Source organism: Mesocricetus auratus, unplaced genomic scaffold, assembly GCF_017639785.1.
Source record: "Mesocricetus auratus isolate SY011 unplaced genomic scaffold, BCM_Maur_2.0 Super-Scaffold_100003, whole genome shotgun sequence".
Taxonomy (NCBI): domain Eukaryota; kingdom Metazoa; phylum Chordata; class Mammalia; order Rodentia; family Cricetidae; genus Mesocricetus; species Mesocricetus auratus.
In genome coordinates this window covers 28092305-28236483 of record NW_024429188.1, presented here as the reverse complement: position 1 = coordinate 28236483, position 144179 = coordinate 28092305, and the positions used below count along the sequence as shown (strand labels likewise).

Genomic DNA, 144179 nt, shown 5'->3' with positions numbered 1-144179 from the left:
TTTAGCAGCTGTTCCTTCCTTAGCAATCAAAAAACTGAAAAACACAATAGCGTACAGTATCCAGACTCTCTGTGTATTTTCCATCTTTACGTGGCTTATTTATTTATCTATTATTACTTTATTTCTTTTACTCTTATTTCTTTTTCTCTGAGACAGGGTTTCTCTTTGGAAACCTGCCTGCCTCTGCCTCTGGAGCAATCCTACCGGCATGCGCCACCACAACGCCAGCTTTTGTATTTATATACCACTTTGCCGTTTCATTTTCTCTCTCAATCTCACGTATATTTTTAAATGCACTGTAAACCTTTAGAGATTTTCTTCATCCAAGTCTGACTTTACTGTAAATCTTTGTTTTTCTGACCACGTGTCTTATCTGTAAAACCTCGGCTGTTTTAAACTGCCGTTTCAAGATGGCGGGCGTAAGCGTGATTCCAGCTTACCGCCTCAGTCCATGCTGACCTCCAGCAAAAGCTGCCACTTCCAGCTGTACGTACACACCTTTCAATCATTAGCAGAGTCTCTTAAAAGAACCTTGTTGGGTTTTTTTTCTTTTTATGCCGAGTCAGGAAGACTCCCGTAAGCGAGCCGCGTGAATCTCTGCTTGTAGCTAGCAAAACAGAGCACACCTGAGAAAATGCTGCTACCAAAATCTGTGCTTCTCTCTGTTCTTCTGTTTCTAAAATTCCTTTAAAGCTTTTGTTGTTTTGCGTGGAAATTCAATCCCACTCCTGACAACCATTCTGTTAAGAGAAGCTTTTTCTTTTGATAGGGGCCTTCTCGCCCGCCAGTCACCTGGGCTCTGCCGTGCCAGCCTGGTTCTAGATCCGCATGAGTCCCAAATAAACACACAGGAGGCTGTATTAATTATGAAGCTTTTGGCCTTGTTTGTCTCTTACTGGCTAGCTCTGCTTTAAGTAATTACCCCATAATTGTTAATCTAAGTATGTCTCTTACCGGAGAATAGTTCCAGGCTTCCTACCCCCAATGGCGTTACATGTTGACTCTCTTGTGTTTCTCCTACCCAGAGTCCTCCTGGACTCCTAGTCCCTCCTATCTAGATTCCCTATTGGCCAGACAGTACTTTATTGACAAATGCACAGGCAAATAACAGGACTTCCCCAACATACAACCACTTTGGAAATCAGTATGGAGATTCCTCAGGAAAATGGGAATCAGTCTACCGCAAGACACAGCAATTCCACTCTTAGGAATATACCCAAAAGCTGCACATTCATACAACAAGGATGTCTGTTACACTATGCTCATAGCAGCATTATTTGTAATAGCTGGAACCTGGAAGCAATCTAGATGCCCTCAACTGGAACACTGAATAGAGTGGAGTACTACTCAGCAGAAAAAAGCAATGGAATCGTGAAATTTGCAGGCAAATGGATGGCACTAGAAAAAAAAAAACATCCTGAGTAGATAACCTAGTCACAAAAAGACAAACATGGTATATACTCACTCATATATAGATTTGAGACATGAATCAGGGGAGTGCCATTCTACAATCCCACTGCCAGAGAGTCTGGGAAACAGGAAGGACCCTAAGAGAGATATGCATGGTACCCCAGAGAAGGTGGGATGAAGTAAGATCTCCTGAGCAGATTGAGAGTATGGGGGGAGGGGAAAGGAAGACATGGGGGAGCAGGAAGGTTGAGTTGGGGGAAGAATAGAGGAGAGCAGGATGAGAGATGCCATAATGTAGGGAGTCATTCTAGGTTTGAGGGGAGGTCTGGCACTAGTGACATTTGCAGAGATCTACAAGGATGACACCAAATGGCAAACTAAGCAGTAGTAGACTACTTTAAATGCCCCTCCCTGACAATGATTTTGACGACTATCTTATACCATCTTAGAACCTCCATCCAATGACAGACAGAAGCAGGGGCAGACACCCACAGCTAAACACCAAACTGAACTCTTGGAAGCCAGTGACAGAGAGGGAGGAATGGTGAGCAAAGAGGTCAAGACTGGGCTGATGAAACCAGAGAAGCAGATGACTTGAACGGGGGTGGGGGGATCTTGGACCCAGACTGATGGCTGCAAGGCCAGCATGGGACTTATCCAGACCCCCTGAATGTGTGTGTCAGTGAGAAGACATAGGCAATCTATGGGACTCTGGGTAGTAAATCAGTATTTATCCCTGGCTCACAAATGGACTTTTGTGCCCATCCCACAATGAGGGATGCTCTCTCAATCTGGACACTTGGGGGAGGGCCTGGGCCCTCCCTGTAATGAAATGGCAGACTCTAGAGATCCTACATGGAGGGCCTTACTCTCCCTGGGGAATGGAGTGGGGATTGGGTGGGGGGCTGGGAGGACTGTTAAGGGGGAGCGGGCATGGAGGGGAGGGAGAGGGAACTGGGACTGATATGGGAGACAAGTTTGTTTCTAATTGAAATATATAATAAAAAAGTATTTCACAAAAGAAACAACACCTGTAAATAATAAACAACAGAAACTAGATAGAATACTTTCTTACTGTATTCTGAATGAGGCCATAAAACCAAGTTGACCTTGTTTTGAAAATAAGTCTTAAGACTCTCATTCCAAAGAGATCCTACCCAGAAAAAAGGAACATCACACAGGGGTGCCAATAATCACAAGAGGCCTTGTAAGTCCCCCTTTCTTAATCTTATATCCATGTAACCATGCTCTTATTTCATTCAAACATGTTTCTCCATGATTACCCATTTTTTTCTGCAGAGGAATATAAAACACACAGTTCTCCCTGAAAGTTCTAAGTCTTCATTTCTAGATGATTTCATGTGATACACAATACATTACATAGAGCAAATCCATACCATCAGAGAAACTAGGAAAGGAGGACCCCAAGAGTGAAACACATGGTCCCACAAAGAAGGGGAAAGGGACAAGAACTCATGAGCAAATTGGGAGCATGGGAGGACAGTGGAGGAACGTAGGAAAAAGAGGATGGAAGAAGAGAAGGGGAGAGGAGAAGAAGAGAGATGAGGAAGACTGAGTCAGGGGAGGAATAGAGGAGAGCAACAAAAGAGATATCTTAATAGTCATTAAGCTGGTGAACCAGCATTGGACCTAACTAAGTCCTCTGAATGTGGGTGCCAGTTAGAAGGCCTGGGCAGACTATGGGACCTCCAACAGTGGAACCAGTATTTATCCCTAGTGCACAAATGAACTTTGGGAGCCCATTCCCTATGGAGGGCTTCTATTCCAGCCCAGATACTTGGAAGAGGACCTGGACCCTCCCCCAAATGATGTGATAGACTTTGATGATCCCCCATGGAAGGCCTCACTATCCTTGGGGAGTGAGTGGGGGTTGGGTTGGGGTGCTCAGTGTGGGCATGGGAGGATGGGAGAGAGAAGGAATAGGGTGACTGATGTGTAAATTAAGCTTGTTTCTAAATAAAAAAGACAGTGATACAAAATTTGCAGCTATAAACACAAACTCACTATATTATAGTTCTGTAGGTCAAAAGCATGGATTGAGTTTGAAGGTGAAATGCCAACTGAGAACCAGGGAATGGTGGCACCTTCCTTTAGTCCCAGCTATAGAGAGGCAGAGGTAAGTGGATCTCTGTGAGTTTGAGGCCAGCCTGGCCTACAAAGAGAGTTCCAGGAAAGCCAGCAATGTCACACAGAGAAACCATGTCTCCAAAAACCAAAAGAAAAAAGTTACAATTGGTATAATGCTAACCTGGTTCTGATACTGAAAAAAAAGAAAAAGAAAACAATTGTGCATTAGGTCAGCAAGTTTCCTTGTTTGGGGTTGCAGAAAACTGAAATTCAGGTACTGGCTGTGTTGTGCATTTCTCTGGATATTTTGAGTTATTCTCCATCCCAACATAATCAGACTGTTAGCAAAATTCAATGCCATGTTGCTGTAGGCTTACAATCCTTGCTTCTGTTTATGTTGGGTATTATCCAGAAATCATTCTCCAATTCTGGAGGCTGCTTGAGCTCCATGGTTTGTGGTCCCCTTCATCTTTAAAGCCTATAATGGCAGGTTGTGTTTCTCCAGCACTGTGAATTTCCCCATTCTCCCCTTCTACCATGCCTCTCTCCTTTGGTACTGTCTGCAACTTACATTTTACTACTGGACTTTGCTGTTTTCTCTCCTGTTTTTCAGGGGGCCTCATCTAATTCCATTGGACTGGAAGGGTATTTGTCTCAAGCTAATCAGTTTCTAACTGTAAATATAATTTGTAAATTACTTCACAAAAATACCTAGGTGAATATTTGATAGAGTAACTAGAAAAGGATATGCTGGAACCTTGAAGCACTTTTAAAATATTATCCCCATCACTCCCCCTGCTTTATAAGATGAATGCCTTTTAAAATTTCTTTTCTAAATTGTTACAGTCAACTGCTTGAGATTTTTTCCTTTGCTTTTGAGTCTTACTGTTTTCCTGTCTTTCAGTAACCAAAGTTTGCCTTTAAAAGTAGGGAAGTGGGTGGTCAAAGTATTTGGACTCATTTAAAGAATAAAAAGGAATGGATAAAAATCATAGAGTGAGAAATAAGGTGTGTTTCCTGCTACCAAAATATCTAGTAAATACCATAATCTTTCAGTGGAAAACAATGTCTTAGTCTCTCATTTCTAAGGGAGGGTGAAGGGTTGCATTATGAGCACAATGCTAAGGAAATGTCAGCACAAGAATATTACTGTCAAAACTGTACAACCAAAAAGTACAGCAGAAGCACTCTATGAAGCTAAGACCCATTAGATAAGAACTGTATTCTGTGAATTTTAATACAACTTTCAAACATGTCTTTTCAATAGCTCAATTTTGTCACACACTGTCACCCTCTTTACAATCTAGGACAACTAGGTACTGCATATTTGGACTTGTCTGTCTTCTGTATACATGATACTTTTCAAAATGAGATGCACAAATAAAAAGTAAAATGGCTAGTCCTGCATTACCAAAACTTACATTAGTATTTGGCCCTTCATATGCTTCCTTTCTTCCTGCCTACCAAACCAGAAAAAGCCTATATTGCTCAGAAGTGATTTTTAGCATTCTGTTTCCAAAAGACAGCATTTCACTAAGAGTTTAAAATGGAGAATCTGCAACATGTATTATTTATTATGTCTACTTTTAACATACTTAGTGCACTTCTAAACATCTAGAAGGACTAGATGTTTCAGATGAGGACATACATTTGCCCCATATATATATGGGGCAGAATCCACGAATAGGCACTTACTCTGAATTATTATTTTTGCTATCCACCTCCACCACCTGGTAACAGTATCTGCTCAAAGACAAAGTTTATCAATTCCATTTCCACATCATAGTCATTCCTAGGAAATAATAATCTTTAACATGTATTAACTGTTTTTACCATGTTGTGCTATTATGCATGTTTTGTATTTATGAAATAGTGTATGCATGTGGGCACATGCCTGTCACTGTCTATTATTCAGTTAAAAGTCTAAGGACTAGATTTTTCCAATAACAATTATAAATAGCAGTGTTCTGGTCTAGAACCTCTCCCATCTCTCTTAACCCAGGGTTCAGTTTTATGTAACTGTCATATGGTACAGGGGAGGGCCTGGAGAAAAAGAAGGTCAAAAACCAGAATGGTCTCAGCAGAAGACACTTTGAGATATATTTGGTCTTCTTCTCCAATCATGGAACCAGAACTAGGATGAGGAATAGAACTACCAGAAGATTGGACTTGCTTGCACCTACCGAAAGGGAACTCTAGTCGCCTAACCATCAGAACAGTAAGGGGCTCTTTCTGAACCCACTAGAAAAAGAGATGGGAAAGAGACAATACAAAAACACACTCAGCAACAGAAAAACAAATATAACACAGCCAGATCCTAGAGACTCCACACCAGCAAGACTCCAACATTCCAATGCAAATGAAGCAGAAGAGAATGACCTTAAAACAACTTCATGAAAATGATAGAGGTCCTAAAAGAGGATATAGGGAAATCCCTCAAAGAAATGGACAAAAAAAACAACCAAAAATGCAAGAAATGGAAGAAAAAACAAACCAAAACGAAAGAAAATGGAAAAAATGAACCAAAAAAATGCAAAAAATGGAAGAAAAACAAACCAAAAATGAAAGAAATGGAAGAAAAAACAAACCAAAAAATACAAGAAATGGAAGAAAAAGCAAACCAAAAAATTCATAAAATGCAACAAATGGACAAAAAGATAAACCGAAAATTGCAAGAAACAATTCAAACAGTGCAAGGTTTGAAAACTGAAATAAAGACAATAAAAAAAAACACACTCTGAAGAAAGGCTGGAAATAGAAAAGCTGGGCAAACGGTCAGGTACTACAGATACAAGCATTACCAACAGAATACAAGAGATAGAAAGAGAATCTCAGGTGTTGAAGATACACTAGGATAAATGGATTCATCAGCCAAAAGTGCAACAAATCCTCAACACAAAACATCCAGGAAATATGGGACACCATGAAAAGACCAAACCTAAGAATAATAGGTATAGAAGAAGGTAAAGAAGGGGCAGAAAACATATTCAACAAAATCATATAAGAAAACTTTCCCAACCTAAAGAAAGACATGCCAATGAAGGTACAAGAAGCTTACAGAACACCAAATAGAGTGGATCCCAAAAAAAGTGCCCTTGCCACATAATAATCAGTAGTATCAGCTGAATATGTAACTTGAGTCAAAGTCTTTTTGTCGCATTAGGACAAATTACATTTCTCCAGAAAAATATACTGGCATAGGTGTGATTCCAGAAACAGGAACTACCAAGTCTGATATTTCAAGTGACAATGTCCTGTTTAAATACTGAAAAGAGGCTTTTGTCACTCATCACAGTCCATACCAATGTCCAAATGTTTTAAATGGGTCCTTTTTTTTCCCAAGGGAAAACACTGGCAAAATGAATTCTGTTGTTTTAAGGTGTGTCAAAGGCAAACTGTTAATCTTTCAGTTTTGTTGGCTTCGGGATGAAAACTCACGGGTCCAGGAGGTTGATGTAGCAGGCCTGATGAGAAACTGGAAATCTCGAACTGACTGTTTTATTTCTTTCTCGGGCTATAGATTTGATAACATCAAGGGTCAGGAACACCGATTTAGGAGATCTCGAACTGGTTTGGGCAGGCTCCCACGGTCTCAGGTCCAGTTTTCTCTGCTCCATGCATCTCACCAAATGTTGTGACAGCTACTGAAGCTTTATTCTTTTCCTGCAAGAAAACACAAACATGCCCTCGACCCTAATTAGGGTCTTCTCCACTGTCTAGTGTATGGATGTTTCCATTTGACCTGAGTAATAGTTGTTCACGTTCCATTATGCCAGAATCTGTCTGAAGCAGATTGCTCACTGGCATTTACATTTTAAAAAATTTTAAATGAGGAGTGGATTATTCAATGAATCATGTGGGGACTGGGGACATTACTCCCCCCTTTTTTATTTTTAAATTTTGTATGAACTGTTGAAGTTGTACCGTAACTGTAGAAGGATTTGTCTACCCTCCTTAGTCAACTATCTAGGTGAATTGGGATCACTATTTAAATTACTAGTAGATGTCCTTTAAAAGGGACATAACCATTAAGTACCTTTGAGAATCATTTAAGGATTGTAAACTATACTATGTCCCAAATAGTCCCTTTTTTTTTTTTCTAACCTGTAGCTCTCACTAGCTGACAAGGCCTCATTTGCATCTGAGCTGACAAGGCCTAATTTGCATCTACACAGACACCTTTGGGGGTGGGGCCTGCCAAAGCGGCAGGGCAGTTCCCTGAAAAAACCTTTCTCTCTCTCTCTCTCTTTCTCTTTGACTGGCTCTGAGGGCTTAACTTGAATTTTTTGTTAAGATATTAACTGACTGACTGGATGTTTCTTTTGGCTATATCTAAAACGATTTAGGTAGTTTTTAACTGTTTGAAGCGATTTAAGTATCCCTTTAATCATATCCAAGGCAATTAGAACAGTTGATTTTGCCAACATTCACGCATTTACATTTCACACTTCATACATACTGACGTGGCCATGTCCATACACACAGACCATGCATACATATCTCTCCTTTTGCCTAGGTTATGATTAGTTTGTTGAACTGAAACTTCTTTAACAGAACAACTCCAGTCAATCTTAGAATTAAAACAAAAGGTTGAAAAAGTCCTCTATGTCCCTCATCATTTCTTCATTTGAGAAGTTTTGAGCTACACTCAGGGGCTACAGCCATACCCACTCCTTGTAATTCTGTAGATGTAAAGTGGAAAGGCCAGGCTTTTGCCAAAAGTTTTTAGAGATGACTCACAAAATTGACCTTAAATTTGTATCAATAACCTACCCCATATAAATGTAAGCAAACATTTTTATTTTATATACCTTTGCCTTTTTCTTTACTGAATACTAATACCTCATTTATTAACTGTTACCAATTTTTAAATTTATCCATCTTTAATCCATCCTCCCATTGAGGATGATTCTCCAATCCACCCTCCAACTGAGGGCAACTTCTTAGGTTCCCCTTGCTTTTCTGACCTTTGTTAGGCGAGGGCCTAGACATTTAATCTGGTATGCCTAGCTTGGTACCCCCTTTTTAATACATACTTATAGCCTTACTTGTTGGGTATCCTTTTAGATCTCTGAGTTTTCCTTTACTTTCCTGACCTCAGTAGATCAGGTGAAAGACTGGAGATTTTTTATTTTATTTCTTATTTTATCCTCCTTTTTTTTGACTGGGTTTCTCTCTATCCTTTTGGAGGCTGTCCTGGAACTCGCTCTATATACAAGGATGGCCTCCATCCTACCTACCTCTATTTCTCGAGTGTTGGGATTAAACGCATATGCCACCAACACCCGACTCTAAATATCATAGCGAACATTTTTCCGATCTGGGACATTTAAGCCTCCCCCAGTAATGAACCATGGACTCGCACGTTCAATCCATTTTAAAAAGCCTTCCATGGTTGTAGTCCCCTGTTCTTTAAGTAACTTTTTTACGTGATACTGTAATTTAAACTTCCCAGAACTATTCCCCATGGTTTCTTTTCTTTTTTCCCCAATCTGTCCCTGGCCAGAAAAAGAGACGAACCCGCTCACTTACCTCACTTTCACGATCTCAGTGGGACCTCCAATTGTCCCACCCTCTGAGCAGCCTGCATCCGAGAATGTAGTGAGGTGGTCGGGATAGATGACACAGAGACCAGTCGGTTGCTTTAAGAAAACTTTATGTTCCCCAAGTCAGCTTAGGAAAACTCCCCAAGAAAAAACGCTTCCCTTTTTAAAGACTTCTGCCATCCATCTACATACAATTCTCCAACCAAGCTCTCACACACCTCTCACAGCATTCCCAGACTTCTGACCCCCCTGGCTGGTGGTTTAATCTCCAGCCCCAGAATAGGGGAGAAACCGCAGGGAGGAGGAAGAAGCATCTAGCCTAAGGGGGATCAAATTCATGCTGTTTCAGTGAGGGAGCCCTTATCTGAGCCCTATCAAGAGCTTTATAGCACTGATTTGTTTTCAGTAAACATTATCTCGCAGCTGCCTGCTCCCAGGCTGATGGAGGGGGGGGGTTCCCGGCCAGGGTCTGTGATCCCCACATGAACATGCAAATTAACAAAATCAGAAATGAAAAGGGGGACATAACAACAGACTCTGAGGAAATTCAGAGAATCATCAGGTCATACTTTGAAAACCTGTACTCCACAAAATTCAAAAACTTAAATGAAATGGACGACTTCCTGGATAGCTATCTCTTGCCAAAATTAAATCAAGAACAGATAAGCAATTTAAATAGACCTATAACCCCTATGGAAATGGAAGCAGTCATCAAAATCTCCCAACCAAAAAAAGCCCAGGTCCAGATGGCCTCAGTGCAGAATTCTGCCAGAAACTCAAAGAACAGCTTATACCAATTCTTCTCAAAGTATTCCACACAATAGAAGCAGATGGGTCTTTGCCAAACTCTTTCTACGAGGCTTCAATAACATTGATCCCCAAGCCACACAAAAACACAACTAAGAAAGAGAACTTCAGACCAATTTCCCTCATGAAAATTGATGCAAAAATACTCAATAAAATACTGGCAAATCGGATCCAAGAATACATCAAAACAATCATTCACCACGATCAAGTAGGTTTCATCCCAGGGAAGAAGGGATGGTTCAACATAGGAAAATCCGTCAATGTAATCCACCATATAAACACGCTCAGAAACAAAAATCACATGATCATCTCATTAGATACAGAAAAAGCCTTTGACAAAATCCAATACCCCTTCATGATAAAGGTCTTGGAGAGATTTGGGATAACAGGAACATACCTAAACATAATAAAAGCTATATACAGCAAACCAACAGCCAACATCAAACTAAATGGACAGAAACTCAACGCAATTCCTCTAAAATCAGAAACAAGACAAGGCTGTCCACTCTCTCCATACCTTTTCAATATTGTACTTGAAGTTCTAGCCAGAGCCATAGGACAACAAAAGGAGATCAAGGGGATACAAATTGGAAAGGAAGAGGTCAAACTTTCTATATTTGCAGATGATATGATAGTTTACATAAATTACCAAAGAACTCTACCAGGGAATTCTTACAGCTGATTAACACCGTCAGCAAAGTGGCAGGCTACAAGATCAACTCAAGAAAATCAGTAGCCCTACTATATACAGATGATAAAAGGGCTGAGAAAGAAATCAGAGAAACATCACCCTTTACAATTGCCAGAAACAACATAAAATACCCTGGGGTAACGCTGCTAACTAAGCAAGTGAAAGACCTGTATCGCAAGAGCTTTGAGTCCTCAAAGAAATTAAAGAAGTCCTCAGAAAATTGAGAGATCTCCCATGCTCTTGGATAGGTAGGAACAATGTAGTAAAAATGGCAATCCTGCCAAAAGCAATCTACAGATTCAATGCAATCCCCATTAAAATACCAGCACAATTCTTCACAGACCTTGAAAGAACAATAATCAATTTTGTATGGAAAAACAAAAGCCCCAGGATAGCCAAAACAACCCTGTTCAACAAGGCAATGTCCAGAGGCCTCACCATCCCTGACTTCAAGCTCTATTATAGAGCTATAGTGCTGAAAACAGCTTGGTATTTGCACAAATATAGTCAGGTAGACCAATGGAATCAAATTGAAAACCCTGATATAAACCCACACATGTACGAACATCTGATCTTTGACAAAGAAGCTAAAAACATACAGTGGAAAAAAGAAAGCATCTTCAACAAATGGTGCTGGCATAACTGGCTGCTGGCAGGTAGAAGAATGGGGATCTATCCATGTCTATCGCCATGCACAAAATTTAAGTCCAAATGGATCAAAGACCTCAACATAAATCCAGCCACACTGAACCTCTTAGAAGAGAAAGTGGGTGGTACCCTTAAATGAATTGATACAAGGGACAGCTTCCTGAACATAACACCAGTAGCACAGACTGTGAGGTCAACAATTAATAAAAGGGACCTTCTGAAACTGAAAAGCTTCTGTAAGGCAAAGGACACAGTCCTCAAGACAAAAACACAGCCCACAGAATGGGAAAAAATATTGACTAACCCCTGACAGAGGGCTAATCTCCAAAATTTATAAAGAACTCAAGAAGCAAGTCTCCAAAACACCAAATTATCCAATTAAAAAGTGGGCTACAGAACTAAATAGAGAATTCTCAATAGAGGAGTCTAAAATGGCTGAGAGGCACTTGAGAAAGTGGTCAACATCCTTAGCCATCTGGGAAATGCAAATCAAAACAACTCTGAGATACCATCTCACTCCTGTCAGAATGGCTAAAATCAAAAACACCAACGACAACTTAAACTGGAGAGGTTGTGCTGGTGGGAGTGCCAAATTGCACAGCCACTTTGGAAATCAGTATGGAGGTTCCTCAGGAAAATGGGAATAAACCTACCAAAAGACCCAGCAACTCCACTCTTAGGCATGTATCCAAGTGATGCCCAATCATACAACAAGGATGTCTGTTCTACTATGTTCATAGCAGCATTATTTGTAATCGCCAGAACTTGGAAGCAACTTGGATGCCCCTCAGTCGAAGAGTGGATACAGAAAATGTGGTACGTTTACACAATGGAATACTATTCAGCATTAAAAACAATGGAATCCTGAAATTTGCAGGGAAATGGATGACACTAGAAGAAACCATGCTGAGTGAGGTAACACAGTCACAAAAAGAGAAACATGGCATTTACTCTCTCATATATGGATTTTATACATAGATCTGGGGAGTACCAGCCTACAATCCCATGGCCAGATAGTCTGGGAAACAAAACCTTCATTTAGTGGCTGATGGAAGCAGAGGCTGACTCCCACTGCTAAGCACTGAGCTGAACTCAAGAAATCCAGTGACAGAGAGGGAGGACTGATGACCAAAGGGGTTAAGACTGGGCTGGTTTATCCCCCAGAAACAGCTGACCTGATAAGGGTTATCTCTTGAATCCCAGGCTGATGCCTGGGAATCCAGCATGGGACTGACCAAGACCCCCTGAATGTGGTTGTCAGTGAGGAGGCCTAGGTAATCTATTGAGCCTTGGGTAGTAGATCAGTATTTATCCCGGGTATACAAATGGACTTTGGACTCCTGTCCAACAATGAGAGATGCACTCTCACTCTGAACTCTTGGGGGAGGGTCTAGGCCCTGCCCTGGATGAAATGACAGACTATGGACACCCCCATGGAGGGCCTTACCCTCTCTGGGGAAATGAGGGGATATTGGGGGGGGGTTGGTGGTAGGGCACAGGAGGAGGCGAGGGAATCGGAGAGGGACCTGGAATTGACATGTGAAGCAACCTTGTTTCTAATTTAAATTTAAAAATAAAAAAATATATAAAAATTATATGAAAGTGAATAGGCATGAATATATTGCAGCAACATCCTCATGGAACCAGAAAAGAGGTAGTGGTCTTTCCCGTGGATCCCTAAACCACCAGTGCCAGCATTAAATGGGCACTTGTTATACATGAAAAGGCCAGAGACCCAGCCTCTGCTAATTGAATCAGAAACTGTTGTTTGGCCAAGCACACTGTTTCAAGATGTTCCGTAGATTACTGCAGTTCAGATTACAGTATTTGCAAAATAATTTCCTTTGTAAAGAAGGATTTTTTGTAAGTTAAAGAAGAGAAAAGAAACAGTTTTTATTTGTTTTAAGGTAAGTGTTTGTAAGACTGTTATTACACAAGAAATTGAAAGAGATACCTTCACTGAAGGAGATGGATATAATATAAAAGCATTACATTCAGAGTTGCCTTTTATATAGGAACACTATGTCAGTGACTCTGTGTGTGTGTGTTTGTGTGTGTGTGTTTGCGAGTGTGTGTGTGCTTTATATGTGTCTGTTATATGTATGTATGTATGTATGTGTATGTGTGGATGCCTGTGTCTGTGTGCAGGTAGAGGCCAAGTTAGAATATTGGGTGTCCTGTCCTATCATTGTATACATCTTCCATTTAGGAAGTCTCATTGGGTTTCAAAGTCTTTCAGAGTCTAGATTTAAGCTGGTGGCAGTAAGCTTCAGTAATCCTCCTGTCTCTGCTCTTTCTGTTTCTCCACTCCCAGGAACTAGAGATAAAGGAATATATGACCAGGTTCAGTTTTTTTTGTGTAGGTTCTGGGGACTTGAACCCAGTTCATCATACTTATTCAATGAGCACACTTGCCTACTGCGCCATCTCCCCACCCTTTGCTAGTGATTTTTTGATGTCTGTATACAGAATTTAAACAAGGCATATTTTGCTAGTATTAAGTAAGAAATTTTCCTCTAGATGAGGAATGTTTATTATGCAAAACCTCTGGGAATATTTTCATACTACAACAAATTATGGCTAGACTTCATGTCCCACATCGAGAACATTTGTATTTTGAAAGCTATCTCTCAAGAGATTCTAATTAATTTTGTCACACCTCTGCTTTTTGTGAAAGGTGGTGAAGAGAGTGCTGCTTTTTCCATTCTCTTCAGATTTCCAATGGCATCACTCAACTGAAGCCCTTCAGACTGAAGGAAGTCCAATTAATAACCTAACTGAATCCATTTTTGTTTCCCTCTGAGTTCTTCTTTCCTTCAGTTTTCTGACATTCCAAGGACATAAGTCTGAGATACAGTCTGCAAAACAAAGATTATTCTCTTTCAAGATCACAGGACTCGGGGATGAACATTATGAGCAGCAAATGAAGATTTCTATTCCGCTACATTAATGTCCTTGACACCAATAGGACTGTGATACACAAGTCAGCTCAAGTCCTCTCTTTTGTTTTCCTCTTCGATGCAACCTCAAATCCACTATTTTTGTATCCAAGATTTCCCTTAGATTTATACTCTACGTGGTCACACTGAAACTATTTTTTTCATGTTTAATCTTCAATTTTTACTTACCCGCCCCTCCCTGCATTTGAAGAGTTCCTGAGACAAAGTCATTAAAAATTACATCTTTTTATTGTCTTTGCAACCCAGTATGGAGATCTACCACTATTGTCCTTATCACTCAAGGTCTGACAAACCAGTTTATTGCTATACAAATAGCCAAGTGCAGGTTAACATTAAATGTATACACAGCAAGTAAGACCTGTCTTAGCATACTGAATGTTTATTCCTTTAGCTGAATTTGTACATGAGGCTGACAAACTGTTCGGTCCATTAGATGGTAAACAAACTTACTGTGAGTCAGTGTAGTAAGCAGGGAGGGTACCCTGTGTGGAAGTGGGCTTATGGGTACGTTGAGCGTATTCCTCTGCCTGTGCACTGTGAACTAGAATTCGAGAGACTAAGACTTTTCCCTATTTCTCCTTCCTAGATAAATAAAAGAATTGATATTTTTGCACTGATACTCTATGTTCCTGGTGTTTGTTTGTTTGTTTTGTTTTGTTTTGTGGTTGTTTTGTAAGTCAGGACAACAAAAGAAATGGAATTTTTGATATTTTATGAGCAGTAACTCTGGAATATGTTCTTTGAGAGCTGCTTCGATCTCACTTGTGCTATTGCCAAGCTGTAATCTTAACAAAGTCACTTAGGCTCTCTCAGCAATTTCTATAGCATGGAATTATTTTAAGGATTATATGAGTTCACATGGGTAGCATAGGCACATAGCATATGGAAATTAGTATTGCTGTTATAGTTGTTGTCTTTTTTGTTTCAGTATGACATCTGTAACTTTTTCCACCTTCACCCAATTTGTACCACAACCCTGGTGAGAATGATTAGGGAAAAAAAATAGAGGGTATTTTTTCATTTATTGTATTTTATATATGAGTGTTTTGCCTACATGGATGTCCATGTACAACTTATGTACCTGGTGCTAAGGAGGTCAGAAGGGTGTGTTGGATCTCCCGGAAGTAGAGATATGGATAGATGTGAACCACTATGTAGGTGCAGAGTCTGAAACCTGGGTCCTCTGTAAGAGCAATGAGTGCTTTTAACTATTGAGCCATCTCTTCAGCCCTGTGGAGGCTATTGATTAAGATGAAATAAATGTTGGTATTCTTTAAACTCCTAAAGACCATTTACATGCCTTCTCTCTCTGACCATGGATCCATTAATGACATGGTAGGAAAGCAAAGAATATTTCAAATTTTCTCTAATGACCTAGAAATTTCTCCTTTAGAAGTTAGAAATACAAAAAAGAAAAATTCCCAAACACACACATCCTAAATGATTTTAAACATTTATTTATTTATCTAGTGGGGGAGGTGTGTGCACATCAGGGTTTTCTTGTGTGGAAGTCAGAGGACAGCTAGTGGGAGTCCTTCCTTCCTTCCTTCCTTCCTTCCTTCCTTCCTTCCTTCCTTCCTTCCTTCCTTTCCTTCTTCCTTCTGTGTTCCAAGGTTTTATTTCAAGGCATCAAGTTTGGTAGCAAGCATCTTTATATATTGAGTCATCTCATTGGATCTTAGATCATTTCAGCATATTGCATATACTGTGTAAGTCAGAATGGGAAGCCTTGGGCTGGGGAACAAGAAATCATGTTGCCTACTAAGTTCTGAAAAATGTTTTTGCACTAACATAGAAGCATAGGACTATAACAACATACAGAAATAAAGGCTTATTTATATATTTACTTTAATAAACTATTTGTCTATAAAATATTTTTAATATTAAAATACTACAAATAAGAGCCACAAACTATTACCTCAGTACACATGTTTTTGATACTGCAATAGCCACTCCTAATAGCCACTTTTCCAAAAATGAAAAGAAGGAACTTCTTTAACATGCTAAATGACATCATTGGAAAAACTTAGAGCTGATATCATAATTAATGGTGAAAGTTCAAAGATTTCTTCCTGGCAAAGGAATAAGACATACCCCTCACTACTCTAATTCATTATTAGGGAAGAAAACTCACATTAAAAATGAAAAGATACCATGGTTTAAAATGTTAATTATTGATAAAATACTTATACTATAAATTAATAATAATAATGCACAAAAATTAATTGAAAACTTTAGCTCCTTAAAATATATGCCCATGGAAACATAAAACTGAAGAGCTTAACTTACATCATAAAATAATAATGAAATCTTAGCAAAAATATTTTTCATGAAGCACAATAAGCTATAGTTTATTGAGAAAAGATTTTAATGTAGATTTAAGAATGCATATTATAGGAGAAATGGTCTCTTAGGCAAGAATAGTACATACTCATGTGTGCCTCTCAAGAGAAAGTCCTAGCAGAAAATATAATTTTAGTTAACAAATATTATTGGTATGAAATCAATTTTACATGATATGGGAAATTGCTTTAAATTGAGCAGAATCAAACTAGAATTCACGGTGGTAGAAAGATTTGAAATTCTGCAATCATTGCATTGCATCATTACAGATAGTACAGTTTTCTTTAACACACACACATATCGTGGTATTTTGAAATATATACACTGTTGTAGAATATTATTTTAAGATATGTCACATTTGTTTATGCTGTGGAACATTTGTTTTACTGATGCCAAGATATGTTGCATGTAGAAATAGAGAAGGATAAAAGCCCAGAGGCAAAAGTTATACTGAATAACTTAAGAAAAACTGGCTAGAAACAAGCCAAGCTATGGCTAGGAATTTATAAGAAAGAATAAGGCTCCATGAGATTTATTTGGGAGCTGGATGACACCCTCCCAAATAAAAGGCAAAAGAGTAAAAGGGTAAAAAACACAATAACAGCAATACAAGTAGAAAATTAAATCTAGCTAATTAACAAACCTATCACTTTGCATACTTGCAATTTTATAGTGGTAGCACATACCAAATTCGCGTCACATTTTCCATTCATAAAATATATTTCCATTAACTAGGTTTAATTTTCTATACAAGAGACCTGTTGAAATTTATTTTTCTTTGCAAACCTCTCATTTCTTGCTCTCATAATCCAATTAAGTCTGAGTCTGGAAAAGTCAAGTAAAGGATGCTGAGATTGGAAGAAATAGTCTTCCCTAGGGAAGAGTTCCTCAATTAGTTATCCATATCATTTATTCATATATATATATATATAAGAAAAATGATGATATATATCAGAATAATTAAAGAAAAAGGGGCCATGAATTTTGAGAAAGAGCTAGGAGATGGAATAAATACACAAGAGAGGGAATAAATACATTGGAAGGAGGGAAAGGACACAGGACACAATTATATTTAATTTCAAAAAATAAAATAAAAATATATTTCATAAGTGTATGGAGTTTTCAATTAATAAACAAATATGCTATTTTTAAAAGAAATGTGTTTGTAAGGGTTGCCTCTTGAATGGCAGGTAGGATCCCACTATTCCCAGAACTTTTTAAGATGGCTCACTATACCTAATCTGTATAAACAATGCTCTTTACAATTTGTACTACATTTATTTATTTATTTATTTATTTATTTATTTTTATTAGTCAGTCAGTCAGTCAGTTGGTTAGTTAGTTAGCTAGTTGTGTGGAGCTCAGAGTGTAACTTGCAGGAATCCGTTCTCTCTTTTATTGTGTGGGTTTCCTGAATTGACCCCAGGACATGAGGCACAGCAGGAAGTGCCATTTCCCACTGAGGCATCTTGCCAGTCTTAAACATTGTTCTTAAAACCGAAGTCTTGCTTGTCTTTTGATATTCTGGTATTTTGTTATATGACAAGTAGAGAATATCTACATTCACAACTATCAGTAACAATCCTAGGTACTGTCCTTGAGCAGAATAGCCTTGCAAAGATTGCTGAGTGTTTGTTGATAATGGAAAAGAATATCCTGTGTGATCCCTCTGACAGGGCTGTGGGGAGGGGAAGAGGTGTGTGTATAGATGAAGGTCTACACATGAATTCTTCTCCTTGTGACATTTTCATTTGTGATTTAACTGTGTCTCCCTACTGTATTCAATTTTAATCTTGTGTACTAGGCCTATGAGCCTTTCAGGTGAATCTTCAAATGTAAGGAAGATTGTGGAGACCTTTAACACAAGTTCTTTTCATAAACATGTCACATCAATTCCATGAATACTATAAGTGGCATTGTGCGTTTAATATGTTTCACCACAGCATTGTTGAATTTCATGCATTTGACATGTGTACTGATGAGATAAAACTCCTCTTTACAATGTGTGTTTAAGTAACTTGGGAGCAAACATTTCACATGATAAGAAACCCTGGGAGGAAATCAGGAAGGGAGCAAATGCACAGAGTAGAAACAATGATGCACTTTTAAATCAAAAGAAGCACAACTGTCATTGTTCCTTCAGCCTTAGGGCACAATTATTCTTTGTTCTGCGAACTGTGAGAAATAATCTAAGAAGCCATGCAAAGATCTGCTGTGAACATGCAGAAGTAGCAGTGGAAAGATAAAATGGAAAGAGATAGAGAGGGGTCATGTAATTAATGAAAGTCATCTCTCAAAACTACAAAAAAAAACATTACCTGTGTTGCAGCATTGGTGTGCTTTTTATGGCTTTTCCTTTTAACTGCTGGGTAGCCATTGAATGTGAAAAAAAGAAGGGAAAAATTCCAAATGTACGTTTTCGATTTGAACTGAAAGCCAAAGAAGAAAGCAGAGTATTAAGAGATCATTATATTTAAGACATATGTTTCTACCATGTGACTGAATTAAAATGCAAGTCCAATTATGAATGTCCCAAAGAGATACTGCAACATAATAAAAAGTGCCAGAAACAGTAATTCTATGTATACCTTTTTAAACATCCGTTTAAACAATTTGACTTGCTCGAGAAGGAACTGCAATGTTGTGACAGTTAGACCACATTTTATGTTATTTCTCAGCATGTTTCCAGAAAATGAGTAATTATTTAAGAGACAGAGGAAATCTATTGAGACTGGAACTCCAAATTCTGTTCCCTTTATCCAAGATTCCTGTGACATACATGTATCCTTGGTGTCTGTTCCTCTTACTTTTTTACCTTCCTAACAACTTCTCTTTTGTTGTTGTTCTGTGTAAACTAAGGGACGTCTTAACCTAATAGACTTGCGCTAAACGGAAATAGGATGTGAAATGGCAATAATCCAAGCTTGGAAAAAGGAAGACAATGAAAATGACAAACAGTTTGGGAAATACAGATTTTTTAAAAAAATCATAAGTATAAAGCAATTGTCATGGTATTCCTATGAACACCATCTGCCATTAAAATAGAAGGGAGGCTGGGCATTTTGGCACACACCTTTAATCCCAGAGCTATGGAGGCAGAGGCACAAAGATCTCTGTGACTACAAGGCCAGCCTGGACTATGTAATGAGTTTCCCAACAGCCATGGCTACATGTTTTGAACATGTCTCAAAAAAAGCTCATTTTGATATGACTTTTTGTTGTTGTTGTTTTGTTTTGTTTTGTTTTTTTAGTTAGGAACATTGTGTGTTGATCTCAGACTAGATAGTCTAAATATCATGAAGGGGCAGCATTTTATAGAGAAAATTTGGTGAACTCTTCTTGTCTTTCCTTTTTGTTTTTTTCTCATTTTTTTCTTTCTTCTTTTTTTTTATTTAAATTGACATTGTTCCACATGTCAATCCCAGCTCCCTCTCCCTCCCCTCCTTCCCTCCATTGTCTCCCATCCAATCTCCACTCTGAACCCCATGGTGGGTCTCCAGAGTCTGTCATTTCACTCAGGGCAGGGCCTAGGCCCTCCCCCAAGAGTTCAGGCTGAGAGAGCATCCCTCATTGTGGGATGGGCAGCCAAAGTCTATTTGTATGCCAGGGATAAATGTTACTCAAGGCCACATAGATTTCTTAGGCCTCCTCACTGACACCCACATTCAGGGGGTCCAGAACAGTCCCATGCTGGATTCCCAGCCATCAGTCTGGGGTCCGAAAGCTCCCCCTTGTTCATGTCAACCAGTCCTGTCTTAACCACTTTGCTCATCAGTTCTCCCTTTCTGTCACTGGGTTCCAGGGGTTCAGTTCAGTGTTTAGCTGTGGGTGTCTGCCTCTGCTTCCATCTGTCACTGGATGAAGGTTCTAGAATGGTATAAGATAGTTGTCAAAATCATTGTCAGGGAGGGGCATTTAAAGTAGTCTCTCCAGTATTGTATAGTTTGCCAGTTAGCAATGACAAAAGGAATTCGTTTTCACACTAGTGTCTCTGGGTATCTACTGCTGTGATAAACATCTTGCACAAAAGCAACTTGGGGACGAAAAGATTTATTTCAGCTTAAAGCTCACAGTTCATTATGAAAGGAAGTCAGGGCAGGACCCGAATGCAGAAACCTGGAAGTAAGAACTGAAACAGAAGTCATGCTGGGTGTCTTAGTTAGGGTTTTATTGCTGTGAAGGGACACCATGAACTTACAACTCTTATAAGGGAAAACATTTAATTAGGGTAGCTTACAGTTTCAGAGGTGTAGTACATTATCATCATAGCAGGACATGACAGCATACAGGCAGACATGGTGCTGGAAATTGAACTGAAAGTTCTACATTTTGATCTTCAAGCAACAGGAAGTAAACTGTGTCCACTCTGGGTATAGTTTGAGCATAGGAGACCTCAAAGTGCCCCCCCACCGCTTTGGTGACACGCTTCCTCCTTCCTCCCACAAGGTCATATCTACTCCAATAAAGCCACACCTCATAAGAGTACCACTCCCTCTGGGGGCCATTTTCTTTCAAACCACCACAGAGGGACACTTCTTACAGGCTTGCTCCACATGGCTTGCTCAGGTTGCTTTGTTATACCATCTAACATCTGCCCAGGGGTAGCACCAGCCCAGACTAGACTGGAAACACCCTTATCAGTCATTACACAAAAATATGCACTATAGTCTTGCCTACAGACCAATCTTATGGAGGCATTTTCACAATTGTGGTTCCTCCTCAGATAACTCTACCTTCTTTCAAGTTGACCAAAAAACAGTAAAAAGAACTAACCAGAACAGCTGTCTCGAGTTTCTGCCCTGGCTTTCCTCAATGACAGACTGTAACATTCAAGATGAAATAAACACTTTCCTTTCCAAGTTACTTTTAGTCATGGTATTTGTCACAGCAAAAACAAAAGAAGCAAACTAATATAGACTGTGACAAACTATTTGGCACTGTAGATTGTAGAGCATTTTCAGAATTACGCATATTTTGATTTTGTAATTGTCAGTGCTGAGAATACTGCTTTTCACAATATACAGTACAAAACAGGGACAGAGGGAGTTTTTTTGGGGGGAATTTCAGTAATTGTTACAAAATCTTCCCTAATCCCAGGGCAAAATTCATTTAACATTTTTTAAATGAAACCCAAAAAGCACCTCAATTAGCAATTTTAAAAATCGCAGATGTATCAAAATTCTTGCAAGCTGAGGAATGATAATAGAAAATATTAAGAGTTTTGTTTTCTATAATTAAAACACTGTTAGATTACATCTGTTGTTCCTATAGAGGGTATCAGCCATGTCTTATATCCTGTCAAGTATCTTTCCTGAATTGCTAAACCTCTAGCCTATAACAGCTCCAAGATAGGGTAGGACAGTAGGGGTTGCTTCCTAATTTTAATTATAAGTTTAAAAAAACTAAGAAATTTCCTTTATTTCTAATACTCTTTGATCTTCTGACTGGAATTAATATAGGATATTTCTCCTGGAATCATATGAATATATTCTTATAGTATCCAATATCAGTAAACCTCTATAAAATGATGAATTTAAATTTGCCAGAGCTTTCTTAAATAATCTCCTTCTTAGCTGTTGTAGAACAATTAATAACTTACATCTTAGTATTGAAACATAACAACTTAAATACTTGAGCAATAATATTCAAGCCTACATCTGATCATTCCAATTAAATGTTCTGTTTTGAGAATGGTTGTATTTGCTTGAACCCTTGGTCCTCAGGTGATAAAAACTTTTGGGAACTATTAGGAGGTGTGACTGTGTTTGAGGTGGTGAGCTGTTATGGACAGAATTTGTGGTTTCAAAAGATCATGCCATCAAATTAGTCTTTCTCTGCTTCATGCTTGTGGGGCAGAGGTAAGTTACCAGCTACTGCTCCAGCACAATGCCTTCTTTCCTGCTGTCATGATGGTCATAGACTCACTAATGAAACTGTCAACCCATATTAAAACTTTCTTCCATAAGCTGCCTTGGTAATGATATTTTGTCAAAGACAATAGAAAATTAATATAAGGTATCTTAACAATGTTGGGTCTTCATACTCAAAACATGGTATAAACTTCAATTTAGTTTTTTCTTAGTGATTTTTCTCTTAGCATTGTTTTGTAGATTGTAACAGAGATTTAGCAGTTTCACTGATCTGAAAAAAATTAAGTTTTGATGTTATTATAAATACAATTATTTTAAAATTTTATTTTCTAATATTTAATGTTATTTACTTTCCTTATATATGATTTTTTCTAAATCTTACACAGATATTGAGTTTTAATTTTATTGTATTTTGGGCACATACTCTGTATGATTTCATTTCTTTCATATTTATTAATTCTAGTTTTGTAGTTCATAATCTATCTTGCTTCATGTATATTTCTCATGCAAAAGAAATATGAAGATCATATTCAGCAAAATGATCAGCAACCCTTTATTTTGGCTGGAGTGACACCAGAAACAATTTACAAAATGAGTGTCCTTTCAGCTAAGGGTATCTGGAAAACAGAAAATAGTGACAGCCTGACAGCATAAAATTGTAAGACAGGTAGAAGATCATGAGAAAGTACAGATGTTTTGTGACCTTGAACTCCACATGTTGAGTTCCATGAGAGTTTTGGAACTCTTCATGGCCTTGCTGTTTTATTCTTGATTTGTAGCTCTATTTCTGCAATAATGACTAAAAATTATGAATAAAATCTAGAACTCTTTCCTAATTCCAAATGGTAGTTTGTTTAATATATAAAATCCATCTTATTTAGAGAGATGGAGAGAGTGAGGGGAAAATATTACAAATACAGTTAATAACAAGATGTGTGTTTGTGTGTGTGTGTGTGTGTGTGTGTTAAATAAGAACATGTGTTTGTAAAGGTGTAACAGAGCAAGATTAGGAGATGTGTTTGTTTGCATTTGTTATGTTAAAGTGAATAAGAAGGTGGTCTTGGCTGACCTTAAACTCACAGAGGTCTGGCTGCCTCTGCCTTCCACGTCCTTTTGTTACACAAGTCTTGTGCAGATGGGAACAACTACTATGTGTTTGTCATTGCTATAGTCATACCACGTCCAGAAGACACAGTTTCAGAGCAATTCTTTCCATCTTCCAGCTCTTACAATCTTTCCAGCTCGCTTCATTGATATCCCCTGATCCAGCTGCCTCCTAAACAGTTATGCTTATGCATATTGACTATTGCTGTTGTCAGAAAAATGTCCTTTGAAACAGGGCAATAGTTAACACACTCACAACTCAGAAATATGCAGATTATGCCGTGCTTGGGTCTAAATTGGACATCCACATTACTCCCTATAAAGCTTCAGAAATATATTTAAGCAGAGCTGTAATGTGACCACATTTGTGTTTTTAAAAATATAATTGAGAGCCGGGCGTTGGTGGCGCACGCCTTTAATCCCAGCACTCGGGAGGCAGAGGCAGGCGGATCTCTGTGAGTTCGAGACCAGCCTGGTCTACAGAGCGAGTTCCAGGACAGCCTCCAAAGCCACAGAGAAACCCTGTCTCGAAAAACCAAAAAAAATATATATATGTATATATATAATTGAAAAAATTGGGCAAGGCAGGTTGAATTTGGGAGAAACTAAAGATGTGGAAATGAATTGAAAGGACAAGTTGTAATTCAGGTGGTTAGGATTAATCAGAAAGTTAAAAAACAACAACAAAAAAGCAGTATGTTGCAATATAGGGGGAAAAAGGCTTCAGATACAAATACAAAGGCTTCAGAAAAGAGCATCTATGAATGACTTACCAATTCAAATGCGTGGTAATACCTTGTTTAACAAATAAATCTTGCCTGAAGATCAGGGTGCAAAGGTAGCTGTAGTCACAGAGGCCAGGCAGTGGTGGCACACACCTTAAATTCCAGAACTCTGGAGACATATGTAGATGGACCTGTCTGTGTTCAAGGCCTCCTTGGGATATATGAGAGTGAATCAGTTTAAAAGAGAGACAGAGCTCACACCTTTGATTCCAGTACAAGGGTACATGGGATCCCAAGCATTTAAATAATATGTTGCGGGGCAGTGGTGGCATAAGCCTTTAATCCCAGCACTTAGGAGGCAGAGGCAGGCGGATTTCAGTGAGTTTGAGGCCAGCCTGGTCTACGAAGGTAGTTCCAGGCCAGTCAAGGCTGCATAGAGAAACCCTGTCTTGAAAACAAACAAACAAACAAAAAAAGATTTGGGGAGAAAAGTTGACTTTTGTTTTTAGTAGCCTAAGAAAAAATGATTCACTACTTGGTTTAACAATAGATTTGAAAATCAGTAGAGAGTTTAGAGCTAGGTATCTGATTTGCAAGTCAATGACATTGACATTAATCAAGCAGGACACTGTATTCACACATGAGACTGGAATATTAGTGAAGGAGTCTCCTTGGAGGCTTCTGAGTAGAAGACTATGGAATAACTGTGATATGAGGTGATGTTGAAACTAATATTACATCTACACCACTAACCCTAAAATTTGCTTTTGAATCCTGCCTCATTTATTAAGCAAGAAGTAAATCAAGGTAAGGAAAACTAAGCTGACTACAAATTATTTAGAAGATTTTGACTTTAAGCAAGATGGTCCCAAAAACTCTCCCAAAAGGAACTCCACTCTCACTCTGTTCCCCAAAATATAACACAATTACTTTTTGCTCTACTTGATTTTAAATATGTTTTAGTTTTTATGTGTGTGTGCCTACATTAGTTTATTATGTAGTAAGAGCCCAAAGAAGGCAAGGCCACCAGATCTCCTGCCGTTGGAGTTACAGTTAGTGATGAATCTTCTGAGATAGCCACTCCAAACTAAGTCTGGGTCTTCAGTAAGAGCAGAAGGTGCTCTTGCCTCCTGATCCATCTTTTCAACTTCAATAAATTGTTTTAAAACAGTAAGCTTGCACTATGACTTGTTATAGCAGCCATAGAAAACAAACACACATGAGAGAGAGAGAGAAAGTGAGACAGAGAGAGACAGAGACTGCGAGGGAGACAGAGACAGAGAGAGAGACAGAGATGGAGAGACACACAGAGATACATACAGTGAGAATATGAGAATATGCCAACTTTGTGGTTCTTAAATACAAATATTGGGTTGTGTGTATCTTCTTTTTTTAAAAAAGATTTATTTACTTTATGTTCATGTGTGGGTGTCTTTATGTGTGTAGGTGCCTGGTGGCAGTGGAGGCCAGAAGAGGGTATCAGATCCCCTGCAACTAGAATTATAGGCAGTCATAAACCATCATGAGGCTTCTGAGAATTGAAGCGCGGTCCTAGGCATGAGCAGAGAGTGCTCATCACCTCTGAGACATCCCTCCAGGCAAGTGTGCATTTTGTTTATTTTTGTCTGTCTAGTATTTTTCTCTTTTCCTATAAACAGCATCTCAGGGTTGGAGAGAGATGGCTCAGTGATTTAGAACACTGAATATTTTTCTGACCCAGGTGGCATTTCCAGCCCCCAGATGGCAGGTCACAGCTGTCTGTCACTCCAGTTTCAGGATATCAGGAGCTTTCTTATCGCCTCTGTTGGCACTGCATGCATGGACATGCATAGACATTTGTGCAGGCAAAACAGTCATACACATAAAATAAAAATTAAAAATAAAAACAAAACAAACACCCCTAAACAAAACTCAGTGTTCTATCATTTTTCAGACCTGGGGGTGAGAGCCAGTCTGGAAGCATTTCTTTTTATCTTGTATTTTTATTTTAAATTTTCTTCCTTACTTTTCCTATGGGTGTGTGTGTGTGTGTGTGTGTGTGTGTGTGTGTGTGTGTGTGTATGTAGGGTCCCATTTACATATTATCTCTTATCTATACATTTACTGCCCAGAATCAGTTATGATAATCTACTCAATCAAACTCTTTAGTTGGTGTGTTAAAAACCTGAACTGAGGAAAGAGAAACATCTTCTATCTGTCCCAACTTGAGAGCTTGAACTCAGTATTGGTCAGAGGCTGTGATTCTAAGCCTGTAGTATGTGACTTTGGGAGGTTCTGAAAGAGTGACCCTGTCTGAGAGAGGAAAGATTGAGAGCCTGGAATGGAATTTCAAACATTCTGCTTTCTGGTTTTATTTATTCTCATGGCTAACAACAGACTTACTCTTTCACAATTTGGGTTACACAATAACTTTGTCATTTTGCTTAAGCTATTTAAATTTAGTATTTTTACTTCCACCAAAGTAACTATTAAGGGAAAAAAAGAAGAACAAGCCAGCAATCAAATTAAAAATGAACTCTCCCACCTATCTACCTCTATTACATGTGTAAAAATCACCTTTTCTGATCCACTGTGTTTCTAAAGCGCCTTCTTTGCAGTGAGTGTTTTACTGTGGAAATAATAGGCTAAGGTTACATTTTCACTCACTCAGATAGTCATTCTTCAAATCTGCCAGCATGCCTTCAGTCAATAAGCACTTCCTACAATCCCTATAAGCTTTTCTTTTCTTTTTTTTTTTTACAAATGCAAAGTAGAAGCAAACTCAGGAAAGTCTACTTTGTAAAATACACAGATAAAAGAAGTATAAAACATAAAGCTAATGAGAGGAATTTTGCTATATTTAGATCTTTAGTGACAATGACCAGACTGCCCCATAAAACGTTCTAGTCACAACTGAAGTATTTATTGGGAAAGGCCTACTAGTGTGGTCCTAATTCCATCATTGACTAAAGTAAAAAAGGGGGTGGGGACGAATTAACTTGGAACAAATCACTTCAAGTCCACACCCAATACACACTGGGTTCACTGAGGTGTGTTTATTTTAATAGCTGATCTGAAAGCATGTGAGATGCAATGCCACAGCTGACCAGAGTCTAAACAGAAAAGCCCAGAACTTAAAACTAAGCATGCATGCAGCCTAGAATAATAATTGCGTTAGGCTCCTTGAATTGCTAACAACCAGTAGGCTTCTCTCATCATGACAGGAAAGTCTACACAACAACATGGCCTTGTATCCCATGTCTAAGAGGTGTTTTTAGAACCCTAGTGTTCAAACTATAAAGGAAACACCTATAAACCATATAAAAATAGGTCTTATTTGACAAGTTATTCGGATTCATTTCCCAAGGCATTCGGATGGATTTTAACCAACATAATTATTCAGAGCAGGGCACTGTGGCACAGACCGGTAACACCAGCACTTGGGAGGCTAGACAAGTTACTTAAGAGGTAGAGGCCAGTCTGAGCTATATGCAGAGTAGGTAAACAGGGCCTCAAAGCAAAGCCTTGCCTCAAAAATAAAATTTAAAAAATCCGTTTTAAAGAGAATGCAGATTGTTAGCCTCAAGAGTTGTTCATGAGTAGTGCAAGTTTGACCCCAGGGAAAGGGCAATTCCCTGAGCTGTAACACCACCCAAAGGTTGGTTGGCTAGTTAGTCACTCGTCCCATACTGAGCTCACATACATATCTTCTCAGGAGATATGTAGCTGAGGAATTTCCATTCCACTAACTTGAAGAGGGCCAAGGAAACTGTGGAATGAGAATTAACAAAGGTAAAAGAAGTAATGGGGTGGTGAGACTGACAGTGTGATTTGAGAGAGAGATCGGCTCCTCCAACAACTGTTTGGTCCTGTTCCAAGCAAGGGTTGCTCGCGGGTGAATATGGGAACACACAGAGGGGCCAATGGCAGTTTTTCTGTCGTGGTTACAGGAATCTAGAGTGAAAGGTTCCAGCTGGATAGTCTACTGAGCAAGGTTGGTGGAAGCCACCCAGGCTCCACTCTTCCCTTTCCCGCCCTGCCTGGCCCCGCCCCTTGCTTCCCACTCCTCCTGGCCCCTCCCCTTCTTCCTTAACCCTGTTGGAGTCCTCCGCACGGCTGCCTACGGCGGTTCGGCGGTTCGCAGCAGTTGCTGGCTCGGTTCTACGGTCCTGGTCCGGCGGTAGCGGGAAGGCGCAGGCGCCGCTTGCGGCTCTCCTAGAGTGTAATAGCGGAGCGGGACTCTCGGTGAGTGTGGCTGCTTTACGGGACTCCTCCGAGAGAACATGGTAGCTGCCCCTGAGGGGCCAGGGTGTGTATGCAAGACTTTGACCCGGTTACGGGAAACTCGTGCAGCTGTGTGGGTGGTGGCGCTGCCCGAGGTTTCCTGGCTCCCGCCGCGTGGGCAGAGGCGTGAGCGGTGGCGGGACTCAGCAAGGTGTGTGGGAGACACTGAATTAGAAGAAGGAAAGAAGGAAATGGAGTAGCTGGAAGTCCTCACTTGGGCTTGGCCGAGCCGGGAGGTTTGCTTGAGGGCCCTTGCTTGATGGTGGCCCAGCTTCAAGTTCAGTCTCCCTCCCTGCTTGGTGGCCCCGAGCGATGTTCCAGCTTACTCTCTAGCCCTGGGCTGCTTTCTCGGAACGCAGAGTTGTCAGGAACGTTTCCAAGTGCGGCGGAGAGGGTTTGGGAGAGGTGGGCTATCGGCCTGGGCTGTTGCAATGGAGGGTGTGGCGCTCGTTTGACTTTCCTTTCCTCTGGAATGTGTCCCTCTTCTGATGCATTGTGCCTGAACATTTTTAACAAAGGCTATAACTGTTTTGTTGGCAGTGGCGGGTGACAGCGGGTGACGCGCGAGTGCGCGCGCACACACATACACACACACTCACACTCACACGCACGCACACACGTGTATGTGGTGTGTGTATGTGCACGCGCGCGCGCGTGCCTGTGCCTGAGAAGGCAGTCACGTTGCGGCCCTAGGGGGTGGTGAAATCTATGAGGGCCTGGACTTGGAGGAATGGAGAAACTAGCAACTTTCCTGTGGAGGCATTTTTCTTTTTCCTGTCTGTTGATTTTGAGTAAGAACATCCTCCATAGGAATGTGACTGCATATTGGTGTGTGTGTTCTTGCTCTGGCTGCAGCCATTTTGTGTGTGGGAGTGGGTGTGGGATTGTGTTATTAATATACATTTTAAAGAGTTCCAATGAGAGAAATATGTAACTAATGGAATTTGAGAAGAAATAAGTGAATGTGAATGAAAGTGAGAAGAGATGTCGTGGCAAAGCTTAGAGCTAGACGAATCCCTTTTGATAGGTCACAGTATAAGGCCAGACTTTGAAAACTATGAAGGTGTACACATCAGTAACTGAAATTTTAGCTAAAGTAGTGTTTCATTGTTTCAACAAAGAGTATATACTTAGGGGTATGGTGCTGCCAGATACTTAGGCCGACTCACTTTAGAAACTTTAAAAATGGTGTTAAGAATATAAAACATTAGGGAAAGTATTGTGACTTTGGATAAAGGCCTGTATGCTTTCATTTTTATTTTTTATGAACTTTTATGAAAGATGGTATATGTGGTCCCAAGCACAGATGTTTATATTTTAACTCATTAGTCTTAACTTAATACAACATAATAAACTTGGCTTCTTCCTCCTCTACCTCTTTTACTTGATTGTGAATCCTGTTTTATAAACATTTACTTTCAGATCTGAAATATGTTTAAAGAGAATTTCTTCATGTTTTCTAGTTATTTTATTTATTCATTTGTTTACTCCAATTATTCAAAGATATTTGGTGGTGATGTTATTAAACTTGTGTGGGGAATGTTACGAATGCCTTTCGCCTTTTCCAAGAGCCCAGTGAACTCCTATTCATCCTTTCAGACTCATCCTTATTAACTTATTGCAAAAATTTGCCAACTCTCCTAGAAATAATCATGCTTTATCTGTTTTATAACACTAGCCTTACTTTCTCTCTTGCTACACAAATAGCTACATTGCATGTGGCGAGTGCCCAATAAACTTATAGTTGCATGCTATTAATTGTTATTAGAAAGATAAATCATCCTATACGGGGTTCGTAGGGTAATAGAGGAAATTCTAAAGTTTTAATTAATGTTTAAGCAACATTTTTTGAGTATGGATAAGGAGTGAGAACATAGATACATTCTCATGTGTTAGTGATAATTTATCCACATAAAAGAGGTATAAAAAGTCTGTAGGCAAAAGGGAAAATGAGAATCATAAAAGCATACACTTTAAGAGAGACCTAAGCTAGTGACTAGTCAGAGTATTCATTGGAATATTTTATTTGTCATTTGAGAAAGACATGAATAAGGTGCTACTTGAATTTATGAAATACCACAAATGAACACAGCTCACCAGGTACTATGTAGAAATTGTTAACTAACACATAAATAAAGAAAACTGCAACCTACATTATATTGTACTCTTGAGTATTAAGGTGGTTTGAGCCTTTAGCTAATGAACATTTTGTATACTGTATCCTTACGAAGCTTGGTCTGACTGTTTATGCTATCTTGTCTTTGACAACTCTCTTAACTCCAACAGTATTACTGACCTTCCAGTTACCTCTGCACAGTCTCAACAGTCCTGTCCCCAACTTTCACCTCCTGAATGGATTTACTCATTGCTAAGAGTATCTCAAGCAAATACTGGCATTATAAAAGAGTGAATTTATTCTTTTGTTTAAAAATGACTCAGGATTTGACAACTTGATTGATCCTGAGTCTATGCCTGAAAAGTAGAGAACCTGCCCTACTCATTAGTAACCCGTTTTTCTTTCTTTCTTTAACTTCTACCCTATCCAACTAAATGTAAAGTTGTTTTTTCCATGTGACTTCTAAAATAATCACCCTGCCAAAACAATGCTTCAAGTATTTGATATTTATGAATAAAGTTTGAGATGCAGAAAGGCTGAGTGCTCAATGAATATTTTTATTTAAAACTTCTACATATTTTCTGATTCATGTGCCCATTGTTGAAAGAAATACCAAACCACTTTGCTTATTTTATACTTTTCTCCTTTGAATTTTTATCATTCAGACTTCTTCCATGTGTTTCTGGTGTTTTCCCGTGTTTTTGTAGATAAATAACAGAGTGTAAAAAGGACCCAACCAGGGGAAGATACTTGTATTTAATAACCAAAGAGGCTTTATTGTTTTCTTTTATATTTTTTGGTTTATGTCAGGTACAGAGGATTGACTTAATTGTATTCTTTAGTTGGTGGAATATTATCATTCTTAGGACTAGACAGACATTGCAGGTATTTGGAAAAATGGTTTTTAATTTGACATATACATCAGACTATGCTGTTGGGAAGTTCTTTCAACTAACATGCTTCTATTTAATGACTTTCCTTCATATTAACACACCAAATTAGAAATGGAAAGTGTAGAAACTTAAAAAATTAAAAAAAGAAACTCTGGGAGATTTTTGAGGTCCACTTTGTTTAAAAGAATACTTTGAGTGATGGAAGTATATAAATTGTTGATGAAAGAAATTAAGACAAACATTGCAGTTTGAAGATTTTAAGGGTTCAATACAGGAGACAGTGGGATAAGGGACACTCAGAAAAGAGAAGAGAATGAATTAAAACATAAGTTTAAAGGCAGAGAAGAATGAAGCTGAGAGTATTCTCTTTGCATATTTTATTAAGTGATGAATACTATTTCTCAGTGAATCGATTTGAGATTCTTTTTTTAATATCCAGGTAGAATTTGCAGGTGTATCTAGGAATGAATCAAATCATTGTAAGTATAGAGGTTATTAACTTTTTAATTAATAAGTTCTATTTTATAGGAAAGTTTTAGGTTAACAGGGAAATTAAATAGGAAAGAGAGTTCTCATATTCCTCCTGTATTTCCTGCACTAGGATAAAGTGTACCACAGTGGTACCATTGCTTCAACTGATAAATTTACACTGACACATCATTATCACCTAAGGTTTATTGTTTACATAGGCCTTTCTCTTTGGGTTGAACATTCTATAGGTTTGGACAAATTATAATGACTTGCATTCACCATTGCCATATCATGCAAATACTTTGACTGCCCTACAAATCCTCTTTGCTTCATGTGTGTAGCAGCCTTTCTTGTACCTCTAGCCTCCAAATCATGACACAGAGATTTATTACTAATTGTGAATGCTTGGCCTTAGCTTAGGCTTGTTTCTAGCTAACTTTTTTTCTTTAACATAAATTAAGCAATATCTATTAATTCATGCACTGCCCTAAAGGTCATTTACCTCATCTTTGTACTGTCCAACCTACTTTCCTGCTTTTGTGGCATCTAGCTGGCTCTGTCCACCAGCTCTGCCTATCCCTCTTCTGCCTATCTATTGGCCGTTCATCTTTTTATTATACCAATAAGGTGCCTTAGGCTGACAAGGTGAAACAGCAACACAACTTTACATAGTTAAACAAATGCAGAATAAACAGGCAACACACCTCTACATAGTTAAACAAATGCAACATATCTTTACATAGTTAAACAAATACTGTGTTCCACACCACATTATTTTAATCACTTATTCTCTCTAACATCTAGTAACTATTGATCCTTTGACTATTTACATACTTTCACCTTGTGCAAAACACTGTATACTTGGGATCATACAATATCCAGGTCCCCACCCCCATTACTTTTATTTAGTAATGTGCATTTAAATCTCCTGAATGTCTTCCCATGGTTTGATCCCTTATTTCTCTTAAGTGCTGGGTAATGAACACCTCACCTAGCTATGTCACAGTTTATCTATTTACCTCCTAAGAAAACATCTTTGTCACTTCTAAGTTTTAGCAACTATAAATAAAGCTATTATGAACATCGATATTCTATAACCCCCTCTACTCTCTCCACAGCATGTCATCCTGACTCCTTTGAGTAAATACCAAGGAGTATGAGTGCTGTATTTTATGTTAAGAATAAGTTTGGTTTTACTAGAATCTGACAACATACACAATGAGTGTACTGTTTTTTTTTCAGTTGCATTGGTAGTTAATGACTGACCCACTCTGCATTCTTACCAGCATTTGGTAGTGTAAATCTTCTTTCTTTTGGCTTTTTTAATAGGTTTTTTTTGGTTTTATGAGACAGGGTTTCTCTGTATTGTTTTGGAGGCTGTCGGTCCAGCCCGGCCTTGAACTCACAGAGATCCGCCTGCCTCTGCCTCCCGAGTGCTGGGATTAAAGGCGTGTGCCACCACCGCCCAGCTTTTTTAATAGGTGTATAGTGGTAATCCATTGTTGCTTTAAATTGAGCTTCCATAAAAACACATTGCTCAGCTGTTTCTCATATGCTTATTTTCCATCCGTGTTTCTTCTTTACTGAGGCGTCTTTTCAGATCCTTAGTCATTTTTAAACCAAGTACTTCTATATTTGGCACAATAGTCTTTTATCTAATACTTATTTTGCAAGTGTATTTTCTTATAATGTGTAGTTTTTCCTTTTATTTTTCCTGATAGTGTCTTTGTAGAGCAGAAGTTTTATGTTTTAATGAAGTCCAGTTTACTAATCATTTTTTATGGATCATCATCATATTGAAATCATTGAGATTTCCTTTTATGCTATCTTCTAGAAGTTTTAATATTTTATATTTTACACATAACACTCACCCATTTTAGGTTAGCAATGTATTTAAAGTTAATTGTTCTGGGTGTGAAGTCGTTATATAGACTTTTTTTCTATTGCTCAAGTTGAACCCATGGCTTCATGTATATTAGGCAGACACTCTACCAACTGAACCACATATTATGAGCACTATATTAATTTTTTAGACAGGATCTTATTGTAAAGACCTGACTGGCCTGGAACTTGCTTTGTAGATCAAGCTGGCCTCAAACTCACAGCGATCTATCTTTCCCTGTCTCCTGAGTGTTGGGACTTAAGATGTGCAGCCACCATGCCTGGCTTTCTATCTTCATTTTTGTTTTTGCATGTGGATATCCAGTTCTGGCAGCATTAATTGAAAAACTTATATTTTCTTCATTATGCTTTCTTTTGTTCTTTATCAAAGACAAGTTAATGGGAACTTATTCTATTACATTGATTAACCTGTCTATTGTTTTTCGAATGCCACATTGTTTTTATTACTGTAGCCAAATAGTCAGTCTTTGTGGGGGTAAATCTTTTTTAATTGAAAAATTATACAGTATATTCTAGTCATGGTTTCTCTTTCCCCATTTCCTTCCATTTGATGAGATTTAGAATCACCATGGAAACAGTCTCTGGGCATGTCTGTGAGGTATTACACTGATTATGTTAACTGACATAGGAAAAATCAACATAAATGTGGGTCGTACCATTCCATGGGCTGTGCTCCCTGACTGAATAAATAAAAAGAAGAAAGTGAGCTAAGCTCAGGCATTCATCACTCTTTCTCTAGCATGTGGACACAATTTGACCAGCTGTTTCCTGTTCTTCCCATTGTTCCTTCCTGCTATGGTGCATTATGTCCCCAGGAATTGTCATAGGAAATAAATTCTTCCTTAACTTGCTTTTGCCAGGTATTTTGTCACAGCAATGAGACAAGTAATTAATACACTCTTGAAATTGGCTGTAATGTTCCATTGCTCTTATTCTTTTCTGATATTGAATTGGCTACCCCATATCTTTTGCGTCTCAATAGAAATTTCAGAACCAATCTCTTATAGTTATAAAATAAGTTATTTAGGTTTTTTTTTCAGGGGGAGTGGTATTGAATTCATGGATCATGTTGGAATAGTATCTTGAAACTGTTAGATCTTTGCATCCTTGATTCCAGAAGTCCTTTTAATTTGTTTGGCCCTTTTATTTATTTCATCAGAGTTTTCTAGTTTTCCTACTAGACATCTTATATAAAAGTAATTAGACTGTTACCTAATTGATGTCAAAGATATGCTAATATAAATTGTGATGTGTTTTAAGTTTCAAGTTGTGCTGATTAAGTTATGTTTATTAACTTTGTATCACTTAATCTAGCTGTACTAATTCTAGAAACTGTTTTGTCAATTCTTTGATATTTTCTACTAGAACACTCATGTCATATAAACAAAGGCAGTTTCATTTCTTGGTTCTGACTGTATATACCAGTTATTTCCTTTCATTTAATAATTCTATTTGGTAGAATTACAGCATGATGTAAATAGTGGTAAAAGGAGACATATTTGCCTTGTTTCTGAGTTTAGAGGGAATGCTTCCTGTTTTGAACCATTAAATACGTTATTAGTAATTTTTTAAGGAACAGATTGTTTTTTTGAAGTTAAGGAAGCCCTCTTCTCTACTGATTAATACGTACTTTTAACTTGATTGGTTTGAAAGATTTCCAGGTGATAAAACACATTTCTGGGTGTGTCCTTAGGGAATTTTCAGAGAGAAGTGATGAAGGAAAGTAAAACTCACCTCAAATATAAGCAGCACCAGCATAACCTGAAGGCTCAGATGGAATGAATGAATGAAGAGAACTGTTAGCAAAGGCACATATTCTCTGTTTACTGTCTTATGTGCATTGAGGGGCTTTCTTCTTCTGTACCCTCCTGCCATGATATTTTGCTTTATTATAGGTCCAGAAATATGAACATAGCTGATTGCAAACGGAAATTTCTGAAAATGTGATCATTAAGTTTATTTTTTCAGGTATTTGTCACAGTGATGGAAAGAAAAATGTCTAGCAGAGAAAATAAGTATCAGGTAGTTGAGGTTGTTTCTGTTGTGGTGACTATGGTTATAATGGTTTCAAAACATGTTTGTTGGAAGAATTTGGGGGAAATGGAGATGAGGGTTAAGGAAAGCCCCAGAATTCTATAACTAGAGCAAAATGGGTGATTTGGCCAGAGTCTGAGCTCCAAATGCTCACAGGGACAGAAAAACTCATGACATTTCAGATGGAAGAAATGAGGGTTCCACTGGTAATTGGAGTAGAGGTTATTCATGTTTCATGTGTGGCAAGTAACTTTTCTACATTTTTCCTATGCCCTAAGACTTTGACAGGTTGAATTTGAAAGTGATAGACTAATTAGCCTAGTAGAAAATATTTCGACATAGTGCAGTATTCATTTTGCAATATGGATTTTGCTTGCTGCTTTTTAGAGAGATTTATAGTGAGAACAGAAAGCAAAAAGTAAAGGAAAAATAAGAGAAAACTTGCAGTTTCCCCTAAAGTTGGGGTATGCCAGGTATAACTTTAATAAAGCTGGGACCAAGAGTTATATCTGCTAAAGAGACTGTGCTTAATAAAACCAAGTTAATTAGGGGTCAGAGACTTGTCTCAGTGATGATTATTCTGAAATCACATATCCAGCTCTATGAGGGAAGAAATAAGAGAATTGCTTAGACTTTCTGACTTCCAGCTTCCACAGCAGAACACCCTAGGTTCAGGAAGAGACTCCTGTCTTAAAAGGAAAATGTAGAGAGTTAGAGAGGAAAACACAGGACACCTGTTTACCCCACATAGACAAACACCCAAACAAACTCACAGACACACAGACAACCCCCATACATAAACAGATAGAGAAATAAATACATCTTAAAACAAGCCAACAACTTGCAGCAAGACAACAGAAAAGATGCTTTAAATGTACCTCAGGCACTGCTCGGACCTCACTTATCACAGGGTTGAGTACAGCAATTTAAGTCATTTTAAAGACTTTGCTTTGAGAAGAGACTGCTGGTTACTTTTCTTATTGGGTGCTGTAGAAATGGATCAGCAGTTGAGCTCTCATCAGCAGTTGTTGCTCTTGAAAACAGTCTGAGTTCAGTTTATTACACAGCAGGCATGGTGTTGAGAACATCAGATATCTAGTCACAGTTTTTAATAACAAATGAAGTTTATTTTCTGTGCTCTTTAAGTTACTACAATATTTGTTTTCTTTTTCTTTATTTTCCCCAACATAATATTCCTATTAATTATTTGGGGATTTCATAAAATATACCCAGTCACATTGGCTTCCTATTTCTCCCAGGTCCAGACTCCCACCATTGTGCCCCTCCCTCCAAAGAAGAAATGCACCAAACCCAGTTTGTGTTGCCCATGTACTCATTGGAACATGGTCAAACACTTAGTGACCAGTCCTTTAAAGATAACTGAGTTCTTCCCCCACCACCATACCTCACCAGAAACCATCTTTTTTTTTATTACATAATGGTTTTTTGATTCTTTGGGAATTTCACATCAAGCATCCTAATCCCACCCATCTCCCAGCCCTTCTGTATCTGCCCTTCTCCCATGTAGCATCTCTCCCTAAGGAAAACTTAAAAAGAAATAATAAGAATAATAATATTAATTTAAAAAACAAAACAACTTCACTCCTCTATCTTTCCCACCTCTCCATCACTTCTTCATTTGTCTTAGTGGTGTTGGGAGCTGCAGTGAATCGTGCAGTGTTCTCTTGTGACCAAACAGCTTTACTTGCAGATGTTCGTTTTGTAGTGGGTTGTTGGTCAGGTTCGAGTCCCCTGGCTTCTGGTACACCATCAGTGTTGGACCTCAGCGAGGACTCCTCTGGGATATCCTGCTGTTGTCCTGATTCATGTAGATCCTGTGACTATGGTTCCCCAGGGTCAGTCCTTTCGCCCAGTCCAGCAGGTCATAGATGGGATAGATGAGTTCCAGTTTAAAGCACTGGACGTGGGCCAAGGTGGTAACTGAGTTTGTCAGAACTGAGTTGGCCAGTTCATACTGATGGGACCAACCCCCTCAGGTGATAGACAGAGCCCATGGTGACGGGTGAGGTCAACTTTCCCAAGTGTTGGGGGCCAGCTTTTCTGTGAGAGGCAGGACCAATTGGTGACGGGGTTAGCTCCGGTAAGGGGGGCCGGCTTTCCCTGTTCCAGTGAGAGGCAGAGCCAACTCTGCATGGTCCTCCTACTTCAACACATGGTTTGATGGGTGCCTGTGATAACATGGGCAATGTACATCAACATAGACTCTGGCTGTATCTGGATCACAGACCCAAACATGGCTATCAGCAGTATCTTAGGCCCAATTGTCACCATGGCTCCAGGTAGCATATCTGGGCCCAGCAGTAGCCCAATATGATCGCTGTTGGAGGGCCAGACCCTGGACAGTAGCACAGCCTTCAATGGTAACTGGAACCATAGGTATCAACACAGACCCTGGCCGCAGTAGGGCCACAGACCCAGACATGCCCTGTGTGGTAGTGGTGTGCACCTCGATTTGTACAGCCCTGGTGGCAGCCTTACCCTCGGCTGCCAATATGACCTCAGGTGTCATCCCGGACACTGAGCTCTACATAGACTTCACTGGCAACAGTCATGGACATCAACACAGACACTGGCTGCATAGGGCCAAATACCCAGACATGGCCCTCGGCAGCAGCTCAGGCCCAGACAACACCATGGCCATGGGTGGCAGCATAGGCCACCCAGGTCACCATGGTCCTCTAGTAGCACATCTGTCAGATTCCACCATGGCCACAAGTGTCAGCCCAAAACCCAAGCATCCTCTTGGTGGCAATGTGAGTCATGGACATCAACACAGACCCTGGCTGTGGTAGGACTACACACCCAGACATGGTCCTAGGCTGAGGCTCAGGCCCAAATCACACCATGGCCCAGGGGACAGTACAGAGTACTCACATCTGCATGGCCCTAGTGGAAGCATGACCCTTGGATACCAATATGGCCCCAGGACACTTCAGCATCTTTGTTACAACATTTAAGGACCCCTTTGTAGCTTCCTACCTGGACTGTTCTTTGGGGGTCTGGGTGGGAGGCTCTCATAGAAGCCTTCAATGTCTCTCATTCTCAATTATGAGTCTGCAGTCATTTTTAGCCCCTGCAAAAGAAGCTTTCTTGCTCATAACAGCTGGCTGCAGTGTGGATCATTGACTTCCACATGGTTTCCAGTGGCATAATGGACCCCCAGTGGCAGCAAGAATCAGAGACACAGACATGGCCTCTGGAGACAGTATAGACCACAGACATCCACATGACCTCTGGTCATAACATGGACCACAAGTATCAACCTGCAGCAACAACATGAACTACAGACACCAGCACAGGCCCCACCTGTAGCACTGGCAGTGAGCACCAATATAGCCTCTGGTGGCAGCACGGACCACATGAAGATCTTTCAAGGAGGTTTAATCCAGAAAATGAACTGTTCTTCATCTTGAATATCTTGTTGCTCAAAGCCAGGGTGATTGTATGGCTGGGCAGAACAGCCTGTGTGAGCTCCAGGCTGCTGTACGCCACCCTTCCTGCTCTACTCAGTAAGGACATGCTCCTTCATCCTTTGCAGCCATACTCCCATAGTTCCGTGGCTCTCACACCCCCACATTCCACCTCCTATTACACATTGATTTATTAAAGTAACAATGCAGGCTGCTGTGTGTTACACAGTATATTTTTTGACCAAACAGCTTTGCATGCAAATTCTTATTGCAGTGAGTCATTGGTCTGGTTCAAGGTTTCTGGTAAATACTAGACTATTACTAAGACTCATCACAGATATACTGTTGGTACCCAGAGCCAGGGTGATCCTGCGGTTAGGCAGCTCATCAGGGGCAGAATCCACTCAAATTCCAGATTGCTGCATTCCTCTCTGCCCTCCCCGTTCCACACATACCAGGCATGCCCATTGTGCTTGCAGCCCATGGACAGTGTCATGGCCCCATGGTCTTCTGCAGCAATGGTGGATTCATGCACACTGGCCTGAGCCTCGTGGAAGGCTGAGAGCCAGTCCTGTTTGCCAATGACATGCTCCTTTGTCCACTGCAGTAGTGTTCTCATACCCTCCCCTCACTGCTGACGAATCTTTAGTTTTGCTTCTCTCTGCTGCAGGATGCTCTACTCTGCCATCAGTTTTTCTACTTTCATGAGACCACTTATTTTTTTCAGCATTGTATTTTTATTGTTTATTTGGGAATGCCACATAATGCACCCGGATCAAACTCATTTCCTAGTCCTCCTTGGTCCAGCCTCCATACCCTTGTGGCCACACCTAGTCCAATTTGTGTTATCCATATACGCACTGGAGCATGGTCAAAACTTCCAGTGGCCACCAGCCCCTTAAAAACTGAGTCCTTCCCCACCGCCCCCTCCAGCCTTGACAGAAACCATCAACTGTGATAAACTACTCTTCAGCATCTTCGTCACAATTTTAAGGACTCTCTTCAATAGCTTCCTGTCTGATTGTTTCCTTTTTTAGGGGGGAGAGGGTATGTTTTCCCCAGAATCCATGTAGAAGTCCATGTTTTGTGCTGCTGCTGACTGCAAAAGGCATGGAAGCTGCTTTTGCACTGGTATGATGATTGATGACTCACAGTTGGGAGTGAGAGCCATAGAAGGCTTCTGGGAGACCACTTTTTAAAAGCATCTTCCCATAAGATCTGCCCTATTTTAGTTGTTCTGGAGCTACTCTGTGTGCTCTGCAGATTCATGCTTCACCACTCTGTCTTACCTCAGAGCCTCTGTGGGTTTCTCAGCCACCACTGCCATCTTGAATCCTGCTATATCTAGTTACATTTTATCTATAATCAAGAAGCAGATCTGTTAAATGTCTTTAGGCCATTTGAGTTTCTTCTGTTGAGAATTATCGGTTTGGATCTGTACTGCGTTTTTTAATTGGATTATTTAGTATTTTGGTGTCTAGTTTCTTGAGTTCTTTGTATATTTTGGAGATCAGCCTTCTGTTAGATGTTGGGTTGGTGAAGATCTTTTCCCATTCTGTAGGCTGTCATTTTGTCTTATTTACCATGTCCAGAAGCTTTTAAGTTTCAAGAGGTTCCATTTATTGATTGTAGGTCTTACAGTCTGTGTGCTACTGGTGTTATATTTAGGAAGTGGTCTCCTGTGTCCATGTGTTCAAGGCTACTCCCCACTTAATCTTCTATCAGATTCAGTGTAATTGAATTTATGTTGACGTCTTTGATCCACTTGGGCTTGAGTTTTGTTCATGGGGATAGATATGGATCTATTTGCCTTCTACATGTTGACACCAGTTATGCCAGCAACATTTGTTGAAGATGCTTTCTTCTTTCCATTGTACACTTTTGGCTTTTTGTCAAAAATCAGGTTTCATAGATGTGGGGATTGATATCAGGGTGGGAGTTCAGTTGAAGACTGGGAGGAGGGATCATATGAACAAGGGGCATCAAGGTCATGACAGGGAAAATCACAGAGACAGTTGACTTGAGCTAGTAGAAGCTGATGTGCTGTGGACTGACAGCTAGCTGTGGAACCTGCATGGAACCAAACTAGACCCTCTGACTGTAGGTGACAGATATGTGACTTGATCTGTTGGAAGACCCCCTGGTAGTGGCACCAGGACTTAACCCAGGGGTATGAACTGGCTTTTTGAAGCCCATTTTACCTATGGTGGGATACATTGTTCAGCATTGATATGGGGGAGGGGTTGTTCTATCTCAACTTGGTATGCCAGACTATGTGGACTCCTGAAGGAAGGCCTTACCTCTTAGGAATGGATCCGGTGGAATTGGGGGACAGGATAGGGGGAGTTAAGGGAAGGCAAATGGGGTTGGTATGTAAAATGAAAAAAACCATTTAGCAAATAAAAAAGCAGAGAAATGAGATTTGAGAGATGGTTCAGCTTTTTTTGTCAAAAATAAGCAGTTAAGAGCACTTGCTACTTTTCTAGAGGACCCAGGTTCAGTTCCCAACACCTGCATGGCAGCTCACCACCACCTGTAACTCTAGTTCTGTGTGATCCGAAGTTCTGTCTGGCCTGCATGGTACTTAGTGTGTGTGTGGTACACCTGCATACATGCAAGTAAAACACTCATACTCATAAAATATAAGTAAATCTTTTAAAAAAGAAGTAGAGAAATGAATGTTGGCTTTATTTTTCCCTTTCTATTAATTAATAAATGTTTATAATTTTTTATTACGCATGACACCAGTCCATGCGTAATAAAACATGGGTGCTTCCCATGTTCAGGCTAGGCCTCCACTGTAAAACCTCTCTAGGTATTCCCTCACACGGTGTTAACTTTGTAGGCATTTAAGGAGGTAAGAGTTGGGAATTCCTGAAAGTTTTTGCCCATATTTCAGAATCAAGGTAGGTGTGTGTGTGTGTGTGTGTGTGTGTGTGTGTGTGTATGCGAGCACAAAAATAGTCATGATCTTCACAGTTAGTCCCTGAGAAGATAATGTAGTAAGATATTAATGCAGTGAAGACTTAAGTTAGAGATGGAAGGAAAGAGCAAGGTTGGGGTTATTGTTGAGGAAAGCTGCAGGCAGTAAACTGTGTCATTCCAAGTGAGATACCATGTGAATTGCTGATTGCAAGACCATAGAGATAGGGCTTCTCCAGTCCTTTGACATTCATATCACACTATGTGTCTCAGATGTTTGAACGTGCAATTACAGGATTTGATGCTTTCTTGGCTTGATTTCAGTCTCCCTTTGATCACATATCTCTTTTCATTGTTTCTGTTCTTACATTTCAGATTACAGATGGTTTATTCTGTGCCATTTTATATTGCAAATAGGGGCTCAGACTTAAAAATTATAGACATGCATTCATACACTAGGGTGGTAGAATGCCTCAGCAGTTTAGAGCACTGCTGCTCTTGTAGAGGACCTGAGTTCAATATACCACATGGTGGCTCACAGAGTCTATAACTCCAGTTTCATGTGATTTGATGCGCTATGCACCATCATGCACATGATGTGTTTACATGCATGCAAGCAAATCATTCATGAAAATAAAATAAAATAAGTGCATCTTCAAAAATTATATATGATAAACTCAGCATTTATTAAATACCATTGACATACAAAGGGTCTTGTACTGACTTTATCCTTTGTAAACTGAAAGTGCAAATACTACTTAAAGTGCTATTAGGCATATTAAAGTAGCCAAAGATCCAGGAGATGGGGTAATCACAGATCTTAAAATGCTCATAGTTACTTTGCTTCTTCTATATTGTATGGTGATAGTTGGTATATTTATTTTCAAGCTCATTCACAAACATGTGATGAATTTTTAATAATATGTATTATCTTCTTGAAAGGCTTGACAATTAAATGGATGAAATTACTGAGCTCTTAGGCACATTTCCGTGCTTCAGTGGATTACTTCATGCTCAGAAATCTGCCTGCCTTTGCCTCCTGAGCCCTCAGCAGACCAGAAAAGTAAAGCGCCTGGGAAAAAGTCCCATAGAGAATGAAATTTTTTATTTTTCTTGGTGACACAAACCCACTCTTAAAAACAAACAAAAACCCTTTCTATTTTATGTATATGGCTGTTTTACCTGGTATGTCCATGTTAAGTGAATACTGGGTAGTACGAAGTTCAGTCTCGTGTTTATTATGAGTCTTCTGCTCATTCTGAGTCTCCTGTCTACAGTGGCGGTAATTTGTAGATGTTCGAAATATTTACATTGATGTTTTCCATCCCAATATTGTTGAGTTAATGATATCCATTTGACTTTTCTATTAATCTAATGATGTAAGTATTTGAGTGACATGTGCAGTGCTCTGGTGAAAATCAAGATTGATTATTTTTTTTTGTTTACTGGAGACAATGCCTCTCTATATAGTCCTGGCTGTCCTGGAACTCATTATGTAGACTAGGATTACCTCAAACTCAGAAATCTGTCTGCTTCTGGCTCCCAAGTGCTGGGATTAAAGGTGTGTGCTACCACATACAAATCAGAAAGCCAATTTTTAAATTTAACTGACTTATGTATTTTACATACCAACCACAGTTTCCCCTCCCTCTGATCCTCCCATTCCCTCTCCCCTATTTCCTGCCCCTCTCCTCAATCCATTCCTCCTCTGTTTCTGTTCAGAAAAGGGGCAGCCCTTCCATTGGTATCAGCAAATCATGGTATATCAAGTTGCCATAAGACTAAGCACCCCCCTTGTGTTTAGGTTGGACAAGGCAATCCAGTATGAGGACTATGTTCCCAAGAGCCTGTAAGTGGAATTCTTAATTGGTCTAGAAAAGAAAAAGCCTGAGTCAGATATAGAGGGGAATGCTGAGATATCAGAGAGAAAGAACAAGCCACAGCCATACCTTACCTCCTAAGCATCTCAGAAGAGATGAGAACGATTTTCTGTTTCTCCCTGCTTATATCCTGTTTCTGTCCAGCTACATCACTTCCTGTCTTTTTGTACAGACCTCTAGACCTCTATGGTTATTTAGTGGCAAGCTCCTTTCTCTGACCCCCCACACTGGCTTTATTTGTTCAAGAAAGATATCATCATAAGAATCAGCCAAAGGATTAGGGATAGGCCCTGCTCCCATTGTTAGGAGTCCCGCAAATAGACAAAACTACACAACTGTCATATATGGAGAGGACCAAGGTCAGGATCATGAATGCTCCCTGGTGTGTTGGTTCAGATTTTGTGAGTTCCCATGGCCCTGGTTAGTTGTTTCTGTGAGTTTTCTTGTGATGTGCTTGACTTCTCTGTTTCCTGTAATCCTTCCTCCCTCTCGTCAGCAGGATTTCTTGAACTTGGCCTAATGTTTCCTTTTGGGTCTCTGTTTCTGTTTCCATCAGTTGCTGTATGATTCCTCTCTGATGACAATTGGGATAGTCACCAATTTGATCATAGGTAATGGCCAGTTCAAGCTACATATCCATTATTGCTATGAGTCTTAGATGGGGTCATCATTACAGATTCATGGAAGTTTCCCTTGCATTAGGTTTCTACCTGACCCCAGAATGCCTCTTCCCCCTTCATTCGTCCCCCAAATGCAGTCCCTCAGATCTCCATGCCCACCTGCCCAGGTGCACCTGTGAGTTCTCTTTTATTTACCCTTCCCAGGGAGATCCATGCACTCCCACTGTGGAACCTCTCTGGGTCTGTGGATTATAGCATGATTTTTCATGACTTTACAGTTAATATCCACTTATGAATTAGTACAAACCATGTTGGTTTTCTGGGTCTGGGTTACCTCACTCAGGATGATTTTTTTCTAGATCCATTCATTTACTTCAAATTTCATGATGTCATTGGTTTTAACATCTGATTAATACTCCATTGTGTAAATGTACCACATTTTCTCTATCCATTCTTCAGTTGATGAACATCTAGGATGCTTACATGTTCTGACTATTACAAATAAAGCTGCTATGAATACAGTTAGTTAAGCAAGTGTCCTTGTGATATGATTGAGCATCATTTTGGGCATATGCCCAAGAGTGGTATAGCTGGGTCTTGACATAAAATGATTCCCAATTTTCTAACAAATTGCCATATTGATTTCTGAAGTGACTGTACAAGTTTGCACTCCACCAACAGTGGAGGCGTGTTTCTCTTGCTCTACATCCTCTCCAGCATAAGCTGTTATTTGTGTTTTTATTCTTTTTTTTTTCGAGACAGGGTTTCTCTATGGCTTTGGAGGCTGTCCTGGAATTCGCTTGGTAGTCCAGGCTGGTCTCGAACTTACAGAGATCCGCCTGCCTCTGCCTCCCGAGTGCTGGGATTAAAGGCGTGCGCCACCAACGCCCGGCCTATTTGTGTTTTTAATTTCAGTCATTCTTACAAGTGTAAGATGGAATCTCAAAATCATTTTGATTTGTGTTTCTCAGATGGTTAAGCATGATGTACATTTCTGAAGTGTTTCTCAGTCATTTGAGATTCTTGAGAATTTTCTGACTGGTTTTGTACCATATTTTTAATTGAATTATTTGTTTTTAATGTCTATTTTATTGAGTTCTTTTTATATTTTGGAGATCAGTGCTATGTTGGATGTGGTGTTAGTGAAGATCTTTTTCCATCCTTTGGGCTGCCTTTTTGTCCTATTGACAATGTCCTTTGCCTTACAGAAGCTTTTAAATTTCATGAGATCTCATTTATTAATTGTTGATCTCAGTGTCTATGCTACTGGTGTTTTATTCATGGAAGTTGTCTCCCGTGCCAATGCATTCAAGGCTATTTTCCATTTTCTCTTCTATCAGGTTCAATGTAACTGAAGGTATGCTAAGTTTTGTGCAGGGTGATAGATAAGGATCTATTTCCATTCTTCAGTTATTCCAGTACCATTTGTTGAAGAAGTTTTCTTTTCTCCACTGTATAGTCTTGACATTTTATCAGAAAAATCAAGTGTCCATAGGTATGTGGATTTATGTCTGGGTTTTGATTCAATTCCATTGACTAGTATGTCTGTTTTTGTGACAATACCATGCTGTTTTTATTACTGTAGCTATGTAGTGGGGCTTGATCAGTGATGGTGATACCTCTTCCATTTCTTTTACTGTACAGGACTGTTTTAGCTATCCCGATTTTTCTTTAAATTTTTTCCATATGAAGTAGAGTATTGTTCAGTCAAGGTCTGTAAAGAATTATGATGGGGATTGCATTGATTCTGTAGTTTAGCCTTGGTAAGATATCCATTTTTACTGTATTAATCCTTCTGATCCATGAGCATGGGAGATCTGTCCATCTTCTGATATCTTCTACAATTTTTTGAAGGTCTTTCATTTGCTTAGTTAGAGTTACACCAAGATATTGTATGTTGTTTGTGGTTTTTGTGAAGGGTGTTGTTTCCTTGATTTCTTTTCTGCCCTTTTTATCAATTATATATAAGATGGCTGCTGGGGGTTTTTTTTTGTTTTTTTTTTTGTTTTGTTGTATTAAGCTACTTCACTAAAGGTGTTTATCGGCTGTGGGAGTTCCCTGGTATAATTGTTTTGGGGGGTCAATTATGTGTACTAATATTCCATCTGTTAGTCTGGACAAAGGTTTGTTTTGTTGATTTTCTCATTCTTGTTGTTTCATTGATTCTTGTATTGTTCCCTTTGTTTCTATATTATTGGTTTCAGCCCTCATTTGATTATTTCTTTCCATCTATTCCTCTTGATTGACTTTGCTTCTTTTTGTTTTAGAGCTTTCAGGTGTGCTGTTAAGCTGATATATAAAGTTATAAATTCTTTATGAAGGCACTTAATGCTATGAACTTTCCCTCTCAGCACTGCTTTCATTGTGCCCCATAAGTTTGAGTATGTTGTCCATTCATTTTCATTGAAATCTAGGAAGTCTTTAGTTTCTTTCTTTGTGGTAATTCAGTTGACAGTTGTTCAGTTTCCATGAGTTTGTAGGCTTTTTGTGGTTTGTGTTGTTGTTGAACTCCAACTTTAATCCATGGTGATCTGATAAAATATAGGGGGTTATTTCATTTTTTGTATCTGTTAAGACTTGTTTTGTGACCAAGTATGCAGTCATTTCTGGAGAATGTTCCATGAGATCCTGAGAAAAAGTATATTCTTTGGTGTTTGAGTGAAACATTCTGTAGATATATGTTTGGTCCATTTGAGTCATAACATGTTAGTTCCTTTATTTTTCTGTTAAGTATCTGTCTGGCAGAGTGGGGTCTTGAAGTCTTTCAGTATTAGTGTGTGTGGAGTTTGATATGTGATTTAAACTTTAGTAATGTTTCTTTTACAAATGTGGATGACCTTGTATTTGGGGCATAGATATTCAGAATTGAGACTTCATCTTGATGGATTTTTTTTCTGTGACAAATATGAAATGCCCTTCTTCATATCTTTTGAATAATTTTGTTTGAAGTCTATTTTTTTAGATATTCGGATAGTTACACCAGCTTGTTTTTAGGTCCATTTGCTTAGAAATTCTTTTTCCACCCTTTACTCTGAGATAATATCTATTGTTGATGTTGAGGTATGTTTCTTTTATGCAGCAGAAGGATAGATTCTGTTTTTTAATTCATTCAGTTTGCCTGTGGTTTTTTTGTTGTTGGTGGTGATGGTGGTGAATTGTGTCCATTGATTTTGAGATGTATTAATGAGCGGTGGTTATCAAGTCTTGTTATTTTGTTGTTGTTTTTGGTGGTGGTAATGGTGTTGTATATTTCTCTCTCTCTTTCCCTCTCTCTCTCTCTCTCTCTCTCTCTCTGTCTGTCTGTCTGTCTCTCTCTCTCTCTCTCTCTCTCTCTCTCTCTCTCTCTCTCTCTCTCTGTGTTTCATTCCTTTTGGTGTGGGAGTATTTATTGTGTGTATTTTCATGGGTGTAGCTATGTTCTCTGGGTTGGAGTTTTTCTTCTGCCTTTTGTACATCTGGGTTTGTGCATAGATGCTGATTAAATTTGAGTCTGTCATAGAATATCTTGTTTTCTATAGCTCTTGTAATAGAAAGTTTTGTTATGTACAGTAATCTGGGCCAGCATCTGTGGTCTCTTAGATTCTGCAGCACATCTGGTTTGGGGTTTCCAATGAGATTCTGGGTGTAATTCCAATAGGTTTACCTTTGTATGTTACTTTCTCTTTTTCCTTTACAACTTTTATTATTCTTTCTTTGTACTTTATATTCAGTGTTTTATTATTATGTACCCAGGGAACCTTTTTCCTATTGGTGTTTGTAAGTTTATTCGTTCGTTTGTAAGTTTCTTTTATCTTTATAGGCATGTCCTTCTTTAGGTTGGGAAAATTATCTTCTATGATTTTGTTGAATATATTTTGTGTCCCTTTGAGCAGGGATTCTTCTCCTTCTATTCCTATTATTTTAGGTTTTGTCTTTTCATAGTGTACCAGATTTCCGGAATGTTTTGTGTCAGGCAATTATTTTTTGGATTTTCCCTTTAAAGATATTTCTAAGGTCCTTTACTTGTGCTTTAGTTGAGTTGGAATGTTCAGGTCTTGCAGTCATAGTATAGCTGGGTTCACGTGGTAGCTCATTGCTCTTTTATTGATTATGTTCTTATACTGGCATTTAGGCATCTGAATTTGGGGTGATTTATAGGACTAGGTGTTTGTTAATTCCTGTGTTTGTCTTTGTTGGATGGGTGTTTTGTTCCTTGGTTTCTATTTCCCTTCTGGTCTTTTTGCCTAAGTGGCCAAGGGATCTGGAGTCTGATGACTCTTCAAGTCCAGTAAGGTGTCTCTGCTGGGGTTTCGGGGAAACTTGTACACTTGATCCACACTGGTGTACAGTAAATTTCAAGTCTTCTTGAGTCTTTAGTTCCATCCTAGCCTCTAGTAAAGCCTTAGTTATCTTCTGGGGTACCTAGGACAAGCCTGGTTTCTTGTAGAGCTGCTTGGGCTGTTCTTTCCACTGGCGTGGACTGTGCATGGGCCTAAGCATTTGTTCTAACAACCGCTATTGACAGTGTCTGGGTCTATGGAGTCTACTTGAGTTCTGGGAAAGGGTCACATGTTGATTGGTAAGGGTGGTTGTGGCTGTTGTGGTCTGTGACTCAGTGGTGGAAGCCTGCTGGAATTGAGGGTGGAGGCCCAGTAGTAGCAGGGCCAGGGACAAGCTGGGATGGTGTTGGCTTGGGGGAGATATGGGTGTGACAGAATCTAGGGAGTGGTACAGTTCTGCTGATAGGCATGTCACCCGTTCTGGCTTGTATGACCTGGGTCTTTTTGGTGGAAGTCTTCTGGTGTTGGGAGGAGGGCTGATACAGTGTGAACTTGGAGAAGGAAGAAAGATAATTTTAATAGTGTTTTTCCCCAACTTTATGTAACTCAGTGTACTTGGATCACTTAAAGTAGGTTTCTGTTTCATTTTACTTGAATTTTCATTCTCTTAAAGTCCTTGCTTACCTTTTACCCTTTGTTTGGATAATGCAGTTATCTTCATGCCATGACTCATCTTGCAATAGAAAACTTCACGTTTATATTTATCCATATCTGTGTTATGAAAACTGAGGAACATAGACATGAATGCCTACCATGATCTAGAATCATTTAGAGCTGAATTTCTTCCCTTGCCTCACACCCCACTTGTATATTTGCTTTCCCTTCCCTTCTTTGCTTATGCTTTAACTTATTAACTTATTATACAATACATTGGGTTATGTTACAGAATTTTAAACTGATATTTTTAGTAGTAGATTTTCCTTTCTTCTCATCTCTCTGATATACCTAATCCCACCCCCATAACCTCCTTCAGTCTCCTTTAATCTTTCTTGTCCCTATGTCCTTCCTTTCTTATATTATCAAATAGGAAGATTGTATTTAGACTCCTGGGTATGAAACTACCTGAGTATAAACAGGAATGTAGCCACAACAAGGTTACCTTCCTTTTGAAAAATGAATTCCTTTGTTTTATATCGTCATCATTATTTATTGTGTATGTGTGTGTGTGGGGTCACACAAGTAGAGGTCAGAGGGCAACTTTGTGGGATGTGTTCTCTCCTGCCTTTACATGGATTCTGGACATGGAACCCCTACCCTCAGGATTGTAAGACAAGCATTGGATCCTCACAATCTTGTTGCTGGTCCTAGATGCAAAGGCCTTAAATTAGGGAACTAGCAGCAATCTGCATCATCTTCCCTCAAAGAAATTTCTGGGTATTTTTTTTGCTGTTTTTCTTGACACTTAGCTTCTATTCTTCTTTAGTCATAAATATGAGGATTTCAAAAAAAGGAAGCTGTCTTTCATCACTCCCCTTTTTTGATCATAATGAATTGAGAGGAAATTTAATTCATACTGTTCTCATTCCAAACATGTATAAAATGCAGATATGAGGATTAAAATCATCTTCTCACCTGATATTTAGCATTTTATTGAATACTATAATCTTAAGACTTAGTAAATAATTGCTTTTAGTGTTTATAATGCATTGAAGATTTGGCCTATCCTATTCATTACCCACCTGTCTTTATTGAAGACTACTTGTGGTAGCTTGGATATGGTTGGCCCCCATAAGCTCATAGAGGGTAGCACTATTAGGAAGTGTGGCTTTGTTGAAGTAGATGTGGTCTTGTTAGAGGGAATGTGTTACTGGGTGGTTGGGGTTTGAAGATTCCTGTGCTCAGGATACTGCTTAGTTTATGAGCCAATTTTTTTGTTGCCTGCAAGATGTAGGACTCTAAGCTACTACTCCAGTACAATGTCTGCCTGCCTCCTACCATACACCACACTACGATGATAATGGACTGAACCTCTGACATTGTTAGTGACTCAGCCAAATGAAATGTTTTCTTTGTAAGAGTTGCCAGGCATTCTGCACACCTTTAATCCCAGTACTCGGGAGGCAGAGGCAGATGGATCTCTGTGTTCCAGGCCAGTGTAGTCTACAAAGTGAGTTCTCAGACAGCCAGGGCTGTTACACAGAGAAACCCTGTCTAGAAAACACACACACACACACACACACACACACACACACACACACACACACACACGTTACCATGGTCGTGGTGTATCTTCACAGCAATAAAAATCCGACAGAGACACTACTGTAGTTTTTTAAACTTTCATTGATTTTTCATGCCTACAGAAAACTCACAAGTACTATATGAATTTTCATTTTCATTTCCCATTTCTTTCCTAGCTGGACAATAGCCAATGTCTGTTTTATGAATTATCTATACTGTTACATTCAGTTCTTAATAGGGGTCCTGCCCAGGCACAACTCTGTATAGTTAACTCTTACCTGCTCCCCTAGGACTAGCCAAAGATTATCTCATTTGTAGTATAGTTATTGAACTCTAACTGATATTGTTATTTCTCATCCTGTTAAATTACTGCAAGGACATGTTGTTTTACTTCTCGTTTTTTATTTATCATATTGTGGTTGAGACATATCTGTTTAAAGCAGAGTGTTAATTACCAAAGCTTTAATTAAGTCAGGTGTCTGTATATTGGCCATGAAGTCTTGAGTATTTCCTTTTCATTTACTGTTACATTGATCTTTATAAAGGCAGTACATTATTCTATTTATATAATTTTTTATTCTTTTAAATTTCATTTTGCATTCCAACCTTACCTCCTCCCACCCTCACTCACTTTCCCCCCATTTCTTCCCCAGTTTACTCCTCCTCATGCCTAAGGGCTTCCATGAGGAGTCAACAAAGGCTGGCACAATAGGTTGTTTGCATGCCAATACCAAGCTTTTTTTTTAAGTTAGTTTAGCTCTATAGTAGAGTTTGAAATCAGGGATGATGATGCCTCTGGAAGTTCCTTTACTGTACAGGATTGTTCTTGCTGTTCTGGGTTTTTTGTTTTTCCATATGAAGTTGAGTATTATTTTTTCAAGGACTGTGAAGAATTGTGCTGGGATTTTGATGGGGATTGCATTAAATCTGTAGATTGCTTTTGGTAGGATTGCCATTTTTGTTATGTTGATCCTACTTATCAAAGAACATGGGAGATCTTTTCATTTTCTGGTATCTTCTTCAATTTCTTTCTTTAGTGACTTAAAATTCATGTCATACAGGCCTTTCATTTATTTGGTTAGAGTTACCCCAAGATATTTTTTATTTGTGATTATTGTAAAGGGTGATGTTTCTTTGATTTCTTTCTCAGCCCGTTTAGCATTTGTATGATCTGATGATTCTCTGGATTTCCTCTGTGTCTGTTGTTATGTCCCCCTTTTCATTTCTGATTTTGTTAATTTGGATATTGGATTTGTCTATCTTGTTGATTTTCTCAAAGAACTAACTCTTTGTTTTATTTATTCTGTTGTTCTCTTTGTTTTTATTTCATTAATTTCAGCCCTCAATGTGTTATTTCCTGTTGTTTACTCCTCTAGAGCTTTTAGGTGTTTTGTTAATTCACTAGTGTGGGATTTCTCTAATTTTTTATGTAGGTGTTTACTGCTATGAACTTTCTTCTTAGCACTGCTTTCATAGTATCCCACAAGTTTGGGTTTGTTGGACATTCATTTTCATTGTATTCTAGGATATCTTTAATTTTTTTCTTATTTCTTCCTTGAACCAGGGTTGATTCATTTGGGCATTAGTCAATTTCCATGAGTTTGTAGGCTTTCTAGAATTTGTGTTGCTGATGTATTCTAACATTATGTCATGGAACTGCTGATTTCTTTGAGGGGGGTGGGTGGGTTTGGGGGCAGAGTGGGACTTGGAGGTTACAGGGTCTGGTGCAGGGTGCTGGTGTACCCTGCCCTTCCCTGCTGAGATGGTTGGGGGGGAAGGAACTGCGGTTTTGCCCAGGGACTGAGGGTGGAGAGGCTGTTTGGTTCAGGTGGGAAGCTTGTCACTCACCTTTTAGTCCTCTCTAGTACATTATTCTTATTTCAAAAAATGCTTAACATATCTCTATTTACAGTACTATTGAAAGTTTTGAATTATATTAAGATGGCCAAAAGTTAATTCACTTCTAGCTATATTTTGTCATAGATGATTCTTTATCTCTGTGTTGATATCATTATTTAATGAAATGTAATTCCATTAAATTTTCTTGGGCTTTCCCTATCCAGACAGAGTGCTCAGAGAGTTCTGATGGGCTTGCTTTATAGTCTGCGTTTTTCCAAGTATGTTGGAATAGATCTTTCTGATTATATCAGAACTGGATAGTTTAGTTCCACAGTTTTTGATTTGATCACAGAATATTTCACAAGAAAAAACAATAGTATTAATTCCAGGGAATATTATGAGATATTTAGAGGATTTTTTTTCATCGAACCATGACTAGTGATTCAGGAACTCTGCTGAAATAAATTCTTTACTCACGGTGCATAGTACCTAACACTCAGAAAGAAGCCCCCAGCTTTAAGGGTGCCTGCATTTGAAGTAGGTAAATACATGACACTCTATGGGAGGTATTATAGAATATTCTATTAAACCTATCACAACTCACTCTACTGTAACTTCTTATAATCAATCCAGAGCTTAGTTGAAACTCAGATTCCTCTCTTTTAAAATTTTTTTCACTTATTTTTGTTTTCACATACAAACCACGGTTTCCTCTCCCTTTTTCCCTCCCATTGCCTCCCCAGCACCTGCCTTCCAACCATCCTCATTTATTCCTCCTCTGTCTCCATTCAGTTGGAGTAAGGCCTCCTATGGGAATCAACAGAACAAGGCATATCAAGTTGATGCAAAACGAAGCTCCTCCTCCTGCGTCAAGTCTGCATCCCTTCTTAATACGTGCTTAAAATATTTGAATTAATATCATTCTAATACTCTGGTTCACACAAAAACTATAAGTTCAATGTGATGTAGAACAGCAACAACTTTGCGTAACTTTACACAGGTCATGGAGGCCATTCTTATTTGTAGTGTGTTCCATGTCTTAAGGTAATGCCTCATAGTTTTTTCTGTAGCAAGGAAGATAAGAAACCTGATGAATAGTTGTTATGAGGCATTATAGGTCTCCTCCCTTTGATATGTGAAACGACCTTGAGGTCATTGCTCACATATTTCCTAGTTTCAGGTGAGTGAAGGGCTTCCTGCTTTGTAAAAGTAATATCATTTTGATTTTGTTGTCTATAGAAGTAATAAATTGTCTCTTTAACAGGAAGATTACTGGTATACATTTATTAACGAAACATGACAAGTAAAGTAGTAATACACAGGGGCCTGTTAGCCACTGTGTTACCAATTAATGATGTTTGTGTGGCATAGGAAACCATTCACTGCCCAAACAACTCAGCTGACATGTAGGCCTTAGGATATTCCTTTAGCCTTGTGACTCTCTGGGCAGAACGAGACCCTCAGTTTGACAGGTAGACAGAGAGTAGAGCTTTCTATTAGAATTGAACTTAACTGCTTTTCTTATACTGTCATACCAAGTTAAACTACAAGATAATCTCCCTCATTAGAAATTCATGTTTTCAAAGTTGGAAGAAGTATGCCAATTCTGAAGCCACTCCCTCTACAAACATTTATTTGAATATTGGTAGGCAAGGAATAGTAGTAACAGTGTTTGGGCCTATTCAGACTAATGCCCTTTAAATATATCATTGGCTCCTGTTCATCCATCCAGTGATCTGTTCAATCTATGGTATACTGAATCACTAAGAAATCAAGGTTTTACTATATAAGCATCTGCCGATATCCATATTCTGGCATTATCTCTAGAAAATAATAGAATTCATGTAAATTATTTTCTGAATTTTGCATTTAAAAATAAAGATGTTTCTTTAACACTTGTCTGTGGTGGTTTGAATGAAAATGGCTCCTGTAGGTTCATATGCTTGAATATTTAGTCCCAAGTTGATGCAATTGTTTGGGAAGAATTAGGAGATGTGGCCTTGTTGGAGGAAGTGTATCAATAGGGGTTGGTTTTAAAGTTTCCAAACTCCCCAGCCATTCCCAGTGTGCCCCCTCTTTCTCTGCATCCTGATTGTGAATCAGGATATGAGCTCTTAATTGCTGCTCCAGTGCCATGCCTTCCTGCCCACTGCCATATTCTCCTCCATAATGGTAATGGATTCCTATCCCTCTGTAACTGTTAGCCTTGAATAAATCTTTCGTTGTATAAGTTGCCTAGGTCATGGTGTTATCACATGCAACAGAGTACCTAATACACTGTTAAAATTGCATTATGTTCTTCTGAAATACAGTCATTTGAGACTTAAATTTCCTTCTAAACACTATTAATTTTCCTTTATGTATTATGATGCTTCATTACCCTATAGTTCCAAATTTTCTATTTTCAAATAGGAACTGTTTTCCTTGTTCTTTGTCTCAGAGAGAGAGAGAGAGAGAGAGACAGACAGACAGATAGACAGAGGGACAGAGAGAGATTTACTACTTTTTACTTTTTTTTTGAGTGATCATGGCTGCTTGAATCCCTTTTCTCTGTTTTTTTGTTTGTTTTTGTTTTTCAGGTTAGGGTTTCTCTTTTAAGGCTGTTCTGGAACTTGCTCAGTAGTCTAGTCTGGCCTTGAACTCACAGATATCTGCCTGTCTCTTGTCTCCCAAGTGTGGGGATCAAAGGCATGCACCACTACCTCCCAGCTCCTTTTCTCTGTTTTTCTAAAGTCAGGCTGCTGACTTTTTTCTTTTGTGCTCACTTCTGCTATACATATTTTGGCAGTAAGCATTCCCATGCTAAAAGGTACACCAACTCCCTTCCACAACGTAGGTGTGCACCCTAAACCTGTGTCAAACTACTTCTCTGCACGTACTGGTGAATTAACTGTGGCAGTTCTAGCCTCAGTTTACACTTATTTTTTGCATCTATTCTCCAGGTACTTGGTCTAGGGTTCAATTAGAGATGTTGGTAGACAAAATATTGCAGACTCTCCCTGACAGTTTTTGTCCTTCTAGTCCCACACTTTGCAGTATTTTCTAACCTGACTTTTCTCGTTCTGTGGACCAGAAAAATAAGAAATTTATCACATGTGTTCTCACTGTTTTCACCATATGCACTATGCATAAACCTGGCCAAAAGCCAAGGTTAAGAGCTCCATGTGTCTTCCATCCTCTCTAGAAATTCTGAGTTCCTTCTCAGATCCTGTATTCCTTTGTCACATGCTATAAGTCCATTTCTCTTTTTATTATATTGGCATTATTAGGTTCTTTCCTGTTAGTATTTGTGGATCCTATAGGTATGGGCTCCTATATGGATCAAGAGATGAAAAGATTTGAGTCCCATTTTTCCCTGAGGATTGAAAAGCAAACTAAACCAAAGGAAGTACCCTCCTCTACTTCACTGAATCATCTTTTTGAAATTGCCTTTAGTTATTATTCGTAAAGTGTTCTAGCCTTTTGTTTCCATAAAACTAGTGAGTATGGCAAATTTTAGAGGTAAGAATAACCCTTTGGAGCTGTAAGTGCCCTATATAATCCCACCTCTCTAAAATATTGAATTTGAAAATACTTTTCACACACTCTAATTTTTTTATTCAAAAGAAAACTATTTGTTACTGTTTTGACACATATGCTTGCTTTTCAGAAATTGCATCTAATACAAGGCCTACTGAGTATTTGAGTATTCAATACCCTTTCCATAATAATTACTATTCATTAGTAAATTAGCTAAGGGTGAACATTAAAGTAAATTCATCTTATGTTGTCTTGTAGTCATGTTTCTAAACATACATGTTAAAAAACATGTTAAGTAAACATCAGCCTATCATGATATCATTTTGTAATGATGTTCTTGTGCATCTGCCTGACTTATTTATTGGAGGACTGTAGGGAATAGTAAGCTAGGTAATTAAATACAATTCATTTTGTAGTTTCTGCCTCATAGACAAAAGGGAAACTAAATGAGATTATTTACAGGAGTACCTTAAAGATGAATATAGAAATTAGAAGACTTGAGAAAATTATCACACATTAAAAGAATTAAGGTTTTTATATGAGTTGGAGATTATCATGTTCATTAAATTTTATTACATTACCATTTGACTTTTGTCTCATTACCCATCTTATTAATACACATATAAGAGATTATGATTTCTTGATATTATTACGGTAAATTAAAGTCCTTAGTGTAGGTACTCTTCAGTAGTGAGTTAAACATTTGGCATTGACTTGTTAGAGTGATTGTTTTAAAGGGGATGCAAGTATGGAACTTTTTCTGATATTCACTCAAGTACTCAGCCTCATAAACTACAAAGTGCCTTCAGTTCTCTGCCCTAAGTCTGCACTTAGAGATATAGGTAAACTGGGGAACCCTGAAAATATTTAAGTATTCTCCTTTTTCTTAACTAATTACATTGCTGTTGGCTCTTGTGATCCATGACTACATATTAACTTATAAGCAGCTTCTTATTTCCTCAGGTATCATGAGTTGAAATTAAGCATTCTAAGCTAATCTCAGACTTTAATTGAATTGGTGAACACTGAACATGTGGAAATCAATTTAAGATGAGAATAACAAGGCAAGTAAGGCTAAAGAATGTTTTGAATGGGCATTCATGCATGTTACCAATGGTACAGCCCTCCATATGATTCAAAAAAGTTCATTTGAAATTTAACGGAGTGTTTTGATTCTTCTGAGGATCCAGTTGAATTTCTGTTGATTCTCTATAAAAATTACATTAATTACTGTCCTTTACTTTACTCTCACATCTCTATGATAGATGAATATCTTAATTAAATGAGAAGTAAGGACCTATGCTTTCAAGGTACTTGACTCCTATTTCAGTATTTGTGTTACAGAGAGAAAGTCTGTTTTAGAATTGTATGACATCTAAGAGTCCCATTATATGATGAAGTTTAGCAAATGCTTGGTCAAAGAGGATTTTCTTCTCAACTTAGTAGAAACATTGGCATGTTGCAGGAGCATTTCCTAAGCTAGACATTTCAGAGGCAGATTCCAAGGAAGTGAATAGATGGTGAGGTAACTTTCTAAAGTTCTTGTATCGAGTTTGTCTCTAAAGACTTTGTGCTTTGAAGCTGTGGGTTACACAATATTCTGATTTGGTCTCCTGGGATCTCTGCCAGAGATCATAATTGCATTGAGATTTTTAATGATCACAAATGACATCAGGATGCTTTTCTCCTTATTCTGGAAGTGAGGTGATTACTACATGGGAAGGAACAAAATAGGCTTAAGTCAGAAGACTTGGAAGATCAGACTTCAGGTCAGATATAACAGCATATCTGATACATGCTTATGTAGTTGCTGAGTTGATACTAGTTGCTTTGGTGAAGTAAACTTGGCTATGTCCATTAGCATATACACTATATGGTACAAGTTTTATAACCATTTTGGTAATCCCTGCACCCTGGCACAATAGTTGGCTGTGTTAAAACCTTTTTAAATATTGTTGTAAAGATAAGAAATTATCTTTCTTACCAATGTTCTTGGTTTCCAATCTTTTAAATCACAGGAATAGAGGTGGGAATATTGGGCAGAAGGCAGAATAATATGTTCTTTTCATTTTGCTCTTGGCAAGCAAGACTTTATTTGCCTAATTTTTTCCAGATGTAGCCAACCTTGTTCTTTTCACAGTGTGTCCTTTTATAGAGTATGGATATGTTTATTTAATATTTAATGTTCATCTGCCTTTCTCATTCAAGTAGAGAGCTTAATTATTGTTCATCTTTTCATCTTTGTTGCCGCTACCTTTTTTTGAAAACAGGAAGCCTAATCACTAGAGCCTTAGATAAGTATGTAGCTATTTCATAGAGTGAGCTTGGAAATGCATAGTTCAGAAGATGCCTTCAAGGATGAATGCTTTTCTATTTTTCCAGTTTACTAACCACATAGCATAAGGCTCTTTCATTGCTGTAATTATTCAAATGACTATATTCCATGCAAGAGGAAAGAGGGCATATAGAAGGAGGGTGTGCCAGAATAATACTCTCTTACAAAGAAGACTTTTTATTTTTAGATTACTTTTGGGTAAAATTTGGTTACATGGAAATCTGAAAAATTTTCCAGCCCTTATACTAGAGAAAGGCAAGGGAAAAAGGCATTATAAAGAGCATCTATAGAATTCGTCTAAAGAAACTTGTGCAATGATTGCTTCCCACTCCTTAAGATTCTATGGTATATGTATAGTCAATTATGTTATACATATATTTTAGAAGTAGACATGCGTTAACTCTCAAGCACATCATCTCTCTCTCTCTCTTTGATATTCCTTCAAATTCTTTGCAGTTTTGTTTTGTTTGTATTTTACAGAGTCACACAAAACCATTTTCAGGCAAGTGTATAATATACTTTGACCATAACTCCATACTGTATTGCACCCTTTTCATCTGTTACCTCTGCACTACTCCCTGCTTTCCCCAGGTTCATTTCTACACTCATGTCATTAGTATACATATGATTCTATATATCTGTGATCCTAATAAGTGGAAACATGATATTTGTCTTTTTGAGACTGACTCAGTAGACTTAATATGATTATCTCTAGTTGTATTAATTCTCCTTCAAACAATATAACTTCTTTCTTCTTTAGGTCTAAAAAATCCATTGTGCCTATAAACTACAGAATTAAGTCCATTCCTCTGTTGTTGGGCACCTAAGTTAGTTCCATGAAGCTGTTGTGAATAGTGCTACAATAAACATTGATATGAAAGTGTCTCCATGAATTGTTTAATTAGAGTCTTTTGAATTAATACTGAAAAATGGTACAGGTGAGTCATATTTTAAGTACATTGGAAGTTTTTTGAGGAACCTTGCAAATGTATTTATATAACAGCTGCAGTAATTTACATCCCTTCCACCAGTGTACAAGGGTTGACTTTTATCCTCACGAACATTTGTTATTATTTTTTCTTGTTGACTACCATTATGACAGTGTGGTTTTTATTACAAACACTTGTTTTTTTGACAGAGATGTCAAAAGCATATATTGGAGAAAAGACAGCTTCTTTAATAAATGGTGCTGACAAACAGATTATCCATATGTACAAGAATTTACATAAATTACTATCTTAACATTCTGTATAAAAACCAATTCCAAATGGATCAAAGACAGTAATGTAAAATGAGAGCTCGTAAACCATTATAGGAAAAGCACTTCAGTATACTAGTATAGGCAAGCAATTCTGAATAGAATTCTAGTCACTTGTGAAATAATGTCGGTGATTGACACAGATGGAACTTAAGAAAATTTTAAAAACTGCCTTCTAGCAAAGAAATCAGGTAATTAATCATATGAAAATACAGCCTATAGATTGAGAAAATATTGCTAGCTACATATCTGATGTAGGATTAATATATATACTATATTAAAAACTCAAAACACTAACCAAGAACTTTAGTAGCCTAATCAATAAATATGATATTGAAATGAGAAGACAGTTCTCAAAAGATGAAGCATGAATGGCTAATACACATACAAAAAATAGTCAATATTACTGGCTATAAGTGAAATGTATTTATTTTAAAAGTGTTATAAAGCACATGGTTTCAAATTAAAGTTACTTTCACCATTTCCAAGATGGAAGAATATCTTATGAAACAGAAATAATCAGTTGTAGAAAGTAATATAATTACAAGTGTTTGGCTTCAATGTTATGGAAATTTTTAAAGTATGTAACTGATCAACTCCATTAGTGTCACAGCAGTATGGAAAACATTCATCTTTGTAAAGGTTAAATCTACAAATATTAAAGTTATTATGCTTCCTAAAATTCTAAATTCTCTGGGGTTTTTTTTGGCGGCGGCGGTGGTAGTGGTTTTTATTTGTGGGGGATGGCGCTTGTACAGTTTAGTCTGGTCTTGGACAGAGAAGTTTTGAACAGGGAGTTTTGAATCCACTATATTCATTGTGTAGCTTAGGATTATCTTGAATTGATTTTATTGTCTCCACTTTCAAGAGGAGAACTGCAATAAGAGGCACTGGCATGTGATTGGTTCATAGTAAGGATCAAACCCATATTACTGTGCATGCTAGGCAAGTGCTTTACCAACTGAGTTGCTGTAACTCTGTAACCCTTCCCCTGGTTGCAAATCTTGGTGATATTGTTTGTAGTGAGTTTGTTTAATAGATGCACTCAACAGAATCTCTGATCATCAATGACTTTTTTTTCCATCTCTTTGGAATGAGGCCTGGGCCAGCTGGAAACCCTTAGGATCCTCCGGATTTTGTTTGGTTGTATGGTTGATTTGGTTTTCTTTTTAATTTTGTTTTTTGTTTTTAACTATTGTCTACTTAAGGACCTAGTTCCTGTAATTTCTGAGTTTATATGTACTCTTTATACATTCTTCAGATAGTGATCAATTTTTATGCCTCATTGTTCTTTCTTCATAGACAAAACATTTGTTCACACATGAATTCTTGTGTCCTTGCTACATTAACAGGAATACACCATATTCGTATTGATATCTGTTAAACTAATGTTTTCCCTCACAGACTGTGTAGTTCCCTCTACAAGCTTTTGAAAAAGACTGGGATTTAGGGTAATGTTTCTGGATATTTTATTTTCAGAAAATTGTGTGCAGTTTGATAATGTATGAGGAACACATTGAGGAAGAAATGATTGAATGAGTCCCCATATGTTAGGTTATTTCAGCCCAGATTTGGTGTGTCAGGGTGGAAATGGCTGTAGGAGATATTATATTATTTTAAAGAACATCTTTTAGGCTATGAAACTAAGAGCTCTTATTTCTGTGACCAAAGATTTCAATTATCCATAGAATGATAGAGACACTCTATATCAGTGTCTATTAGCAAATTTGGGGATCAAAGCCTATGCCCCAAGCCAGGTTTTACCACCTGTCCTCAATGAAAAGAGCCAACTTAATAGTGGAAATCAGAAAAAAGAGATTTATTTAATGTGGCACAATTAGGAGTAGGAGGAAAAGACACCCAGCAAACTGGATCTGAAGTAAGGATCTTAAAATAAGATTGATAATTAAATAGAGGGGCATATAAACAGTCCCGACCAAAGTGTGGTTCTATCCCCCATTGACCCATCAATGTGTAGGCTTCAATTTCATGTGTAAAGTCATCTAACAAGTTGCTAAAACTGCTTGAAATTCCTTTCCTGGAGAGTAGTTACCCTTATGGTACATTTTCCTCTTACCAGGATACGATTCCATTTCTTTGGAGACCATCGTTTCAATTGTCTGATAGATTGAGAAACACAAAATATCTTAATTTCTGCCATACCTATTAGAAACAGTTGTTGCCTTTTCGTGCCTGAGAGGGAGAGTGTGAATTGAGGAATGGCAGGCAAAAATACTAAGGAAAAGACAGAGACACAATATAGAATCAGGAGGGTAATCCAGCGAATACTGAATGCCCCACGTCTATACTTGAACATTCTTATATACCCCAACCAAAAAGGGAAAATCATGATACAAGGAATAAACAGACTTTCTTCCTTAATTCTCCAAACATTTAGTAACTACACCTTAGACTAAATTTCTCATTATCTGGCCTTGAGGGTTTGGAGTAACCACACCTTAGAACAGGAGTCCTGTTATTTAGATAAGACTACATGCCTAAAACCAAACATCTTATAGTAGCCACACCTTAGACCTTTAGGTCTTAAGACTTTAACCTTGGGAGAGAAAGATAGTTTTGAACTCTGTGACCTTAAGTCAAGATGAATCAAACTATTTTTATGGACAAACAGTGCTTTGTTTTACTGGGGAGATGTACAAAGTAGGTGATGTAGGGAAATAAGTATGTTTCATAGATTTATTTTAATTAGATTTTCATACAGTTATATAATGAATTTAGCCACTTTCTCCCCTCCATTCCTTTCCACCATTCTGCTCTTTGTTTCTGGAATCCTTCTTAAGAAATTTCCCCTCTACTTCATGCCATCTTTTTGTGTCTGTCCCACTGAATTTAATCGAAGTGACTTACTCTGTGTGGTAGGAGGTGATTGTGAGGCCAGGGCAACTTGTCTGAGGCCATACCACCAGAGAGTTAAAAGACCATATATGTAAAGGATTCTAACAGTGTAGTTCATATTTATAGAACATTTAAGTTTCTGAGAAGAAAATATCCTCGAATGCTTTTAAAAAATAGCCCTACTATATACAGACGATAAAAGGTTGTAAAAGAAATCAGAGAAATATCACCCTTTACAATTGCCACAAACAACTTGAAATACCTTGGGGTAACACTAACCAAACAAGTGAAAGACCTGTATCAAAAGAACTTTGAGTCTTTAAAGAAAGAAATTAAAGAAGACACCAGAAAATGGAAAGATTGCCCATGCTCTTGGATAGGTAGGATCAATGTAGTAAAAATGGCAATCTTGCCAAAAGCAATCTACAGAAACAATGTAATCCCCATTAAAATCCCAGAACAATTCTTCACAGACCTTCAAAGAACAATAATAAACTTTATATGGAAAAACAAAAGACCCAGGGTAGCCAAAACAACCCTATTCAACAAAGCAATGTCTGGACAAATCACGATCCCTGATTTCAAGCTCTATTATAGAGCTATAGTACTGAAAACAGCTGGGTATTGGTACAAAAATAGACAGGTAAACCAATGGAATCGAATTGAACACCATGATATTAACCCATACATGTATGACCATTTGATCTTCAACAATGAAGCTAAAAATATACAATGGAAAAAAGAAAGCATCTTCAACAAATGGTGCTGGCATACCTAGATGCTGGCACGAAGAAGAATGTGGATCGATCCATGTCTACCACCATGCACAAAACTTAAGTCCAAATGGATCAAAGACCTCAACATACATCCAGCCACACTGAACCTCTTAGAAGAGTGATTGGGAGGTACACTTGAACAAATTGGTACGGGAGACTGCTTCCTGAACATGACACTAGTAGCACAGACACTGAGGTCAACAATGAAAACATTGGACCTTCTGAACCTGAGAAGCTTCTGTAAGGCAAAGGAGACAGTCAACAAGACAAAAAAGCAGCCCACAGAATAGGAAAAGATATTCACTAACCCCACATCTGACAGAGGGCTGATTTCTAATATTTACAAAGAATTCAAGAAGCAAGTCTCCCAAACACCAAAGGATCCAATTAAAAAGTGGGGGTACAGAACTAAATAGAGAATTCTTAATAGAGGAATCTAAAATGGCCGAGAGGCACTTAAGAAAGTGCTCAATATCCCTAGCCATCAGAGAAATGCAAATCAAACAACTCTGAGATACCATCTTACTCCTGGCAGAATGGCTAAAATCACAAACAACAATGACAGTTTATGCTGAAGGGGCTGTGGAGAAAGGAGAACACTCCTCCACTGCTGGTGGGAGTGCCAACTTGTAAAACCACTTTGGAAATCAGTATGGAGATTCCTCAGGAAAATGGGACTCAGTCTACAACAAGACCCAGCAATTCCATTCTTAGGCATATACCCAAAGATGCATATTCATACAACAAGGATGTCTGTTTCACTATATTCATAGCAGCTTCAATTGTAATAGCCAGCAGCTGGAAGCAACCTACATGCCCCTCAACTGAAGAGTGGATAGAAGAAATGTGGTACATTTATACAATGGAGTACTACTCTGCAGAAAAAAAAAAACAATGGAATCTTGAAATTTGCAGGTAAATGGATGGCACTAGAAGAAACCACCCTGAGTGAGGTAACCCAGTCACAAAAAGAGAAACATGGTATGTACTCACTCATATATGGATTTTAGACATGGATCAGGGGACTATCAGCCTGCAATCCCACTGCCAGAGAGTCTGGGAAACAGAACCTTCAACCAGTGACTGATGGAAGCAGAGGCAGACACCCACAGCTGAACACTGAGCTGAACTCAAGGAACCCAGTGACAGAGAGGGAGGACTGATGAGCGTAGGGGTCAAGACTGGGATTGTTTAACCAACAGAAACAGCTGACCTAAAGAAGGGGGAGCTCTTGAACCCCAGACTGATGGCTGGGAATCCATCATGGGACTGATCTAGACTCCCTGAATGTGGGTATCAATGAGGAGGCCTAGGCAATCTATGGGGCCTTGGGTAGTAGATCACTATTTATCACTGGCATACAAATAGACTTTGGGTGCCCATCCCACAATGAGAAATGCTCTCTCAGCCTGGACTCTTGGGGGAGGGTCTAGGCCTTGCCCTGAGTGAAATGACAGACTATGGACACCCCCCATGGAGGACCTCATCCTCCCTGGGGAAAGAAGTGGTGATTGAGGGAGGGAGGTTGGGGAGTTGGTGCCAGGGCATGGGAGGATAGGAGGGAGAGGCAGAGGGAGCTGGGATTGACATGTGAAGCAACCTTGTTTCTAATTTAAATTTAAAAATAAAAAAGACAAAAAAAATTAAGTCTGTGTATATACCCATGAAAAAAGAAACCTTGCACAAAATGGGCATGAGATAATCTCATCTAGTCTATATGTACATGTTTAGTGATCAAGGAACTATAAATTCATAATGTGCCATTTTTAGCTTACTGAGTCAAAGTTGAAAAACTAGTACTCACAATTCGCAGGTAAATGGATGGCACTGGAGGAAGCCATCCTGAGTGAGGTAACCCAGTCACAAAAAGACAAACATGGTATGTACTCACGCATATATGGTTTCTAGAGAGTCTGGGAAACAGGAAAGAACCTAAAAGATATGCATATATGCATAGTACCCAAGAGAAGAGGATTGAGACAAGATCCTCTGAATGGATGGGGAACACGGTGAGGGGTAAGGGGGAGTGGGAGCTGGGAAGAAGAGAGGGGGAGAGGCCATGGGGGAACAGGAAGTTGAGTGGGTGGGGGTAGAATAGGGGGAAGAGGGAATCATAGGTTAGAAGACGGATCAGGCACCAGAGTGACCTCCAGTGATCTAAAGGGATAACACCAATTGGCAAGCTAAGTAATAGTGGAGAGACCACCTCGAATGCCCATTCCTGATAGTGAACTAGATGTCTATAACCATCCGGGAGCCTTCATCCTGTGACTGATGGAAGCAGAGGCAAACACACAATTAATCACTGAACTGAACCCAAGGAACCCAGTGGCAGAGAGAGAGGAGTGATGAGCAAATTGGCAAAGAATGGGCTGGCAAAACCAGCAGAGACAGCTGATCTGAACAGGGGAGAGCTCTTGGACCCCAGACTGACAGCGGGGAGGCTAACATGGGACTGATCTGGACCCCCCCCAAATGTGAGTGTCAGTGAGAAGGCCTGGGCAACCTAAGGGGCCTTGAGCAGTGGATCAGTGTCTATCCCTGGAATACAAACAGTCATTGTGTGCCCATAGCACAAAGAGGGATGCTCTCTCAGCCTGGACTCTTAGGGGAATGCCTAGACCCTACCCGGAGTGAAATGACAGACTCTAGATATCCCCTATGTGGAAGGAATTGGCAATAGGGTGGAAGGCTGGGGGGGAAGGGGAGTGCGGGAGGAGGGGAGGGAGAGGGAACTGGGTTTGACATGTAAAACAAGCTATTTAAAATTAAAATAAAAATGCTATAAAAAAGAAAGTAGTAATTTGTCAAGGGAATAAAAAATTAGTGGAATTTATAATTAAAAGTAGTGAAGTAGACAACCGGTTTATTTAGATTTCTTAGGAGACTTGGTGTCTTAGCTATCAGTTCCTAAGAATTTCTATGCTAGCTTGTTGCTGAATGATAGTATAGCACATGAAGTCATGCTTTCATCTCTTAAGTAGTTTGTGATCTGAGGGAAATACTGTGCAGTTAGGAAGTTAGCTAAGAGTGAGTATGTTTCATTTGAATCCTGTTTGAAATTCAGTGGACAGAGATAATGTTCTGCTGGCTAATCAGCATGCTTGTCTAAGCAGGAAGGGAATTATGCTGCTGTTAATAATGCTTTCACAATCAATCAAGTTTTAAAAAGGGAATAACATTTAAATAAAAGAACATTGTATGAGCAAAGTGTTTGAAGAGGAATGTTTGCAGCATTTGTAGAGGACTGGGTTGATTCAATTCTAATATTCTCATAATAGTCTTGTAGGAGAATCTCTGAGCTCCATCTTTGAAAGACTTGGATTTTGTCCTGTTGTTCTAGTTTGCAAAAATTACCTTATAAAATATCAGAATCTACTGTAGACTAGAATTTATTTTTAGCCAAAAATATTGTTTTTCCATTATTAGCTGAATGTTATAATAAGGATAGCATCTGAGTATGAATCCAACTTGGAACACAGTAGTAGTTCTAATCATGTAGTGGCTTTATGATCAAGCCAACACTTGGTTTTCTTATTTGTGAAACTAGTATTACTTATCACTGGGTTCACGGAATTCTGATGCTATGCAAAAGCCCTTTGACAACAGGAGATATTCTAAAGAAATATACTTGCTCTTCCTTTAACCCATTAGATAGCCATTTTTACTTGCAAAATTGGTATATAAAACAGGATTTAAGGAGCTTAGAGCTTAAAGCTAGTCTCAAAAGGAAAGACAAAAAGTTGTCAGTTCCTACTTACCAAAGGAATAGACTTGTGGGCAATGAGCTCCTCCAAAGACTGAGTAGGCTTTACCCATTTGCCAAAACATGGCTCTGGAGCAGAAGCTGAATGCTTAAATCTGAACCACAAGCTGGAGGCAGAGGAAGAATAAGAATGAGTCTGTTATGGGCTTTTGAAACCTTAAATCCCAGCCCCAGTGATACACCTCCTTTCACAAGGCCACACCTTCTAATGTTTGTTAAACTGTTCCGCTAACTGGGGACCAAGCATTCAAGTATATGAGCCTATGGGAGTCATTCTCATTCAAACTACCACAGGCGGTTTAGCCTATGTCATAGTTAAATTTGCAGATGTCACATTAGACCTAGCAGCTCTTGCCAGTAATCCAGCACTTGGAAGTGGAAACAAGAGAATCATATATTTAAGGCTAGCTTAGACTTGATGATGACATGACCATATTTCAAACCAACAAGATGGAAGTACTTGCACCAGCCCTTCTGAAAGTAACAGAGATAAGAGGTTATGAAAATGGTTGTTAATGCAGAGCTACCATCTAGCACTGTGTTCAAACCTTGGTCCCTACTTGCATTCCCTTTATTATGTTTGTTTCCGACATATGCCTATTCTACCTCAAGCTTCAGGTATTGAAATAAAAAGTAGGGAGTTGTAATCTGTCTAGCAGAAATGACAATAGTCTAGGGACACTTGAGTCTCTCCGTCTATCAAAGGAATGGTAATTTCCCTAGAAATATGCAAATAAGGCAAAGGCCCTAGCCAGAGTGAAAACCTAGTCTTCCTGGAGAGATTTCACTGTTTGAAGGTGAGCAGTACCACACCTGGACTGGGACTGATTGGATTTATGTGTCCTTTGATCTTCTATTTCAACTTTAATCTTCCTTCAGGACCCCTAAGATAGATTTGGTGGTGGTGGTGGTTGTGGTGGCAGGGGAAATTTGCTGGATTTCTAGTTCTGTCTTCCCAATTTATCCATATTGAATAAATGTTCCTTTTCTGCTTCCCACCAAAAAAATGTAGGCGTGCTAGCCTTTGTCTCACATAGCTTTCTATAAATTGTAAAATAGTCATATGTACAGTGGGGTATTGTAATTCATTTCCTTTTTGTTTCATTTAATTTCCTTATTCCTTTGGAATATAGAGAAACTGAGTCAAATAAATTTATGAGCTCAAGTGCCTAGAAAAGAAATGGTACCCACTTCCTGACAACTGGGATTGTAAGCTTGTTCTGCCTTGTTGGGAATATTGGCTTCACAGGGCTTTTGCTGTTGTTTGTTTGTTTTTGAGACAGGGTATCACTGTATAGCTTGGGTAGGACTTAAACTCTGAAATCTGTGTGCCTCTGCTTCTGGAGTGCTGGGATTAAAGTCATGTACCACCATGCCTGGCTTTACAGGGATCCTAAAACACAGATGAAGTACAGTAGTATAATGTTCTTAATGTGAAGCTGAGAAAGCAAGCAACAAAGAAATTTTCAAATCAAATCTGCTTTACATCTATTCCTTACTTAAATTCCAATGAAAAGAAAAATGTGTCATGAAGAAATTGGAGAATAGTCACACTAGAGAATTAACAGCACAACTGAAAGCTCTAGAACAAAAAGAAGCAAACTCACCACAGAGGAGAAGATGCCAGGGAATAATCAAATTGAGGGCTGAAATCAATAAAGTAGAAACAAAGAAAACAATACAAAAATCAATGAAACAAAGAGTTGGATCTCTGAGAAAATCAATGAGCTAGACAAGCCTTTATCCAAACAAACCAAAAGGCAAACAGAAAACGTGCAAATTAACAAAGTATGAAATGAAAATGGGGACACTGAGAAAATTCTGAGAACTGTCATATTCTGAAAACCTGTACTCCACAAAATTCAAAAATTTCAAGGAAATAGACAATTTTCTGGATAGATATCACTTACCAAAATTAAATCAAGAACAGATAAGCAATTTAAATAGATATATCAGGCCTAATGAAATAGAAACATCCATCAAAATTCTCCCAACCAAAAAAAGCCCAGGGCCAGATGGCTTCAGTGCAGAATTTTACCAGAAATTCAAAGAACACCTAATACCAGTACTCGTCAAACTGTTCTACACCATAGAAGCAAAAATGATACTGCCAAACTCTTTTTATGAGACTACACTTACCTTGGTACCCGTGCCACACAAAGACACAGCGAAGAAAGAGAACTACAGACCAATATCATTCATGAACATTGATGCAAAAATACTCAATAAAATACTGGCAAATCAAATCCAAGAACATATCAGAAAAATCATGCACCATAATAATGTAGGCTTCATCCCAGAGTTGTAGCAATGGTTCAACATACGAAAATCCAAGAGTGTAATTCACGATATAAACAAACTGAAAAAGAAAAACCACATGATCATCTCACTTGATGCTGGAAAAGCTTATGACAAAATCCAACAACACCCTTTCATGATAAAGGTCTTGGAGAGATCAGGGATATCAGGAATGTACCTAAACATAATAAATGCAGTATACAGTAAACCAACAGCCAACATCAAAATAAATGGACAGAAAACTCAACATGCTTTCTCTAAAACCAGGAACAAGACAAAACTGTCCACTCTCTCAGTATCTCTTTAATATTCTACTTGAAATTGTAAGTAGAGCAATAAGAAAACAAAAGGAGATCAAGGGGATACAAATTGGAAAGGAAGAAGTCTAACTTTCACTATTTGCAGATGATATGATAAGTTTACATAAGTGACCCTAAAAACTCTCCCAGGGAACTCCTACAGCTAATAAACACCTTCAGCAAAGTGGCAGGATAAAAGATTAACTCAAAAAACCAGTAGTCCTGCTATATACAGACGATAAATGGGCTGAGAAAGACATCAGGGAAATAGCACCCTTTACAATAGCTACAAGCAACGTAAAATATCTTGAGGTAACCCTAACCAAACAAGGGAAAGACCCATATAACAAGAACTTTGAGTTTTTAAGAAAGAAATTAAAGAGGATACCAGAAAATGGAAATATCTCCCATGCTCTTAAATAGATAGTATCAATACAGTAAAAATGGCAATCTTGCCAAAAGCAATCTACAGAGAGTCAATGCAATCCCCATCATAATCCCAGCACAATTCTTCATAGACCTTGAAAGAACAATACTCAACTTTATATGGAAAACCAAAAGACCCAGAATAGCTAAAATAACCTTGTACAATAAAGGAAGGTTTGGAGGCATCACCATCCCTGACTTGAAGCTCTATTATGGAGCTATAGTCCTGAGAACAGCTTGGTATTGGCACAAAAATAGACAGACCAATGAAATTGAATTGAACACCCAGATATTAACTCATATATGTATGAACATCTCATCTTTGACAAAGAAGCTAAAATTATACTATGGAAGAAAGAAAGCGTCTTCAACAAATGGTTCTGGCACAATTGGATTGTGGTGTGTAGAAGACTGCAGATCCATACAGAAAACTTAAGTCCAAATGGATCAAAGATCTCACATAAATCCAGCCACACTGAACTTCTTAAGAGAGAAAGTTGGAGGTACTCTTGAATGAATTGGTACAGGAGACTGCTTCCTGAACATAACACCATGAGCACAGACACTGAAGCACAGACACTGAGGTCAACATTTAATAAATGGGACCTCCTGAAACTGAGAAGCTTCTCTAAGGCAAAGGATATTGTCAACAAGACAATATGACAGCCCACAGAATGGGAAAATACCTTTACCAACCCCACACCCGACAGAGGACTGATTTCCAAAATGTACAAAGAAATCAAGAAGCTAGCCACCAAAACACCAAAGAATCCAATTAAAAAGTGTGGCACAGAACTAAATAGAGAATTATTAATAGAGGAGTCTAAAATGGCTCAAAATTCTTAAGAAATTGCTAAACATCCTTAGCCATCAATGAAATGCAACTCGAAACAACTCTGAGTTACCATCTTACACCAATTAGAATAATTAGAATTGCTAAAATAAAAAAACAATTATAATCTATGTGGAGAGGATGTGGAGAAAGGAGAACACTACTCCATTGCTGGTCATTTGCATACTTGTGCAGCCAAATTGGAAATCAGTATGACGGTTTCTGAGGATAATGGGAATCCGTCTACCTCAAGAACCAGCCATTCTATACTTGGGCATATACCGAAATACTACACATATATACAACAAGGACATAGGTTGAACTATGTTCATAGCAGCGTTGTTTGTAATAGCCAGAACCTGGAAGGAACCTAGATGCCCCTCAACCGAAGAATGAATGGAGAAAATGTGGTACATTTACACAATGAAGTATTACTCTGCGGAAAAATAAATAACAATGAAATCTTGAAATTCACAGGCAAATGGATGGAACTGGAAGAAACCATCCTGAACAAGGTAACTCAGACACAGAAAGACAACCATGGTATTTATTCACTCATATGTGGATATTAGACATAAAATAAACGATTACCAGCCTACAATGCACACTTCCAGAGAAGCTAGGAAACAGGGAAGACCCTAAGAGAGACATACATGGTCTCCCAAAGAAGGGGAAAGGGACAAGTACCCCTGAGAATATTGGGAGCCTGGTTGGAGGAGGGAGTATGGAGGGAGTTAGTAAAAAGGGAAGAGGAGAGGGGGCGGAGAACAAGAGGGATCAGGAAGACTGAGACTGGAGGAATAGAGCAGAGCAACAAAGGAGATACCTTAATAGAGGGAGCCAGTATAGGTTTAAAGAGAAATCTGGCACTAGTGAGATGATCAGAGTTCTACAGTGATGACCCCAACTAAGATTCTAGTCAGTAGTGGAGAAGCTGCTGTTGATGCCCTTCTCCTGTAATGAGATTGATGACTACCTCAATTGTCATCCTAGAGCCTTCATCCAGTAGCTGATCGAAGAAGAATCAGGAACCCACAGCTAAGCACTGAGCACAACGTCTAGTTTTAGAGAGGGAGGAGGGATGAGCAAAGGAGTCAAGACCATATTAGAAGCAGTTAACTTAACCTTGTGAGAGAGATCTGGGACCCTTGTAAAATTGGGGAATCAGCATTGGACTGAATCAAGCCCTTTGAATGTACATGCCAGCTAGGATCCCTGGGCAGTATATGGGATCTCTAACAGTGGAGTCAGTTTTTATACCTAGTGCACAAATGAACTTTGGGAGCCCATTCTCTATGGTGGAATATTATTGCAGCCGAGATACACTAAAGAGGGCCGAGGCTTTTCCGGAAATGATGTGACACACTTTGGTGACCCCCCATCATGGAAGGCCTCACTATCCTTGGAGAGTTGGTTGGTTGTGGGTTGGGGGCGTTGATTGCGGCTATGGGAGAATGGGAGGGCAAGGGAATGGAGTTTTGATATGTAAAATAAGATTGTTTCTAAAATAAAAAAAGGAAAATGTGTTTATCTAAGTGAAATAAAGGATTAACAGAAGCATTTTCACTTACCTGAAACTGGAATACCAAATGATAAAAAAAAAAAAACTAAAACCGTAGTATATCATATCCAGATGGAACTCTAACACAAGATGTGGAGGTTTCTTTTTATTTGCAACTTTATGTTAACATATCCTGATTTGGTTTGATTGTTGGCTTCCAGGGCAGTATAGATTTGGGGAATCAATTTGGCAATCTTTCCACAATCTGTTGCTGTTGAGTGGTGATTCTTAGGGAGCCAAGGCTTCCCTCAGATGAACCATAAACTTTGCTCTTAATTTAGAATGGAATGGCATTCTAAAGTCTCTTGGCCTCTGTGCTTACTTATCAGCATTTCTTTCTGGACTGCTTGCTTCCGTTTTTGGAGAAAGGCCAGCAGAATGAGTCAGATCTTTCAGGTTTTGTTTATAGAGTGACTGTCAGACATCGGTCTGGATCAGGTAGGTCCAGAGTGTTGCATTTGTCCTGGTCACTCCATTGGCTGCACTTTCTGTTGCATGTCTAGACATTTTTAGGATGCCATTTGTATGGAGTAATTTATACATACATAAATGTAGTATACATTCTGTGCTGTATTGCTTTGAACGACTTCAAAGATAAAAATATAAGAAATTTATTATAAAAGCTGTTTATGTGACTGCTGAAGACTTTTCATTGCTTTTCTTTTGAGGATAGCAGAATAAGGTTTTTTTCCTTTAGTTTCAAACCATAAGTGATGAAACTTCTGGGCAATGTGCTTATTTTTATGTTAGTGACACCATGGCTCATGTAAGTATGTTTCTTGGTACTTTTTACTGCTGTATATTTTTATCAATGTTATAGATCCTTTCAGCCACTTTTTGTATACACACTTGAATCTTTTGTATTTTACATTCTTAATATTTGTGTCATGTTTTCATCAAATTCTTTGTATTTATAAACTTCATAATATCTTTTATTATATCATTTCATCTATTTAATTTTTCAGACAGTCAGGCGGATAAAGTGCATTTGATACTGAAATTCTAAGTTTAATGTGTTGAATATGTGTACACCATTGCTTTTTTATTTGGTGATAGTCTATGGTACAAACTAGATGAGAACAAACATATATTTGGGTCTATAAATACAATCATTTGAGAGTTACAGCAAGAACTAATCACGTGTATACAATAACTCCTGCAGTGAACACTTGAAGTGTATGAAATTACCCTTTGAGTCTTTCTTTGCAAACTTCCCTGAGTCTCAGTACATTTACCCAGGAAAACTTTCAATTAAACATGGAACAGTGTCCTACAAGTCTTTCGCAACTAAGAACACACTAACCTGGTAGGAGTTGCCTCATTTGGTGTCAGCTACCTTGCACTACAATCTGTGGTCTAACTGCCTTTGTCATACTATTTTCATTAGGCATTAGTCCTGAAATTGGTTCAATTAATTTGCTTATATATAAAGAGCTAGTAGTCATCTGTTTAATTTTCCCAGAAGTATGTATGTGCTTTCTTCCAAGGATAAGATAGCTGGATCTACAGATTTCTATAACTGGTGGTCTCATTTATTTGTCCCAAGGAACTAATCAGAAGTGAGAATTAAAATTGCTATTTTAAAATACTGATATATTACTTGTATTATGTTGGGATTAAAGGCATGCACCATTATGCCTGGTCTGCTACATTATATTTATTTTTATATTGTATAGGAGGTTCTTTAGAATAATTTATTATCATTTTATGTGTATGAGTGTTTTGCCTGCACACATGTCTTTGTACCAATGTGTACCTGGTGTCCAAAGAGGTTGGAAGAGTGTGTCGGATTCCTTGGAAATAGATTTACAGTCAGTTGCAAGCTGTACATGCATGCTGCTGGAATCTCATAAAGTCTTATTTTGTTTAATGTTGGCAGGAATCACATATATCTTGTTTGATGTTATAGAATCATATTTATCACTATACTTGAAACATGCTAATATATATCAACCTGACCTTATATGACAATCTGTTTTGTGATCTACTCTTTAGATCCATTCATTCTCAGATCTTTCCTATAAAATTAAAATTTAGCAATTGTTTATATCTATAGTACATTCATGTACAATAATTTAATCATATCCTAAATGTTTTGCTATTTGAAAATAACGTTTGCTAAATCTGATCATTTGAAACTGGCAGTCCTTAAGAACTGATCTATTGTTGTGCTGTTAGCAATAATGTAGCAGGGGCTGGAGAGAGGGCTCAGCAGTTAATAGCACTGGCAACTCTTACAGAGTGTCTGGATTCAATTTCCAGCACCCAAGTAACTGTTTAGGGATTGGTGATTTTTAAACATGATTAAGCTTCTTTTCTAGTTAGTAGAATTTTCTTTGACCTTCATAAATCTCCTGCCTTTTGTTTCCTGAGGCTTCATAACTTTCCAGTTCAATTCGATTGAAAAGAGTTTACAAACAAAAGATAATTCAAGCCGGCACTGCCCATAATCTTTTAGCTTTTCTTTGTCTTTGTGGTTAGTGTAACAATAATGTAATCTTTATGGAATCCATCATGAATTTCTTTGGACTGCTTTTGCAGGACAAGTTATTAGTTTGCAAAAAACTTCTTCAGGGTTTTTAAAATTTGGTTTTCTAGCAAACCTACTCTTGTACTTTTATGCGTTGTAATTCTTTATTTTTAAAGATTTATTTATTCATTTAACATACAGTATTTTGCCTGCATGTATGTCTGCAGGCCCGAAGAGGGCATCAGATCTCATTATAGATGGTTGTGAGCCACCATGTGGTTGCTGGGAATTGAACTCAGCACCTCTGGAAGAGCAGCCAGTCCTCTTAACCGCTGAGCCATCTCTGTAGACCCGGGTTGTAATTCTTACTGTATCTGGGGCATCATTGGTTTGTAGGAAATAGATCTTTGATGAAAAATTCTTTGCACTACTAAGTATTTTTGAGGCACTAGATCCTCATGCATGTTAGTCAAACGCTCTACAGTGTGCTATAGTTCCAACCCTCAAATAATTTTTTTCAGTGTGTGCTGGATTACTAACCCAGCAGAAAAATTATTGAAAGAATTATAAATCTTGTTTATTGGAGAATCTAATCCTTCTATGAAGGCATATTGATTATTTTTATTTTATGTGTAAGTGTGAGTGTGTGAATAACTGTACATGTATTCATATGTATGTGCATCATGTGCATGCCTGGTTACCCCAGAAGCCAGAAGATGGCATCAGATCCCATACTGGAATTATAGGTAGTTATGTACCATTTGATATGGGTGCCAGAGTACCAAATGCTTTTACGTGCTGAACCATCTTGGCAAATCCTTATTTAGTCTTGGGAATCGAGGTTAGGTTGATGTATATCTCAGGCAATTGAGTATTGGTTCTCTCAATAGCTTTAATGCAATATCATTAAGTATTTTTATTACAGTGGCATGATTTGGTACAGATAGTGATGGAATAGCAATATATAGCTTAGAAAGGACTTTTTCCTTTTAAGGCCTCTGAGACATAGAAAATTTGTTTCATATGTTATTTACAGTGATTATTCAGTGTCTGTTTTGGCATTTTAAAATACAATGCCAAAATTTTAACTGTGGCAATCTATCAATGTATTTTTTTATGATTTAATTGCTTTTGTTGAGCTCCTTTCATCTATGATCTAATTTATTTTAAAAAGTACAATATCTGAATCTCTTATAAGACCATATTTAAAACATAATAGTTTTTTTTGCATTCTGAGCTAAAATTCTGAGCCGCAATGTATCTGAGATTTTGCAACCAAAGCCACATTATTTATTATTCTATTTTTCACTCACATGTGGTGTCCATTAGGCATTGATCTTGTCCAGTAATATAACTTTCTTTTACTGATTGTTCTGCTATTGGAAGAGTCTTATTAAAATTTAATAAGTAAACTAAAATAAGCAGCTAATGCCATAGTACATTCTGGTAACTCATAAAAGAAAGAAAAACAATAAGAAAAGTAAAGCCTAATGTTGACTTATGAGGTGAAAATAAGGTTAATATATAGTTGCTGACTAATTCAACAGTATCTGTAAAGGAAGGACTTTTGCCCCTTGAGATATGTATACCATTTGCAGACAGTATACATTTCTGTTTATGGGAAATATCCAAGAACACTGAACTTCCCTGAATTACATGACACTGTAGGATAAGGACCATCTGCACTCTCTTCTTTTGGCTTAGAAAAGCCTTTCTAGACTTTGACTATGGCTAACATGTTTCTTGACCTATTCCCTATTTGTGGTTTACTTTGCATCTACTAAAAAGATGAAGATCTTAACTCACATGCTTTGTTTTTGTAATATCGCCCACTTGTCTTGTTCTTGCTTTATAGGTTCTTTTTTTTTTACTGCTTTTCTTGTTTTCATTCTCAGTCTTTATAATTTGGAAGAGATAACTAGTGATGTTCCCACTAGATATTCTTTTTCTTTTTAAAAATGTTATCGTTTGTATGCATAACGTTTTTTTTGAGTGACCACATGTACATATGGAGGTCAGGAGACAACTTTGTGAAGTCAGTTCTCTTCTACCTTTGCAGGGGTTCTGTAGATTGGCTAGCCTTGGGTGGTAAGCACATTTACTTACTGAGTCATCACCAGCCCTCTTTTTCTTAATGACTTTTCTACTACTCAAGCCTTTGTTTTCACAGTGCCATATAGAATGTCTATAAAATTATGATCCTTTGCTTATTTTAAAAGTATATGCCCTATCCTGGATTCATGTCTCATTTCTGTAACTCCAGAATTTGGGAGTTTGAGATAGGATGACCAGGAGTTGAAGGGTAACCCTGACTACATAGTAAGTTTGAGGACAGCCTAGCATAATGAGACCCTGTCTCAAAAAACGAAACAAAACAACAACAAAAACAAACAAACAAACAAAAACACCAAAAATCAATTAAACAAGGCCAGTGGATAAAGTTACTTGCCATGCAGTCTTGGTGATCTGTACTTTTTAATAGGAATCCACATAAGCTGAAGATAGTATGTTGTCTCTATAATGTTGCTCTCAGACCTCTAAACATGTGCCGTGACACACATGGCTACAATTACATTCATGTGGGCATGTGCACATGTATACCTATAGAAATAATAAAATTAAAACACAAACAAAAGGCATATACTTCAGTCAATATGGCTTGAAATGAGAACTACACAAAAGATCTCTAAAACACTAGCTAATACACGAAGAGCGTTCGAATTTCTCGCTTAGTAAGAAAACACACAGCATAATACTACATCCTTCTCTCAAAATACTGAAAAAAAAATAAGTCTTCAAGAATGCAAAACAACTAGAATCCTGCTGTATAGCTGCCTAGGAAAATGGTTTCATACAAATGAGTGAAACTGAATGGAGACTTGTCTATGAATCAGTAATTCTATTTATAGGCATATAGTCAAAAGAAATAAGCAGATATATATTTTAGTAAGAGACATTTATAAGAATACATATAGCACCCTTTTTTAACTACCCCTTCTAAAATTATGTAAAACTCATTTACAGTATAAAATTAGCCCAGTAAGACTAGTCACTGCCATTGTTAGAATGTAAGGACGGGATGAATATGTGGAGGGCTTCTAGGGTGTCCCTAAAATTTTGTTCATTGCTTGCTTGGTTACATGCGTAGCTTGGTTACATGGTTTATTTTGTGAGAATTCAGCAAGGTATATATGTTCATGATTTTATGCTTTTCTGGTTGTGTTACCAGTCAGCTGGCTGTGGTCCTTATGGTCCACCCAGATAAAAAAATGAGTAGATGAAGACAGGCTTTTCTCTTATTTGCAGTAGTAAACTGTAAGGGAAAGTGATGTGGCAGGACTAGCAGACCCAGAAGCTTACATTTACATCCCTGAAAGTCAGATACTTATTCTTCCGTGTTTTAGAAGTAAGAAGCATGCAGTTAAGTACTATTGACCTCCTCAGTTCTCTGTAGCTGTTCTAATCCTTGGCTTCCAGCAACAGTAAGTTCCAGTATAACTCAGCATCTGCTATTGTGAAGCTTCTTAATGGCTGCTGGGACCATCAGCTCCTACAGTGGCTAGTATTATAGCTCTTGGGCCTACGGTTTTAGAAACCTTATAGTGACTAATGTTACAGCTGACCTACTGTGTTGCTACTCTTGGCCCTTGGTAATAGCTAATGTTACAGCTCTTAGGCCTAGAGCTTACCCCTAAAGGCTTGGCAGTTCCTTGGAATGCTTCCAATGACCAAGAACAAGTTTCTTTCTTGCAGCCCATCATGGACTTTAGCTTTGTTCTTTTTTATCTCCTGAACTTTTGGCATCATTACTGCTGCTTCCTTCATCACAATTGTAGCTCCACTGCTGCTTCCATTGTATACTATTCATGTTACCAGTGTAGCCTGTCCTTCCAATGACAAAATGTGAAAGTAGACAAGAACAAAACACCAAAGAGAAGCCTTTTAATGGGCCCAATGTTGCAACACAAGGGGGAAGTGGCTCCCCCAGAGCCACTACTCCTCCCTTTCCCTTTAGAAAGGAGCAAGCTCCCAGGAATATCAAATAAATGTAGCATAATACGTTGCAATAAGAAGAGGCACTAACTCTCACATCAAGGCTGGATGAGGCAACCCAATAGGAGGAAAAGGGGCACAAGAGCAGGCAAAGGAGTCAGAGACACCACCCATTCTCACTGTTAGGAGTTCCATAAGAACACTAAGCCTCACAACCATAACATATTTATGCACAGGGCCTAGCACAAACCCATGCAGTGTCCATGATTGTCATTTTAGTCACTGTGAGCCCTGCTTAGTTGATTCTTTGGGCTATGTTCTTGTGGTTTGCTTGACCCTTCAGTCTCCTACAATCCTTCTTCCCCTTTTCAGTGGGTGGGTGGTGAGGGTTAGGCTGGAGGAACTTGAAGGAGTGGAGGGATGGGAGGCTAGCTGCAGTCCAATGTATTGGTATTATATGAGATAATAATAAATAAAAATAGAAAGGGGATTGTAAAATGTCCCCTCTATGGGCATGTTTCTTTTTTTAACTTTTAAAAATATTAGATTTATGTATTTGTTTCATGAGTCTGACTGTTTTGCCTATAGATATATGTAGTATATATATTATTGGTGCCCAGTCGCATTAGGAAGAGGGCCTCAGATCATCTGGAACTGGAGTTACAGATTGTTGTAAGCCACCATATAGGTGCTAGGAAATTGATCTGGGTCCTCTTAACCACTGAGAAGCCCATACAATGAGCATTTTTAATCTGTCAAAATAAACATTAAGAAGCAGTATTACAAATAGAATTAGTGTCGTAGTTTGAATGTAATTGGCACCCGTAAGCCTATAGGGAGTGGCATTACTAGGATATATGGCTTTGTTGGAGTAGGTGTGGCCTTGCTGGAGGAAGTTTGCCACTGTGGGGTTTGGCTTTGCAGTATCCTTTGCTCAAGCTTTGCTCAGTGCAGCACTCAGACCACGTAGTGTTGCCTGCAAGCTAAGATGTAGGACACTTATCTACTTCTCCAGCACCATATCTGTCTGCATGCCGCCATGTTGTACCATGGTGATAATGGACTAAACCTCTAAAAATGTAAGCCACCCCAATTAAATATTTTCTATAAGAGTTACTGTGGTCATGGTCTCTCTTCACAGCAATAGAAATCCTAGCTGAGACAGCAAAAAGTCAACATAAAACAAACATTTCTAATATATGTAAAAATACTTCCTCGGAGAAGGTAAGGCCTCCCCTAGGAAATCTACTAAGTCTGCTCCATCATCTCGTTGAGGCAGGACCAAGACACCTCTCCACCCAAATACCACTGTGTCTAGGTTGGACAAGGTATTTCTCTGTATAGAATGGACTCCACTAAGTCAGTTTGTACATTAGAGTTATATCTTGGACCCACTGCCAGAGGCCTCATATATTGTCCCAGCCATACCACTGTCACCTATATTCAGGGAGTCTAGTTCAGTCTTATGCTGGTTCCCCATTTGTCAGACATGAGTCAGTGATCTCTCACTAGCTCTGGTCAGCTGATGCTGTGGGTTTCCCCATCATGGTCTTGACTCCTTTGCTCCTCCCTCACTTCAATTGTACTCCAGGAGGTTGTCCCAATGGTTAGTTGTAGTTTCCTGCATCTGCTTACATATGTTTCTGGCAGAGAATTCTGATTTTTCTAAGGTTGTGGATTGTAGGCTGGGTATCTTTTGCTTTATGTCTGGTATCCACTTATGAGTGAGTACATACTCTATTTGTCTTTCTGGTTTTGGGTTAACTAACTCTAGTTCTGTCCATTTGCCTGAAAATTTTAGGATGGCAACTGGGGTAGGGAATGGGAAAGCAGGAGTAGAGGAGGGAGGGGGAACTGGGATTGGAATGTAAAAAAATTAATTAAAAGCAATAAAATAAAAATGACAAAAATCACATTATAATAAAAATAGTCAATAGTATTTAACAATGCTTAACTGCTTAACTCCTACACTAGGGCCCCCACAAAGAGTTGGGTCTCTTTCACCCATATGACATGTATGCTACATTTAAAACAATTACATAAAAGAATGACATGCGCTATATTATCTATGTCATACTGTACAATAAATTATATTCAGCAGCTTTAATTAGCAAATATGTTTTTCTTTTTTATTATTTTAATTTTAAATAGCTTGTTTTACATGTCAATCCCAGTTCCCTCTCTCTCCCATCCTCCTGCAACCCCCCAGAATCCCCCCAGCCTCCCACCCTATCGCCATTTCCTTCCACATAGGGGATATCTAGAGTCTGTCATTTCACTCAGGGCAGGGTCCAGGCACTCCCCTAAAGAGTCCAGGCTGAGAGAGCATCCCTCTTTGTGCTATGGGCACACAATGACTGTTTGTATGCCAGGGATAAACACTGATCCACTGCCCAGGGCCCCATAGGTTATCCAGGCCTCATCAGTGACTCTCACACTTAGGGGGTCTGGATCAGTCCCATGCTGGTCTCCCAGCTAACGGTCTGGGGTCCAAGAGCTCTCCCCTGTTCAGATCAGCTGTCTCTACTGGTTTTGCCAGCCCATTCTTTGCCAATTTGCTCATCGCTCCTCTCTCTCTGTCACTGGGTTCCATGGGTTCAGTTCAGTGTTTAACTGTGGGTGTTTGCCTCTGCTTCCATCAGTCACTGGATGAAGGCTCCAGGATGGTTATGGACATCAAGTTCATTATCAGGAATGGGCATTCGAGGTGGTCTCTCTCTACTATTGCTTAGCTTGCCAGCTGGTATCATCCCTTTAGATCACTAGAGTTCACAATGGTGCCTGATCTATCTTATAACCTATGATTCCCTCTTCCCCCTATTCTACCCCCCACTCAACATTCCTGTTCCCCCATGACCTACTCTCTCTTCCTCTTCTCCCCCTCTCTTCTTCCCAGCTCCCACTCCCCCCCACCCCTCTCTGTGTCCCCCATCTGTTCAGAAGATCTTGCCTCATTCCTCTTCTCTGGGGTACCATGCATATATCTTAGGTTCTTTCCTGTTTCCCAGACTCTCTGTCAGTGGAAGTGCAGACTGGCACTATCCTGATCCATGTCTAAAATCCATATATGAGTGAGTACATACCATGTTTGTCTTTTTGTGACTGGGTTACCTCACTCAGGATGGTTTCTTCTAGTGTCATCCATTTACCTGCAAATTTCAAGATTCCATAATAAAAGGAATCAGGTTAGTGGTTACCAGTACCTGATAATAATTTCCTCATACCTAGTCCAAGAGGTGCCCTTACTGTTAGGAAAAGCAATGCTTCCATTGCTTCACGAGTGTTTAGGGTGTGCAGGATCCTGTTACTTTTTAGGGGTTAGGGACTTATGGTCTAATATGTCATTAATAAAGTGAAATTAAGAAGATGCCAATTTACTTGTATAGTGGAAAAGTATTTGAATTTAAACCTGTAGTATTTCAGATGGTAGTAAAATACCTTTATAGATTGGGGGGGGGCATTTGAAATTGTGAAACTGAAGGGAGAAGACAAGCTGAATATAAACTTTTTGTATTTTGTCAGGATTTAAGTGTTAATTGAAGTATTAGAGTAGGTAAAGCAATTTTCTGTTAGGAAATACAATTGACAACATTAAGTGATTTATAGGCATCTAGATTGATGTAGTATACAAAGATCCACTTCTTATTTACTGACATGATTTAACATGATGCCGTTAGATGGCTATACCATTATCTTTAATATTTTATCATATACTTGAAACTTAAGAATCATTGTCATAGAAAATTAATTATCTCTCACTTGAAAGTTATTGGAGATTTTTAGCTTGTTATTGACAATTGCGGATCTTTATGTCTCAGTAATGCTTACACTGAATAGCCTGATATTTCTTTTGACTTGCTTAGGAATTTTCTGGATTAACCAGAAGTTAACAAATAATGGCTTACTCCTTATTTCTGTGGAGTTAAGAGCCAAGAAGTATTTTAAATGTTTGAAAAATATTTTAAAATTTGTGACACATGGCAGTTATGCAAAATTCAAATTTTCATGTCCTTACATAGAATGTAGACATTTTTGCATTTTTATATACCTGTCTGATGTGAGGGTGGGGGAGAGTATATGCTGCAACACATATGTGGATGTCAGAGGACAACTTGCAGAATGGTTTCTCTTCAACTATATGGATCCTGAGGGTAGAACTTAGATTGGCACTCTTGGGGACAAGTTGCCTAAATCACTGAACATTCTCACAGGCCTGTTTAATCCATAGCTACATACAAATTCACTTGAATGCCTGCTTTAATGCTATAACAGAAGAATTAGTTATAACAGAGACCTTTGAAATGTAAATATTTACTCTTGGATGTGCTATAGAAAAGTGTACTTATCACTGGCATATGATGTATACAAACTTCTGTGTCATAAGGAAAATACTAAAAACCAAGTACCAGAAGATCAGAAGTTTGTCTGGCATGATGGTGCTCTTCTGTAATTCCCACACTTGAAAGGTTGAGGCAAGAGGATGATGAGTTCTAGATCAGCCTTGGCTTTATGGTTAGACCCTGTACGAAACAAACATACAAATATCAACAATAAAAGTAGCAGAAATGCGTATCTTACACAATTATTTTAATAATTCTTTTATTCCCTCCATAACTGTTTTTCTTTAATATCTACCACTATTTCACATTACTTAAGATATTATATATATATTACTTATTTAAATAATTTCCCTCCACAATTGTTTATTCTTTAATATCTATCACTATTTCTCATTACTTAAGGTATTATATATTTTATTCATTTAAATAAAATGGCACAGAAATAATTTTGGTTTCCCCTCTAGGTTATTACCTTCAGAGGTCTAACAGAATAAACCTTTTCAGGTGTGCTGGTTCATGTCACACCCTTAGGGGCCAGGAGAATCTGTGTGAGTTCCAGGATAACCAAGGCTACACTGTATGACTCTGTCTCAAGACAAAGCAAGTCAAGACAGGACAAGACACAGCTCTTACAAAAAAACTCTGGCATCTGAGGGGGTTCTAATGCTTTAGGAGATACCATAAGAAGGGAGGGGTTCCAAGGATTACCTCATCTCTAGAGTACACTACAGGAACTTTTGGCCTTCTAAAACTTATAGTTATAAGGGATTTGGTAAAGAAACTAAACATTAGGAGTGGTAAAGGTAATAAGCGAGGTGGCCAGAGGTTATTGTAATGGTATATCCACATGCAGGGGAAGGCTGAGAAGTGAGCAGCTTACCTAATCATCCATGACATCCTTGCGACTGAAAAGTAAAGGCAGTGTGGATCTTCACATATTAAAATGTAGCCTTCAGTGTTTTAAAACTAATAGCTAACTGTAATTGAATCTCAGGGGATTTTTAGAACAGCTACAAAGAATAGGAGGCTGGGGGAAAGAGGGCAAGTATTTATAGAAACAACAAAGGACATGCTTAAAGAACTGCCATCACAAAGTTTAATAGTATAGCAAAATCTTAATAATTTTAATTTCAAAATTCTACCAATAAAATAAATAGTACACTATCTTTCTTTCTTAAGTTGCAATTATTATTTCTAAATGCATTAAACCATACTGACCAACTGGAAAGAAAGCCAGACAAATCAGATGAACCAAACCATATGGGAGGGAGATGGCAAACCTTTGTTAACACATTCTTGATCTTAATTACTGATCTCAAGAACTATTATAGCTGTTTTAATTTAAAATTTCCTCAAGGCCCAAGAAGTTAGAGTTACCATAGATAATTTCAGTGTGGTAAAAGAAAGGTATAAAAGGTTAAATAAGTTGCCTACGATCAGGTAGTAATTGGAAAGCCAGGCCTAAATTCCAAAGTCTGAACTATACTTTCACATTTTTTTAGAACTCTTTATCAAATTGTGTATAACTCCTCATTTATTTATTCATTTATTCACTTGTTTTTTTTCTTTTTTTATCTTAAGACTTTATTGGTTGAGGATCAGTAAACAGACATTTCAATTCATATAAGTTTCTGAACACACATCCAAAAAATTGAAAGAGCAATGCCAGCATGTGTATATATGTACTACTCGTATGCCTGGCTCCTGTTTAAATCAGAATAGGGTGTCAGATCCCTTTGCTGGGGCATTCTCTGGTAAGATAAGGTCATGTAGAAATACATAGATTAATAGTTATGGGTTAATAATTAAGAGAGAGCTGGCCAGTAAGAAGCCGGAGTCATCAGCTAAACAGTTTCTAACTAATGTAAGACTGTGTTTATTTGGGGCTGAAGGAACAGGTGGAAAGAAAATCTGTCTTCAATTGCACTCAGATATGGGGCAAGATTTTCTATGTAAAACCTGACAAAAGCTTTAAAAGGGATTCTAAACACAAAAGAACAGAGACAAGCATAGTTTCTTGGTTGCAGCGTTTTCTCAGGTGGACTCGCTTTGTGAGAGGTAAGAAGATGCTTGTCTCCTTTAAGAGAGGCTTCCTGACTCAGCCTTAGAAACAAAAACATAGGCTTGGAAGAGAAAAGAAAAAGGATAGAGAAATTCTTTACAAAAGAGTTAGAGTAGCTGGGTATGGTCTCACATGCCTTTAATCCCAGCACTTGGCAGAAGCAGGCAGATCTCTGATTTCAAGTCCATCCTGGTTTACAGAGTGAATTCCAGGTCAGGCAAAAATACACAGAGAAACCCTGTGTCAAAAAGCCAAAAACAAATAAAAGAAAAAGAAATAGAGTAATAAAAAAGCCAGGAAAAGATGGAAAACATACAGAGTCTGGATATTGTATGTTATTATGTTGTCTTTGAATTATTTGCTGAGGAAGAAGCAACAGCTGCTACAGACATTTGATTATAAATACTGCTGGATTAATCCAACTTATATATTTTAAAAATGTCTTTACTTCAAAATTTAAGTCTAAGGACATTTTACTTGGGAAAAGAGATTCTGCTTTTGTTTCCACAGAAGATGAAAAGCTGTGGATTCCTTCTAGACTAATATAGTTTGATTAAGCAAGACCTCCTGAAGCAGTGGCCCAGGTGGTCCAAAATCCAAAACAGCTGAATTGATGCAGACTCAAGACTAGTACAGCCAGAATTTGGACAGATTTCTGTGTTTTATCAGCATTCCTATGGTATTGACAGTTCCCCCAAACAGCACGAAGCAGTTTGGAGAGAACAACTCCCAGATTCCCAAACATTGTTTATAAATATTTATTTTCATTTAAATGGGGTTGATTATAAATGGTTATTGATCACAATAAGATGTCTCTGTCAATTATAGAGTATATATGTTATCCTTCTAAGGTCTTTCATGGAGTTGAAGACAGATAGTTATGGTTATGGTTTTCCTTAGTTATGATAAAAGATAAATTTCATATAAAAATTCAGACTCACAAAGATAGGACAGATGATAGAATATTTCCTTTAAATTTTGTCAAATGTTAATGGACTACATATTGATAACTATGGTTCTTACTTCATAACTGTTTTGCTATATATTTTACTATGTTAAAGTTAATCCTTATTATTTAGAAGAGATGATGGGGGAATGTCCTTATGTATATATTCTTCTCTTATTGGTTGATGAATAAAACAGGTATTGGCCAGTAGCCAGGCAGGAAGTATAGGGGGGTCTATGAGATTAGAATTCTGGGGACAGGAAGGAAGAGAGAAGCCTTCAGGGAGATGCCATGTAGCTGCTGAAGGAATAACATACCGGAGCATTCTCTGGTAAGATAATGCCATGTAGAAATATGTAGATTAATAGTGATGGGGTAATAATTAAGAGAGAGAACTAGCCAGTGAGAAGCCTGAACTATAAGTCAAACAGTTTCTAATTAATATAAGACTTTGTGTGTTTATTTGGGGCTGAAGGGCAGTTGGATCATGTGGAAAGAAACTCTGTCTTCACCCTTTGGGACTGGAGCCCCAATTTGAGTGTTGAGAATTCAGTCCAGGTCCTCTGCAAGAGCAGCAAGTGCTCTGAACTGCTGAGCCAGCTCTCCAGCCCTTCTGTTTATTTTAAACAGTTATTATACTCATGTACCAGTTCCAAATTTGTCCACAGATTATCCTTAAAGAAGATCTCACATAACTGTCAAATGGTATAATCTTTTACATCCATCATTTCAGTTTTGTACCACGTCCATCATATCCTTAAATTTTCTTTCTTCTAGAACATTATCAAAGTTGTTAGGAAAACTGACCACTATAACACAAAGTTCTGACAGGAAACAAACCAAAAAGTGTTTTTGTTATTTGTTTGTAAATGGTTCTGCTGAAAGCATGAGACCAGAAATAATTCAAGATAATCTAGACAGAAATACATGACTAGATTCTGAATTGTTGTTTAGTATGGTTTGTACTGAAGAATATAAAACTAGTTCCCTCTGGACTCTCAGACAATGACACTCTCACTTGAGTCAGTATCCTACTATCTTCTGGATATACCAAAAAATGAATAACCAGTGAATGACTTCACCTCTTAAAAATTACTTACACTTAAAGATTAGGATGGGATTGGATTTCCCCCTTTAAAAAATGTTTCTAGAGCTCCTAAGAAACTCACATTTACAAAAGAGTTTATAAGAACATTCCTCTGGCTTGTAGAAAAAGGGATACAGGGCATCTTGAGAAACATGACACATGATCAGTTGGGCTTGACTATTTTGTCTTCTGCTCTGGAGGCTGGACTCTAGTTTTCAATGTCTCTGTTTCATGCAGATAAATCTTCATTAGTTCCTTGGTTAGTTACCCCAGCTTGTTTGCCTTTTGCTATCCTTTTCCCTTTTATTTGCACTCTTTTTGTCTGATGACTTATTTGAGCAACATACGATGCTGGAAGATCATATTGACTGTCCTGCTATAGTAATATACAATGAGTAGCTAAAATGATCAGTTTTGAGCTGTAACTTTTATTTAAGTGTTTGCAGAATATTTCCTGATGCTACCTTGACAGGGTTGGCTTTGACTTACCAGCCTTGCAAGGTAGCACTGAGGCTCCTCCTTGGCCCTTCCATGCTGACCTTTCTCTTGGTGATCATGGGGTTGGGAAGACCACCTGAGTGGTGGGAGAACTATATGGAACTGGAGTAGAGTCATAACCATGACCCTTGGTTTCCCTACACCACTGGCCAGACACCCCAGCCTTTGACAAATGTGACTCTGTCATTATTTAAAGGCTATGCTTTCCTGTAGTCATTACTTTATGCATATATATACATATCAAGAAATATATTTAATAACATTGTGGTCTATATGTTAAACATAGTTTAGAAAACAAAAAATTCAGAGGTGGAAAAGTAAGCAGAGAATATCATATAATGTTATATATATGCATATATATATAATAACAGTTATATATGTGTGTATATAACAACATGGTTTTATATATGTAATGAGATAAAATACAAGATAAGCTACATAATTATACTTATTTTACCAAATTTAGGACATCTTAACTCACTATAAAAGCCAAACAATTTTCTTGATACCTTGTTATGCACTAATTATTTAATTTATATTCAAAGTGCTGAGTCTTTTAAAATTATGTTTTATATTTGGTGAATTAAAATAAAAATACTTCCCAGACTGGTCTGGATACACACACACACACACACACACACACACACACACACACACACACACACACACACACACACACACAGTCTCTCCCTCTCTCTGGAACATGACATTTCTGTCAAGTCGTAATTTTTAAATTGTACTTATCCTACCAAAAGCAATGGAAACATGCTAATTTAAAGGACAAGTCTGAAGTGAATAAAGGCTGAAGTAAAAATGTAAGGTAATTGAAAGACTATTAAACTAAATATAAATAGATTTTATGTAAAAGTCTCAACACTGAGCACTGGAGAGGTATCTCAACACCAATATGATGGCTCACATCCATCTGAAATGCCAATTATAAGGGGTCTAATGGAGGGATTTAATGGATGGATCTAATGTCCTCTTCTGGTCTCCTTGAGCACCAGACATGTATGTGGTACACATACATACAGACATAACACCTATACACATATGGCATATTGGTTTACTAGAGTTTTCAGGCACTAATGTAAACTAAAAGAAACTAAGGCATATGTTCTCTTCTGAACATATTTGTTAGGAGAGCAAAGTCTAAATCTGTATGGGCCATTAAATCTTTCAGTGGACTTAATAATGTTTACCCTGCACAGACTGCATACATATATAGAAGAAAAATTAATTACTTCCTAAGAATTAGTCTGATAGGTACTATAAGGTATGCATATCTATATGTAATCTGGCCTAAATTCCGTACTATGATTTCAAAGAAAAAGTACACCTTGATTAGCTAATGAGGGAAGGTGTCACTACTTATATTGAGGAGTGAGTCTAAGTTTTGTATTTTAGATAATACAGAGAAAGTTATCTGAGACTTAGACATATAAATGTTCTAAGCATACTTAAGGGAAAACTAGAGGCAATTTTGACAGGATTAGTTATAGAGATAGGGTCTCACATGTATCTCTGACTATGTAGACTTTACTGGTCTCAAACTCACAGTGATCTATCGGCCTCTGCCTCCTGAGTGCTGGGATTAAACGTGTGCACTACCACTAATAGTTAATATATTACTTTTCAAGAAGGCAGGATCTAGTTACAGAACAGTGGTTCTCAATCTTTCTAGTAGTGTGATCCTTTAATACAGTTCTTCATTGCTACTTTATAACTCTTAATTTTCCTACTGTTATGAATTGTAATGTAAATATTTATGGAACCATAGATTTGCCGAAGGGGTTGTAACCCACAGGTCTACAACAATTATTTAGTGCTAGACTAGGTAGATAAATGGAAGAGGTGGGACCTGGCTGAGAAACAATATTGAGAAGAAATCATTTTTAGAGAAGTATAAACCTTTAAGTGTTTCACACAAAACACACACACACACACACACACACACACACACACACACACACACACACACCAGATGAAAGGAGACTAAAAGAGCAAGGATCAGAGTTGAAGAAAGGCATTGAACCTTGGCAGTTACACCATCAAGAGACAACCTGAAATAGACAGCTTGGCTTGGGGTGATGTGCATAGTAGGCTAAAAACCCTGTGTCTTTAAGGAAATCATTTTGTTTAAAACAAGATTCTGATCTGTTGATGTTTGCCCCTATATGTCTAGGTGAGATATTGACTAGGATAGGTATTGACTTTTGCTTCCATGGTTTCATCTTCTTCAGGAAGAAGGCAATCCCAGATGACATCTCTTACCTCTACCATTCTGACCTCTGGAGTGGCAGCTGCTCTTTGAAAAGCCTAGCCCTTGCTTCATAGTCCTTTCCTTTGTGGTTCCCACTAATGACAGAAATAGGCTTGATTCTTTCTAAAGAGATTGATTAAATATTAAAGAAGAACAAGGAGAAATTAGAACAAAATAAAATCAAGAAGTCCTGCCAGATGTTTTAGCATCTTTGATATTACTGTCTCCAGTGAAGCTATCCTCAACTCTTACTTCTCCTTTCCCCACATTTGCCAATGATATCCCCTTAAAATCCAGCACCCGGCTTAACTCTTTCAAGTCATCATTTGTACATGGATGAATTAGCCTTTACTGTATTGGCTTTTTCCTAATGCCTTCCCTGAATAATTTCACTTGAAAGGTTAGGAGACATCTGGGACTTAAACTCTTGGTTTCTTATAACAGCGTATGCAGAGGACTTCAAGGTGAAATCCCAGTGAGAGGGATTTCTGGGATAGTTCTGTACCCTAATTTAGCTTGAAGAGTTAGCCTTTTTATTGGCACATATTAATTATATAGTAGTGGATTTTATTATACTTTTATATATGTATATAATGTATTTTATCATATTCATCCTCCATTACCCTCCTTCTTATAGGCTTATATCAGCATTTTATAGATTTATTTTTACAGAGAGCCTCTCCTTTGAATCACATACTTTTAACACCCTTCAGGGTATACAGAGTATACTTTGTGATGAATTTGATATAGAAAATGTTTTATCAGCCGAATGTTGGTGGCACACGCCTTTAAGCCCAGCTCTTGGGAGTCAGAGGCAGGCGGATCTCTGTGAGTTCAAGGCCAGCCTGGCCTACAGAGTGAGTTCCAGGACAGCTTCCAAAACAATACAGAGAAACCCTGTCTCGAAAAACCAAAAAAAACAAAAAAAAAACAACAAAAAAAAAAAAACAAAAAAAGAATATGTCTTATCTAGTTGTGAAGTTTCAGTCATTTATTCTTGATTCCCCTACTGAGCTTCAGTGAAGTTTCTTAATGGACTGATAGATCATATCTTTTCACCACACACACACACACACACACACACACACACACACACACACACACACACACACACACACACACCTGCATTTAGCTGCTTAGAAACACATTGAGGGCTTGACAAATGACTAGTAAATAGTAGCTTCATGGTTTATACTTGTAAGAAATTTAAGCATTAACTATATACATTGGCTTCTGCATATATTATATGTTTATGCTTTTTCCATCTATAAAACAATTGCAATTTGTATATTTCCTTTCTTTCTCTTACACTTTTGTTGTCAGGATTCCATGGTCTTTGATTCATGATGTTTATTGGAAGTAATTGTGGGCTGCTTTGCCTCAAGGAAAATTTGATTATGGGCACTGCTGTTTGACACCATTCAGGAAAATGCTACATGGTGAAGGGTATTGTACTTGTCACAGAATGCTAAAGAAAGAAAGGCACAGACAGGCAAGCTAATAATATGCTAGCCTGGTTATTAACATCCAGCCTTTGGCATTTTTGCTTGTCATCTTTTGTTGATAAGTCTGTCCTCCTAAAAGATAAGCATGTGGCCAATTTGATGAGTTTTATTGGGAAAGGGCAAAAACTAATGCCAGATAAAGAAGGTCACAGTTAAGTTGATAGAGACAGTCCACGCTTTCCAAAATACTGTTTCTATCCTCTGAGGTTAGGTGTCTGTGATCGAGAAAATAGTTTTGTCAGAGAGCAAGATTGGAATGCATTGAAATGAAATGCTCACCCTGACTACATCAGCTGTAATGGAGCTTATCTGATGTAGTGACTCAGCCTCTGTGAATCTGACTGTGTATGTGCTCTGTTTTGTACAGAGAATCATCATCCAGGACCTGCCAGAAGCCACAAGAAAAAAATGGGGAGGGGTAAGTTTCTCTTTCCTTTTCAAATGACTTAGATTCTCTTAATGGTAATCTAGTGTACCCAGGGAAATTGAGACTAGAAGTATGTTTATAGACACTTACATTGTGTTTTTTCTTGGTGATGGAAAATTTGGTCTGATCCAATGCTGTGCAGAAAAAGACCAACATACTATATATTCCACACTGGTTCTTTTATATCTTCTGATACTTGGTTTTGGTGGTGGTGGTGGTGGTGGTGGTGGTGGTGGTGTGTGTGTGTGTGTGTGTGTGTGTGTGTATGTGTGTGTATGTGTGTGTGTACGCATGTGCATGTGTATATATCTCCCAATATAGGTAGAAATAGTTCAAATTTAACACTATATAATTCTTCCCAAATTACCCATATGCCTTTATGGTATCTAGGTTTTTGTTAATTGTAACACAAATGGGCTGGATGAGTAACTAAGAGCCCTTAACTTATTTACTGCTCATTCAAGGACCTGGATTTGGTTCACCGTAGCAACACCAGGCACCTCACAATTGTCTGTAACTCCAGTTTCAGGTTTTCCAGTACTCTGTGGCCTCTGTAGGCATGTGTGTATGTGTTGAACTCACAAATTCATTCAGGCACACAAATATACACATACATAAAACAAATTACTAAATATTTAAAAAATTTTAAAAGAAAATAACACAAATAAAAAAGCTCATTTCATGCAGTCATTTTTTTAGTTTGATAAAAATGAAATAAACACAACACAATTAATGTATTCTCTTCTCTTTTTGGTTGTGAGCTTTTAATGGCTGAGTCCTCTCTCCAGCCAGTATTCTAATCTCTTAAGGGATATGGTAAAAAAAATCCCTAAGCTCAGAAAAAATACATAAATAACAACAACAAAATATAACAATCACTGGTCGTCAGTCCTTCATAGACTAAGATTCTTGAAAGTCGGGAACATGGTTGAGTTCTCTGGGGTAAAAAAAAGACAAGAAAATGCATTTGACCAAGAGTTACATGGCAGTACGAGGAAAATGACTTACAGTGCACGCAGTACATCTCAGTTCTTTGCAATTCTGAATGTCAACTTTGGCATAAAGGTCCATATTTTCAAACAAGGAATAGCTCTTCAAATTGACAAGCTGTAAAGTGACAGTCTCATAACATATGGCCTAATTTTATTTGGAAGCTCCCTGCTTTGTATAGTTCAAGTAAGGGCATTGATTTAAAGTCAATTAATTATTTCATTTTCTTGCCTCTATTAGGTCGGAGAGTCTCTTTATTATGGTGACATTTGTGTTGCTGCAGTTTAAATGATGTCACTCTTTTATTGTAAGCACTTATCTTCCTAATTTTATAACAGTAATACAAATCTACTTGGGGCTGACAGCTATCATTATTTATTCCTGGCATGTGTTTTCCACTAGAAAAAAATGGGCTGTTTAATGGACATGTTACTTCTTAAAACTCACTAAAGAAAAATTTTGTCATTAATGTAGTCTCTTTTTTACCTCTTGTATAGATTTGAGAATATAACACTTGGTGCATAAATTTACTTTTTAAATTACTTTCTATTATTTAAAATAGCTTTTACACAATTTTGCACATGTACACAACGTATAGTGACCACACTAACCTCTTACCTTCTCACCATCTCTTTTAACTCCCATTGTCCCTATACATCTCTGTCATGTTTATATTTGTTCATTTTGTTTTGTGACTGTCTTAGTTAGAGTTTCTGTAGCTGTGAAGAAACACAACGACTTTGGCAACTCTTATGAAGGAAAACATTTAATTGTGGTAGCTTGCTTGCGCTTCAGAGGTTTAGTCCCTTATCATCATGGTGGGAAACAAGGCCGCATGCAGGCAGACATGATCCTGGAGCTGAGAGTCCATAACATGTTGATCCAAAGGCAAGAGGAAGTGAACTGAGACACAGGGTGTGACTTGAGCATATATGAGACTTCAAAACCCCCCTCCACAATGACACATTATCTCCAACAATGCCATATCTACTCCAACAAAGCCACATGTCCTAAAAGTGCCACTCCTTTTGGGAACTATTTTCTTTCAAACTACCACAGTGACCCACTGAGATTAAGCAGGGCACCTATGTGATCATGGGTTTGGAGCTAATGGCTGGAACTTGGTGGGCTCATAAACAGTTATACAACTAAAGACAGTGCCATTTCCTTTCCTAGAGCCTGTCATTAAACTAATAGTTCAGAGGTAAAATAAAGGGCCCAATGATCATCCCTTCCTGGATGGTTTATAACACTGATCTTTTGAGGGCCCGGTTCAGGTACCTACATGTGTTATGATATACTGATTGCAATGGTTATGTTAAGTCCATAGAATGGTATTTCACAGCTCTGTACCATGTATTCTGGCTTTTACATGCTTCCTAATTCCCTCCTGCACAGTACTTTCTTAGCTTTAGAACTGGTTCTTTAGGACTGAACCCACAAACATTGTTTATTCTCTACATTCTGGCCAGCCATGAGACTGCATTCACCATCTTTCATTGTCAGAGGTGGCTGCTTTGATTAAGACTAGGAGTGGCTCTCGTCTGTGGGAATAAGCATTGCTATTTATCAACATATGTGTTTTTCATGGTTTCTTAATCTCAAAATTATTGACCCTTTTAAATTGAGTCGAAAGTGACGTAAGTATGGCCACTTTAAAGTATGTAGGTCAGCCAACAATTTCTAAACCACTTTGATCAGTCACAAAGACCCCATGCCCAGTAATCTTTATATTTCCTCCACCTTGAAGACACTGGAAATTTCTACTCTGCTTTCTGTCTCTATACATTCAGCTAGTTTAGATATTTCATATAAATAGAACCATGTTGTGTGATACTTGAGTTCCCTAATGATATATACTATAAAGCAGCAGGTCTCAACCTATGGATTATGACTCTTTTGGTATTGAAAAACCGTTTCACAGGGGACACATATCAGATATCCTGTGTATCAGATGTTTATATTATGATTCATAACAGTAACAAAATTACAGTTATGAAGTAACAACAAAAATAATGTAATAGTTGGGGATCAGCACAACATGAGGAACTCTATTAAGGGCCACAGCATTAGGAAGGTTAAGAACCACTGCTATAGAGTATTGTTTTGTAGATTCAGATTCATTTGATAGTTGTATACTTGTGTTTGGTGAAGTATTTGTTAAGGTCTTTGTCACATTTGTTATTCCATCTGTTTGGTATTTTATTCTTGAGTTTCAAGGGTTATGTATCCATTTAATGAAATATTTTTCTGTTGGGATTTTTGACTCAAGGTCTGAGTATGTAGCCAGTGCTAACCTTGAACTTTCAGTCTTCCTGCTTTTGCTTTGTGTAAAGGTCTTTTATCACTTATAATTTGTAAACTTTTTACACAGCCTATGGTTTGTCTTTCATCCTCATGATATGATTAGGTTTCTAATGAGTCAAAGTAAGAGCAGCAGATGGTTCTAGAGACCAATGCAGGTTCTAACCCTATAATCAAATGTCTGTGTTTTTTGTTTAGTCACATAGCCTGCATATTTCTATTTCCTAGTCAGTTAAATAAAAGGATTGAGATGAATCAGTGATTGCTGTTGTACTCAATGAAACATTACGTTTTCTGAAGGTGCCCCTGAGGGAAGGGAGAAAATGAAGGGCTTTAGACAGAATAGCCCCACTTTAGATTTTTTTTCTGTCTTTATTTCTTCCTATAACTTTCATTTGAAGAGGATTCCTTGGCTTGTTAACTTTAGGATAACAGCACTTGCTTAAATGAATCTCAAAAAGTGCTTTCCGCATTTTAGATCCTGTGATTCATGAACACTAATTTGCACCTACTGAATTCTTTAAGTGTGCAGAGAGAGAAAATGGAATCCACAGTTCTGCTGATCAATTCAGCTTTAATGATTATTAGATTGTTTCTTAGAAAAAAATTTTCGTATACATTTGTTAATATAGATATAGGCTTCCACGCTATCTACTAACTTGATCACAACTAAGGTCTCAGACCATACTTTGCTTCATGTAGACTTTTAACGGTAAGAAGGCATATATCCCAACTAGAGAGGTGGCTTAGTAGTTGAAAGCACTGGATGGTCTTCCAGAGGACCTTGATTTGATTCCCAGCACTACGTGGTGACTCATAACCAGTAACTCTAGATCCAGGGGTCTGATAGCCCCTTCTGGTGTCTATGGCCACCAGGCATACATGTGGTACACAGATAAACATGCAGGCAAGAATACCTGTATACATAAAATAAAAATTAACCTTTTGGTATATACTTGTTATGTGTCCTATTCTGTAACCCCCCTGAAATCTCATTGTTTTCTTAACCCTTTTAGATAGTATCACAGTGTCTTATATGAAAAATTCTTCTGACATATGTTGCAATATTCTAGCAATGCTATTTCTCTAAACTTTCTAGTTAGTTGAAAGTGTGCAGCAATACTCAAGTTAGCAGCTCCACACAGGGTCTTGTAAACTCAATACTGACCAGCCCTCTTAAGAATACTATGTTCAAGCTGAAATTCTATTTTATCATTTCTAGAGCTATCATTTCTAGAGCAAATTAATATTTAAGAGCTAATTTCACCACTGAAGTCATCCCTGAAATACATATTCTAAAAAAACCAAGAACCTATTCGTTACTGAAATTCCACTTCCCTGATTTGTTCTGTACTCTATTTGTAGATTAGAAAGAAGTATAATTGAATGTTTTTGTGATAGCTATGGAATGTGACATTTTGATTAAATATATATGTCTTACTAGGACAATTATTCACTATTAGAGTCTAGATTGAAGCTGTCAAATAGAATACATATAATACTGTCTATGTTGATGGATAGTAAAGCAATCCCTGTATCATAGATCTCCATCAAAGCTCTCAATGCATTTAAAATATGCTCAGACTGGCTCAGCCGTTAAGAGTATTGGCTGTTGTAATTACAGGTTTAAATATATATATATATATATATATATATATATATATATATATATATGCCCCATTAAGTGAAGATAAATAGTTCTTCCATTTGGGATAGAAAAATAATCATTATAGATGAGACCCATAAATCCAAAGAGACATTTTTGTTGTGGAAGTGTAAGTACTTTGACTACTTATGTACCTTGTTGATATAATTGACACATTAGTTACAACAGAAATAGCCATCATAGAATAGTCCTGTTTGGATGACTCCACACCATTGTGTATTCAATTACTCCAAATTAAACCACTGAATTTCTATATTTGATTTCTTTAGGGAAGCCATTGTCCCTAGTGTAGAAATATCATTGCTAACATACTGTAAATTTAAATCAGATGGTGTAATTGCTAGGAATTTGACAGAATTGTTAGTGGTATTATCATCTGCCCTTTCATGAAGAATTTTTTTAAAAGAGGTTACGAATATTAAAACTCCTTCAAAGAAAGTCAGCAGCTATTTACCTTCCTTTGTGGGAGACATTATTAGACAAATTCTGCAAATCTCTTTTTCTTTATGCAGCATAAAATCATTAGACAAAAGGCATCTGAATATATGACCTAAAATTTAGCTTTCATAAAGCCTTATTGAAGTAGTTAGTGTCACTGCTGATGAACCATGCTTATTTTGCTTTTAAAGAGTATTGAATTTATAGATATCCATTACCTCTTTTGTCTTCTCTGTTATACAAATCAAATCCTAGCATATTCTCTATACTTATTCCAGGAAATATGCCTGTTTTCTGGTATTTTATTGTATTCCTCCTGCACTACAATGATAATTTTTGAAGTCTTGGGTAGTCATCATACCCATCATGTCCCTAAAAGCCAGGTTTGAGACATTACAGCCTTTAATAACTTTTTCTCTCATATCTTTAGACATTCTGTCCTTATGAACTCTATTTTACAACTTCAAGTTAGTTTTTAAATCCCTGAACTCTTGAATAAGTTTATGACAACCTGATAAGGTATAACAAGAAATTTTGAATTATAAGTACACCAGTCATATAAATACCAATCTGTGGTTTCCATAAATAGGTTATTGTTTTAAGATAATACTGAAAAATATTGTTTTCCTACAATGCTCAGTCAAAGAAGATGGCCTAAGAAGCATCTTTTATTTGCATAATTTAATTATTTTAGTAAGGATAATTTTGCTTCAGAATGTGAGACTTTGTTTTCCTGAGGAGAGCTATTTCCATCAGTCTGATAAGAAGTGCCTATTAAATACCTAAGTCAGCATGAAAAATAAAATTAACAGCATTGTATTTCATGCAGACGCAATGAAGTAACAATTTTGCTCTTGCTTATGAGGAAGATTTTGAATGTGACACTTTATAAGATTTTTTTTTTCTGAGACAAGTTTTCTCTGTGTAGCCCTGGCTGTCCTGGAATTTTATCTGTGGACTAGTCTGGCCTCTAACTCAGAAACCTGCCTGCCTTTGCCTCCCAAGGCCTGGGGTTAAAGGCGTGCACCAGCTGCCAGGTGGGTCACTCACCTCTTCTTCTGACTGGTGTGGCCTGTGCCTGAGAAGTGGAAGTTTGCCAGGGTTGGGAGCAGGGCCCAGGAGTGGTGTAGGTGATTTTGATTTATCTTTAAACTGAAGATTGACCACAGAGCCTTACATATGATATCCATTAACATCATGCTATACACTTAGCTTCTAGGTTTGAGTTTTAAATTCCTAATACAAGTCCATTTGGTAAATGTCCCAAAGTAAGCCTTCCAGTCTGGATCCTGTCCAGTGTTTGGCCTACACAGGTTCAAGCCAGACAGAGTCTCATCATTGAGAAGGGAAAGTAGACATCCCTAACCAAGAAGATACCTGTATTTTACATTGCTTTGCTAAGGAAAAAATTAGTTTTCTTTAATGGAGTCTCACTGGACTTATTAATGACACTTATGAATAGGCCCCATGCCGAGTAGTAGATGACCAACACAAATGAACTCAATGGTATTTTTTTAAGACTTTTTGTCCCATTGCTTTGTTTGGTCATTTATTATCTAACTGGTCTTTTTGCTTGTATATTATGATATTCAGTTTTATGTTTTCACTTTTTTTCTGGTATGGATGTGTTTCTTGTGCTTTATCTTTGTTTTGTTTTTTTTAAATCATTTTCGTTGTTGTTTGTTTTGCTTTCTAAAGAGAAAGAAAAAAAACATGGAATTGGGTATCTAGGGAGGATTTTGGAGTCACTGAAGTAGGGAAAACTGTATCATATAAAAATATTTTCAATAAGAAAAGTATGGCATAAAAGAGATAATATGACTTCATAGCTTCCATATTCTCTACTCTCTTAAAAAACAATTAAAATTCTTTTTTACATGTGTATGTATGTGTATGTGTACATGTGCATACATGTGTGCACACATGGTTCAGGGAGTGTAGATGTGAAGGCTTTCACCTTCCACTGTAGATTTCAGGGATTAGAATCAGGTTGACAGGCTTGCTGGCAAGTACCAGATCAGCTGTCTCATAAGTTCCCTAATTCTTTTATCATTATGCAGTGTCCATTTGATTTCCAAACCACTTTTTAAAATACTATCAATGCTCTTTTCTTATTTCTTGTTCCCTGATACATGGCAGATAAAAATTATGTATAATACCATTTTTTACTATTGGTCAAATTTTTACTTCACATAGTATCTTCTAATTAAGTAGATATGTTAAGGAGATAAAGTTTACTTGGCAACATCTAAAGTTCTTAATATTATGTTACCTTGCTTCTTGGTAGAAGAAATACATAAGAGATGTTTATATGGGATGCTCCTGGTAATTTGATTAGTCTGGGATTAGAAGTTGGTGTCCTGATATATCACCTTTCAGTTAGCCTGCTTTCTACTTTTAGGAGTTAGCTAATTTCCTTAACTCTCATTTTCCATTTAGCTAGCATATGAGAAGATAATTCCCTCTTCATGGTATTTTGCTTTTTTCCTGTTGAAACTTCAAAATCTCTTAACTGTAGATTGTTTGATTTATGCTCAGGAAAATTGATCTAATATTTGGTGATATTTTAAAATGAATTACTCTATGTATTGTTTTTAGAAATAAGGGTGTTGAAAATTCTGATCCAGTTCTGATTCTTACTGGGTACTACATTCAGCATATCCAGCTACACAACAAACAGATGAAGAAGGAACACTTTTCACTCTGGATGAAGATTACCTTTCATGAAATTCAAATACAGATCAAGTTATGTCAATTAAAATTTATAATCTGAATTGAAATAAATCCTGTATAAAAAATAAAAACCAGATGAAGACATAGTGAGAAAAGAAGAAAATAAAATTTGATAATACTTAAAAAATATGTTGTGTGTGTGTGTGTGTGTGTGCGTGTGTGTGTGCATGCACATGCATGTGCAGTTGTCCAAAGAACCGAAGATGGGGTTGGAAGTTGGATCCCTGGGACTTGACTTACAGATAGTTTTGGGCCATTATGTGAGGTGTTGGGGACTGAACTTGAGCTCTATAAGAGCATCAAGTGCTCTTAACCCCTGAACTGTATTTTCATCCCCTGTAATATGCTTTTTGCAATGTTGGAAGTTTGTAAAATGGAAAGTTTCTAATTACATTAACAGAAATTTTGGTGGCATTGTATTTATAGACCAGTCAAATGAGACTCTTTTAGAAAAACATAAAGTAGAACTTAAATGTTCTTGTATATAAAATGCACCCCCATAAGAGTAAATATAGCTATTGTCTAATATATGTTTGTTTTTTATTAATTAATTCATTCATTTATTGCAGTGCTAGGGGTTGAATACAGGGTTATAGACACACCATTGAACTGTATTCCCAACCAACTGCTCATTTGTTTTTCAATATCTGCCCTCATTGTATAGCCCAAGGTAGTGCTGAATTTGCTGTGACTCATCTGTTCCACTGGTTTTCACAAGTGCACTTTGAATGTTTCTAAGATGTACCTTTATATTTAATGGAAGCAGCATTTTCTTTTATTTAAGGTTGATGAAGTGAGGTTGAATGCCTTGAAGTACAGCTACACTGTATTCAGAATGAAATTATTATTACTGTTTTATCAACTGAGGTGTAGACAAATTTATCTTTTATATTTCATTGATTTCAGAAAGTTCTTTAGAATATATTGTTTTTCTCTTACAAGTTTGAAAGATCTATAATGATACCTTGGCCATGTTAAGTTGTTTATTTGAGTAATGGTTCTCTAGGTTTATATTATTAGGTCAATTGGGTTTATATTTATTTTTAGGTAGGCAGAGACTTGCTTTTGGTTTGGTTGCAGAATGCCTTAGGATATCCACTTACAGTAATGAATATAAGTAGTGCTATCATTATTACTATTTTTAAACATCCACGGTGCTCAGGAATGTGCTAAAGTCTGAATATATAACATGGTTAATTATGTTACTGTTCCTGCCCAGGGCCGTGTTGACTAAAGCACACATTCTCATTGTGTGGAAGCTATCAAATGCTTCAGTTTGACGTTAAATATTATTTCAATCCTGATTTACTGAAAGATGTTTAGTTTGTTGTCTATGTTTTCTCAGGAGCATCTGGCAGTTTTCTTCTTGTATATTCACTTTCCACATGAGTTTCTTATTGCTTTTATATACTTAATATTATGTCTCTTTTTAGTTTTCCTCACGGGAGAAAAAGCCAACTCAGTATTAAAACGCTACCCAAGAGCCAATGGGCTTTTTGAGGAAATAAGACAGGGCAACATTGAGCGTGAGTGCAAAGAAGAAGTCTGCACATATGAAGAAGCAAGAGAGGCTTTTGAAAATCACGAAAAAACTGTAAGTATACTGGCAACTTCAAACATATTTGCAGAGGTGCTTACCTTTTGATGTATTTTAAACCCTACATTCCCAAAGTGCTGGTACTGCTTTCAACGAAAAGTTAACTTACTGAAGAAATAGCCTTGAAACGTCTAATGAATAGTGTTCTGTATAGGAGAGAACTAGATTTACTTCCCTCTGAATTGGTCTTTCATTGACAGCCATGCTCCCACACTGCTCTGCTTAGCTAGCAGTTATTATAGTGACAAGGCATTCAGTTCACACAAGACTTTGATCCAGAAAGTTGATGCTATCTTTTCCTTTCCATGCAGAGAGAGAGAGAGAGAGAGAGAGAGAGAGAGAGAGAGAGAGAGAGAGAGAGAGAGAGAGAGAGAGAGAGAGAGAGAATGAGAGAGAGAATGAGAGAGAGAATGAGAGAATGAGAGAATGGAAGAAAGTAAGGAACAGTGTTAATATTTTCTGTTTTTGTGTTTTTTTTAATTTCCCCTGGGTAGGTGTATAGCTCAATGGTAGAATGCTTCCCTTGTATGCTTGAGACTTCTGGTTCCAACTATTTTACCAGAGAAAATGTGTTTTAGTTCTCTCTACTTTTACACTTCTTTTCCGCATTTTACGAGAGTGCTTTACTTCCCTTTACTCTGATTACAGGCTATTGAGAGAACAGGGTTGAGAAGGCAAAAGCAAGGATGTAAATTGTGCAGGTGTGCTCTCCCGTTGCGAATTCTAACACCAGAGGTAGCTGTTGTTTAAAGATCCATGCCTGTGCACCAACAGAATAATACTATATGCTAAATAGGTGGCGTACGATGTGCTGTAGGGACATCAGATAAGCTGCAGGAACGGTGAGTACATATATGTTTTAAAGAAGCAAGGTTTGAGGTTTTGCCTCATTTAGAGATGAGAGGAGATTGCTAGATTCTAGTGCCCAAAGCATAAACAAACTCTGTTTATAAATTAGCAAACTATGATCTTCATCAGCTTCACAGATTTTACTTGTACTTATTGCCATATACAGAATGAATTATGACTATGATTTCTTATAACTGTCCAGTTGTCCAAACACCATTTAACCAACAGGTCTTCTTCACCATCGTCATTTTAGTTGTCCTTTGTTTTGTATTTCCTTTTGTTATACCTCTTTATCCTGGTTTCTATATGTGCTTTCATCTATTTCTGGATTTTATATTCTAGTTTATCTTTCTCTTGCAGAAGATATGTTGTGTGCTCTAATATAAATTAGAAGTAGTTCTACTTTGATATGGCATTCTACAGTATTTTATGAACTCTTCTTACCTATCCAAGAGACAATGGCCTGCTTTTTTCATGCAAATTTTAGCATTAAATTATCTAGCATAAGAAAAATTTTATCAGTATTTTTATTGGGATTTATTTCAGTTTGCACTGCTTCCCAAATAATCTGCTCTTTCCATGGTAAGTAGTAACTTCACCCATATACTTGTTATCTCTTCACAATAAAACAATTTGTTATGGTTTGAATACTAAGCGATCCCACAGGCTCATGTGTTGAAAGTTTAGTTTCCACCTCTTGGAAACTTCAGAAGGTAGGTCCTTAGGTAGAAGAAATAGACCTCTGGGGTTATGTTTTTGAAGGATATCATCTTCCTGCCCCTTCCTGTCTCCCTTAGCTGCCTGACCACCATTAGGTAGATAGCTTCCAATACAAGTTCCTGTTACCTTGATATTCGGTCTTGCCTCAGACTCAATGTATCCAACCAGCTATGCCTCCTAAACCATAAGCAAAATTTAATCTCCTTCCTTTAAACTGTTTCTCTCAAGTATTTGCCATAGCAACAGTATGTATGATTAATATATTACCACCACCATCTCACATGTATTTTTGTCCTTTCCACATAATTAAATTTTTTACATTTATTTATTCATTAGTTCTTTGAGAATTTTGTACAATGTAGTCATTTTCTACCTTCCCCACTTTTTCCAAGATCCACCTCCTCTTCCCAGTCCACACAAATTTGTTTCCTCTTAATTTATTTTGTAGGAAGAGGGGGGCTCACATGTCAATAAGGCAGAGGGCCGTTGAATAAGTCAGTACTCTTTTCTCATCACATGAATTCTAGGGCTCAAACTCAGGTCATCAGGCTTAGTGGCAAGTACCTTTACTCACTTAGCCATCTCTGACATCTATATAATGTTTAAAGTAGCAGGCTAGATTGACAATTTAAGTTTTCTTCACGATTAATGGTGGTTCATACCTGTGGAAGCAGTACTCAGTAGGTGAAGAAGATTGTGAATGTTCACCTAACCTAGGCTATGTAGTGTGAATTCCAGCCTAGTCTGGTCCATATTAGTAAGAGCCAGTCTCAATACCAAAACAATGCAGTGTGCTTACCGTCTTTGGCATGGCTTCATATTTTACCTCAGTAAAAGCCAAAGAATTCAGAATCACCTATAATGGACAATTATTTCCATCCTTGACTACGACTTCCCTACAGAAGAAATCTACCATATCTCCTATGACTCTACCCCTCATTGATCTGTTGTGTCTCTCTGCTTCTTTACGCAGCGCATCCCCTGTCCTGGGGGGGCACTGCTTCTTTTTTCTCTTTCATATGTGTACATCTGAGCTTGACGATTGCAGTCGGGCCACTGTGCAGCTCACTTTCTCAGTAAGGGAATATTCTGTCTTCTGTGATTCCCGCCCCCAGCATTCATCACCATCTGCCATTGATTTGTTATATTTATTAGTTGTTTGCCTTCGTCCCAAGACTGTTGTTCCTGTGACAGCACTATTTCTCATTTGTTTTATTCATAGCTATTTTGTTTTGGCACATATTAGGGGCTATATAAATACTTAGTAGCAGGAAGAAGTAATGGCTTGTGATATTACAAAATACATTTAAAATATAGGAAGAAGTGATTTAAATTTTCTCCATGAGCTAGATGAGAGATGTAGACTTTAAAATGGATCTTTTTATTATACTTTTCCATGGTTTCAAAGTCATCCAAATTTGCTTGTATGATTAAAACTATGACATTTATAATAGGCTGTGTCGGAAAGCAGTTAGGTCAAAGTGGTACTGTCTTTCTTTACCTGCTTCAATGCAAGTAGTTCAGAATCATGTTTGTTACATGCTAAGAAGGTTCTAGAATTAGGGAAAAAGATTAGCATTTGAGATTTGTTTTCTCCTATACTTCTTACTTTATTATATGCTAAAATTTCTTACTTAAAACAGATTTTGTGACATTTTCATTATCCTCAACTGTAAACTATGTGAATTTAGTAAATAGCATTCAGTGGAGTGTTTATTTGTAACACTTTACTTAATTTAGTGCACAAGACTAATTATAGATTGAAAAGACATAAATCTTAGTGTCCTCATTTACAACATGTAAGGGAATTAGATTTATTCAGCTGTTACGTGCTAAGTAACTACTACATAACATATGTATCATGGTTATGGTCTAGCAGAAGTAACTGACTTATACATGAAAGGGTAATACATCTTCTTCGATGGGGCGGGGCATTGTGTACCTAACCCAAAGACCTTCACCTGCTTGGAAAGCAAAATACCACTGACTTACATTCCAGCCCAAAATTTACAGCACTATGTTTGCTTGTGGTGCTAAGGATTAAGTCTAGTGGCTTCATGCTAGGCAAGTGATCTACTGAGTTATGTCCCATTTATATCTTAAATATATAGGTTTTGTCATCAATATTTCAGTAAAATACAAGGAGAAATGTTTTCCGCATGCCACTCTCAAACCTTAGAGAAATCAGATAGATCTGATTTGGTGTCTCAAGTCTGCCACCTACTGGCTGTATTGCTTTCAAATAAACATTTCACATTATAGATGTTATACAAACAATTTTTAGGTGTGAGATTACATACTCTATAGTGCCTACAACAGACAAAACTTATTTCATTCAAGTTTCAGATGCTGTATTATAGCTATTTTATTTAGGTCTCATATATCTGCCAAGTAATTTTTCCCTTCTGTCTTTCTAAATCATAATATATGTGTATACACACATATATAAATGTATAGTGTGTGTGTGTGTGTGTGTGTGTGTGTGTGTGTGTGTGTGTGTGTGTGTGTGTGTGTGTGTAGAACTAAGATGAAACTTTTTGCGAAGCCAGTTCTCATTTTTTTCTGTCACTATGCTGCAGGTTAGCTGGAGCTTCTGGCCACCGTCCTTTTCAGTCTTCCCAATCACAGTAGAACTGCTAGGATTACAGACATGTGCCATCATGTTTGAATTTTATGTGGGCGGCATCTAGGAATTGAGCTTAGTCTACAGGCATGGGACCCAGGGCCTTGCACATGCTAGGCACATTGTCTACAATAAATAACCTTTTCCCTAGCTTATAATATATTAGTTTTTATGTTTCAGCTATTCCATTCTACTTTAAAGGATTTCATTTTTAAACATTTAAATGTTACAAATTGTATTTAAAATACAGCTCATCTTCTTAAAGAGAGCTTAGCATTTCTAACCATTAAGACGAGATGCATTTGCCATCGTTCACAACGCTGCCATCTGCATTCAACCATCTACTGCCCTACTTACTTACATTATCATAGAAACTCTGTGTTCATTGCAATTTGATCATTGATTGCCCTACCAATGTCAACCCTGGAAAGAAAAGAAAGCAGTTGCCTAAATTAATACATTCTATGTCACTGATAAAGGGAACAGGCAAATTTCATCAGTGATCTGAAAAGTAGTTCACCACTTATTGCCAAGAGAACCTCATTTTTAGAAGTGAAAAATATTTAATTAGCAGAATAAATCATTACTATTATTGTCTATCTGCAATGATACCTTCTCTCTTATTCCTGGTATTGGTAATTTGTGTTCACTATCTTTTCCTAATCATGCTGTCCAAAGAATGCATACTCAGTTTGTCTGTATGTCTGTCTGCCAATAAATCTGTCCATTATCTGTGTCTCACTGTACATGTGTGCATGTCTCTCTCTGTGTGGAATATGTGGATGGTACGTGTACACATGTGCAGAAAACAGAGGGAGATATTAAGCGGTGTGCTCTGCCACTTTCTGCCTTATCCTTCACAACGGGGTCTCTTGCTGCATCTGGAGTTAGGTTGGTAGCCAGCAAGCCCCAGTGGTCCTCTTGTCTCTTCCACTTTCAATAGTATTAGGGTTGCAGGCACACACCAGGTGCACATGCAGCCATCCCAGGCTTTTTATGTGAATTCTAAGAATTTGAACTCAGGCATTTAATCTTGTATACCAAATGCTGCTACTGAGCCATCTCCCCAACTTGATTTATCTATTTTTAATATCAAAATCTTGAAGTTTTATTTATTTTCTCTATTTATATTCACTGAATGCTGCTCCTTTCTGTTTTTTCCTTTTGTTTAAGTGTGTATTGCCTTGATCTTTTTCTTCCTTATGGTAGTTTAATTTTCTGATTTGAGATGTTATTTTCTCTTTTCTAGTACTTTACAATTTTAATCTTTTGGGATTTATTTATTCAATTTATTGGAGACTCAGTACTCAAACAAGAACTTTTGGTAAATAGTCCATTTTTACTTGAGAATGTGCTTCTACAGAATATAGGGTAAAATTTCTTCTGTAATTTCTTTTCAACTTTACATCTTTTTCAAGAGAGAAATTTAATTTTATTTTCTGATGCATAGTTATAATACTTTCTTTTCTGTTTACAGAATTTGGTCAAATAAATGATGAATTCCAAAAATAAAAATTTCCTATGTCATCAACTTTATCTCTTTATGGCATACAAGTATGGCATGTGGCTGCCAGGAGGAAACCCCTGTGGCTTTTAAACTAAATATCACCTATTCAAGAAAGAACATGTTCTTTCACAAATGTTTAAAATGGTAATGAAATTGGAGATAAACCCATGGAAATATCTGTTCACACAGAAAATCACACACTCACACACACATGAAAGGATACTATTATTAGACCACAATATGAATGGAGAATTTGTATATTTATTTCAGGGGATACCATCATGAACTATTAGAACTAATACTGAAGGAAAAAAAACAGACGAAATACAGAAAACAGAAGAGAACTTACAAAAACTTCAATTTCGTGTTGTTATACTTTTAAGGAAGACAATAGGGTTAATAATTTGAAAAGTACCCATGACAGTGAACAATAAAGGATACGAGAGAGTACTGAGATAATACAAATATTATAAAATTAATATTTCAATAATTTAAAGGCTATGTGAAACCATATAGGAAGCTGAGGGAACTCAGGGCTTGCTTGATTCCACCTGTACCTGGCTCGACCTCTCTTTTAGAAATGTCAGTAGACATTAAAGTCACAGAGAAAAACTACCTTTCAAATAAAGTTTTGTAGTAAGTTAATGGCATCACAGAAAGTACTTCGTTTAACAAAAGGATTGTATTTGAACAGTATTAAGATGACTTGCATAAAAAAAAAAACAGGAGAGATTGCTGTTTTATCACAGTTGGTAGTGAGTTTGCCTAGCATGAAGAAAGCCCTAATTCAGTTCCCAGCATCTCATGAAACAGGTATGGTGTCATATGTCTGTAGTCCCAACCCTTTGGAAATGAAGACAAGTTGGATCAGAAGTTCACTGTGCCTACTGGGTGGTTTCAAGTCCAGTCTGAGTTATATAAGTCCTTATCTCAAGAAATTGGGAGGGGACTTGAGAGATGTCTGAGGGAGATAGTTAGATGGATGGGGCCAGTGGTTAAGAGCACTTGTTAACATTTGTGGGCCTGGGTTCCTAGCATCTACATGGTTGCTCATAACCATTAGTATCTCCAGTTCAGTGCTATCAGACAGACATCCTCTCGCCAGCACCACATATATACATATATATTATACTTGTATATATTAAATAAATCTAAAGAAGTAAAAAAAAGTTATTGAAGTTGCTTTTGGGAGCTGGAGAGATAACGCAGTGATTAATAGCACTGGCTGTTTTTCCAAAGGACCTGAATTGATTGCCAGCACTCACACAGCAGCTCTAGTAACTCTAGTTCCAGGAGACTGGACGACCTCTGTGGGTATTTCTTGTATGTGGGCCACAGACATACATGCAGGCAAATTATGCATACACATTAAATTAATAATAGTAATAATAATAATAAACAAATCAGGGAGATATCCAGGTGATTTACAAAAAAGTGTTGTGCTTTATTTACAAATAACTTATTAAAAAACACTTGAGTGTGCATTTGTGTGTTGACTCATGTATGCCAGGCTATATGCGCTCTGTGGCCCATTGCTCTTGTAGAAGTCAGAAGACAGTTTTCTCCTCTTATTTGTTTCCTGGTGGTCAGAAAGCTTAATTTAAGTCACCCTCATCACCTGAACCATCTCTGGCTTCAGTAACCCTTTTTTTGGTTGTTCGAGACAGGATTTCTCTGTGTAGCTTTGGAGCCTATCCTGGCATTCACGCTATAGACCAGGCTGGCCTCGAACTCGCAGAGATCCACCTGCCTCTGCCTCCCGAACGCTGGGATTAAAGGTGTGTGCCACCACTGCCCAGTGACTTTTAAAATATTGTATCCATATTGTTCCAGAAATTACAACTCACATCCTGACCTCTGACCTTTCCATCTCAACAGGGGAGGCTGGCCCCTCTCGAAGCCATTAGCCCTCTGACCCTTACCCCTTTAAAGGACAATGTCCCTCTCCTTTCAGAGCCTCAGACTTGCCTCAGACAAGCCAGGAACCCTCATTCTTGGGTTACCCCATAACGCAAAATGGGATCATCATTTCCAGAGTGAGTGTAGCCTACCTACTGCTGCTCTTTCCAGGCACCCTGACTGCTGCTGCCCTCTCTCACTTGCAGCAGAACTACCATCCCGACTGTGAAGCCGCTGTCAGCTGCCCAATCCACTTGCTGCACTATGTCTCTTACATTTACCCGTCTATGGCTGCTCTTCTGTGACTGCAAAGGTTAAACTAGAAGTACTTCACTGCTTCCTGAGCAAGTCTCATAAATGGTCAGCACTCACAGACATGTACCTGACACCTCAGAATGAGCATGGAGGCTGCATGTCTTTCCATGACATTGAAAAAACAGACCATGACAATTGGGTTAATGGCCTCGCATCCATGGAATGTGCCTTTTACCTGTAGATAACCATCAATGAGAGGTCCCTAGACTTACATTGGCTGGCTTATAGCAAAAGTGATACCCATCTTTACAGCACCACTGTCTGCAGCCTCAGTTCAAGGTCATCCAGGACATGCTTGTCCTTTTGTTCAAAGATGACATTATTGAGTATCTTTTCAGTAAGTTACACCTGGATGACAGAAGCTCAAAAGAATTGAGCTGTGATTGTCCCTGGGTCACCATACTAAGCAGCCATACTGCCCTTAGGGCAAGTTCACTAGTTTTTCCTTTTAGATTAATGTGGGAACCTGTGTTTGCAGAGCTGCAGTCCCAGCCAGCCGACTCACCCAGAGTTCTTACCTGAGAGGGGGACTGTGGATAAAGAAAAGGCTAGCTCAAGATGTCAAAGGAAAAACAGAGACAGAGGAATAAAATCAGGAAGGCAATTCAGTCAATCCTGAGTGCTGTGAGTTTATTTTTCACCACTCTTAAATACCTTAACCCAAAACGGGATTATGGTATCATGTATACAGAACAAACAGACTTTTCTTCCTCAAATCTCTAAGGATTCGGGAACCACACCTTATATGCAATTTCTCATTGTCTGGCCTTGAGGGTCAAGAATGACCACACCTCAGACCAAGTCTGTTGTTATTTAGATAAGATACCCAAAGCCAAGATCAAACATCCTATTGTAGCAATGCCGTTAACCTTTAAGTCTTATGACTTACTAAGAGCAGTTTTGAACTCTCTGGCCTTTAGTCAGGAGTAGAGCCATCTTTATGGACCCTAACAGTTTAACAACTGTTTTCTATAGTTACTATGTTCTCAACAAAATAAAATTGTCAACTTGACTCATTTATGCAAAATTCTCACCTAGATACCTAGGTCTCTAGGAGTCTCCACATTCTCATGCCCCCACCTCTTATAGTCCATATCTTTAAAGGGTGGGTAGATAAGAGAGACATTCTGTGACCCCTGCAACACCAAGTTGACTTTCTTATAAATCATGTAAGCATGAGGGTGGGGTGGGTAGGATGTGAATGGATAGGTGGTCTGAGGCATTGTTTTCTGGTTCTAGTACAAGCAATAGTGGAGAGATTGTCTCTGAGCTCAAAAAGAGGAAACAAAATGGGGCAACGATTAAAACAAAAGACCCAGGTAGTTACTTGGCCTATGAGTCCCTTCGTTCAATCTCTAAAACTAATGAAATGATCTTCAACTTTCCCTAAATAATTTTTTCCTGAGCCAACTAATTGGTTTAAATATTAGATAAATTATGAACATGTTTAGATATGGCTGTGCTTTATCATGTTTTTAAATAAGGTGAGACCAAAACTCTTAGGAATCCCTCCTTCTAAATGTTCAGATACTCTCGATGTACTTGCAATATTCTGGTGTCTTTTAGGTGAGCTTATCCAGGTACGTGACATTAATACCCTCTATAGAATGATATTTATCAAATGTGCATTTAAAAACCTGACAATCCACCTGGACTCTTTAGAGGCTAAGATAACGGCCTCCATGGTCCTGTATATTTGAATGCTTGGTCTGTAGTTGGCAGAGCTGTTTGGGAAGAATTAGGAAGTATGACCTTTTTGGAGGAGGTATGTCACTGGAAGTAGGCTTTGAAGTTTCAGAAGCCCATGCCACTCCCAGTTGGCTAGCTACTCTCTCCCTCTGATGTGCCTCATGACTGTGGGTCAGGATGCAAGCTCTAAGCTGCTGTTCCAAAGCCATGCATGCCTGCTTCCCTGCTGCCATGCTCTCCACTATAATGATCATGGACTCACCGTCTGAAACTCTGAGACCCCAGTAAACTATTTCTTCTGTAAGCTGCCTTGGTGGTTATGGTATCTTAGCACAACAATAGAAAAGTAGCTAAAACAATAAGCATGATGATTCTTTTAAAATATTTCATTAAATTTATTATTTTACAGTTTCATCATATATAAAGTAACTGATTACTATTACCCTCACTCTCTTATGATCCTATCCTTTGACCTGTCTCCTTCCTGCAAGTCCTTTACCCACATTCTTGTCATTTTACAATTTAGTGTACAAAGTATTAAATATAATTATAACATTTTTGAAAAAGTTTGTTTTGCTGACTTACTTACCCCCCACATCCTCTGCTACTCTGCTACCCTTAGCCCCCTTGTGGCTTCATGTAAGTCTTTTCCTCTTTCATGTTGTACACATCCTTTTGCCTACTTCTCATCCTTACTCTTTTGCCTATTATTACTCTCTTGGTACTCTTTCTGTTTGTTTCCTTTTTTGTTTTGGGATTTTTCTTTGTTTTTTTTTTGTTGTTTATTTTTGCTTTACCCACACTTAGACCTATTTATTTGCATACATGTATACATTATAGGGTTAGCACATGTATATGAGGTACAGCATACATATTTTGTTTTGGTTTGCTTTCTCTCTCTCTCTCTCTCTCTCTTTCTTTCTCACTCTTTGAGTTTGCCTCATCTTGCTTAATATTGTACTTTCCAGGCCCATCCATTTTCCTGTACATTTCATGATTTCCTATAAAGCTGAATATCATTTATATATGTACCACATTTTTATTATCCATTCATCTATTGATGGACATCTTGGTTGGTTCAATGATTTTTATTTTTGTCAGTCTTTATATGTTTGGCTATTTTGGCTCACATTTCTCTATGTACTTTGTGCATGTGGTACCTGAGGACACAAGAAGAGGGTATGGAATACTCTGAAACTGAAGTTGTATATGTTTGTAAGCTGCAGTAAGAGTGGGTGCTGAGAATTAACCCTGAGTCCTATAGAAGAGCAGTCATTTCTCTTTACTGCTCAGCCATCCCTCCAACCATATTAATCAAGTTTCCATAAAGTGTTCTTTCTCCGTTGACACTCTTGGTCTAACTTGGTTTTCCTTAGGTGTTGGTTTTGAAAACTTCTGCCTTAGACTTCTCAATGCTGTAACTAAACATTGAGCAAGACAATTTCAAGGAGAAAGAATTTGTTTTGGCTTGTGTTTTTTAGTTCATGTTCAGCTGGTTTCACATTTCTGGGACGAAGTTGAGGCAGAATGGCACAGTAGAAGGACATGGCAACTGTCTGCTTATATTATGACTGCCTGGAGGACAGAAAGAGAAGGAGCTGGGAACAATCTGAATATTTTCGAATCACACCATTAGTGATGTATTTCTACAACTGGGCCTGACCACCTACCTACCTTTTGTCTTTATAATTTGAATCAAACAATTGGGACAGAGTTCTCAGGATCCAATCACTTCCTAGAACTGTCAGCCAAGCCTGCAATATATGAGCCCGGGGATAGCATTTCATATTCAGTTTACATTCTTTCTCTCCCCTTTACCCTGTGTTTCCAAATGTCAATACATTTCTGTTGTACATATGGGGAAAAACAGTCATCTGTTTATATTAAAAAAAACTCTCAATTCACTCTGGATCCTTCTTGTTTCTGTGTTTTAGAGGACCTATTTGCTATTGTAATCCTTTATTTACACATTGCTGGGTAAATGTCTCACTTTAGCTACTTGTCTTCAGTAATCCTAGGTAAATTATTTAAAGTTTCTGCCTCCATTTTCCTCCTCTGTAAGACAGGATAACAAAAGTACTAATCCATTTTTATTATGGAGATTATGCGTGTAACTCACCTAACTCACAGCATATTTGATTTCCGGTATTATCCATCAACAAGCAGCCAATGCCATTTTATACTCACTTCCAGGTTTCTTTCCTGTACTTAGGCTTTAGGGAATGGGGTACATACACATCCAGTATTTTGCCACTAGAGGTCTCTCTTTTGTTACAAATAAGGAGATCACTGCACATTTAAGAGGGAAAATACTTAGCTGCTGCTTTGCTTGTCAGGAAGATAGATCGCTGCCTTTGCTCTTCTTGACTTGAAGAAGAACAAAAAATTGCAACACGATCCCTGGTATCCTCAACTTAAAACAGACAGGAGTTAATCGTCTGGTTGGGAAGTAAATCAGCAAAAGGACATTAGAACTATTAATATCATCATGAATGAAATTAATAGTTCACTATGAGCATTAGCATCATGCTATTCTGTACATATGAGTTACCTACGAATTTTAGAAATATCATCACTTATCACACTGAGTGTCTTAGCCTCTGGGGCACAACTTAGCTGGCAGGCATTGAAAGCCAGTGTTTTATTTTATTTTATTATTTTAATTTTGAATAGCTTGCTTCACATGTCAGTCCCAGTTCCCTCTCCCTCCTCTCCTTCCACACCCCCCAAACGTCTCCCCTCCAGCCTCCCACTCTGTCACCACTTACTTCCACATAGGGGATATCTAGAGTCTGTCATTTCACCCAGGGTAGGGGCCAGGCACTCCTCTAAGAGTTCAGGCTGAAAGAGCATCCTTCTTTGTGTTATGGACACGTGATGTCTGTTTGTATGCCAGGGATAAACACTAATCCACTGCCCAGGGCCCCATAGGTAGCGCAGACCTCCTCACTGACTCTCACATTCCGGGGGTCTGGATCAGTCCCATGCTGACCTCCCAGCTATCAGTCTGGGGTCCAAGAGCTCTCTAGTGTTCAGATCAGCTGTCTCTCCTGGTTTTGCCAGCCCATTCTTTGCCAATTTACTCATCACTCCTCTCTCTCTGTCACTGGGTTCCTTGGGTTCAGTTCAGTGCTTAACTGTGGGTGTTTGCCTCTGCTTCCATCAGTCACTGGATGGAGGCTCCTGGATGGTTATAGACATCAAGTTCATTATCAGGAATGGACATTCGAGGTGGTCTCCACTATTGCTTAACTTGACAGTTGGTGTCATCCCTTTAGATCACTAAAGGTCACACTGGTGCCTGATCTGTCTTCTAACCTATGATTCCCTCTTCCCCCTATTCTACACCCCACTCAACCTTCCTGTTCCCCCATGACCTATGCTCTCTTTCTCTTCTGCCCCTCTCTTCTTCCCAGCTCCCACTCCCACCCACCCCTCACTGTGTTCCCAGTCTGTTCAGAAGATCTTGTCACTTTCCTCTTCTCTGGGGGTACCATGCATATCTCTCTAAGGTGCTTTCCTGTTTACAAGACTCTCTGTCAGTGGAAGTACAGACTGACACTATCCTGATCTATGTCTAAAATCCATATACGAGTGAGTACATACCATGTTTATCTTTTTTCCACTGGGTTACCTCACTCAGGATGGTTTCTTCTAGTGTCATTCATTTACGTGGGAATTTCAAGATTCCATTTTTTTTTGCTGTGTAGTACTCCATTGTGTAAATGTACCACATTTTCTCTCTCCACTCTTCAGTTGAGGGGCATCTAGGTTGCTTCCAGGTTCTGAATATTACAAATAATGCTGCTATGAACATAGTGGAGCAGATGCCCTTGTTGTATGAATTTGCCTCTTTTGGATATATGCCTAAGAGTGGAATTGCTGGGTCTTGTGGTAGTTTGATTCCCATTTTCCTGAGGAATCTCCATACTGCTTTCCAAAGTGGCTGTACGAGTTGGCACTCCCACCAGCAATGGAGGAGTGTTCCCCTCTCTCCACATCCTCTCCAGCATACATTGTCTTTGGTGTTTATAATTTTACCCATTCTGACAGGAGTAAGATGGTGTCTCACAGTTGTTTTGATTTGCATTTCCCTGATGGCTAAGGATGTTGAGCACTTTCTTAAGTGTCTCTTGGCCATTTTAGCCTCCTCTATTGAGAATTCTCTATTTATTTCTGTTCTCCACCTTTTAATTGGATCCTTTGGTGTTTTGGAGACTTGCTTCTTAAGTTCTTTGTAAATTTTGGAGATAAGCCCTCTGTCAGATGTGGGGTAAGTGAATATCTTTTCCCATTCTGTGGACTGCCTTTTTGTCTTGTTGACTGTGTCCTCTGCCTTACAGAAGCTTCTTAGTTTCAGGAGGTCCCATTTGTTAATTGTCAATCTCAGTGTCTGTGCTACTGGTGTTCAGGAAGCGGTCTCCTGTACCAACTCATTGAAGAGTATCTCCCACTTTCTCTTCTAAGAGTTTCAGTGTGGTTGGATTTATGTTGAGATCTTTGATCCATTTGAACTTAAGTTTTGTGCAAGGTGATAGACATGGATCTATCTGCAGTCTTCTGCATACCAGTACCCAGTTATGACAGCACCATTTGTTGAAGATGCTTTCTTTTTTCCATTGTATAGTTTTAGCTTCTTTGACAAAAATCCAGTATTCGTAGATGTGTGGGTTAAAATCAGGGTCTTCAACTCAGTTCCATTGGTCTACCTGTCTATTTTTGTGCCAATACCAAGCTGTTTTCAGCACTAAAGCTGTATAATAGAGCTTGAAGTCGGGGATGGTGAAGCCTCCGGACATTACCTTGTTGAACAGGGTTGTTTTGGCTATCCTGGATCTTTTGTTTTTCCATACAAAATTGATTATTGTTCTTTCAAGTACTGCGAAGAATTGTGCCTGAATTTTGATAGGGATTGCATTGAATCTGTAGACTGCTTTTGGCAAGATTGCCATTTTTATTATGTTGATCTTACCAATCCAAGAGCATGGGAGATCTTTCCATTTTCTGGGATCCTCTTTGATTTCTTTCTTTAAAGACTCAAAGTTCTTGATATACAGGTCTTTCACTTCTTTGGTTAACATTATCCCCAGATAATTGATGCTGATTTTTGGCTATTGTGAAGAGTGATGTTTCTCTGATTTCTTTCTCAGCCACCTCATCATCTGTATATAATAGGGCCACTGATTTTTTGAGTTAACCTTGTATCCTGCCACTTTGCTGAAGGTGTCTATCAGCTCTAGGAGTTCTCTTGCAGAGATTTTCGGGTCACTTATGTAAACTATCATATCATTTGCAAATAGTGAAAGCTTGACTACTTCTTTTCCTATCTGTATCCCCTTGAGCTCTTTTTGTTGTCTTATTGCTCTAGCTAGAACTTCAAGTACAACATTGAAGACATATGGAGAGAGTGGACAGCCTTGTCTTTTCCTGATTTTGGAGGAATTGTGTTGAGTTTCTCTCCATTTAGTTTGAGGTTAGCTGTTGGTTTACTCTATATTGCTTTTATTATGTTCAAGTATGTTCCTGTTATCCCTGCTCTCTCTAGGACCTTTATCATGAAGGGATGCTGGATTTTGTCAAAGGTTTTTCTTTCTCACTTTGTTTATATGGTGGATTACATTGATAGATTTTCCTTTTTTTTCTTCTTTTTCTTTTTTGGTTTTTACGAGACAGGGTTTCTTTGTATTGTTTTGGAGGCTGTCGGTCCAGCCCAGCATCGAACTCACAGAGATCTGCCTGCCTCTGCCTCCTGAGTGCTGGGATTAATGGCATGCGCCACCACCGCCCGGCCATTGATAGATTTTCTAATGTTGAATCATCCCTACATTCCTGGAATGAATCCTAGTTGATCATGGTGGATGGTTTTTCTGATATGTTCTTGAATCCAGTTTGCTAGTATTTTATTGAGTATTTTTGCATCGATTTTCATGAGGGAAATTGGTCTATAATTCTCTTTCTTAGTTGTGCCTTTGTGTGAGTTTGGTATCAAGGTAATTTTAGCCTCATAATAAGAGTTTGGCAGTGAGCCTCCTGCTTCTATTGTATGGAATACTTTGAGGAGTATTGGAATTAGCTCTTCTTTGAATTTCTGGTAGAATTCTGCACTGAAGCCATCTGGGTCTGTGCTTTTTTTTTGGTTGGGAGACTATTGATGACTGATTCTATTTCATTAAGGGTTATAGATCTGTTTAGACTGTTTATTTGTTCTTCATTTAGTTTTGGCAAGTGATATCTATCCAGGGAATTGTCAATTTCCTTTAAATTTTTGAATTTTGTATAGTATAGATTTTCAAAGTATGCCCTGATGATTCCCTGGATTTCCTCAGTGTCCGTTGTTATGTCCCCCTTTTCATTTCTGATTTTGTTAATTAGCATGCTCTCTCTCTCTCTCTGTCTTTTGGTTACTTTGGACAGAGGTTTGTCTATTTTGTTGATTTTTCTCAAAGAACCAACTCTTTGTTTCATTGATTCTTCTCAATGTTTTTCTGGTTTCTACTTTATTGATTTCAGCCCTCAATTTGATTATTTCCTGGCATTTTCTCCTCCTGGGTTAGTTTGCTTCTTTATGTTCTAGAGCATTCAGCTCTGCTATTAATTCTCTAGTGTGACTGTTCTCCAGTTTTTTCATGTGGGCATTTAGTGCTAAGAACTTTCCTCTCAGCACTGCTTTCAGAGTGTCCCATAAGTTTGGGTATGTTGTGTCTTCTTTCTCATTGAACTCCAGGAAGTCTTTAATTTCTTTTTTATTTCTTCTTTTACCCAGGGATGGTGCAGTTGTGCATTGTTCAATTTCCATGAGTTTGTAGGGTTTCTGCGATTTGTGTTATTCTTGAATTCTAATTTTAATGCACGGTGGTCTGATAAGATACAGGGAGTTATTCCAATTTTTTTTGTATCTGTGGAGATTTGCTATGTTTCCTATTATGTGGTGAATTTCAGAGAAGGTTTTATGTGGCACTGAGAAGAAAGGATATCCCTTTGTGTTTTGGTGGAATGTTCTATTGATCTCTGTTAAACCCGGTTGGGTCATCACTTCTATTAGTTCTTTTGTTTCTTTGTTAAGTTTCTGTCTGGAGGTCCTGTCTAGTGGTGAGGGCGGAGTGTAGAAGACTCCTAATTCTAGTGTGTGAGATATTATGTGCGATTTCAGCTTTAATAATATTTCTTTCACAAATGTGTGTGCCTTTGTATTTGGGGCTTAGATGTTCAAAAGTTAGACTTCATCTTGATGGACTTTCATTTCATTAATATGAAATGTCCTTCTTCATCTCTTTTTTCATTGATTTTAATTTGAAATCTAGTTTGATAGATATTAGGATTGCTACACCCGCTTGTTTCTTGGGTCCCTTTGATTGGAAAATCTTTTCCCAACCATTTACTCTGAGGTAATGTCTGCTTTTGACGTTGAAATGTGTCTCTTGTATGCAGGAGAAGGATAGGTTCTGTCTTCGTATCCATTCTGCTAGTCTGTATCTTTTTAGAGGCAAGTTGAGACTGTTGACATTGATGGTTATTAATGACCATTGACTGAAGATTCTTGTTTGTGCTTGATTTATTGGTAGTATTGTATGTAGGTTCTCCTCCCTTTTTCTTTTGGTTTTTGGTAAAGTGGGATTATCTGTTGCCTCTGTCTTTGTGAGTGTATCTTCGTTGGGTCTAGGTTTTCCTTCCAGCACTTTCTGTAGAGCTGGATTCATGGATACTTATTGTTTAAATCTGGCCTTGTCATGGAATATTTTGTTTTCTCCATCTATGGTAATTGAAAGCTTTGCTGGATATAGTAGTCTGGGCTGGCATCCTTATTCCCTTAGCGTTTGTAGGACATCTGTCCAGTATCTTCTGGCTTTCATATTTTCCATTGAGAAGTCAGGTGTAATTTGGATAGGTCTGCCTTTACATGTTACTTTGCCTTTTTCTTAGCTGCTCTTAATATTTTCTCCTTATTCTGTAGGTTTGATGTTTTGATTATTATATGGTGAGGTGACTTCTTTTTCTGGTCCAGCCTATTTGGTGTACTGTAAGATTCTTGTATTTTCATAGGCATATCATTGTTTAGGTTAGGGAAGTTTTCTTCTATGATTTTGTTGAGTATGTTTTCTGTAACTTTGAGCTGTATTTCTTTGCCTTCTTATATTTATTATTCTCAGGTTTGGCTTCTTCATGGTGCCCCATTTTTCCTGGATATTTTGTGCTAGGGATTTGTTGGTTTTGAGATTTTCTTTGGTTGATGACTGTATATCCTCTAATGGGTCTTCAACACCTGAGATTCTCTCTTCTATCTCTCGTATTCCATTGGTGATACTTGCATCTGTAGTTCCTGATCCCTTACTCAGCTTTTCTATTTCCAGCATCCCTTCATTCTGTGTTTTCTTTATTGTTTCTATTTCAGCTTTCAATCCTTCAGCTGTTTGAGTTGTTTCCTTCATTTGTTTGGTTGTTTTTTTCTTGGTACTCTTTAGATTCTTTGAGAGATTTGTTTATTTCTTGAATTTTTTTAGTTTGCCTTTTCCCCCATTTCATGGATTTTTTTTTTGGTTTGTTTTTTCTTCTATTTCTTTAAGGGATTTCCTCATTTTCTCTTTGAGGGTCTCTATTATCTTCAAAAAATAATGTTTAAGGTCTGTCTCCTCTGCTTTGTCTATGTAGTCCTTTTCAGGTCTTGCTGGTGTTGGTTACCTAGATTCTGGTGGAGTCATGTTGGTCTTTCTATTGCTGAGTGGGCTCTTATTCTGTTTTCTTCCCATCTCTTCTTCCAGTGGGTGTAGGTGGGGTCTTTCTGTCTCCACTTGTCTCCTTCTTTCCTGAAGCTGAAGCTGCATATACTGAAACTGAAGCTGGGGTCGCTGGAGGTTGGAGCCTGGAAGGGCTGATGACTTTCCTGAAGTTGGAGTCGCCCGAGGTTGGGGCCTGGAAGGGCTGATGCCTTTCCTGTGTGGAAGGGTCTTCTGGATGCCAGTACTGGGCCCCCGGAAAATTGAGGGGATGGGTGTTGGGCCGAAAGCCAATGTTTGTATCATATTATATATGACTCAGAGAGTGGTCTATGGCCTAGCATCAACGATTTTGCCTCATAGCTCGTTTGGAATGCAAACTCTAAAGCCCATCGAATCTACATTTAACAAATCACTTTTGTGAAGTACTCATTAGCACTCTGATTGTCAAACATGATATACCATGAGATATCCTAGGATGATGAAAAATAACAATGCTCACATGGTTTATGTTTGCAGGGCCTCATGCACATACTGAACCAAAAACTGAAAATATACTGTAATTCAACAGCAGTTGAGTTAGAAAATTTCCTAGGGAGCTAGAAAACGTATGCTTTCCATTTATATTTTATATATAGTTATACAAACACTAAACATGTTTTTAATCATTCTGTTGTGAACAGTTTGGTAACTTGTTTGTTTTATCATGAACATGAAATGGGAAATTATGGCCTAGAAGCCAAATGCAGCCCATCTGTTCTTGTAAATAAAACTTCATCAGAACAGATGTATGGCCATTTGTTAACATATTGTATGTCACTGTGTTCCTACAAAAAAGATAATGTCTGGAGGGAGACAGAGTTGTTACATCCTACAAAGTCTAAAGCATTGACTATATTAATAGCAAATGTATCCTGATACTGGCTTTAATATTTGTTCTTTATGTGTAGTGTATGGGTATTTGGCTTGCTTGTATATCTGTTCATCATGTGTATGCCAATGCCTTCAGGGGTCATAAGAGGATGCTAGATCCTCTGGAACTGAAATTACAGATAGTTATTAATTGCCATATAGGTACTGGAAGTCTAGGATGCTGCCAAAAAATTCTCAGTGTTCAGCTGTTTTATCACTCTGATATGCTTGAATCTATTTGTTCAGTGATTTCTATAACAGGTATTATCTGGCAGAAAGAACAGCAGCGTACTGCATTCATTTAGCCTAAGATGATACTACTGAATTTCACATCTACAGCCATAGAACTATAGTAGGCACTTGACTACTTACCTGTATGAGTTATTTTTCTATGGAAATGAAAAAATACTAGATAAAAATAATTTAAAAGAGGAAAATTCATTTTGATTTATGGTTTCAGTTTCAGAATGATTTGGTAATATTGGGATTTTTTTTAGATTTATTTTATTTTAAATTGGAAACAAGCTTGCTTCACATGCCAATTCCAGCTTCCTCGCATTCCCCTCCTCCCCCGAACCCCCAACAATCCCTACTCCATTCCCCAGGGAGGCTGAGGCCCTCCAGGGTGAACTCCAGAGTCTGTCATTTCATTCAGGGTAGGGCCTAGGCTCTCTCCCAAGAGTCCAGTCTGAGAGAGCATCCCTCATTGCGGGATGAGCGCACAAAGCCCATTTGTGTAACAGGGATAAATGCTGATCTACTACCCAAGGCCCCATAGATTGCCTAGGCCTCTTCACTGACACCCACATTCAGGGGTCCTGGATCAGTCCCATGCTGGCCTTCCAACCATCAGTCTGGGGTCCAAGAGCATCCCCTTGTTCAGGTCAGCTGTTTCTGTGGGTTAAACGAGCCCAATCTTGATCCTTTGCTCATCTGTCCTTCTTCTCTGTCACTGGGTTCCAGGAGTTAAGTGCAGTGTTTATTTGTGTGTGCCTGCCTCTGCTTCCATCAGTCACGGGATGAAGGTTCTGTTTCCCAGACTCTCTGGCAGTTGGATTGTAGGCTGGCACTCCCCAGATCCATGTCTAAAATCCATAGATGAGTGAGTACATACCATGTTTGGCTTTTTGTGACTGGGTTACCTCACTCATGGTGGTTTCTTCTAGTGCCATCCATTTGCCTGCAAATTTCAAGATTCCATTGTTTTTTTTCACTGAATAGTACTCAATTGTGTAAATGTACTACATTTTCTCTATCCACTCTTCAGTTGAGGGGCATCTAGGTTGCCTCCAGGTTTTGATTATTACAAATAACGTCCTTGTTGTATGAACGTGCAGAGTGGAATTGCTGGGTCTTATGGTAGACTGATTCCCATTTTCCTGAGGAATCTCTGTACTGATTTCCATAGTGGCTGTATGAGTTGGCACTCCCACAAGCAGAGGAGGAGTGTTCATCTTTGTCCACATCCCCTCCAGCATAAACTTTCATTAGTATTATTGATTTTAGTCATTCTGACAGGAATAAGACAGTATCTCAGAGTTATTTTGGTTTGCATTTGCCTAATAGCTAGGGATGTTGAGCCCTTTCCAAGAGGTTCAGTTTATGTGTTTTTATGTTGAGGTCTTTGATCCATTCTGACTTAAGTTTTGTGCATAGAAATAGACATGGCTCTATCTGCAGTCTTCTACATACCAGTATCCAGTTATGCCAGCACTATTTTTTTCATTGTATAATTTTAGCTTCTCTGTCAAAGATCAGGTGTTCATACATGTATGGGTTAAAATCGAGGTGTTCGGTTTAATTCCATTGGTCTACCTGTCTATTTTTTGCAAATGCCAACCTGTTTTCAGGACTTTAGCTCTGTGATAGAGCTTGAAATCAGGGATGGTGATGCCTGCAGACATTGCTTTGTTGAACAGGATTGTTTTGGCTATGCTGGGTCTTTTGTTTTTATATATAAAATTGTGAATTGTTCTTTCAAGGTCTGTGAAAAAATGTTCTGGGATTTTAATGGGGATTTTATTGAATTTGTAGATTGCTTTTGGCAATGTTGCCATTTTTACTACGTTGATCCTACCTATCCAAGAGCATGGGAGATCTGTTCATTTTCTGGTGTCTTCTTTAATTTCTTTCTTTAAAGACTCAAAGTTCTTGTGATACAGGTCTTTCACTTGTTGTGTTAGTATTATCCCAAGGTATTTTATGTTGCTTGTGGCAATTGTTAAGGGTGATGTTTCTCTGATTACTTTCTCAGCCCTTTTATCATCTGTATATAGTAGGACTACTGACTTTCTTGAGTTGATCTTGTATCCTGCCACTTTGCCAAAGGAATTCATCAGCTGAAGGAGTTCCCTGGTAGAATTTTTTGGGTCACTTATGTAAACTATCATATCATCTGCAAATAGTGAATGTTTGACCTCTTCCTTTCCAATTTGTATCCCCTTGATCTCCTTTTGTTGTCTTATTGGTCTTTGTAGAACTTCAAGTACAATATTGAAGAGGTATGGAGATGTTCAGAATTGAGACTTCATCCTGTTGGATTTCTCGTGTGATGAGTGTGAAATGACCTCCTTCATCTATTTTGATTGATTTTAGTTTAAAGTCTAATTTGTTATATATTTGGATTGCTACCCCTGCTTGTTTCTTGGGTCCATTTGACTGGAAAATATTTTCCCAACCATTAACTCTGAGGTAATGTCTGCCTTTGAGGCTGAGATGTGTTCCTTGAGTGCAGCAGAAGGAAGGATTCTGCCTTCAAATCTATTCTGTTAACCTGTGTCTTTTTATGGGCAAGTTAAGACCATTAATATTAAGGGATATTAATGACCATGGATTGCTCATTCTTGTTTGTTTTGGAATGGTTCATGCTCGTGGAATTGTATGTGGATTTCCACCCCTTTTTTCTTTTGGTAAATTGGTATTATATATTGACTATGTTTTTCTGGTTGTAGTTAACTTCCTTGGGTTGGACTTTTATTTCCAAAATTTTCTGTAGGGCTGGGTTAGTGGATATGTATTGTTTAAATCTGGCTTTTTCATGGGGTATCTTGCTTTCTCCATCTATAGTGATTGAAAGCATTGCTGGGTGTAGTAGTCTGGGCTGGCATCCGTGGTCTCTTAGTGTTGATAGAACATCTATCCAAGACCTTCTGGCTTTCAGAGTTCCATGGAGAAGTCAGGTTTAATTCTGGTAGGTTTGCCTTTGTATGTTATTTGACATTTTCCCTTAGGTGCTCTTAATATTCTTTCTTTATTCTGTATGTTTGGGGTTTTGATTATTATGTGGCAAGGGGATTTTTTTGTGGTCCACTCTATTTGGTGTTGTTTAAACTTCTTGTACCTTCATTGGCATGTCTTTCTTTAGATTGGAAAAGTTTTTGTCTATGATTTTGTTGGATATGTTTTGTGCCCCTTTGAGGTGGTTTTCTTTGCCTTCTTCTATACCTATTATTCTTAGGTTTGTACCTTAGGTTTGGTCTTTTCATTGTATCCCATATTTCCTGGATATTTTGGGTTAGGGATTTGTTGCACTTGAGATTTTATTTGGTCAATGGATGTATTTCTCCTAGTATATCTTCCAACACCTGAGATTCTCTCTTCCATCTCCTGTATTCTGTTGGTTATTCTTGCATCTATTACCTGACCATTTGCCCAGCTTTTCTATTTCCACCATTCTTTCAGACTGTGTTTTTTTATTGTCTCTCAGCTTACAATTCTTGCACTGTTCCAATTGTTTCTTGCAATTTTTGGTTTGTCTTTTCCTCCATTTCTTGCATTTGTTTTCTGATTTTTTGGCTTGTTTTTTTCTTCTTGCTGTTTTTGGTTTGCTTTTTCTTCCATCACTTTAAGGGATTTTCCCTTATCCTCTTCGAGGGCCTCTATCATTTTCATGAAGTTGTATTTAAGGTCATTCTCTTCTGCTTCATTTGCATTGGAATATTTAAATCTTGTTGATGTAGAGTCTCTAGACTCTGGGGGTATCCTACTTGCTTTTCTGTTGCTGAGTGTGTTTTTGTATTGTCTCCTTCACAACCCTTCTTCCAGTGAGTGCAGAATGAGCCTCTTCCTCACCTGGTGGATAGGGGACTAGGATTCCATTTTGGTGGGTGCAAGCAAGTCCATTACTCTGGTAGTTCTCCTCTTCCTGGTCCTAGTCCTGGTCCTGTGGGTGGAGAAGGAGACTAGGATGCTGGGGTGTGTTGACTGCGGCCGGGGTGGGAGCTTTAGTGGCAACTCCCAGGGACAGGAACTCTGCCCAGAAACAGGTCCCAGTTTACCTGGTCCCATGGGTGGAGAAGAAGTCCAGGAAGCTGGGGTGTGTTGTCTGCTACTGGGAGGGGAGACTCACTGGCAGTCCCCCAGGCACTGGAATGAGTACCTAGAAATAGGCCTCGGTTTGCGTGGCCCCGTGGTTGGAGACGAAGACCAGCAAGTTAGGGTGTGTTGGCTCCCACTGGGAGGGGAGACTCAGTGGCAGTCCCCAGGCACTGGAACATGAGCCCGGAACAATATTAGGATTTTCTAAAATACTGTGTCTGGATTATCTGGATATATATGTGGACTACTTTTCCTTTCTTCCTTCCTTCCTTCCTTTCTTCCTTCCTTCCTTCCTCTCTTCTCTCTCTCTCTCTCTCTCTCTCTCTCTCTCTCTCTCTCTCTCTCTCTTTCTTCTTTCTTTTTATCTTTTTTTTGAAAGTGAGTGGGTCTCTCTGTGTAGTTCTAGCTGTCCTAGAACACACTATTTAGATCAGGCTGGATCCTCCTGTCACTGTTGCTGGAGTACTGATAATAAAGATATGCATTACCATGCCTGGCTAGCATATATTTTCTAATATTGTTCATTTTTTAACCTTGGGGAGTCCCTCCTAATTTCTTACTGTTTATTATTTATTTTTGTTTTACCTGTCTTAAGTTCTTACCTCCATGAGTATATGTACACAACTTATGTGCAGTACCCAAGGAGGCCAGTAAAAGGTGATTGATCTCCTGGAATTGCAGGTGTGGACCATTGTGAGCTGTCATGGGTTGCTGAGAACTGAATCCAAGTCCTCTGGAAGAGCAGCAAGTGCTCTTAACTGCTGAGTCTTGTCTCCAGCCTTCGGGTTTTTTTTTTTAATATTTTAATGACTCATTGGAAATTTTGCGTCATGTACCCTGATCACACTTATTTCCCAGTCCTTTCATGTCCATACCCACTCTCTTGTGACACCCCCCCAAATAAAAAGAAAACTCAAAAAATAAAGAAAAACAAGTCCAATTTGTGTTATCTATAAACCTACTGGAGCATGGTCAAACTCTCAATGGCCTGCCACTTAAATAGACTGAGTCTCATTACCCTTCCCCCACCCCCACCAAAAGCCATCAATTGGGGGAGAGCCAACCTCAGCATCCTTAGAACACTTCCTAACAGTTCTCTTTAATGGCTTCCTATTTAGGTTGTTACCCTTCTTTTTGGGGAGAAGGAGGGGTTAGAGTGGGGGTAGTGGTTTTCACAGAAGCCTTCCCCATCCCCCCTCAAATGTGATTCTGCAATCATCTATATCACTGCAAACATATTTTTTACTGTGGGCAGGAGTGTGGGTCATGGGATTCCACGTATTTTCTGATGACAGCACAGCTCCAGCAGCAGTAGGACCATGGATTCAGACAGGGCCCTCAGAGACAGGCTGGACCACAGACATCAACTTGGCCTCGGGTGCAGTACAGGCCACCAGGGCCCACAGACATCAGCATGGCCTCATGCTTCAGCACAGACCACAGTCATCCACATGGCCTTTGATGGTCACACAGGACTAGGACATCACCACAGACCTCAGCCACAATAGGACCTCAGATCCAGACATGGCCCTTGGCAGCAGCTTGGATTTGGGTATCACCATAGCCTCAGGTGGCAAAGCAGGTCACTCACATCAATATGACCAGCAGCAGCAGCACCGGCATCCTGATAAAAAAAGCTATTTTAGATATATTTATTTTGTTTTATGTGTATGAATGCTTTCTCTATATACACGTTTATGCTCCATGTCTATGCCTGATGCCTTTAGAGTTCAGAAAAAGGTATCATGTACTCTGGAACTGGAATCGAGGTAGGCTTTAAGGTACTATATGAATACCAGGAACCAAGTCCCAGTCCTCTATAAGATCAAAAAATGCTCCTAACCACTGAGGTAACTTTCCAATCTCCCTTCTGATTTTTAAGTGAAATTAATTATGAGTATTTATATGACATTTAGGAAATAATATATTTTTCATAATATATTCAAGTTAATCTTAGAATCACAAAGGTTTGCAGTAGCCATGTACCTAAGAAGAGATATCATTTTGAATCATTACTATGTCAACAAATACTTTGGAAGCTGTATAAAATTGTGAATCATCCAGTATTAGAGCCTGGGATCCTTCTTTGGAAGATTTGGTATTTTATGTAAAGTTTGTAAAACCATGGTATGTCTGAGTTTGAAATCCCAGATACGTGTAGTAAATATACTGAATACATCAGTACAAAAAAGTTACAATTTAGATATGAAATAACTCTCAGATGGTTAATATGTTGAACACTTGATCCTCACCTAGTAGAGCCAATCACAAAGACGTGATTAGGTGACAGTGAGATGACTCAGTGGTTAAAGGCACTTGCTGCCATGCCTTGTGACCTGAATTCAATCCCCAGGAATCACATGACAGGAGAGAACTTATTTCTAAAAATTGTCCTCTGACTTCACATACATGATGTGGCATGGGTACACCCACACACACACCCACACCCACACACATACACACCCACACACACACACACACACACACACACACACACACACACACACACGACATATTTTTTAAAAGAAGTGTTGGATCATCAGGTTTTTGACCTAATCAATGGAATGATCTGTTGGTAAATTCATATTATTGAAATATTTGTAGAACTTTTGCAAAGTAAAACTCCATAGGAGGAAGTAGGTCTCCTTTGTGGGCATATTCTTGGAAGCTATGATTGGTGCTAGGAAATTTCCTCAATTCCTATTTGCTTCTCAGGGCCATAAGGTGAGAAACTCTGTAGCACCATACCCGCCATTATGATGTACTGCCTCAGCAGAGGTCCAGAAACAATGGAGCCAGCGACAATGAGCTGAAGGTTCTGAAACCAAAAGCCAAAACATGCTTTCTTCCTTTTAAATTCTTTTTCTTTGAATTTCTTCTCAATGACAACACAAGAGTGACCAATGAAGAAAATAAGGACAAGGAAGTCAATGACATTAAAAAGTGGTCCCTGTATCAAATGATAGAGAGAACCAGAAGCTTAAGTAGACATAAAATCAATTATAATCATGACTGTTCACAGTTTATATTTCAGAAACTCAATTAGATGTGATGTGCTATCTCATTCAATGTTTAGACAACTTGTATTACCCCACTTTGCAGATGAAGACATTAAAGCTCAAGAAGACTATGATCACATATAACATTCAGTTTCTTTGCTATGTTCTGATATATCCCAACAAACATTAAATGCTTCACATACTAGATATTTTTTCATTTGTAACTTAATTTCTAGGTTCCAGAATACAGAGACACAATTTCAAGACTACCCTGATGCCTTTTGTGGGAATAATATATATTTTGTCACATTTAACATCTGTGTATATATAACACATTGCATTTGGTAAGGTGGATGAAGAGGAGGAACATCTGGTGGGTCTCCTAAACAGAACCATTAGGAAACAAGGTGTTAGTTTGCTGAATGGTTGGGTACTAAAAGCCTTCACTGGCCTTAGCCAGCACATATTATTAATCATGATGGGACTTGTATAATGAGAATTTCATATTTGGATATGGAGACTGACATTTCAAAATCACATGTGTATATGTGCTTACATTTATATGCATATCTATATTACAAGTACTCTAAAACATCCTTAACCCTTGGCTTATATTTGTAAGGGTAAATGATTTGTTAAAAGAAAAGCTCAGTTCTTAATTGTATGTATGTGTACATGTTCTTTGTGTCCAGGTGTGCTAGAGATTGAACTCAGGTCCTCAAGCTTGCACAACAAGAACTTCATCTACTGATTCATCTCCATAGTCCTTTAATTTTCACTCTAAAACATCACATCTATACTCTGATTCTCTTCCAATTGTATAATTCTTACATTTTTAAAACACTACAGCTAAAAATGAATTAACTTTAAGTATTATAGAGCTTTGAGTTATGACTGTTATAGGCTGCACCCAGAATATGGTGATCTATATATAGATAATCCCTGACCAATGATGGTTCCACTTAAAATTTTTCAGTATTACAGTGGTGTAGAAGTGATATGTATTCAGTAGATACTGTATTTCAGTTTTTGAATGTTGAGCTTTACCTTGTCAGTAAATCACCCTTTACAGATCGTTATCAGCTCATAGAGCTTAAGCTCTTCCTAAATTCTGTCAGCCATGCAACCATAAGAGACCTGAAACTTCAGTGCATTTACCTATAAACTATGGTGCTTGGTAGTTAAGATTATTAAATTCAGAAAAGTAATGATGTTTTCAATTGATAATTAGTTTCTTTGGGAATAACTCCATTCTAATGAGGGGCTTCTGTATTTTTTTTTGGCTAGTATGGTAAATAAGGCTATATCACTTGAACCAATACATCTGATTCTGGGTTTTTGTCAATATCAGAACTTAGGTATTTGTTCATACTTAGCGTATTTTGACCATACTCATTTTTCTCCTATTTATTTTATTTTGTATTTTTCAGAAAGAGTTTTGGAGCACCTACACAAACGCACAACAAGGAGAGACCAATAGAGGAAGTGACTGGTTCCAATTTTATCTAACTTTTCCATTAATCTTTGGCCTCTTCATTATTCTCCTTGTCATCTTCTTAATCTGGAGATGCTTTCTAAGAAACAAAACTAGGAGACAGACAGTAACTGAAAGCCACATTCCTTTCCCTCAACACCTTAACATTATTACTCCACCTCCTCCACCAGATGAAGTCTTTGATAACAGTGGATTGTCTCCAGGCTTTTTGGAATATGTTGTTGGGCGCTCAGATTCTGTCTCTACTCGCCTTTCCAACTGTGATCCCCCTCCGACCTATGAGGAAGCCACTGGCCAGGTGAACTTGAGAAGGAGTGAAACAGAACCTCATTTAGACCCACCACCAGAATATGAGGACATAGTCAACTCCAGCTCAGCTACTGCCATTGCTATGGTGCCTGTGGTCACCACCATCAAATGAAGCTGCAAACCTATTTTTACTCTAATCATTTCTAAAATACTAATGGAAGAACTTTGTAGCACTTTACCACTACATAAATGTGCATTGACTTATTTTATTAGACTCTTACAGCATACTACTTCACATTTACTGGTTGATTTTTCTTTAGTTTTTCTTATTATAAAAACATTATCAATGTTCATTTTTATGAGAGGAAACATGAAGGAAAGACTTGCTAGTGAATGTCTTTATGTATTTTGACAGAATTCATATGCCTTTACAAATATGTGTTTGTGTGTGTGTGTATATATATATACACACACATATACATTGACATATATATGTATCTCCACATGTGCATCATCCAGTATGTGTATAACTCTTGTAAAATTAACTAACTTCTACCACACCACCCATAAAGACATCATTAACTACCAAAATTCAAAAAGTAGGGGGACACCTACAGTTTATGTGATAGTCAATAACAGGCAGTATTTTCTAACTATTATAGATGTTGGTTAACCTCCCATTTCTTGAAAGAAAAAATATACTTGGATTCATTTTCAAGTTTAGAGACATCTCACACAGAGAGACAAACAGAGACTGCAGTATATAGCAAGGAAATCAATGATCATTAGTAGCATTTAGCTCATTTTGTACTAGGGTATTTCTTCTTGACTGATTACCACACATCGTCCCATTAAATTTGCTAGCATCTTTTGAATGTTTCATGCCACTCATATTACTATCTTGTTTCTAAGAATTTCTAAGTAGTGGAATAAAGTATGTGTTAATGGCAGGGAGTAGATATTGCCTACTCCTTTACTCATTGGGTAGTGGGCAACAATTTTTTCTTTTACACTAATTTTAATTTTCTCATTGCTACAATAGACTCTTCGTGTACTCAAGAGTTTATCAAAAACAAATTTTTGAATTATTTTCTTAATGTTTTATACAGTCTGAAATCTTATTCTCAAAATTATTAGTATACAATTTTCCATTCAATTATAACTTTTGACTTTTGTGTTGATGGAAGATGATTACACAGTATCTGCTATAGTAGATGCACATTAAGTTTAGTTTAGTTCCATATAGATCTCATTATTGTTGCTGTTTTATTTTATTTTATATTGATTTTTTTAGCTGCAGTAGTTTTACTTCTTATCCCTGGAGTAGAGGGAGCTAGTTGGGAATGAAATGCCAAAATAAACTATTTCAGAAGAATAAAAAAATGTCAGATGAGATGGTGTATGTACAAGTAATTTGTGCAATGTGAAGAACTATTCAAGTGTAATATGCCAATATTATTATTGTGCTCCAGGGGGACATTTGTCCCTGTTACTCTAGAATTGATCAGAGCTTTCACATAATGAGAAATAGAGCAGTGGGCTCCATAAACAGCTAATATTTCCTAATCTAAATCTATGGGGTATTACATACTTTCTGACATAATTTGGACTGTACAAAAGCTGTGCCAATTTAAATACATTTGCCAATGCACTGTAAGATGAAGAAATGCTGGAAATTATACTAAGTACATGAATTAGTTCATTGGTTTGATAGATGAAAAAATATTATATCTTGGTAATGGTCTCAGCACAACAATATTGCTTGGAATTTTTTTCTGACTATATGATCTTTACTTTCTAATTATATCTTAAGTTAAAGATGTTTGATTCAGCATGCAAGCCAAGTTATGAATTGTTTAGAACTGAAAATTAAGGCTATTTTGTAGGGAGGGGTGTGTGTGTGTTTGTGTGTGTGTGTGTGTGTGTGTGTGTGTGTGTGTATGTGTGTGATTAATACTAGGCTTTAGATGAGGCCAGTAGTTTTCAAATTGTGACTCACTCACAAACCCTGGGAGTTCTCCGACAGCCTTCTAGGAGATCTGTGAAATCAAAATATTTTTATCTTATCTGAAGACATTGTGTATCTCTTTATTCTAATTCCCTCAAAACAGAGTTGAACAATGGAAAACAATACAGTCTTCCCACACATCTTTTTAAAAAGAAAATATAGCTATTTTTCATTAAAATGTATTCATTTGTATCAGCATATATTATTTTAACTTTTAGGTGAGCTAGCTCTTTAATTCTTTCAGTTCATTTCTAACATGCGAAATATTGATAGATATAAATATCAAAATGCAAAAGTTCTTTGGAATCTAGGTTTCCCTAAGAATGTTAAGGGGATCCAGAAAGCAAAAATTTAAGAACTATAGGATTAGACAAAAATCAGGACATCGTATCACTAAGTTAGGTTTTGTTCTTGTAATATTATTTTACGTTTTTAAATGTAAATATTGGATTTTACACTTCCTTCACTAAAGTATAAGAACGAGTGATGATTCTTGAAAGAAAAGCCAAATGTTTAAATTGATCTATTGGCCAGTTTAGACTGTTAGAGAAAACACTACTTCATAGTAAATAATAGCTGTACTAACCATAAATTTCAAGGCAGCTTTTCCATGAAGAGAGAATAATCAAAATGTTTTCATGAAATTTTGTTTTACATATTTTGTGTTGTGTTTGAGTTCAGTTTAGGTCTCATCCTTTTAAAATTCCCTTTGCTAACCCTTCTGGTTTTATAAACTGAGTTTGTTAACATTTATTATAATTAAGGGGCTTATCTGGAATAATATATATTTTTATGCTTTGCCTTTACTACCTGATTGATACTGCATTTGTCTTTGATCATTTTTAATGAAGATTTATTTTTGCAGAATATACTTAATATCTTTCTAATCAGTAAGTAAATGGAATTAAATGGTTTATATTTAAATAAAAATATCTGCTCATGGTTTCTCCAGTAGAATGATTTTCAAACCTCAACCTGAAGTGCTTGTGTCTGGAATCCTTGAACTGGCAGTTTTTACTTCCCTGCTCTAAATGCCACAGTAAATTATATATGTTTTAAATAAATAAAATGATGGCTTCTTTTCCTATTGACCAATAAAAATGGAAATGTTGTATTTGTTGATTGCTAATGATAACATCTTTAAGACTGATGATCTGATCTAGTAACTGCAGAGGTAGTTTTAACTTAGTGTTATGTAAATAGCGTGTATTTTATTACAGTACTCCACATTTGCAAATGCTTGGTTTACATTAAATTATGGTATTTAACTTTTTATGTTTATACTAGATAAAATTTTCTTATGTTTCTGTGGTTTTAGTGTGCTAAATAAAGCTATTTTTAAACCAGGAGATTATCTTTTCTGTCATATTAATCAGGTGATTAAGTGGTAAAGATACTGTATAAGCTCTTATAAATTACATTTTAATTAGATACAATTATCATATTTTTCTTATGAATTTGCAGAATATCACTGTACAGAAATCAGGAATAATCTAATGAAAACCCAGAGTTTTCTCAGCATTAAAAACTTTCTACACTCTTTTTAATGACAAAAAGAAACGGAAATCACTACTTCATGTGAATGGAATGAGATGCTTGCTAATACATACTTTGTCAGTTCATGCAGAAAGAGGATGTCTACAGATATCAAAAAGTTGGCTTTATCCTGCTTAAAATAACTTGCATTTGACATTTTCCATGAGAAAAAATAGCACATTTTTAAAATGTCGTGACCACATGTCATCTCCCTAAGTAGCTAGCTTAAGATTGCAAAGACTTGATACCAATAACAATTAGGAAACCATTATAGATATGATTTTATTTTTCTACTATAAATTTTTATTATATTTGTTTGAATATAAATTCTAAGTATATATTTAATTTATGAGAAAAATCTTTAAGTTTGATTATGGCAGCCATGAGTCATGTTTCGATACCCGCCAAAGATATCCTCATATACATAACACTGGGATCTCCCTATGTGCGCATGTATGCACGCACTATCTCTCTCTCTCTCTCTCTCTCTCTCTCTCTCTCTCTCTCTCTCTCTCTCTCTCTCTCTCTCTCTCTCTCTCATTCATTAACTTACTTACTAGTAACTTGAGCACATCCTGTCTTACACTTTCATCTTCAGTTTGGCTTTGGGATTGATATCTTATGGAACTGGTTTCTGACAGTCCTTGCTAATCACCCTTACGCCTTTGCTTCTCTGCCTCAACAATTTCAAAACAGTCATCTTTTTTTAGGTCCCATAGAACTGTTTTGCGCCTGCTGTTTTATTAGCCTATCCTGATATCATCCAACAGCTTTACTCTGACACACACAATTTTAACTTGGTTTTTCTGTTTCATATAGGCAGTTTTTTATTTAAAAATATGTATGTGCAAGTGTAACTGCTCTAGCTTTTTGTGTAACATAGTATTAACTGACTTCAGTTTAGTAGCTATGATTTACCACAGTTTAGCATATTTTACCAAACAGACATACTAATGTACTACTTTTGTGTACCCCAACATTTTTCTAAATAAAGCTTGGTTCTTGGAGAGGCTACCTTAAATGCCCTCCCCTGATAATGAGATTGATGACTAACTTGTATGCCATCCTAGAGCCTTCATTCAGTGGCCGATGGAAGCAGAGACAGACACCCACAGCTAAACACTGAACTGAACTCCTGGAAACCAGTTGCAGAGAGGGAGATGTGATGAGCAAAGGGGTCAAGACCATGCTGGAGAAACCCAGAGAAAACAGCTTACCTGAACAAGGGGAGCTCATAGACCCCAGACTGATGGCTGAGAGGCCAGCATGGGACTGATCTAGATCCGCTGAACATGGGTGTCAGTGAGGAGGCTTTGGCAATCTTTAGGGCCTCCAGTACTAGATCAATATTTATCCCTGGCATCTGAATGGACTTTGGGTGCCCATTCCACATGGAGGAATGCTCTCTCAGCCTGGACATATGGGGGAAGGCCTAGGCCCTACCCAGGATGATATGACAGACTTTGGAGATCCCCCATGAAGTGCCTCATACTTCCTGGAATGTAGAGTGGGGATTGAGTCGGGGGTTGGGAGAGTTGGTAGGGGTGGTGGAGGAGGAAAGTGAGAGGGAGCTGGGATTGATATGTGAAGCAAGCTAGTTTCTAATTTAAATAAAAAAATGAAGTTTGGTTCCTGTTTTCCCCCAGAACTAAGGACCATACCCAGGGACCCTAAACTAAATCCCCAACCCTAAAGCTAGGTTCTTAAGGGAGAATCTTTTAAACAATAACACTACTCTTATGTCTATCATCAAATTATATTCTCTGAGCCTTTTTACATCCCTAATGCTGTTTTCAGGCAAGAGTTGTGTTTAATCAATTCAATTTCTCCTAAATTCATAAAATGCTTTAAAACAAGGGCTTTATGCATTTTTAGGATATCGTTTATCAAATTCATCAGTTTCCCAGCTGATGTTTGTATTTTAGTTGTAATAACTATAGATGTTTGTTTTTGTGTTGGGCCTAGAACCCTGGAACTCATGCATGCTCTACTACTAAGTTAGACATGATAAACTTCCACAAATGTGAAGAAAAAGAGTAAGCAGCTATTGGGGAGAAAGTGCTAGATTGAAGATCAGAGGAAACATGAAGGCTATGGAATGTGAAGACTAAAAGTGGGAAGCTAGCTTGAGCAGCAGATGTAGTAGACAAACTACAGCCCTGCTTCCCTTGGTCCTAGTCTGCTTGAATGACACAAAACTATGTCAAGGATCCATGGATAGTACTAGCCAAACAGTCTCAGCACTGCTGCAGAGCAACTGGATTATGTAGAGTTAAATTAAGTAATAACTTTCTTACATATTCCACCCAACATTTCTGTGTTTTGAGATTTTTCATATTAGCCAGTATGATGCTGAATCTTGACTACCAACCTAACTATATTTGGAATCAACTAAAACTAAAGCAGCTGTGAAGAATTTTTCTTTTTTGTATTTGTTTTATTTAAATTAGAAACAAGCTTGCTTCACATGTCAATCTGTGCTTCTGCTCCCTCCCCTGCTCCCCTTCAGCCCCCCCCAGCCCCCCACCCAGTTCCCACTCTACTCTCCAGGGAGGATGAGACCCTTCATGGGGGAACTCCAAAATCTGTCATATCATCCAGCGTACGGACTAGGCTCTCCCCCATGTGTCCAGTCTGAGACAGCATCCCTCCCCATAGAATGGTCTCCAAAAGTCCACCTGAGTGCCAGAGATAAATACTGATCTGTTGCCCAGGGCCCCAAAGAATGCCAGTAAATCATTTGAGGTCAGGAGACCCACCCTAATTATGGACAACATCTTGTGGCAGCCTACATAAAAGGACATAGAAGAAGGACTTTTTGTACTGCTTACCCTCTCTCTGACAAGTTAATCTATCCTGCTGCTGAGGCATTACTTTGCTACTGTTAGAACCTACTTCAGGATTCCAACACAGACTAAAGACCAGCTATGACTTCATGGATTGAAGCACTTCTTGATTCTTGGCCTTTCTGTTAAGAGAGAGTCACTGTTAAACTACCCAGACCACAGCCCATGAGACACTCTAGTAAATCCCCTTTATGTATTCATTTTATACACAGTGCACCTCTAGAGAACTCTAGCTAACCTAACACATATAGGTTGAGATGGAACTTAATTGTAGTTGAAAATAACCTTGATTTGCTGCCACTACTTCTCACTTCCTGGGACTGTACAGCCATGCACGGGCATGTACAGCTGTGCCCATTTTTTCACCACTGCTGTACTGACTGAATAAATGGAAGCAAGTGATGATATGTCTATTGCATGCGTACTTACAACAGAAGATTCCCCTTCAGAAATACTGATAACTTTAAAAATTTTATTTACATAATGCTAGAGTGTTTTGAAGATTTAAATAGCATCTGAAAAATGTGCATGCCTGACAGAGTAGCAATATAAGAGTCACAGCAGTTAAATTTTTGGAGGTTTTGTGCTTGGATTCAGCACAGGTAATACTACAAGATGATTATTTCAGTGAATGTAGCTAGAGCAGTTAGGATTTAAATGCAGAAGGCACAGTGTATGAACAATAGAAATGCAAGCCCAGAAGATTCAAAATCACTGAGAGAAAATCCCACTGCCAAGGGTATATATTTTACTCATATGTTTGAGTATTTAGAATGTTCTGATAAGCAAGTATAATTGAATGCTAGATCAAGTTTGGTTATGTTTTAGGAAAAAGTAAGTAATAGTAACGGCAAAGGTAATCCATATTAGCTTTTTCCTCTGTCTCAGTAAAAGGCTAACTAGATAGTCTGTGCAGAAGAATGTGAGCATGATTCAGGTACCCTCTATCCAAAGTCTTGTTCATTTGTTACTGTTCATGTCTCCTTAAAGTATGTGTGTTGGTACCCTAATGGCCAAAGTGATCTTAGGTAGGGTCTTTGGGATGTGATTAGGCCACAAAACCTGAGCCAGTATTCATAGGATTAATGCTCTTAAAAGAAGACATCTGAGAGAGCCTTTAACCCCCCTCCCACATAAGGGCAAAGTGTAAATGTGCTACCTTTGAAGAAGGAAGCCCTTGTACCCATAAAATCTACCAATACTTTGAGCCTGGATATCAGAATCACACAAACTGCAAGATATATATATATTATTTTTTGAGTTGGACTTTCTTTGGGTAGCCCTGACTGTGTAACTTTCTCTGTAGATCAGTCTGGCCTTGAACTCACAAAGGTCTCCCAAGTGCTGGGATTAAAGGCATGTGCCATTACCACCCAGACAATTCTAAATTGCTGAGTCACTGATATCTTGTTTAGTATCCAACTAGGAGGAAATTTAGTGTATTTTGATATTTTTTGTTACTGAAGTGTAATAGAAATTTCAGAAAACATAATAAAACTGTATGAAGGCTTACTGAATCTTCAAATACTGAAAATATTCATGGGACCAATAATATACTGATCAGGATTAAGAATATTAACTTTAGTCCTGTTCAGCTTTAGGAGATAATGCCAAGATGTGTTACAAAGTGAAGGTCATCTCTTCCCTCTAACATGTTTTAATTCCTACACTACAATAACAACTCTCATGATTAACAAAATTTTCTCACATCAAAGCAGGGAAAGAAAAGAGATAATGGTTTTCAGTGAGTTTGAATGTCCTAATAATAAACTCCAGGATGCCAATAATATGTCAATGTCACATTAAGAAGAGAAATAGGAACAAGCCCAGAACTGAATTCTGTAGTTAGATCTCCAGCCCTTCGGTCCTTTGTTTTAAGAATGAACTATTGCCTGTCTGAAAGCTGTCTTGTGAATGTCTCTCTGGTGATTTGAGTGAGAATGACCTCCATATCAACTCCAGCAAAATTCTTCAAAGAAGTTGGAAGAACAATACTCAACTTTATATGGGAAAACATAAAAACCCAGGTAGCCAAAACAATCCTGTACAAGAAAGGAACTTTCAGAGGCATCACCATCCTTGACTTCAAGCTCTAGTATAGAGCTATAGCAATGAAAACAACTTGTTATTGGCACAAAAACTGACAGGTGGACCAATGGAGTCAAATTGAAGCCATTGATATCAATCCACACACATATGAACTCTGAATTTATGGCAAAAAGCTAAAATTATACACTGGAAAAAAGAAATCATTTTCAACAAATAGTGCTGTCATAACTGGATGCTGACTTGTAGAATATTGTTGATAGACCCATGCCCAAAATGTTAGTCCAAGTGAATCAAAACCTCAGCATAAATATAGCCACACTGAACCTCTTAGAAGTGAAAGTGGGAGGTACGCTTTAAGGAATTGGAACAGGAGATCACTTCCTGAACATAACACCAGTAGCACAGACACTGTGATTGACAACAAATGGGACCTCTTGAAGCTGAGATGCTTCTGTAAGGCAACACAGTCAACAAGACAAAATCCCAGTCCAAAGAATGGGAAAAGATCTTCACCAACCCCACATCTGACAGAGGGCTGATTTCCAAAATAAGCAAACAACTTAAGAGGCTAGTCACCAAAGCACCAAGTAATCCAATTTAAAAAGTAGAGTACAAAACTAAATAGATAATTTAAAATAGAGGAATCTAACATGACTGAGGTACTTATGAAATTGCCATAAGGTAAATGCAAAAGAAAACAACTCTGACATACGATCTTATACCTGTCAAAATGGAAGCAACCTAGATGCCCCTCAACTGAAGAGTAGATAGTAAAAATGACTACATTAAAAAACAGCAATGACAGATTATGCTAGAGAGTATGTGAAGAAAGGGGAACACTGCTCCATTGCTGGTGAGAATGCAAACTTGTACAGCCACTTTGGAAATCAGTGTGGCGATTTCTCAGAAAATGGGAATCAGTCTACCTCAAGATCCATCAATTCCACTCTTAGGCATGTACCCAAAGGATGCACATTCATACCAAAAGGACATCAGTTCAACTATGTTCATAGCAGCTTTATTTGTAATAGCCAGAACCTGGAAGCAACCTAGATGCCCCTCAACTGAAGAACAGATAAAGTATATGTGGTACTTTGCACAGTGTTGTACTACTCAGCAGAAAAAAATGTGGTACATGTACACAATGGAGTACAATTTGAAGGCAAATAGATGGCACTAGAAGAAACCATCCTGATTAAGGTAATCCAGACACAGAAAGACAAACATGGTATGTATTCACTGATAAGTGGATATTAGACATAGAGCGAAGGATAACAGCCCACACTCCACAAAGGGAACTGTATAAAAGCATATCTTTCAGACATAAAAGAATCATTTGAGTTTGAATGTTGTTGCCTTTAAATTGTTGTATCCATGTCTATTGTTTTTTAACTTTGTAACCATAAGTAGCTGCCAGCTGACATAAATGTTGTAAGAGCAGGATGTGTCTGGCTAAGGTTATGTAGTGGGTAGTAAAGTATATTTGTGGAAGCATAAAGGGGAACAATGGTCACTCGTGTTCAGGGGGCCTGGTTCAGGCCTATCTGAAGAGGTGAGGGTGGTGAGGAATGCTGATGTTGGAAGCATGCTTGACATCCGGGACCAGGATGACATCCAGCCCTGGGCTGCTTCTTGGACCATGTCTGGGTCTGTGGTCCTACGCTGCTGGTTCTGTGTTGACATATGTGACTCATGTTGCCATCAAGGTCATGTAGATGTGTGGGGTCTGGCCCATCACCTATAGCCATTTTGGTGTCCAAGGGCTTTGTTGCAGCTGAGACGATGCTGGTCTGAGTGGCCTTGTGCTGCCACCGAGGGACATGATGACATCAGGCCCAAGATGCTGCTAGGGGGGCATTTCTGACTCCATGGCCCTGAAGCAGATGTGGTTTGTGTTTATATCTATGGCTTCAGTAACCACTGAAGGCTATGCTGATGATCAGGATCTGATCAGACACCAGAGTTCATGTTGTTGTCTGAGGGCCACATTACCATTGGCCCATGTTAATATGAAAGGCCTGTGCAATGGTGATATCTGAACCCAGGCTGTGGCATAGGGCCATGTCTGGGTCCATTGTCCTACCACAGGCAGGATCTGGGTTGATATTCATGTTTCTTGATACCACCAAAGGCTGTGAGGCCAGGTTGGGATCTTTGGGTTATGCTGCAGCCAGGGTCACACAGATCTGGGTGGCCTGTGCTGCCACAAGGTACCATGGTGATGTTCAAGTCTGTGACCCTACTATAACCAGGGTCTGTGTTGATGACTCTGACTCCTGATACCATCAAAAGTCATGCCAATGCCAGGGATCTGGTCCTCTGCCTGGAACCATATTGGTGCCCAAGGACCATATAGCTTCAAAGGACAATGCTGAGCTGAGTCTCCTGTATTGCTACCTGAGTTCTACATGGTGACACCAAGCCTGGGCTGCTGCTGAGGACCATGTCTAGGTCAGTGCTCCAACCACAACTAGATTCTGTGTGATGTCAGTGACCTGTGGTATCAGGAAGGACCACACAGATGCCCAAGATCTTTTAATTTTGGCCTCTTGTCATTGATAGAAGTTTGCCAAAAACACATTTTTCATTTCCTCTAGTATCAACTGTTCATCCTCAACTAATCTGCCATCCACAGTGCCATTAGTCTTTACAATATGCAGTGGACCTTCTGATTTTCCTGAGAGAAATCTTCATCTACAATGACTAGGAATACTGGACCACTTTTGATATCGGGCCTTCAAGAGGCCCATTGAGAGTTTTCCCAATTGTAAAGGGTTACCTTGTTTGTCCGTGGATGACCAACATTCATTGGTCCAGTGTCAGCCCTGGCCACATCTCCTACACAAACCAGAAGGCTGAGGCCTTCTGTTTGAATCATTCCTAGGAAAAGCATTATTTTCAGTGATGCTTTGTCTACAGTTCCTACTCAGATGTCCAATTCTACCACACTTAAAGCATCTGGTATTATGATGTCTTTTTAAACTTCTGGAGATTGCCTCTCCAACCAAAGTCTGTATCTCCTCTCGGTTAGGCCATTTGTCATCTTGGTGCCTCTTTAGTCCTTTAGAAATGGCCTCTCCTACCCAGGTTCCTGTCTCTGGACCAATTAGCTGTATGCAAGACCCATTCATCCAATGGTGCTGATCTGATCTTTAATGGCCACAGATCCTGTTTGCATTGTGGATTTGCATTCTCATAAGCTAAAAATTCTATAAGGATTGCCTAGTATTTGAATCAGTTACCTGTAAGTCTACTGCTCTGGATAATCTTTGTAAAAATTCAGGGAACCTTTCTCTAGGAACCTGTACCACTTTTGAATATGGTTAAACTTTTGCTCCTGGTTCATGAACCTTATTCAAAGCATTTAGAGCTGCTGTACAACGTGAAGAAAGTGTCTGTTCGAGGGCCTTTGCTTCCTGTCTCCACAAAGCCTTCCATTGTATTTTGGAAGATTGGTCCAGCACCACTCATATTAAATTATCCCAATCTGTAGGTGTGACCTTATTCATTCTTGCCTAAGAATTCAGCAGTTCCTTTACATAGAGGTTATGTATCCCGTAAGCCACTATAGCCTGCTTTATTACTTTCAGGTCTTTCACTGGTATTGGTTCTCAATGGTGAGTGATGGACCCATTTTGGTGCCTCCATAATGCTGGCCTTTCGGTCATAGTAACTGGAAAAGCCGCCTTAGGAAAGTCTCCTAGGTGTCTTGTAGGTATACTTCTTTCATTTCCTGATTGCCTAATGGTTAGTGCCTCAGAGTCTAATGTTTCAAATGGTGAATCCTGTAAAGATTGCAACCTTGTGACCATATCATCTCTGAGCACTTGTATTTCCTGAGTCAAAGATTGTTCCAATGACTTGAAATGCTCCTTGGACTCATCAGTCAAGTGTGATTCCAAGTGTTTCATACCATCGTCCCTAGAGGCTCTAAAGGCATCTACTTTGCCTTCAAGAAACATCATCCTGTCTGCTAGATGGCCACTATCTTCAGACATAGAGTGAACTGTCCCTGGTAATTTGGTAACTTCCTCCAGGATGAACTCTATTTTGGTAATAAATGCAGTGGACATTGAATTAAATGTGTCCCGAAAGTTGTTCTGATTAAGTTCCAAGTTATCTGTTCTGTTGGCTAAGTCCCCTTTTTCCTGGAGATCCTGAATTTTTTACTCTAATTTTTGAATAATCTGTACAATTTGTCTATTATCTGTCTGTTTAGTCACTCTCTTCCATGTAATTATATGTATTATAACGCTAACCAGGAGCATTAGATACAAATACATTTGAAATATATCATAATTGTCTTCTAACACATAATCCATAATATTGGCAATGAGATATCTAAAGTTCTGCAGTGTTAAATTATTTGTCATGTTGTAATTAGATATTTTTACCACCAATTACAAAGTACTAAGTTGTAAAAATCACCTCTAATTGATTTGTGTTGATGAGAGGAATCTTACCTGTAGTTATCACACATAGCCAGCAGATGGCAGAGGTGTACTGACAAACATGGCTTCTCAGCAGAAGATTGATTTTCACCAAAAAGGACCTGAAAATTCTAATAACAGTTTGTACAGAAGTTAGGAAAGAGATTCAGGGAGGGAAAGGCTTGGGGATATATGGCTATAAGTAGCCGTGAAATCCTATGAACAGAAGGAGTAAAATCAAGCTGCATGGCCTGGATGAGCTGTGCAACTCTGGGAGGTTGAGCGATCAGGTGCATAGTAAGCTTGCCAGGCTCTGCTGGCAGGTGCTAGGACCCTGAGTCCAGCTTGCAGCAGTGGCCGCAGCAGGGACAGTTGGCACTCCCACCAGCAGTGGAGGAGTGTACTCTTTTCTCTATCATCTCCAACATAAACTGTCATTGGTGTTTTTTTATTTTAGCCATTCTGACAGGAGTGAGATGGTATCCCAGAGTTGTCTTGATTTGCATTTCCTTGATGGCTAGGGATGTTGAGCACTTTTTCTCAAGTGTCTCTCACCCATTTTAGATTCCCCTATTGAGAATTCTCTATGTAGTTCTGTAATCCAACTTTTAATTGGATCCTATGGTGATTTGGAGACTTGCTTCTTGAGTTCTTTGTAAATTTTGGAGATCAGCCCTCTGTCACCTGTGGGGTTACCTTTTTCCATTCTGTGGGCTG

At 38.2% G+C, this 144179-nt stretch overlaps 1 protein-coding gene across 1 annotated transcript; it reads left to right on the top strand.

Annotated features, from left to right (window-relative positions):
• Positions 1–28260: 28260 nt before the first annotated feature.
• On the top strand, positions 28261–133950 carry Prrg1 (proline rich and Gla domain 1). The gene is made up of 4 exons (XM_005087124.4): positions 28261–28416; positions 92521–92571; positions 102145–102305; positions 130280–133950. The coding sequence occupies exons 2-4, from the start codon at positions 92562–92564 to the stop codon at positions 130763–130765; spliced, it is 657 nt and encodes a 218-aa protein (XP_005087181.1). The 5' UTR covers positions 28261–28416; positions 92521–92561; the 3' UTR covers positions 130766–133950.
• Positions 133951–144179: the final 10229 nt, after the last annotated feature.

What these genes read in the sequence shown, in the direction of transcription:
- Prrg1 (XM_005087124.4), top strand. An exon ending in TTGAAAATCACGAAAAAACT is followed by an intron (nt 102,306 to 130,279) that starts GTAAGTATACTG and finishes TGTATTTTTCAG; the next exon opens with AAAGAGTTTTGGAGCACCTA.